The 106,540-nt window shown below is 33.3% G+C and overlaps 16 protein-coding genes, 2 long non-coding RNA genes, 1 other non-coding gene and 1 pseudogene across 21 annotated transcripts; 8 read left to right on the top strand and 12 right to left on the bottom strand.

Annotated features, from left to right (window-relative positions):
• Positions 1–5,538: 5,538 nt before the first annotated feature.
• Positions 5,539–6,358, bottom strand: LOC125601988 (B3 domain-containing protein At1g08985-like). The gene is made up of 2 exons (XM_048773926.1): positions 6,039–6,358; positions 5,539–5,753 (listed from the first exon to the last, which is right to left on the bottom strand). Exons 1-2 carry the CDS (start codon positions 6,341–6,343, stop codon positions 5,678–5,680), a joined length of 381 nt encoding a protein of 126 aa, XP_048629883.1. The 5' UTR covers positions 6,344–6,358; the 3' UTR covers positions 5,539–5,677.
• Positions 6,359–12,142: 5,784 nt separating this feature from the next.
• On the bottom strand, positions 12,143–15,062 carry LOC125601985 (inactive GDSL esterase/lipase-like protein 23). The gene is made up of 4 exons (XM_048773922.1): positions 14,686–15,062; positions 13,355–13,473; positions 12,709–13,168; positions 12,143–12,617 (listed from the first exon to the last, which is right to left on the bottom strand). The coding sequence occupies exons 1-4, from the start codon at positions 15,002–15,004 to the stop codon at positions 12,298–12,300; spliced, it is 1,218 nt and encodes a 405-aa protein (XP_048629879.1). The 5' UTR covers positions 15,005–15,062; the 3' UTR covers positions 12,143–12,297.
• A 10,581-nt stretch (positions 15,063–25,643) lies between these two features.
• On the top strand, positions 25,644–27,143 carry LOC125601983. The gene is made up of 3 exons (XR_007334525.1): positions 25,644–26,102; positions 26,190–26,363; positions 26,457–27,143. It is a non-coding gene; the product is annotated as an uncharacterized LOC125601983 (long non-coding RNA).
• A 2,449-nt stretch (positions 27,144–29,592) lies between these two features.
• On the top strand, positions 29,593–35,283 carry LOC106436485 (inactive GDSL esterase/lipase-like protein 25). The gene is made up of 5 exons (XM_048773921.1): positions 29,593–29,920; positions 30,003–30,118; positions 34,027–34,227; positions 34,302–34,554; positions 34,646–35,283. The coding sequence occupies exons 1-5, from the start codon at positions 29,698–29,700 to the stop codon at positions 35,020–35,022; spliced, it is 1,170 nt and encodes a 389-aa protein (XP_048629878.1). The 5' UTR covers positions 29,593–29,697; the 3' UTR covers positions 35,023–35,283.
• Positions 35,284–35,877: 594 nt separating this feature from the next.
• Positions 35,878–37,547, bottom strand: LOC106436486 (epithiospecifier protein). Its single transcript, XM_013877451.3, has 2 exons — positions 37,409–37,547; positions 35,878–37,065 (listed from the first exon to the last, which is right to left on the bottom strand). The coding sequence occupies exons 1-2, from the start codon at positions 37,454–37,456 to the stop codon at positions 36,067–36,069; spliced, it is 1,047 nt and encodes a 348-aa protein (XP_013732905.2). The 5' UTR covers positions 37,457–37,547; the 3' UTR covers positions 35,878–36,066.
• Positions 37,548–48,541: 10,994 nt separating this feature from the next.
• On the top strand, positions 48,542–49,888 carry LOC125601982 (trihelix transcription factor ASIL1-like). The gene has a single exon (XM_048773920.1). The coding sequence runs from the start codon at positions 48,699–48,701 to the stop codon at positions 49,674–49,676; it is 978 nt and encodes a 325-aa protein (XP_048629877.1). The 5' UTR covers positions 48,542–48,698; the 3' UTR covers positions 49,677–49,888.
• A 303-nt stretch (positions 49,889–50,191) lies between these two features.
• On the top strand, positions 50,192–51,121 carry LOC125601981 (dormancy-associated protein homolog 4-like). The gene is made up of 3 exons (XM_048773919.1): positions 50,192–50,442; positions 50,793–50,886; positions 50,995–51,121. The coding sequence occupies exons 1-3, from the start codon at positions 50,214–50,216 to the stop codon at positions 51,026–51,028; spliced, it is 357 nt and encodes a 118-aa protein (XP_048629876.1). The 5' UTR covers positions 50,192–50,213; the 3' UTR covers positions 51,029–51,121.
• Positions 51,122–52,114: 993 nt separating this feature from the next.
• On the bottom strand, positions 52,115–53,585 carry LOC125601980 (nuclear transcription factor Y subunit A-5-like). Its single transcript, XM_048773918.1, has 4 exons — positions 53,495–53,585; positions 52,708–53,113; positions 52,451–52,624; positions 52,115–52,368 (listed from the first exon to the last, which is right to left on the bottom strand). The coding sequence occupies exons 2-4, from the start codon at positions 52,783–52,785 to the stop codon at positions 52,141–52,143; spliced, it is 480 nt and encodes a 159-aa protein (XP_048629875.1). The 5' UTR covers positions 52,786–53,113; positions 53,495–53,585; the 3' UTR covers positions 52,115–52,140.
• A 4,343-nt stretch (positions 53,586–57,928) lies between these two features.
• On the bottom strand, positions 57,929–66,548 carry LOC106379835 (polyadenylate-binding protein-interacting protein 3). The gene is given in 16 exon segments (XM_048773917.1): positions 57,929–58,098; positions 58,199–58,270; positions 58,358–58,381; positions 58,383–58,454; positions 58,571–58,705; positions 58,806–58,987; positions 59,095–59,125; positions 59,237–59,288; positions 59,377–59,606; positions 59,724–59,901; positions 60,408–60,589; positions 60,689–60,788; positions 65,436–65,496; positions 65,561–65,716; positions 65,823–65,918; positions 66,409–66,548. Coding segments are annotated over 15 exon segments (1,581 nt in total). The 5' UTR covers positions 65,896–65,918; positions 66,409–66,548; the 3' UTR covers positions 57,929–58,065.
• Positions 66,549–67,172: 624 nt separating this feature from the next.
• On the bottom strand, positions 67,173–67,291 carry LOC125601989. Its single transcript, XR_007334527.1, has one exon. It is a non-coding gene; the product is annotated as a 5S ribosomal RNA (ribosomal RNA).
• Positions 67,292–69,473: 2,182 nt separating this feature from the next.
• LOC125601979 lies at positions 69,474–70,973 on the bottom strand. The gene is made up of 3 exons (XR_007334524.1): positions 70,591–70,973; positions 69,665–70,406; positions 69,474–69,581 (listed from the first exon to the last, which is right to left on the bottom strand). It is a non-coding gene; the product is annotated as an uncharacterized LOC125601979 (long non-coding RNA).
• A 3,660-nt stretch (positions 70,974–74,633) lies between these two features.
• LOC106346751 (60S ribosomal protein L18a-like protein) lies at positions 74,634–75,984 on the bottom strand. Of its 2 annotated transcripts, none has more exons than XM_013786185.3 (5): positions 75,833–75,984; positions 75,441–75,494; positions 75,235–75,349; positions 75,015–75,132; positions 74,634–74,920 (listed from the first exon to the last, which is right to left on the bottom strand). In XM_013786185.3, exons 2-5 carry the CDS (start codon positions 75,448–75,450, stop codon positions 74,858–74,860), a joined length of 306 nt encoding a protein of 101 aa, XP_013641639.1. In that variant the 5' UTR covers positions 75,451–75,494; positions 75,833–75,984; the 3' UTR covers positions 74,634–74,857. The 2 variants fall into 2 exon arrangements, with proteins under 2 accessions (XP_013641639.1, XP_013641630.1); XM_013786176.3 differs by having other exon boundaries at positions 75,780–75,959.
• An 861-nt stretch (positions 75,985–76,845) lies between these two features.
• Positions 76,846–78,992, top strand: LOC125601978 (eukaryotic initiation factor 4A-1). Its single transcript, XM_048773916.1, has 4 exons — positions 76,846–77,033; positions 77,370–77,439; positions 77,529–77,632; positions 77,723–78,992. The coding sequence occupies exons 2-4, from the start codon at positions 77,372–77,374 to the stop codon at positions 78,787–78,789; spliced, it is 1,239 nt and encodes a 412-aa protein (XP_048629873.1). The 5' UTR covers positions 76,846–77,033; positions 77,370–77,371; the 3' UTR covers positions 78,790–78,992.
• On the bottom strand, positions 78,733–84,254 carry LOC106346733 (annotated as a pseudogene).
• Positions 84,255–84,855: 601 nt separating this feature from the next.
• Positions 84,856–86,480, bottom strand: LOC125601977 (protein translation factor SUI1 homolog 2-like). The gene is made up of 5 exons (XM_048773915.1): positions 86,252–86,480; positions 85,806–85,886; positions 85,468–85,679; positions 85,201–85,254; positions 84,856–85,108 (listed from the first exon to the last, which is right to left on the bottom strand). The coding sequence occupies exons 2-5, from the start codon at positions 85,840–85,842 to the stop codon at positions 85,064–85,066; spliced, it is 348 nt and encodes a 115-aa protein (XP_048629872.1). The 5' UTR covers positions 85,843–85,886; positions 86,252–86,480; the 3' UTR covers positions 84,856–85,063.
• A 477-nt stretch (positions 86,481–86,957) lies between these two features.
• Positions 86,958–87,892, bottom strand: LOC125601976 (mediator of RNA polymerase II transcription subunit 9-like). 2 transcript variants are annotated; one of them, XM_048773914.1, is made up of 5 exons: positions 87,651–87,892; positions 87,540–87,593; positions 87,380–87,451; positions 87,235–87,293; positions 86,958–87,140 (listed from the first exon to the last, which is right to left on the bottom strand). In XM_048773914.1, the coding sequence occupies exons 1-5, from the start codon at positions 87,705–87,707 to the stop codon at positions 87,083–87,085; spliced, it is 300 nt and encodes a 99-aa protein (XP_048629871.1). In that variant the 5' UTR covers positions 87,708–87,892; the 3' UTR covers positions 86,958–87,082. The 2 variants fall into 2 exon arrangements, with proteins under 2 accessions (XP_048629871.1, XP_048629870.1); XM_048773913.1 differs by having other exon boundaries at positions 87,380–87,454; positions 87,651–87,889.
• Positions 87,893–90,205: 2,313 nt separating this feature from the next.
• LOC125601975 lies at positions 90,206–91,283 on the top strand. The gene is made up of 3 exons (XM_048773912.1): positions 90,206–90,265; positions 90,390–90,531; positions 90,845–91,283. The coding sequence occupies exons 1-3, from the start codon at positions 90,221–90,223 to the stop codon at positions 91,153–91,155; spliced, it is 498 nt and encodes a 165-aa protein (XP_048629869.1). The 5' UTR covers positions 90,206–90,220; the 3' UTR covers positions 91,156–91,283.
• Positions 91,284–94,239: 2,956 nt separating this feature from the next.
• LOC125601974 (protein FLX-like 3) lies at positions 94,240–97,068 on the top strand. Its single transcript, XM_048773911.1, has 5 exons — positions 94,240–94,481; positions 94,834–95,288; positions 95,389–95,534; positions 95,616–95,692; positions 95,772–97,068. Exons 2-5 carry the CDS (start codon positions 94,840–94,842, stop codon positions 96,126–96,128), a joined length of 1,029 nt encoding a protein of 342 aa, XP_048629868.1. The 5' UTR covers positions 94,240–94,481; positions 94,834–94,839; the 3' UTR covers positions 96,129–97,068.
• A 2,342-nt stretch (positions 97,069–99,410) lies between these two features.
• On the top strand, positions 99,411–100,408 carry LOC125601973 (PRA1 family protein F2-like). The gene has a single exon (XM_048773910.1). It carries the CDS (start codon positions 99,669–99,671, stop codon positions 100,236–100,238), a length of 570 nt encoding a protein of 189 aa, XP_048629867.1. The 5' UTR covers positions 99,411–99,668; the 3' UTR covers positions 100,239–100,408.
• Positions 100,409–101,674: 1,266 nt separating this feature from the next.
• LOC125601972 (dirigent protein 20-like) lies at positions 101,675–102,624 on the bottom strand. The gene has a single exon (XM_048773909.1). The coding sequence runs from the start codon at positions 102,403–102,405 to the stop codon at positions 101,839–101,841; it is 567 nt and encodes a 188-aa protein (XP_048629866.1). The 5' UTR covers positions 102,406–102,624; the 3' UTR covers positions 101,675–101,838.
• Between the last annotated feature and the right edge of the window lie 3,916 nt (positions 102,625–106,540).

The raw sequence follows: 106,540 nt of genomic DNA, 5'->3' as shown, positions 1-106,540 counted from the left end.
CATTTTTTATGATAAAATTTATAGTGAAACGGGCACACGATGGAGTAAAACGGTTGATACTTATAATTTTAAGTATTCACAAAAGCATGGTTTAGTATGGAAAACGTGGAAAGAACATTAAGGATAACCGGCGTCGACCTATTGCACATTTGCGATGTTATCTTCTTCATACTCGTGTTTTTATCATATCAATTTTTCTTCTGCTGTCTGTGTTCCGTTCTTCTGAGGCGTGACTCCATGGTGTCCTCGACGGAGCTGCAGTCGGATAGAGTATCCCTCGGAGACTCTTCATCCTGTTTTCTGAACTCATTGAATTCTTCAATACCTCCGTTTCTGTTTCCTGGTGTGTCAATCCCGCTGCAAGCTTTTTCAGAAAGAATCACATTTCTATTTCTTCGCCGCTCATGACGGAGACGTTCTGTTCTGTCAATTTTCGCTGCTCTCTTTGTCACCCACCCGGATCTGGCTCAATCTGAGTGCATGCCTCACACTGGCTACTCGGACTACTACGGCTATCCCCCGCCACTAAGCCCCGCTTCCTCCTCGGTTTAGCGTTTCTCTCTCTCTCGTTCGTGCAAACCCTAACGAGGAGACCTCTCTTCACCGCGACAATTTGTGTCTTCTTCGACGAAAGGCCAGAACAGAAGCCTCACCGTCGCACCAGCGAACCCTCACCAACTGGACTATGCAGCTCCGCCGCCGTTTCTGAGCTTAATCCCAACAGATCTTTTGATGTGAGCTTTCATTGTGTTGTAATGGACTTGTGGTCTAGCTCAGGTCTTGATGAGAACTATGGATCCCAATACGGTAATATCGGAGTTCTTTTTCTTAGTTGGATCTCAGTTCGCTTCCCCCATGGATAATAGTCAAGAGTATTGTCTCACCTCGCCGTCGTCTGGATTTAGTATATAGGGTTCACCTCGCCCAAAAATGTGATGTTGTACTTAATTTAAGTCCAATCGTTTTTCATCCATTACAGCTATACTGGAATCCTATTTCCAATTGTAGGCGTCTATGGTATCTATTCCACGGTTCCGTCCGACAACTCCTCTGACTATGCCAACCATTCTGTTCGGGTCAGTGCCAAATTCAACAATGGTTTTGGAGAAGAAAATAAGTTCAATTGCCTCACCATCTTGCTTGCCGATAATGTTGCTTTCCGGGTCAATTGAGATTCACCTAATCTCCCGGGTCAATATAATCGGTTTTAGAGCTGATCTCATTTGTTTGATGGGTTCTTTAGCCTCAATCGGCTTCTCACCCCTCTTTAGAACCCTTTCCCCAGGGTATTTCAACGTCGTTTCAGGCTATTTGAAGCACCTTTCGAGTTGTGGGTTCAAGGATACAAGTGAAGATTATATGCAGATCTCTCTACTTTGAGCAAGTATCTCCTTGAAACACTTATATCCCAAGTTATATTGTTCTACTACTTTTGTTGTTCATCTTGCTGTCGAGCATAGCTCCGGTTGTAATCGTGCCTTAGACTTTATTTAATGAAATTTGTGTTACAAAAAAAGACAAAATCATTTGCTACTCACTTAAAATACATATCAAACACTTGTTTCTTGTGTTAACAAAAGTTGCATCCAAATTTTCAAAACCATGACTAAATTAGTATCTTTCTATTTTTAAAGTCTTATCTCCAAACCTATTAATAGTTTAATCTATTAAAAATTAGAAAACCAGTTAAGTTAAAGTATATTTTAAATACAAAAAACTTAACAGTGAATACTTTATTTATTTTTATTCAAACTTTAAATATCTGAACCCGACCCGAAATATCCGAACCCGAACATAAATTATCCGAACCCGACCCAAAGTGTAGAAATACCTGAACGGGTTCTATACTTCTATACCAAAATACTCGAAAATATGAAATATCCGATCCGAACCCGAACGGGTACCCAAACGCCCACCCCTAGCTCTGAAGGACAATGAAAAACAATCGATTCAGCGGCATAGATCCATAGAGGAAGTCCAATTGATATACCGGAACCAAGAGCAGGCCCAACGCGTTAGATACTTAAAAGGGTATAATAAATAATATTTGTTGATATAAATAGATCAAGTAAGTAAATTTTAAATGATAAAATAATCTTAGCCGATAAAATAATGACAGTTGACAGTAAAATTTCTGATGGATTTCTTATAGTATTTCTTTGCAATTTTGTTTTCATTATCTTCCATCTTTTATGGTTGGTGTTATACCTTGTTCTGAAGAAGGAAAAAGTTACTTGTCCTTTGATGGTTTAGAACGGGTTGGTGTCTTGTGGCTTAGCATGCGTCTGTGTTTGGAGCTTAATAACAAAATTCACCTGAGCAGGAAGCACATGAGCATCTTCATCTCCAGAAAAGTACTTTCTAATTCTACCTCTCTTGAGGCAGAAGCGCATGAATCTTAATTGATTCTAGCAAAAACTGAAGAGTTTTTCCTGTTCAAGATATCTCATATAACTAAGATACAATGGGGTGACAGCAATACAGCTTGCTATCACAGGCTCATTAATGCAACGAGGAAATCGATTAACCATATTCATTACTTGATAGACGACAACAATAGCCGTGTGGAAACTCAGTCATGGATCTTGGACCTTTTTCTTCAACACTCACCAAGATAATGGCTGAGAATCAGACACCTCCTTTGTAAGATGCTGCAGATTTGTCCCTTTTCATGCCTTATCATTGTTCTGAAATCCAGAAAGATACGTTAACAAAGTACTTCTCGAGGCAGGATATCAAGGATGCTTTTTAGCATTAGCAAGAAATAAAACAAGTGGCTCGGATAACTACTATGCAGAGTTTTTCACTGGCGCTTGGAGTATTGTCGGCTCTGAAGCAACGGACGCGATCCTTGATTTCTTCAAATCAGGTTCTATGCTCAAATAGTGGAATTCTACATCATTGATATTAGTCTCCAAGGTCAAAAATGCGGAACTGGATACTGAGTCCAAACCCATTTCTTGCGTTAATATTCTCTACAAAGTAATTTCCAAGCTGTTGATTAAGAGACTTCAAGAGATTCTGGTTCAAGTAATATCGCCTTTTCATTCTGCTTTTATAAAAGGAAGATTATTAGCTGAGAATGTGCTCTTTACTATTGAAATGGTCCATGGGTACAACATGAGAAATATAACCAAGAGAGAAATGCTAAAAGTGGATTTGAGAAAGGTATTTAACTCAATAAGATGGGACTTCATTCTATCCAATCTTTGAGCTATAGACTTTCCAAAAACATACATCAGTTGGATTTCTGAATGCATAACCCCACCAACCTTCTCAATTGCAGTTAATGGTATTTATGTACCTCTTTGTGTTGGCAATGGAGGTTTTCTCTCATCTGTTGTATTCGAAGTTTAATTCTGGGTATATCACGTATGATCCAAAAGCTTTAGAAACTGGGTCATCACACTCGATGTTTTTCTGATGACGTGGTGATCTTTTTCTGATGGTGGGTATACTTCTCTCCATGCCATCACAGAAATGCTTGATTATCTTGCAGGCTGGCCTGGTCTCCATGTAAATAGAGACAAATCTGAGCTATTCTTGGTGGGTCTAAAATAATCTGAGACAACCAAAATAGCAAGGTATGATTATCGTCTTGGAAAGCTGCCAATTAGGTACCTTGGTCTGCCATTGATGCATAGGAAGTTTAGAATCTTTGAATATGAACCTTTACTTCGTAAGCTTGGTATTATATTTAAATCATGAGCTGTTAAGATGCTTAGTTATGTGAGTCGCCTTTAGTTAATGTCCTCTGTGATAAATAGAACAATAACTTTATGGATGACCTCTTTTATCCTCTGTGATAATATAATACTATAAGAAATTATATTTAATTTATGACTAAACTTGTTTTTTACAACAAAAAGACATTCTATTACTCATACTTGAGTTGGTATGAATAATCAAATCAGAATAAAATAGCCAACAAAAACAAAATGTTCCTATGAAAGTATCTCACTGTCCTACCTAAGTGATCTATTCTGTTATGTCCACTTGGGATATAGATGATCTTGAATTCTTTAATCCTGCTCTTGAAGTCTTGAATTACTCCACTGAGAAGCTCAGCAGCCATGACTCAAGATCCTTTACCATTGTTATTACCTCTTTGCAATCTGTACAAAGCATTGACACGTCGAATAATGCATCATGTTATCCACAGCCCATCGAAGCGCTTCTAACTCTGTATGCAATAGAATATCTATTTGTCTTATATTTCTTCTACCAATGATCTGTGTCCGTCCATCACCATCAATCCATGTCTATCCACATCCACTGTATATGGAAGAGGTCCAAGAACCATCGGCCAAGCAAATACTCTATAAGCGTAAGACTTGAGGTGGTATCATAGTCTCAAGCTGTGAAGTTGTGGTTACTGCATTAGCAGTAAACCATTCTTGACCTTTTCCTTCAGAATATCTTATCAACTCCAATGGGTCTCTGTCGATTCCTTTAAATAGCTTATCATTTCTCGCTTTTCAAAGGTACCAAATTATCCATGGATATGGATCCCTGTCCATTTCCAGATCCTCGATAGTATTCATTCGCTAAAAAAGAATTCATATTTTTCTATATGCTGGAAACGGGGAAGATATTTGTATGAGATAGAGTGGCTGCTAGTACCCATGCTTGAAGTGCCGGTGGGCATTCAAAGATCGTGTGAGTTACTGACGACTCATCTGGAACCCACATCGCGGCAAATATTATCACATCGCATATGACAATGTTTTAAATTCCTCGTGAGTGCAACGTGGCCTGTGATTAGTTGCCATATAAGATGCTGAATGTTCTGAGGAGCATTTATCTTCCAGGGAAAGGCCTGTAGTTTCGTAATGCTTGGCTACGTATAAGAAACATCTTCCTGCTCCTTAAGTATGTCTCTTGCAACCCAATACCATGACTTTTGTACCTACCACTCTTGGTGTAGCTCCAACAAAAAGTATCCCTTTGTAAAAATCTGTTTATGGCCAGACTCTTAATCAATGGAATATCCTCTCACGCAACAAAGTTCTCGAGCATTTCCTCGTCCCATTCCTTTGCATTTCCATTTATAAAGTCGCTAACTGTCATTCTGGGATGTGCCACTGGGACATTTGGTCTAGACTTCTTAAGAAATATTCTCAAATTAGCTAAAAACATCAGTAAACATGAATATTTAAAATCTCGTAATTATCACCAAATAAGTTATGGAGTTCAAAAAGTGAAGAATGGTGATTTCAATCTTAAGGGGAAGAATGGTTAATTAAGCATGAAGCTAACATAAGTTATCCTAATGAGTTTAGGATTAGGAAGAAGTGTTTTAGAGTTATCCACTTATGTTTTACTTAATGAGTTTATAAAATTATAATAGATATATAAGGAAGTTCCATGATGTGGTACAACTTATGAGTTGTGGGTTTTAATTTCTGAGATAAGATTTCTAAAGCAATAAAGAGTTTGAGCTTTGAGTTCTTGAGTTTTTGATCGTTGAGTTATGATTGTAGTTTTGGTTTCAATATACTTGACATGAATTAGCATACATTATACCCCATAGTATATGTAGTAAATTATATTTATATCGAAATCATTATTATAATACTGTATTTATATCGCAATTATTATTTATACTTATATGAAGTTTATTATACTCTTCATTCAACTTTGTTATGTTGATCTGACACCATTTATTTTGCATGATTTATCGTTCTCCCATTGTTTTATTAGAGGAGCTACTCTCTCCTTTTTGACATGCTTGTTCTTCTTTAGGCGATGAGCTGTCAAAATTTCAAACAGTTACTATAAATACTAACATTTACTCTATATATTTTATTTTCTGCAAGTAAAATATATTTATAGCTACTATATAATAACTTGTTTTTTATATGGCTTTTTGGGTCATATAAATTACATAATTTAGATTACAATGCAAATCTCATGGGACTGTTTTATTTTATGATACATATATAAAACTCATCCAAAATATAATTAGTTAACATACAAAACACTTGTAATTATATATCTACCAAGAAACTGTATAGCCAATGATAGATAAGACTTACCACATAGAGAAAAGGAATTTGGTAGATTTCCAATATAACTGGATGATATCGCCTGTTTTGAGACCTCTGTCATCTCTGATTTTTTTCCACCCAGATCCGATATGATAAGTAGATTTGTGTTTGTTAAGGTTTACCCAATAGGATTTGTCATTGTCCAGAATTTTCACTTGAACACCATTACGGGGCATCGGAAATCCCATGTTCTTTTCTATGTTCTCCATCTTATTTTTTGGTAAAATCAACCAACCATTTACAGACAGATCGGAGTCTGTTAATACTTTTTCTATCATCATATTGGGATCCATTTTACTAAACTTGTAAAGCTTTACTTTTATAACTAAGAGTTCTTTCAGAAAATGAAATGTTTGGGGAGATAAGATCTCAACACATATATTTATATATAGTTCTCGGCTAAACAATTTTCCTTGTCATCAATGTTTATGTTAACAGTATCATTTTATCTTAAAAATAATTCTCTAATTTAAGTAACTTATATGGATGTATTTTCTACGCCAGCATATTTTAATTTTAAAATTTATAGGTTAAATTATTTATTCTAATTATGCTACTGCAGCAACCGTGATTTTTAATCCTTACAAAAATTACTTTCATTTATACAAGCTAAATATATTACAATATCTAACAAACATTAAAAGATATTAATACTATAACATTTTTATTCCAAATACTTTGTAATTGAACATTTGGTACATACCTTATATTTTTGACATCTGTTTAGTTTTTAGTTATTACAGTTAATCAGTTTATCCTTTCAACATTTATTCTTGACCACCACATGACAAGCCATGCATATTAAACTAATGTAAATGATATTCATGACAACATTTCCCAACTTAGTAATGTTATGTAGTTAACATTACAAACTTAACTTCATTAATCCAAAGAGTGACATGGACGTTGGAAATTAACTCTTTTTAATTCTCATGTTTGATAAATTAAAATCCGGCCCACCCGACTGTAATTTAACTAAAATTCGATCCGTCATGACAAAGGGGGAAAATTAGTGTTTTGATTCGAATAGTGAGAGAGAAAGGAATTGGTGAAACTGTGTGGGTTATTGACCAAAATATAGAGAGAGAAGTTAATCGACCCCGAAATCGAGTAACTCATCTCTCTCAAAATTTTGGTCAATAACCCCACACAATTTCACAATTCCTTTATCTCTCACTGATTTGAATTGAAAACCTAATTTCTTCGAGTTTTCCCCTTTGTTACGACAGAGAGACGACGTCCCCGATATTATTAAAAATATTTGTGCCAATTTCAAAATTTGTGGCAAGATTTCATTTTGTTTTATTAGGCTGAATTGGGTCATACTTTAGTTAAATTACGGTCAGGTCGGTCAGATTTTAATTGGTCAACAGGAGAATTAAACGGAGTTAACGTCTCCAACGTCCACGTCACTTCTTGGATTAATAAAATTAAGCTCGTGATGTTAACTATATAACACCATTAAGTTGAAAGATGTTATCATGCATAACATATACGTCATGTAGTTAATTATGAAATTCATAACTAATTTGGTTATAATTATGAAATTTCAAATATTCATGTTTACTACTGTTTCTAGCTAATTCGAGAAGATTTCTTAAGACTTTTGGACGTTAGATTTTCAAGAGGGTTAAATAACTTCAAGGTATGTTCTTTAACTTTCAAAAGTGTTAAGTAACTTCAAAAATATTAAGGCATGTGGCTTAATGTGTCTTTTAGATCATAAGATATAATTTTATAACTTTCATGATATTTAAAATTTCATCTTTCACCTAAAATTCAATTTTGATCTTTTCTGAATTTGACTAAGTTTTCTTGAGAAGTTTTTTCTCTTAGTTTTAGTAAATTTGATTCTTTTTTTTTGTTTAGTTGAGTGGGTAGAATGGTTAAAAAAATTCTTGGTATGTTGTATCAATGACTTCAATAATATCAAGTACTTTTGGCAAAACATAAACATATTTACGAAATCCTTTTGATTAACATCTCTTCAAACTTACAAAAGAATTCACAACTAAAATAGTACACATACAAATCATAAAACATACCATAAACAAAACTATCACACATTAAGCTAGGTATCAATCCTAAACATAAATAAGTTTGGACTCTACTTGACATCATCCATGTGTACCACTTTGGGCATTAGACTTCAGAAAACTTTTTGAAGACTTTGTGGGAAGTCTTCAAGCATAAAATACATTGGAAGACTTTCCAAGAAGTCTTCCGAGAGTCTTTCAAGAATCTTCTAAGAGTCTTTTGAGAAGTCTTCCAAAGTCTAACTTAGATCTGAAAAATTTGCATATTCAATAACATTCAAATGGATTCAAAATAGAGAAAACTTCAAAAATATTTTTTTAGGCTTAAATAATAAACAAAACAGTTACATTAGGATGAATCTATAACATTTTAGAATCTAATATATGAAACACACAAAATAGATATCCAAAAATTTTACCACTTTTGATATAAGACTTCGGAAGACTTCCTGAAGACTTTGTGGGAAGTCTTCTAGCATAAAATGCATTAGAAGACTTCCCAAGAAGTCTTCCGAGAGTCTTTCGAGAGTCTTCTAAGAGTCTCCTGAGAAGTTTTCCAAAGTCTGACTCAGATTTAAAAATTCTGCATATTTAAAAGCATTCAAATGGCTTTAAAACAAAGAAAACTTCAAAAATATTTTTTATGCTTAAATAATAAACAAAACAGTCACATTAGGTTGAATCTATAACTTTTTAGAATCTAATATATAAAACACACAAAATACATATGCAAAATTTGTACCACTTTGGGGATAAAACTTCATAAGACTTCTTGAAAACTTCATGGGAAGCCTTCTAGCATAAAATGCATTAGAAGACTTCCCAAGAAGATTTCCGAGAGTCTTCTGAGAAATATTTCAAAGTCTGAGATCTGAAAAAAATTGCAAATTTAAAAACTTTGAAATGCCTTCAAAACAGAGAAAAACTTCAAAAATATACTTTTATGCTTAAATAATAAACAAAACAGTCACATTAGGTTGAATCTATAGCTTTTTATAATCTAACATATAAAACACACAAAAATACATATCCAAAATTAATAGACCTTTGAATGAGTGAAAGATGAGAATCATGTAATGAAAAACCTTTTAAAAAAAGATAAATTAGTGAGAAGACATAAGAAAAAAATAAAAAAAAATGGATCTAAAGTTTGGTGTTTTGATGTTCAAAGAGATTAGAGAGAGGTTTGAGAGGTTTTGAGTGAGAAACACTATATTTTTGTTGCAACCATTTGAGAGAAAGAAAGAGAATGTGTAAATTTTCTTTATATATGAAGACATAAACTCCAATTAAGTTAAATATTTTTCTAGACAGAAGACTTACCAAGAAGTCTTCTAAGAGAAGATTTCCCAAGAAGTCTTCTAGACCCTAAAAGCAAATAACTAAATAGCAAAACAACACTTCATTAAACTTAAAATCAACTTTTAAAGTGTTTAAATATACACAAAGCTAAACACATATATCTCAAATTTATTTGTCTCTAAGTTAAGATTTAAAAATCTAACCCTAAATATACCAATAATACTATAACTTATGTTACCAAACCCCTAAACCAAGGACTATCATGACTCAATCTACATTCACTTTGCTATGTTGAAAACAATTCAATTTTAGTAAAATTAAATATACATCATTTAGAAATGTTTATATTTACATGATTTGGTTTTTTTCCTATCAAAATATATTTTATAAATTACTTTTAAAATCTAATATATGAGAAGACTTTTGGAAGACTTTGCTTTAGGCGGAAAATAAAATTCTACTAAAATTTAGGTGGAAACATGTTAGAAGACTTCTTGGGAAGTCTTCTGGAAGTCTTTCAAACCCTAACCTAATAAAATAACTACCTAAATAGCAAAAACAATTCATGAAACGTAAAATCAACTTATAAAGTGTTGAATATACACAAAACTAAATAAATGTAGGTAAAAACAAATTAAGTTAAGATTCCAAAATCAAACCCTATATACAAACAATAATATAACATATGTTATCAAACTTTAAACCAAAGTCTTCTCGGAGTTTCCAGACTCTATAATCAAATAACAAAGCAAAAAAGCACTTCCTTAAACTTAAAAAAAAAAAAATTTAAAGTGTTTAAATCAAGTTATTAGATAAGTCATTAAACACATATAGGTCAAATTAAAAATTATCATGACTCAATCTACATTCACTCTCATCTATGTTAAAAATAATTTAATTTTAGTAAAACTGAATTTTCATCATTTAGAGATGTTTATTAATACATGATTTCAATTTTTCCCTTTCAAAATATTTTTTATAACATTTATTAATTACTTTTAAGATCTAATACATGAGAAGACTTGTCCTGGAAAACTTATGGAAAACTTCAATTTAGGCAGAAAACCTAAATTCTTCTAAAATTTGGACGGAAAACCTAAATCCTTCTAAAATTTAGGCGGAAACCCTAAATTTTACTAAAATTTAGGCGGGATACACTAGCAGATCCTATAATCAAATAACTAACAAAAACACATCCTTAAACTTAAAAGATACTTAGAAAGTGTCGAAATCAAGTTAAAACCGGACCGACCTAGTGCTTAGACCAGATTCGACCATGAACCGGCCACGTAGCCAGGTTGGGCCTCATAACTAATTCGACTATGAATCAGTCAAGTAGTTGGATTGGATCGTAAAGTTATTGAACTTTATAAAAATCATTAAAACTATCAAAAATATATAAACTACCATATGAACAAAAATAGTTTATATGTATACTGTTTTATATTTGATATTAATTTATATTTTAACTATGCATCATATTTACTAACTTCAGTTTTAGTTTTCTATATTAAAAAACATTGAACTAGATTATTGAATTATCCGGTTCAGGTTGCGGTCCGTTTTTAAGAGCTTTGTTTAATATATACGCTTATTCATATTTTGAAAGCGAGCTTGAGTACCTTGCTCTTTTGTTTTATAGCGGTGGGAAAACCGAACCAAACAGACTCAACCAAATCTAAAGTGATCTAAACCAAACTAATTATATATCCAATTTATCAATCCAAATGGTTTGGTTCGCCATTAGATCGAACTGAACCAAAAATATCGAAGTATTTATTTAATTAAATTAACTAAATATACTAATAATATTAAGATTTAAAATATTTAACAACTTAACTTAAACAATAAACATATTTTATACATTTTACTTCTACATGAATAAAAAACCATAACTAAGAATAAATAAAATAGTGTGAAGTTCATAATCTATCATAAAAATCGAAAAACTACCTATAATATTTATACTAAATTCAAAATAATGATTTAAAATTATTGAAATACATGTTATTGTACAGTTTTGACTTTACATTTTAATATGAAAAAATAATAACTTAGTGTCATATGATGATTTATTTTAGGTTTTATATATATATTATATTTTTGTAACCGAACAAGAACAAAACTAAAAATCAACTCGATTGAATTGAATAAACACAAATAAACCCAAACTCAAAAGAACCGAACACAAACCAAACTAAATATGAACCAAACTAAACACGCACCAAACTAATTTCGATTGACTTTGGTTAAAATTTTCTAAGACCCAAACAAACCAAAGCGAACCAAACCCAAATTTAAACCGATATGACCAGTCCTACTTCTTTCACATCACACCCTGAATGGATCTTCTGACGTATACCCAAAAGCAATAAGGGCCTCGCTGCTGATAAACTAATCCATACGTAAAATGGAGAATCTACAGCAGCAGCTCGCAATAGTAAACTTAATATGTAGTATTTTTCCGGTAAAACTCGAGCGACAAGAGAATTTAGAAATTTTATCATCTTCATAATCTGTAGTGCCATGGCTAAACTTGTTATATATAGTTAAAGTAAATATAATAAATAGAAGATCAGTTTTTTAAATACCAATTCAAATATACATATACAAGAGCAATTGTTTTTTTTAAATACCAAGTCAAATTTCCGTACGTTAGGGCAAAGCATGTCTATTAGGGTATGCAGATCACATCCAAATCAAATATTTGGGTCTTAGAAATTAGGAGCAAAATTGGAAACGAACAAATATTGGTTTTGAATTTTTGATAGCTTTAAATTTAATTCAATTCCAATAATAACTACAATCTTTTGTTACAGAGGGAAACGCACTCGAGCAAGATGACGAGCTAGAGTCACTAAAAACATTAAGATTCCGAATTTTGTGAAATAAGAGATTTTTATATAGACTCAGTAGAACTCGTAACCGTGGCTTGATGACGAGGTAGAGTCCCTCACGGACGAAGTTGTAGGTAACCAAAACTCACGCATTGGTTCATCGACTGGGTAAGTAACGAGCTCACGGACGTTCATCGGTTGGATAACATTTGGATCGGCTCCAAAAAGAAGATGACCAAAACTTTCTTGTGCCTTCTCTGTATTGTGACGCCCATCGAAGAATAAATAAGATCGTTGGTACTCGCATAGTTTCGAGTGCACGTTGGGGAAACCGCAACCGTAAGCATTGTGTGTCCCAACTCCGCAGCACGATGAGTTCGTTACCAAAAACCCTGTCGCAATAACAAATTTAAATGGGTTTTGTATAGTACGTATTTACTTGGTAAAAAGCACATAAGTAATAGATGTAATTAACCAACTCACTGTAGTTTAAGCTCCTCTGCGTCCTACGAAGAATAACATTGTAGAAGTCAAAGACTGTGAACTGGAAACCAGGAGCAGTTCTAGCCATTTCGTTCAACATGGGTCCGATTTTGTCGTTGTGTTGTTTAGCCAAATTATTAAGAGTTTCATGGCATTGGTCCATCCCGGTGTTGTAATCTTGTCTGACGATCGGTAAGCAACCCAATGGTGCTAGGGTTTGGATAACGAACTTACTAGCTCCTGATGCATACAATAAGCTAATATCGTTCTTTAACTTGTTGGTCACGGAAGTGACAAAAGCTTGTTGGGCAGATGCATCGGCGATAGGGTTGTTCTTGGTGAAGTTCAAGTAATCGTTAGCACCAATGTATATCATAAACAGCGACTTCTTGACGAAGTCATCGTTCCAGTTTGACGCTTTCATTTGATTGAATTTCCTCACTTGTTGATTAAGATTCAACTAAAAAAATTATAATTAATATTACAATTGCACATATTAAAGTGAAGCTTTTATTTATTTTTGGTCAGATATCGTGTTATGTGTTGATGAATATAATAGATTAGTGGATTTTTTTGATAAATATTATATTAGTGGATTTACTAATGTAAATATATATTTGAAAATTTATGTACACTTTGGACTTACAGATTCCACAGGAGCTCCGAGAAGAGTAGCATCAGCGACAGCGAAACTAGCTCCACGTGAAACATTGACGTTCGGTTTCATCGCCGCGGGGATTTCGATCGGAATGCCCATGAATTTTGCTGCATTCTTAGAATATCTTAGCTTTTTTTATTAAAATAAAAAAGGAAACGTAATATATATATATATATATATAAAGTAATATTTATAGTTACTTTTAGCTTTACTTTTCTTCATTAGTAATAATAATTCAGCTGTACATATTTTAAATAATTCTTACTGGTTTATCGTTGTGGGCAAGTGTAGGCGATAACTAAAAATGTGTTATAATATTCTTTTAGAATTTGAATCTTTTTTAAATAAAATCCACAGTTATGTGAGAAGTTTAGGTTTACATACGTCATTTAGCTACGGGCTACCCTAACACTAATTTGGATCAGAGTACAGTGTAATAGTTCTTCAAAACAATTACTCGTTTCTACCGTAACTAACCAAATGAACCAGTAGAGAGTATTTAAATATATATACAAAATTACTACTCAAATGTCCGGATTTGTTGACCAAATCAAATACATAGACAAACAAAAAATATTTCCATCCGTGAGTTGCATAACAGCTGAAAACTTTACAAAATATGAGTATTTTACTTCATTTGTTTTAAACTAATACTACATGTTTTAAGTTCTTATCTATTAGACTATTAAGAAGATTGATTATAAATACATCATTATTAAATTCTAATAGTTTTTAACTAAATTTTTATTAAATTTAACAATTTATAAATAATCATTATCAATTAATAAAATATTTAAATTTTCAAAATGTATTTTAATAAACTTAAAATATTTATCGATTCAGAACAGACAAAATACATACATTTTTATTAATTGTTAAAATACATCTTAAATGTTTTATTTATAAATTATATCTTTAGATATTTGGTTATTTGAAAACTGAATAAAACTATATATATATCATATTTTGGATATCAAATAATCAAAAAAGCTGAATACCAAAATTAAGATATTTTAAATCTGAAATAATAAATTGAATCAGAACTGAACTAACAACAGAATTAAAATACATATACATTTTGGTATTTATAATTAGGTTCATTTTGTTATATTCCGTTTGGTTATTTCATTTCAAAGGTACCCAATCGGCCAAAACCCATGCCTAGTTTGTAGCGTGGAGATTGGATTTCACGAGACTAAAAGTCAAAAACTATTCTAAAAGTGAAGTCATGTGCGGTAGCAATACCTCACCATACCCACTAGTAGTGGGGTCATGTAAATTCAAGAGATTAACTTCGGTTATAAAGATTTTAAACGTACCGACGAAGTCCGGAGCGATGAATCCGTCTGAGAATTTGCCGTTAGGGTCGTCTCTGGATTTTCCGTACGGCCAGAAACCTTGTGGAACGTTTGCTTTGGTGAGACTCTGTTTATTTCCGGCGTCGAAGTTTGAGTCACCGAACGTAAATAAAGCCACCGCCGGAATACTTTGTCCGGCAACAGTGATCGGGTTATGGAACAGTGTGAGCACCAAAATTAGCCCTAGAACAGTCGCTAAACTACCGTTTCCCGCCATCGTATAGAAAGTGAGAGAGGACGACAGTAGAGAGAAAAGATTGCTTGTGTAAGTCCAATTCATAAAGACCGATTCGTTATATATAATATTACCAAGTATGACCTTTAGTATTTGTGGCGCTGATTATTTCTTAAATAAATGTCTCGCGCAAGGTTACAAATTCTAATGTAAGCATACATCTATCCATTAGAAAAAGTGAAACAAGTAATCGTTTCTTGATCAATCATAATGCTAATATCAATTAAATATTCTAAAACATGGAAAATGGAACCTCTTACGCGTACCCACAGGAAGAAAAAGTTAGTAGTTTTTCAGATTTTAACTTGTCAGTGTTTTTTTGTCGTTAGTTTTTTGTTTAAAAAACATGTAACGTTTAGTTGGAATCCTCTAATGACAAAAGTCCACCAAATTGGTCCTATTTAAAAAAAAAAGGTGTAGAAACTATGGAATAAACAACAATTTACGTGCGGGTGGAGTATTTCCTTATGAAGCGTGCATTTTTACTCATCTATAGGTTGATGGTCTGCCCAAAGCGGCAGATCATATGTATCGGTTGATTTTTTTCTTCACAAACTGTTAAACCATCGACCATGTTTTGTAACAGAATTAGAGATGATAAAAACGCTGCAGATATATTTTTGGACTTCAAAATATCTCATTCCGAGAGCGCAAAATGGAGCTCGGACTCTTTAGCTAAGATTGCAAGATCTTTTTATCGAAAACTTTGTTACATTGCTTGTTCTATTACGGTTTGGTTATCCACACCACCTCAAATCTTAGTAATTGAATAGTATCGTTCATTGTAAAAAAACAGTTAAACCATCGGTATTTTTCTATTTTTCTTTTAAAATAAAAAATTCCACAGTACAGATAAAGTTTGAAAATATTTTCCTGTTCTTTTCTTCAGAAACTGTTAAACCATCGGTATTAAAAACAGAGATTTCTTTTTTGTCTTCTTAAATACAAAAGTAAAAAAATTATTTTAGAAGAAGATCGAATAGCAATGCATTGGAGTAAAACTGCTTATACATGCTATTATAAACAAAATTTCAATGGGTTGGAGATGATGCTCTTAATCTCTACACTTTTCTTCTTTTGTTGATAATCATTTCTTTGTTTTTCTCTAACCACTTGTACTATATCTTTTATGAATTTTCATAACTGAAGAGAAAAAAAAAATAAAAGATATTAAAGTACATTAAGTACATTAAATACATTAAAGTTAGTTTATACAAAACCAAAACATTTTACAATAACCAAATGAACATCCACAAAAAGATTTATGCTTTCTTTATTTTTATCATCTTTATTTTGTTAAAACACAAAAAAGTAGAAAGCTGAGAAATATTTTTAAGAAAGAAAGTTGGCGAAAAAAATAATCCCTCAACATAAAAGCACTATTAAAAACCATATAAAATGATTAGTATTTACTATACTGATTATAATCAAACAACATAAGTTCACAATAAAACAAATCGACTTAAGAATGATTAACTTGAAACTTAGATGCAAACGATCCAAGTGCTCATATCAATACACCAAAACTTTCTTATAGCTAGAAATTTGATACTTATCAAAGATGCCCGCGGCCAACCACTAGTTGATGGAATGAGTACAATTATCGCTTGATAGAGGCTTAAATGAAGACACTTAAACACATCATCACTGAGCATAAGGAAGTTCTTGATGGTATATATGAGTACAATCTAAAGGCGCCAAAAACAACATATCTAGGATAGAGATCTAGGTCAAAAATGAAAATAAAGTGTTAGTAGGCAATCCGCTCGGTTGATCCAAAAAAATCTAACACATCCAATTTCGCTATATTTCTTGATCAGCCATATCTAGAAAGTTGACCATAAGAAGTTCATAATTACATTAAAAAAATTATCAAAAAAAAGAGAGTAAAAAGTCATCTTTTGGTGTTTAAAATATTGGGAACCGGGATGATATATCATGGTTTTTATGAGTTTGACTATGATATAAGTTCTATTTAGAGTTTTTATATTACGTTTCAAGTATTTTTCACAGACTTTGCAGGTTTAAGTATGTTTTGGATGACTCTGAAAATTCTGTAGCAATTTGGAGTTTGAAGAGAATCGAAGTTGAAAAGCTAACGTCGGAGTCGATCTTTAGGTTGGTGTCGATCGACACCCTTGTGACCAAGCCAACTAGCGTCTTTAACAAAGTTTCAAAAATTGCACTTTGATCCAAAAATCTTCAGCATTTATAAATAAGTCTCAAACATGTTTGTGTCTATATTAACTATTATTTGAGCCGTTGTTTAGGCGATGCTTTAAATTATCTTAGAGAATTTATGGAGAGACAAGACAGAACTCTTTCTGAGAGAAGATTTTGAACTATGTGTATCTCTTACTTTAATTTATTTATGCAATTTATTCAGATTATGTTTTGTGTCAAAGTAGTTAATATTCTACTCAAAGGTAACAGGTTTAACACCACTTAACATCCCCTTTTTTTGTTCTTCCAATTCAAATTTTAAAAAAGGTTTTCAGGGCTGAGCCTGATTACATTTATAGGTATTATTGGAGTTTTCGTTTGCTTTTTCAATAGTGACAAACTGTGTATAACTACACGATAACCTAAATCTATAAATAAGTGACTTTTTATTTTATTATTTTTGCAAATTTTTATACACACAAGATAACATTTTATTCAAAGATTAGGTTGCATGTCGTTTGTTTTTGCTAAAAAATGGGTACAACACTTAGTTTAATCCTCAAAAACGACAAAAGGTTCACCAAATTGGTGCTATTTAATTAGGTAAAAACAAAAGGTTTAATAAAAACAATTTCGCTTACGTGCAGGTGGCGTTTACCACTTTAAATTATGTATAGACGGCACAAGAACCAGATCAGATGTATATTGTGAACCTTATATATATATTTTGCTTATATATTCTATTTATTCTAGAAAAAATAATTACTAATACATGGAGTATTAGTCATCACATGACTAATCAAATTAAACTAACTAAGCGAAATATATGTTATGCATGATATCATTCCTTAATTTAATAATGTTATACAATTAACATCACGAATTTAGTTTTGTTCATCCAAAATTAATGTGGATATTAAAAACTGTTTAATACTTTGTTTCATCAATTAAAATATGACGATCGTAATTTAAGTAAATGATATTTTAACCCACATTTTAAAAGCGTAAGAATATTTTTAACAAAATCTATTTTAGAAAATCAATATGTTTTAACATTTTTTGATAAGTAGTGTTTTAATATTTTTATTTTAGTGTATTTGAAAATATAAAATAATATTATTTTATTATATTGAATATGAAAGTTATATAAGATACTATGTAATTTGTTTTTAATTATTTTAATCCATTTTCTTATGAAATTTTAATAAAACTACTGTAATTCGTTTGATTAATTGTGTGATATATACTTATTTGATACATTTTTAAATGGGTGCAATTTTGTTTATGAAAATACAAATAAAATAATTCATTATTTAAATAATTTTATATCAAACAAATAAAATTAAATTGATCAAATAAGTTTTATAATAAAAATTGATCAAATAAGTATATTTCACACAACTAATCAAACGAGTTACAGAAATTTTATTAAGAGTTAATAAGAAAACAGATTGAAATAATTAAAAACCAAAATAAAATAATATCTTATATAACTTTTATATTTAGTTAAATTATCGTCAAGTATATCATATTTTAATTGATAAAAACGAGAGATTTAAATGGTTTCTGGCATTTACATCAATTTTGGATGAATGAAAATAAACTCATAATGTTAACTACATAACATTATTAAGATGAGGGATGTTACCATACATAATACATACTTCGTATTGCTAGGTATACATTATTTTAGTTTACAGTGATGGGCAATACTTCGTATAGTCAACTATCTTTTCTTGTTTTTATTTCAAAATAGATTCCCTGAGAAGGGAGTGGCTACCTACTAGAGCTTCGACCAAGCACTCCCGATTCTTCTTAATTATTTATTTATTAAAAGCATAGCTAATAATATACATTATTATATTAATAGACATTTCTACTAAATTAACATTAGTCATTTTATGATCTGATAATTTATAAGTATCATACATATTTTTTTCCACATTGAATGTAATTAATTTATATGACAAAATATTAAGTTTCTGAAACCTATATCTAATATTTGATTATATTATATTAAAGGAGAAATTGTATATTGAGTACCTTCTAAAATGGTGTGTGATGTTTTCAGATTGCAAAACTGCTCAAAATTTCTAGATACAAAAAAAAAATTAGGATAAATAAAATTTAAATTTATATAATATATAAATAAATAATTATCAATTTGTCGACTAATTAAAATTATAAATTAAAATATTGATAATTGTAGATTATTTATGGTGGTAACAAATTATATAGCAAATTTATTATATTTTTTAATTTTTACAAGATTTCATAACGTTTTTTTACCAAATACAATTGGATGATCTTAACACAATAATCTAAGAAACTCCAATCGTATATCATAGATTGCAAAAATACGAAAACTAGAGATGTGTTTTTAAAATATATATACGTCTTAGAAGGAATTCTCTATACATTATTTAATAAATGATTTGTATACGTATCATCACCACATTCAATCTTAGGCTACGCACATTGAAGCTGTTGAATGATTTTTTTCAACAGTTGGAAAAACAAGAGGCAAAATAGTGGGGCTGTCGAATGCTTATTTGGATTCAACCGGTTGAAAGAATTCAAATGTTGAATAAACACCAAGTGGGACCCATTTTTAATATGAGTCTCTCTCTTATTATTAGATTATGTATTTTTTATTCTTATCTCAATAATTCAACAACAATTATTTACAACAAAATTTATATATCAAAATTCGTAATTTTTCTACTTTATAAATAAAGATTTGGTTCATTTGATTTGGATACAAAAAAAAACTTCAATTTCTACTATAGTGGATCCTAACAATAATCCGTCTAATAACCAAAATGGATCCTAACAATAATCCGTCTAATATCCAAAATTCTACAAATTACCTTTTTAACTATCCAAATACCAACAACTATCAATTTCAAAATTACTCTTTATGTAAAACTTTTTTCAATTATATAATTTAAAAAGTCTATTTAATGATCTCATATTTTTTTTATTTTTGTTTTTTGTAAAAATGTAACTAAAATAATTTATTTTATTTTATATTATTTTAATTAAACTAATTGAAAACTCTTAACAATAAAAAATAGATAGAGCGTTAAATTTTATTAAACAAAACTATTGTATAGTATAAAAATGAATGGGTGTTGAATTGCTAGGTGGAAGAGAGAGATGATGATGTGGAGTGTAAAAAGTAGAAATTAGAGTGTTGAATTTTTAAGACAAATGATCATAATCTTAGAAAAAATGATGATGTGGCTATTGAAAAATGATGACATGACATACACATTAAAAAATGTAAAGAATGATTTGTAACAAAACTATTATATTTATCAACCAGTTAAATTCTGTTGATAAAAATATAATATTTATTTTAACAAAACTATTTAAATAAATTAACTCATATATAACTATTAGATTAATATGTTATTAAATTTAAAAATAATAAAATAAATATAATTACAAATATATTTTTACATCAAGTTAATAATTATACTTTGTATATATATATATATTATCAAAATTAGTTATAAATGTGCATATACAAATACAAAATTAAAGCAACACTAATCAAATAATGTTTTGAGAAATTGCTTGAAATAAGCTAAGTCGGATACCACTTTTCAAAATACACCGGATAAAAAACACTAACATTTGAGTTTAAGGTTTAGTAGTTATTGTTTAGGGTTTAGTATTTGGGATGAGGTTGAGTTTTTAAAGTTCTATAACTAACTATTAAAAATTTATAAATGATTTGAAAATGTTATTTTTTCTTTTTCATAATAAACTTAAGAAATTTATGAAATGGTTATCATATAAAACTAAATTGAAAAGTGATATCAAATTTGAAGTAAATTAGAATTTCCAATAAAATTTTTGATAGTTTAATGAATAAATTTCTTTTAAATTTATTGGTTCATTATTTAATTAACAAATTTATTTTACCAATTTAATTTACCCCCTTTCCACCTAGATAGAAGCCCACCATAAATCTTCAAAAAACCTACACAAAACGAAGCCTCGTCGATCGAAACCAAATACTCAAACATCCGGACACAAATTGAAATGATAAGAGATCAAAGCAATCACCAAAACAGGAAAGAAAATTTGCAAAAGAAACTGTCAAACACCATATAGATTGAGAAGCACGGTGCCCGTCAAACCACTAATACCATAAAATCCGACAACATGACACAAGTGGAAAGATCCAAAAGTTCCACCAAGAAAGACATCTACTGATCTTGCAACAAGCCAGCAAAACCGCACAGGAACAAGCTGGAGCCAAGACACTGAGGAGGAGAGCAATGCTCGACCATCCTTTCCGGAATAGAGAAGTACAAATCTGACCCAAATCTGTTTCATTTAGCAAGCGGAGACTGAAATCAAAGGTACCTTAGACTCCCCTACCCAACCTCGCTTTGCTAGTGCTCCAGAGAGGCCACAGACGTCTGTAGCTTCGACTAGATTCACCAAAAACTCAGGCGAAAAATCAGTAACACCAAACAAAAAAAAAAGAGAAAGTGAAGAGGATGAGGCTAATGGAAGAGGCTAAGAGGATCAAAAGAGATGGCTAGGGGTGGTGACCGGAGCTAGAAGGCTATTGACCCCGTAACAATGAGTACGCGGTTAAACTCTTTCTCTCTGTTTTTATAAATTTTCATATTCTTTTTTTTTTGAAATATGATTTTTTTTGTCGATAATAGATACTATAACATTCTTGATTCACAACTTGATCTAGAAAAAAAATGGTAGAATCAATAATTTAAAAAAAATGAATGTTAAATTTAATTCAAAAACCCTATTTACATAGTGTGTAACCAATTAAAAGAAAATTGATCCTACTCTTTTATAACTCATCCACTAACTAAAGCATCTTCGTTGAAAGAGTCTCTCCACAAAATACCTCATATATATATAATAATATATTTTATTTTTGTTATTAAAGTTTAATTTAAAATATATGTAACCAGTAAAATAAAGACAACTAATCAATGAGTTTTTCACGTTTTTATTGTTGGTCTCTATGCAAAGAGACGTCTCCCAACATTTATGTGTCTCTTTTCTCTTTTTTCATTTTTTAATTACTACAATTTTAAGAGCTTTGTCTTTTTTTTGGTGAGCAAAAAGAGTTTTGTTAAGCAAAAGTTCCTTAGTGGTCTTGTAGCAAAGCAGAAGGCCATACTTCCTTCAATTCAAAATTTTTCTCTTTTCTTTTTCTGAATAATGCTAAACTTGTTCCTCATGTTTTTTATCAATCAGCTTGATCAGTCATGTTGCTGGTGAAGGCAATTGGTCATGCCTTCTTTGGTTTCTTTCTCTCTAAATACTGTGGATTGTTGCCTGAAATATATATCTTAAAGTGAAGAGCATCAATTTATTCTTCGAAAGAGTCTGTGATGTGGGAGGCCAAGAAGGATTTGCGAACTCGCTATATACTTGTGCCTTAGTACTCCTTTTGTCAATGTCTCCCACACTTGTGCAGACTATTGACACTCAAAAAGACATGCCCTGTTGTTTCCAAAGGTGCTTGGCAAAGAGCACATGTAGCATCAACATTCACGTTCCTTTACGGTCTCCTGTTGAAAATATATCGTGTATAGCAATCTATAAAAGAAAAGAGTACTTTGGTATTGCATATTGCAACCACACAGCTTGGTACCAATTGCAAACCTGGTGCTTTTCCCGGATTACATTCAATTTTCACAAGAGGAAAAAGCTTTTTGTACTTATCTTGTCCATGCTTCCACAAAGATATATTTTCCTCCTACACAATGTTAGTTATGCACTTTTCAGTCTCTATTTCAAGCCTGTTCAAAAGTGGGACTCTGTAATACCATCAATAATTAATAGAACTGCAATTTTGAAGTTTGAAAACAAATATGATTTCGTTTGCTAGTTCGTAATCCTGGACAAAGAGTTCCATCTCAGAATACTTTCTTCTTTGGTTTGAGAGCTTGTTCGCAGTTCAATAACAGGGCCAGCTTACTAAGGGGGACAAGCGCGCGGTGCGGTCGCCCGTGGCCTAAGCTCAAGCTCGTGTCCCCCGTATATTAATAATTAAGAAGCCCATTTTTTTATAAATTTATATTTTATATATAAAAATTATAAATATAATAAATAAAATAGAAAATGGTCCAAAATTATTTGATATGTATATAGTTTTGTTTTCATTAAAAAATATTACTAAATAATTTTAAAAATATTTTAAACATTACATGCATATAAATTTTAGAGATTAAAAAAAGAACTTGCCCTAAGGCTCATAACAGTGTTGAATCGGCCCTGCTCAATAATGAAAACAAGTGATTATGAATCAATCTCTTAACCGAAGATAAGCTTCGGCGTTTCCTAACTCTACGGAAAAGACCATGTGGATATGTTCATCAGTTTGTTTTGTGGTTCATTAACTAGGTTCTCTCTTATTTTTAAAATTATTGTATTGTCCTCTTTGTTAAGATTTATACATTTTTATTAGGGGCTTATTGCGTTTCACGCGGAATATTTGCTTAGTATTGTTATGTATAATTTTGTGGATGATGTAATTATGTGGTTGTCTTTATTTGTTAAGAGCATTGTTTGATATTTTTATTGTGTTATGTAGTAGTAGGTGATATCTATCTATATCTTATATAATAAATTAGAGTTCAGTCTCTCCACAATCATCCACCTCAGCATATAGAATGGGGGAATTAGTGACACGTGGCTTCTCCTAAATTTATAACTTGCTTTTTCACAAAAGCCTTATGAACCAAACGACCAATCGCTGAATTTGTCGATTGGCATTTTTTCTTAATGTTGAAACGTAATGTCTATTTACTTTATTTTCCAAGTGTTTAATCAGACAATTGAAGAAACAAAGCTCGGCTCCTAGCTCGAAATTGATAATCCTCACCATTAATCATCAAATCAATCAGATCTAGGCTATGGTGAGTTTATGGTTCAAATCAGTTCTAGGCTACGGCAGGTTTAAGGTTTAATCAGGTTGGAAGAAGATCTAGGAAGTGGTATGGTGGGTGCTCTCTGTGATTGTTTTTTTTGTTTCTCTGAGATATATCAGTTTGATTTATGGTTTTGTTTGTTTCTTTTGAGTAATATCAGTACTCTTACATTATCTTATGTTTAAGGCGTTTTTAATTAAAAAAACACTTTTTTAATATTTTTCAGGCTTGATTCTTCTTTCATCAGCTTATATCTGGAGTTAGTTATTGTCATGCGATGGTATGTAAATAAAATGTTCTTTCAGCTCAAGGACACATGTTTTATTTATCTTGATGTTTGATGATTGTATGTGTTTGCTTACACATATTAATTGCCAGACATCTACTCTTCATTCATGGGACTAGATACTCAGTTAGATTTAACCACTTGGAAGTAGTTGAAGTTCCAGCATGAGGTCTGGCAAACCTTATTCAGTAACGAGCTTCTTGCTACGCCAGTATCCATATATTTTTAAGTTAGTACAACTTTGTATTGCATAGCTTTACTCTGTTATCCTGAGATTTTTGTTGTTATCTAAAGGAGTAAACTTCACGGATATGTTTGGATGTCCATTCTACATTTTTCCTGAAGTTCTGACCAAGCATTACGATCCAGAAGCAGATATTTCGAGCGCAGGCGTGATGGTTTATGTTTTACTCTGGCTCAGCTCCGTTTTGGGAGGTAACTTTCACAAACTTTTATACGTCTTTGGATGTTTCTCATGTGTGTTACTAATCTAAACATAAACAGAAGAAGAAAGCTTTCAATGTCAGGTTTGATTTGAGTCTGCTGGTGCATCAAGGTTTGTGATTAGGCAGTTTAAAGGGGTAGAGATATTATGTCAAGACTGTAGCTAAAACTTTGACAGGAAAAGAACAGCTTTGGCGAAGATGGCTAAAATCTGAAAGGCTATGACCTTATGATTGATACTTATATGGACTGTCATAACCCAGACATGTAGATGAGACTGAGATACCTAAGGAAGAGTCTGAGGAGCAAGAGTATTTTGAGCTCAGTATCTGTGATGAGGAGTGTGGGAAAGATATTTTCTATATACATGTTAATGACAATATATTTCATTGGCTGTTTCTGATTTGAAATTCTTATTTTCCTGAGAATTGATTTTTGTTTATTTGATGTATGCAGCAAAACAACAGTACAAAATGGCAAATTTAAACCCGAGGATACTCAAAAGATAGCTTCATATGAAACATATTTGGTGAGAAGTAGCACAATTGCTCGGAGTTGGGAAGCTAGAACTCGGGTGTAACAAAAGAATTCACGCATATTGTTTTATTTGTTGAACCAGGGAAGCTTGACGATCATCTACCATCGTGCCTTCTTCAAATGGAATTACAAAACAGAGACGGAAATTCTCAGGTATTGATTGCTTCGACCTCCTCCTTCAAATATTTAAGCTTATCTGATGATTTTTTTTATTTGCTTTGTTCCTATCTGTCAGAGACCCGTGGACATCATCATGAGGTGGTAAAGATGAGAGATCGGCCGGAGAAGAAAGAGCGAGATTCAAAATTGTCACGTCAGACATTGAGGAAGATAGAGTCGGTAACTTTGGCTGAGCTTAATTCCTTTGTTTTGAACGCCTCCCCACTGGTAAACACAAGATAACCTTTGCCTCTCTTAATTTACATTGTTGTAGAACGTTAAGTTCCTATGCACTGGGGTAGTAAGTGGCATTGATACCATCTACTGATGGTGCTACATTTCGTGCACTAAGATTTTTCGCATACTGTAACGAGGCTTCTCCTCCTTCACTTGCGTTTCATGTAATAAAGAGAATTCAATTGGGGTTGTGAGGTAATGTTTTATCAGCACAAAATTCTTCCTCCTTCCAGCTTTGTTGATAGTAAACTTTTATAGACATTATATGTCACATTCTGAAATTGTTAATGTGACAGTCTCCGATGCATCTGACTCAACTGAGTTTGTAGCTTTTGATACTGTAATAAGTTAGTTGACAAATACCAGGGTTGGAGAGGTCTCCCAACAAATGGTAACACTTACCAACTTACGCACATTTCTCTGTCCGTATTTTACGTAAACTGCATATTCAAGTAACTGAAATATTATCCCTCACCAGAACGCAGGGCTCCAAGACCCCCGGAGTTCGGCCCTTCTATAATGCATCAAAAAAAAATTTCGGCCGCACCTTCACCTTCCAGTTGAAGGTTTCTCGATTCAACTTCTCATCCAAACAGCAGAGCTCATATACAATTGTCACTAGCGCCCAGCCCAACCAAATTTTGAGAATCAAGTCAGTACATTAACTTCATTTTGCTATGTCGGGAAACTACGAAAGTTTTTGATCATTGTTTAACATTGTTAATGACAATGATCAAAAACTAAGGTAGCAATGACAACCCGGTGATTACATGTCTGGTGGTGGAGCTGTGAAAAGAAGTTATCCATGTGAGAACATGAGGGACTCAGACATTAGAAGAAGCACTGCTGATGGGAATGGTGATGGGCAAACAACTGTTCTAAGTGAACCAAATGAGTCACCTGTAGCTGACAAGAATACATGAGAGGATGCAGCAGTTCTGGAGGAAGGGCGCTCCACAAAGAAGAAGAGAAACAATGATATTATTAACAAGTTTGATGACTGATTGACTACGAAGATGCGTTCACATGAACATTGCATTGAAGACTTAAAAAAAAAATCACTTTGTATAAACTAAGACATTTTCCTTAAACCATGTCATTGTTTTAATAAGTTAAGTTTCTCCAGCTAATCTATGTCCAGAAATATTTTTTTAATACAATGAATCGGCTACATCATATAAATCCACAGTTTAAATAAAAATGTATACGTTGACAAAAAAAATTGTATAGAATAAAAGGTAAAACAAACATATAAAAGGAAAAATAATATATGCTAACACAATCGACCACAATTTTTTTAATATAATTCTTATTATCTTTGTAAATTTAGAAAAACATTTCAAAAAATTAAAACAAATTTGTTTTCATGAAAAACAATAATGGTCGAACAAGTATATAAATGAAAAAATAAAATAGATAGTATTTTTTGAAAAAATAACAAATAGTAAAATTTAATACTATTTTAAATTAAAATAAATGAAAATTTCATAAATTTATTAAACTTCAAATAATATTTATATTATTTGCTTTTTTATTCACCCCCCCCCATAGGTACTATATGTTACTTAAATAAAATAAAATTTCAAATGACGTTTCGTCTATATGCTGTCCACATGGTATTAAACAGTATAAGTATGTTTTCTAAATAAAAAAATCAACTCTACTTTATGTTTAAATTTCAACTAAATTAACTTTGTTACGACAATAGTTTTTATTCTACTTTTATTAAATCAATTAGTCACAACCACTTATGTTATTTCACTTTGAACTAATCAACTTCAAAATAAATTAACACCATATAGTCGCTAACCACTATCAAATTGATCAGAAAAAAATATCATTCTCTTGCAACATATTTTTATTTTCATATTTTGAACATATTTTATTTACTAAGACCATAAAATAAACTGTAAATTCATGTAAAAATAAAATATACGAATCCGGCGCGTAGCGCCGGAATACCACTAGTATACTAATAAAGTTGAGGATACTCTCTCTTTCTTCTGCCACCTTAGAACACCCTATTCCAAATGACAACACGTGGCAGGACTTGAAAAACTTTTGATTTTTGTTTTCCTGGCGTGTTGTAATAGATCTGGACTATGGACCGTTATATGATTAAGTAGGTGGACTTTCACAACTTCACAACTCATTAATTGATTTGTACCTTTCTATGATAGTCTTCGTCTTCTCCAATCATGTAATCTCCATGCTCTTGTCCTTTCTTGCTTTTTTCTTTTGTGAAATTATTAGTATTTGTTGTAGATCAGATTTATGAATTTCCAGTTGTGAGGTTGTTTCTCACGGCGTTGTAGACTGTTACGGTTAATATTGACTGCTCCTCTTCTTCCATAAATTTTGGCTGATGTTGGGTTGGGTCAGAGTTAGTCATTTTTGATTTTTTTTCCTCGTCGTTGACTTGCTATTGATAGTCCCTACTTGTCTTCGTTTTCAAGATCTGGTTTTTGGTGATGTGACTTCTAAGCTCTCTTTCATAGCTTGGAGACGACTCCACGGTTTTCTGGTTTCGTTTTTTCTCCCCTTCCCTTTTTGTTCTTTCATCTCGTTACAACTTTCATCGCTGTTCGCGTCTCTGGTGGCGCTTCCTTTCGTCATATTTACCCCTCCAGGTTTGGATAGTGTTTTCCTTTTGCTCGAAGGTTGTTTCTGGTCTTAGCTTAGGCTTTGATTTCTCGGTGGTTGGGTTCTATTATCCCACCCTCAGTTGTTTCTCTTCTTTCATTGCTTCCCTTGGTATAGGTATGCGGAGTAAGTTTCTTAGAGCTTTGGTCCCTTCTATCTAGAGCTTTGTGGTTCTTCACTGGCATAGGTGTCTTGTATGTATTAGTTTAGTTTGTAAGGTGCTTCTTACCTTTTAGATGGTGACATTTATTGAGTTAATGTTACTTAAACATTTTGTTTTTATCTTTGATTGTAGAGGTTTTAGGTTTTGATTATGTATTGGTGGTCTAGTTTCTTCTTAATTTGGTTATTTTATAATTTTTAATAGCAAAATAAATATATAATTTGTATATAAAATTATAGAAATTAGTAAAAAAATAATAACATAGTGAAAGTTTAAGTTATTTTAGTTGTGAATAAATTAAATATTAAAATATATTTATATTATTGTACTTAATTGTTTTATTCATTTTTAATTTTAGTGACCAATAAAATAGATTATAAACTTCAATATGCTGATGTTTAATGCGAGAAGGATTAGATAATTAAAATTCTGAGATCAATCCTATCTATCAAATTATATCACGTTTAGTTCAGTGGTTGATATTAACATAAAAATAGGCATTTACAAAAATAAATGCTTTTTTAACTACTTTTCTCGCTTTGATACTCATTTTATTGGTTTTCCAAAACTCATATAATTGTACCTTTTATTTTAGAGATAGAGAAAAATGGGAGTCATTTGTATGTAGACCAATTTGGTCCAGCACATGTGATGCTTCATATTTTTGATTATTTTAGTGCTATGATTTATATCTAATAGACATTTGTATGTAGACCAATCCAAAAATAGCATAAATAGAAAGTGCTAGACTAAATTAGAGTTTCTATAAGATGAAGGATCTAAAATATATAAAAAAAATACATGGAACACATATCAATAAATTTCTTCCACATGTGGAAAAAGTCTACTTTATATATATATATATATATACATAAATAGATTGGGCATTATTTTTGTAAACTTCTTCGTTTTAGGCGTTTTATTTATGTAATTTATTACGGATTAGACAAATAATTCCACTTCTAAAAGACTAACCACGAAAACCAGTGAAAAGTATTAGAAAAAGAAAAATACTAATTAAACAAATAATTCCACTTCTAATAGACTAACAGTGAAAAGTCTTTTAATATTTTTGTTAAACAAATGCAAAAGTAAATCATGTGGTTTATCACCTTAATACAAACCAACGAACGACTGTAATCTCAGATCAAACAAAACGACGGCGCTTCACCCTCTTTCAATGGCGAATCCCAAATCTCACCTCTTCGCTCTTCTTCTACTCCACTTCTCAACCGTCTCCTTGGCCCAGACGCTCTTCGTCTTCGGCGATGGTCTTTACGACGCCGGCAACAAACAGTTCGTCTCCTCGAATCGCGTCGACGCTAGCTTTCCTCCGTATGGAATCACTCTAGGAGAGGCTACGGGACGGTGGTCCGATGGTCGCATCGTTCCCGACTATCTCGGTAATGTTGAGATCGATGGCTATAGGGTTTCATACTCGTTAGGGATTTGATTTAGTCTGATCTTCTCGCTTGTTGTAAGCAGCTAGTTTCATGGGTATTTCTCAAATCCCTCCGATTCTCCGTGCCACGGCGGATTTCTCTCACGGAGCTAACTTCGCCATCGCCGACGCCACCGTTCTCGGGGCCCCTCCGGAGTCGGTTAGCTTTTTCGACTGATCGTTAAATCTCACTCTAGAATTCAAATTTTTATATAAGAAGAGTTTTTTTGTTCGTTAATACATATGAATTTTGATTTGTTTTTTTCTTTCGGTTTTGGTTTGGTTTGGTTTGATTGAATAACAAAACTAGGAACATGGTAATATACTAACAAAATCTGATTTAGTTCAGTTCAAGTGTTATGGATAATTTCGAATCATTTAAATAAAACTATAGGGTAATTTGAACTTTTAGAGAAATTATTGGAAACAAAATCAAAATCTGATTTAGTTCAGTTCAAGTGTTATGGATAATTTCGAATCATTCAAATAAAACTATATGGTAATTTGAACTTTTAGAGAAATTATCGGATGATTCTTTCTTCGAATAAAAAAGTCAAGTAGTTTGGATAATTTTAAATATTTTAGATAAAAACATTCTAATAACATGATTTTTCAAAAAAAGAGAGGCAAAAAAAAAAAACAGAGAGAAAAAAGAGCAAACCAAAGACCACCGTGTTCTCTCCGGCGCGTACGCGTCACTGCGACGTTGCCGGAGCTCCTTTCCTTCCTTTTCCTCCGTTTTTCTTCTTTGCTTCCTCTCCTACCTCCCTTTCTCTCTCCGATATACTGTTTGCTCTGGAAGAAGAGACATGCTGGCAATGGAGTAGCGACCAGATCCAGTTTTCGTCTTGGCTTTCTGGTGTCGACGTGAGGTTGGAGTGGAGGAGATGGATTGGAGGTCGGCTTTTAGAACTGAGGATTTTGTCAGATTCAAATTTTCCACTTCCAGAGTTTCGACATAGCCTTCACGACGAGGGCGCGTGGTATAGGTGAGACGTCTCCTGGAGCCTGGATCTACCGTACTCTGCGATGGTGAGATGGCAGAAGGAGTGGTGTAACGGGCGATAGAAAGAAGTTTTGGTCCTTCGGTGTTCGAAGACAAGCTCAGCAAGGAGGCTCGAAGAAGTCGTGGTCAACCGAAGAAGAGGCCTTTGCGCTATGGTCTCTGCACTTCTTGAAGTCGCTATCAGTTTAGGTCTTGTTCCATCGCAGTAGTCAAGGTTCAGTTTTCATTCCCGACTAGTCTGTTCGGTTTCGGGCTTAGGAGCGAGATGCAAGTTCTTTCGGCTAGAGGCCACTTATGATGACCCTGTCTATCCTCTGAGTGTTTCCTTTGCTAAGGTCTGGACTTTTATTCTTAACGTTTGTGATGACCCTGATATGGAGGTGATGTTCTATCGGTTGTGGAACCGGATTATATCAGAGGGTTGTGAGTCCCGTGTTTAGTTTTTGGGTTTGGTGTGTGACAATTTCAGTTGCAGAATTCTCTTTCAGTTGGTGGTGCAGTGATTTATGGTTGATGTGGTCTGTTTTTGAATGCGTTTGTTATGGGAATCAATTGACGAGGCTTGTTTGTGTGGAGGTGTCTGGGAGACTTCTATCTAGGTGTAAAGTGGACGTCAGAGGAGTGCGTTCAAACCGTATCCGAAAGTTGCTTGCTTGTCGGGTTGTGAAGTCTTGGTTCTTGATTACTAATGGAGGATGGTATCGTTTGGCAGGCCATAGGCGGCAACGATAGATCCGGGTTGAGAAGATTGAGGGTCTTTGGGTTTTGAAGCGGATGGAATCGTTGGTTGGCCGAGAGCAGCTTCGATTTGTCCAGATTTCTGCGGTTGCTATATTGGAAGGTCATGTGCACTGAAATGTCAGTTTGTCTATAGATTTTCATGTTTGTAATGTTTTAGTTATGGGTGATTGGTTTTTACCCGTATTTGTTATGTGTCTGTAAATCGTCCTGCTGTGGGCTCAAGTCGCCCCGTTGTGGGCTCAAGTCGCCCCGTTGTGGGCTCAAGTCGTCCTGTTGTGGGCTCAAGTCGCCTTTCTTTTGGGCTTTAGTTCCGGAGATTTCATGATTTCTGCCAGCCTTTGTAAGAGTGTTTAACTATGAATGAATGAATCCCTTCAGACGGAAAAAAAAACATGATTTTTCAAATAGCTTTCCATATTAGCAAAAAAATATTTTTTTGGCAGCCAATATTAGGTAAATATAATCATTATATATGTATTTATATTTAAGAAATTTGTTTATCTTATATATTAAAACAAAAGTCACAATCTTGATTCATGTATGATTTTTTTCAAAAATGGATCTAATGGACTTATTCCTACAAAGTAATGTTACATTTAAATTTTGGGTTTACAAGAAATTTTTGTTGGGCTATCAATAATTGAATTTAAACAATAGATGACCCATTTGATTTATAAATATAATTTAATGTTGTAATATTATACCTTCATATGTTAGTTATTTAAATATTTGTCGATGTTAACTTTTAAAATTATAAAAAAAAATTAAATAGAAAAAAATCATATTATTTAACAATGATTGATCTTTACTACCTTAAACCAATGAAAAAAAATTTAAAACTATATAGCTTATTTTAAAAATTAAACAAAAACTAAATTTTTAGTTATTTACGTGATCATATAAATCTATTAAGCGAAAATTTTAATTTTTTAAAAACTTTCTAAATTTGTGAAATGTTGCAATTTCTTTAAATATGACAATAAAATAATATTTTACTAATCTTTATATATATAGTTACGATTTTAATAATAAAATAATAATCTAAATATATATATAAGAAGATATAAATACATGTGAAAGTTTGAAACAATCTATTCAATGAAAAAATATACTGTAAACTTATTATATTTTAAAAATTGATAGACACATCTTATATATTAAAACAAAAGTCAAAACTTTGATTCATGTGAGATTTTTTTTAAAAATGAACCCAATGAACTTATTTCTAAAAAGTCATGTTACATTTAATTTCTAATTTTATTATTTAAATTTTTGGTTTACCAAAAATTTTTATTGGGCTATCAATAATTGGATTTAAACAATAGATGATCCATTGGATTTATAGATAGTATAAATTAAATAGATATAATTTAATGTTGTAATACTATACCTCCATATGCTAATTATTTAAATATTCGTCGATGTTAAATGTTAAAATTATGAAGATTTTTTTTAAATAACAAAAATCATATTATCTAACAATGGTTAATCTTTACTACTTTAAACCAATGAAAACAAATTTTAAACTATATAGTTTATTTTAAAAATTAAACAAAAACTAAAATGTTTAATTATTTACTCGATAATATAAATCTGTGAAACGAAAAGTTTAATTTTTAAAAAACTTTTTAAATTTGTGAAATATTACAATATTTTTGAATATGATAATAAGACAATATTTTACTAATATTTATATATATAGTTACGATTTTAATAATAAAATAATAATCCAAAAAATATATATATATATATATATATATATAAGAAGATACAAATACATGTGAAAGTTTGAAATAATCTATTCAATGAAAAAAATACTGTAAACTTATTAAGTTTTAAAAATTGATAGACATATATATATTATAATATATATCAATTGAAAATTGAAAACAAAATGTTTATATAAAAATAAATGAAAACAAAAATCTGCGCGGTTGCGCGGATCGAGATCTAGTATATATTATAACATATACCAATTTAAAATTAAAAACAAAATGTTTATATAAAAATAAATGAAAACAAAAATCCGCGCGGTTGCACGGATCGAGATCTAATTTTAAAATTAAATATAATTAACTTCTTTGAAGCATATGAATTGTGTTTTAGATATTGGGATTTTCTTTTGGTTCTGGTTTAATTTCGGTTTTCAGATATAGAAGTATGGATATTTATGAATCTCGGTTTTGGTCTGGTTTTTGGTTCCGTTTGGTTTTTCGGTTTATGGTAAAAATACCCGGGCATAATTAGGATGGTAGAAGTTAGGTCAACGTATGAGGGAGTTTAGATTAAATATATTTTGAAATGATTATTCTGGCCAACAGATGACACTGTCACAACAAGTGATCAAGTTCTCTGAAAACAAGAACAAATGGACAGCCAAAGCACGTTCCGAAGCTATCTACTTGTTCTACATTGCCTCTGATGATTACTTGAACTATGCCAAGAACAATCCGAATCCCTCTGATGATCAGAAACAAGCTTTTGTGGGTCGAGTCATCGCTGCTATAGAAGCAGAACTGAAGGTATAAACACACAATCTTTGATTGGTTCCCTATATGTTTTTCTGTTTGTTCTCTCATCTACCTGACTTTTTCAGGTGCTTTACGGGTCTGGAGGTAGGAAGTTCGCGTTCCAGAACTTGGCACCGTTGGGTTGCTTACCGTCAGTGAAACAAGCAAATGGAAATGTTCAGGAGTGCGCGAGGTTACCTTCTGAAATGGCTGAGTTGCATAACAAGAAGCTGTTGCAGCTCTTGGTTGAACTCTCACGACAACTCAGTGGTTTCCAGTACTCGTTTTACGACTTCTTCAGCTCCATCCAAAACAGAGTTATCAAGTCTAAGACTTACAGTAAGTCTTTTACTGTCACCATCATCATCAGCATAACTCATAAGCTTATTGATATTTGAAAAAGTTGTGACATTTATCATTTCTGATGCAGCGTTTGAGACAGGAATGGCTGCTTGTTGTGGAACTGGCTCTGTCAATGGAACCAGTTGCTCCACTAGCAATGTATGCGCTAAGCCTGAAGATTATCTCTTCTTCGACGGTAAGCATTTGACACAAGAAGGGAACCTTCAGGTTGGTCATTTGATATGGGGATCAGATCCGGAAGTGGTTGGACCAAACAATCTCAGAGAGCTTCTATTCCTTCCTCTGGACATTACAGCCACCTTAGCTAATATACAGGAAGCTATGGCCGCTACAATGCCGAGGCAGATCAAAATAGAAAGTCTTTATGATATCAAGAAGATGGAATCGGAGATGGAGAATCAATGGCTTTATCAGGTTGATAAAGCTACCTCCTTTCTTATCTAAAGCCAGAGAGTTAAAAAGGAGCTACTGTAATAACGAACAAGACAAGAAAACTGAGACATCTTTGTGGTTTTATAATAAAACAATCAGCCTTGAGTTTTAAGATTATCCCAAGCAGTTTTAAATCTGTTGTGACATTCAACTGTTATGTTTTGTTGACAGATTATAAGTACTTAACTATATATTTTCTATATTTCTAAAAGATGTATGTTTTTGTATTTTTACACAAATAAATTTTGATAATAAATATATATTTAATGTTTCTTTCAAACATTTAACTTTCTTAAACATAGGATCATTCATGGTCTGGATGAATAGAAAAATGTTGTAGATAACTAGAGATAAGGGCAACCACAACCGTGTACCGCATAAAAATCCTTTAAAAAAAGTGTTTTCTATTTTTTTAATTATTTTTTTTAGATTTAAAAAAAAAACTAATCAATTGTGGGTCGTCATGTATCAGTGGAGTCCACGAATAGTTAACAGACTCCACCGATGGAATCCTTATGGAAGAAATTTAACAGCTTAAACCTACACAAAAACCTAAAAAGCGTGGACTTTATATGTTTTTATAATAATTTTTTTTTAAGGATTCCAGCTACGTACCGCCGTTGCATGTGCTCTAAGAGCATCTCCAATGTATAACTCTATTTTTTCATCCAAAATAGAGTAAAAGTGAAAATAAAGTAAAATTGCTCTAACCCTATTCCATTTTTCACTTTATAATGGAGTGATGAACAAACAAAAAATAGATTACTCAATTTATGGAGTAAATTTTATTATGAAATGAGATATGAAGTTGGGTTAGAGCATTCCTTACTCTATATTCACGTTTACTCCATTTTAGAAAAAAAAATTGAGTAGGGATGGAGATGCCTTAGCAATCATATCATTTATTGGACACATGTACAATTATGATTCCACCGACGACAGTTTCCAAGCCGCCAACACACACAGTACATTATCTGATTTAATTTCACAAACCTTTTATTGGTACATATATGATATTTATCACACAAACAGAGCTTGAAAGTGAAGGCATTGAAATTACGCGGAATTGACTGCGTAGAAGTAGAGCTCATCGGTTCGGTTGTTTGTCGGAAGTTTTCCTCCATGCATGAGGAGACCTTTCTTTCCATATACGGTGGCAGTTGTGTACGCCGACCAACCTCGTGTACTCGGTTCATCTCCTCCTCCAAACCTCTCCCACACCAGTGTTTCCGTATCCAACGCGTAACCCTCATCGGACAACGTTCCTGGACCCAAATGGGCCCTTGGGTCGGGCCAGGTCTCACCTCCAAATATAAGTATATATTTTCCGACAACTGCATGCGCAAACACGCTCCTCGCAGAAGGTTTCTCTCCTCTAGTCTCCACTTCGGTCCATTTTTGAGTAACGGGATCATAAAACTGCACGTGATCAGACTCGTAGTCATTTTTCCCATTAGGATCAGGAGAAGTGGCAAACCCATAAACCACCCAAATCTTTCCTTGCACCACAAGGAATCCAGCTCCTCCTCTTTTCTCAAACCTAGCTAGCTGCTCTCCCGGATCTGGTAGCTGAATCCATTTCCCTTCAGCTATGTTATACGCCTCGATGGTTCCAAACCGCACGGGAGTTTTATTCGCCCCGCCTTTGCTCACCCCACCGAATACATACACGTGGTTATCATCCCAAGCCATGGAATGGAAAGTACGAGCCTCGGGTCCTCCCACTTCATCCAGCTTCGTCAGGAACTTCCACTCCTTTTTCACCGTGTCGTACGAGTAAAAATCGTCGAACTGTTTATGCTCATCGCGGCCTCCGAATATATAGAGCTTAGTTCCCACGGGCACCATCCGGGTGCCTAAGGCTTTGACGTTAGGGAGGTCTCCGCTGCCCGTTTCGATCGACCAAGTGTGTGTTTTGAAGTCAAACACGTACAGGTCTTTGTCGATGGAAATATTTGGCGTTAACTCGCCGCCGAAAGAGTACAGCTTGTCTCCGACCACGGCTATGCCATGTGAGCTTCTTGGTCCTGGTCCTTCTCCTCCTTTCTGCTCCACCTGTTAATCGATCAATGACCAAGATAACTTAAACCCACGATGATGATTCATGATAACTATTAAACATATATTGATGAGTCGGTAATTATTCAAATACGTGACAGGCTAACACAGTTGGTAGTTGAAGGATAATATTTTATTTTTATTTGAGGATGATAAAAAATCTTAGTACTCATTACTCGATTCAAAGTTCATGAATATCTAGGTCGAAAAGGAGTGGGGTCACGTGAATACGTGATGAGAACACAGAAGGACTATCAGTGTCAATGTGTCATATGCTGATAATCGATGTTTTTCTCGTGTAAAAGTTATGTATTTGATGGAAATTAGATTGAAGGCTTACCTTGATCCACTCGCCTTGCAAAGTCGGAGTCACAGCTTCAATATCCATTTTTGTTTATTTGTTGTTTCTCCTCTTTCTACGATGTTCTATTTATAGGACGAAATCTACGCGTTAAGATATACTCCATATCACTTAAAACTTTAAGTGGTGTTTAAGGGAGGTGAACTGAATTAAGGGTTTTAGGAAATTTTGGAATTTTGTTAAAATCTCCTGTTATTGAATTAATAATTTTAAAAACTCTTTTCAAATCAACTGTTATTTAATATGAGATTTGTGCAAAGTCATTAAAACTCATTTAGAATCACATGTTATTCAATTATTAAGAAAATATAAATATTTATACAATTTATTTTGGTTACATAAAAATAACATTAAATGAACAAAGTTCAACCAATAAAAAAATAGTATTTTGTAATTACAAATTTTAGATGACATTAAATTTTATCTTGAACAGTGAGAATATCAGTTATTGTAAAACAAAATTAAAAATTTTAAACACCACTTAAAGTGATACCGAAAGAATATTTAATTACGTGGTTCTTGTGAAGTGGTGTGACCTTGTGGGTATTTTCGTCAAACAAGAAAATAAGAAGATAATATTTGTCTTAAAAGACCAAGCCTTGAAGAGCAGTTAGACAACATGGATGGTGCTCAAAGAGAATGTCGCAAAGTCATGACGGTAAGCAGGGCCGGCTTTAGGATAGGGGCAAACGGGTGTGGGCCCCTGGCCCCATTTTTTTTTGTAAAAATAATATTGGAAAAAAAGAGTCCAGTTTTTTAAAAAAATTAGGAATATGGGCCCAAATTTTTTAAAATTATCGACAAATACATGTGAAAAAAATATTTAAATTTATTTTGGCTATGGGTCCATGATATCTTTGAGCCGGTCCTGACGGTAAGGAGCATGGAAGCGAGGCATGATAAAAATGATGCATGTGTTTCTTTATTTCCGCCATAAGAACATGGCTATTGTAACTGAATTTTTAGCCGCAAGAAATAACACTCAAAAGTAAAATTATAAACTATAAAATTTCAATAATATATGCAACTGGTATCATAATAACGGTTATATATTACTTGTGTGACTTGTTATTTTCTTAACGCAATGAACCTTTTTTTTTTTGAACTTTTAACGCAATGAACCTTTTCATCGTAAAAAATACAAAATACTGATGTAACACCTATAAGACGAAATTCGTGGAAGATCATGGATTTGGCCACGCACTCACGCAGTTGTACCCTTGTGGTCTTGATGTTATAAACTTATAATCAATTGCGCACATATTAGACAACAAAATTTGGATAGGTCTTCGTTGTCCTTTGTAAATCCAGGTAACATATTTCAACTGAAGAAAGTAGCTATGGTATTTTTTAAATAATGACATGTTTCAAAAATATTTTGAGCACCGTATACTTCAAGCTTGGTGCTACCGTGCTATATTTATTTATTTTATTTTTATATGGTTAATCAAATCGAGTACTTATAGATCAAAACTCATACATCTCTTGTTGTAACAAAAAATCTTTCTCAAACAACGTTTAAATCATGGTTTCTGGAACTTTTCTCCTTTAAATATTAACAGCGACATATAAAACAACTATGTTTTTTATATATTTTCACTTGATATCTGATTTGATCCATATAAATAAAGTACAATTTTAACATACTAAAATTAGTGTAAATAATATTATTTATTTTTAACATAAAAATTATTTACTTATAAGACTCTGATAACTAAAATAATCAATTTAATAAATAAAATATTATAAAAGTTACATAAGATATAGTAGTAAATAATCATTTATGTATATATAAATTTTTAATATGTGTATATATGCATATTATGGATCGAGTCAAATATTTGTTCCTAAAAAATATTATTATTTATGATTTAATTCATTTTATAGATATTATATATGATTTTACTTTGATTTTATAATGTTATATATATATATATATATCTGATTTTTTTATTCGAAAAAGATAACGAATCAATCAAAATTTACGTATAATTTGTCCACTCCTAGAATAAACTATAGATACACAAGAGAAACTAAGTTAATATAGTTTTTTTTTTGTAACAGAACTAAGTTAATATAGTTAAAACTAAAGAATGTATAGGTTTTAATATGGCCTTGTTTGGAAATAGTGATAGAGATAATGATATAGTTCCCTAATTATGTACTAGGCGGCCGAGTGTGTAAAGGAAACTACTTCCCTACATCAAACTTTTTTTAGAATGAACAACTGTTGTGCATGATGAATAGTCTAATGATTGCTATAAAATTAGGGTTAAGAATTATTTTTTGTACAAGGATAACTTTTAGTTTTCTTATTAAGAAATAAGAAGTTATGGGTCGGTGAAACCAAAACCACGTAAAATTGATTTTCCTTTGGTTAGCAAATAATTTGTCGACAGCTTTTTTACCTGTTTTGTGAATCGCACTAATTTTGCAGACATGTTCTTCTAATTTTGCTCAAAAAAAGTTCTTTTAAAGAACAATATGACACCTCATCATAGGTTCATAGTCATATATCACCGCTCCACTGTTTACTTGTTTAGGAACCTTTATTGTTTAGTTGTCGCAATATTAGGCCACATGGTACAAATTTCCATGCGTTCATGTACACATACATGCACTTGGACTAACCAAGTCAATTTTAATTTTTGTAACCAACTCAAATTGTTTTTTGTATTTCTTTTTTCTTCTGAACACCTAAGTGTCTCAAAATCTAATATAACAAATTTCTAAGTGTGAAATTTTAAATGATTTGAATTTTGTTTTTCTACTGAACACCTAAGTGTCTCAAAATCTAATAGAATAAAATTCTAAGTGCTGTTTACAAAAGAAAAAAAAAAACAAATTTCTAAGTGTGAAATTTTAAATAATAAAACTTAATTTCCGATTAAAAACTGAACTAATTTGAAAATAAAACTGAACTAATTGTTTCTAAAAGGAAATAAAATTAAGTTAATAAAAAATAGGAATTTTTTTTAGTTAATTAGAATTTTAATTTATATGGTTGTGATTTGTGAAGAAAACATATACTACTAAAACCTTGATTGGTACAACTGAAGACAAAACATTAATAGTATGCAATAGAAACTGTATGCTATAGAAGTAATATATTCTCATAAATATATTTAATAAAATAATTTTTAAAGCGGTAAATAATTTGTGTATGATCATGATGTATAATTTTTTAATTTCTAAATAATATAGATATGTATATATTATTTATATATTTTATTATATTAAATTAATTTTTAGTATATTTTAAAAGTAAAATATTATTCTTTTGAAAAGTAAAAAAAAACTATTTTAAAATAGAATTTTTTTTATTGATAAAAATATAGTTTTCATTTTATTAAATAAACTAAAATATTAATAGTATATTTAGGAAATTTTTAGTTAATTAAAATTTTAATTTATGTGGTTGTGATTTGTGAAGAAAACATATACTACTAAAACCTTGATTGGTAAAATTGAAGACAAAACATTAATAGTATGCAATAGAGATTGTATGCTATAGAAGTAATATGCTCTCATAAACATGTTTAATAAAATAATTTTTAAAGAGGTAAATGATTTGTCTACGATGTATAATTTTTTAATTTCTAAATAATATAGATATGTATATATTATTTATATATTTTATTATAATAAATTAATTATTAGTGTATTTTAAACGTAAAATATTATTCTTTGAAAAGTAAAAAATATATTTTAAAAATAGAAATTTAATTTTTAGATAAAAATATAATTTTGATCTTATTTAATAAACTAAAATAGTTATGTTAAATTATTTTAATTTATTTATATATTCTAAATGCAAATATTTTATCAAAAACCTCATATGAAAGCATCGAACAAAGAGAATTTAACTCCTTTCTTACAAAAAAAAAGAGCATTTGGAGATCATTTATTTTAAATGTTTTTCTAATAATTATTAATTGGATAACAAAAAACATAAATCTTATGTTAATGCTCTACCGATCAAACCCTAAAACATATTTGTATAACTGAGAAACAAACCAATTGTAGCATTTGTGGAACTATTACTATCCATTAACATCAAATAGTTTTCTACATAAATGTTTGTACGTGTAGTCCGTTAGTTTGATTTTGTTTGTTGATCTTGTTTATCTCAACAATTTACATATCTTCTATTATTTTTAATGTTCTATTATTAAAATAAATTAAACAATCATATTAACCATATAATAAAAATTTAGATTCTTCACATATATTATATTTTGAATTTTTAAAATGAAAATTACGAAAACTTTTAAAAATCTCACTTTGTAAATTTTATGATCTATAGTGTTAAAAAATTGTTATAATAAAATACAAATGATCAAAAAATTATACGAGTAAAAATCACATTTAATAGATATTCAGATTAATATATATAGGTCTTATCACATGATATAATTACGGTTGAATGGACAAAATTAATATTTAACAAGTATCAGAATTTACATTTTATTTTGCACATGTGCGCGGATAATCAATTAGTACTTCATTATTATGCATTATAAATCAGGAATTGTGACATCTCCACTTCCTTTGCTGGTTTTGGAGGATCTGTATATCAGATGGTAAATAATGCATATAAAGAAAATTTACCACTAGGTGAATAGGAAGGAGATAGATGAGAAGAACCCAATTTGGACGCCAGAAAATTTTTTGAAATGTTAGATGCAGCTAATCAACCATTGTATCGAGGATGTATAGATGGACATTCACCTTTATCATCTGCAAGTCGATTGATGGCGCTAAAGACTGACTATAATTTGCCTGAAGAATGTGTGGATGCGATTGCGGATTTTGTCAGAGATGTTCTACCTGAGAATAATTTTGCACCTTGTTCATATTATGAAGTTCCAAAATTGGTCGCTGATCTTGGTTTACCTTATCAAGTGAAAGATATATGCATCGAGGTATGTCTTTTGAAACATATTTTCCGCCTAAAGTAGTCATATATATTTGAGTCAACTTATATATTTTATGCTATTTTAGGTTTGTTATATTCGTTATCTGCGAATTAGGCAAAGAAACGATCCTTGGATCACTATCACGTCAATAAATTCAAGAAGCCGATTACAAGGGGTATTTGATTACAACAGCGATTAACCGAAAAGGATGTACACTTGGAATCAGAGGACGAGATTGGAAAGTATGACGAAAACGATTCAGCTTCATGTTCATCATCAGATAATGCATCTGCTTCAGAGTAGATCTTGCATAATTAAATGTATTAGAGAATTGCTTTTAAATTTTTGTAGATTTCTTTTAAAAATATTTAAGAATATTTGCAAATTTCTTTTATATATATATATAATATCTGAGAATTACTTTTAATCATTGTAGATTTCTTTGAAAAACATTTTAAAATATTTAAAATTTATTTTATATATATATTAATTACTTTTAATCTACATACATGTCACCGGATCGACTGATCTTTGTCGATTTTATATTAGGTTCCATGGAATTATATTTTTGAGGAAAGAATGGTTTCTATGTTTCTATATGTTACGACTATAATTCTAAGCAAGTTAATAGATTGGTAAAAAGAAAAGTTAATAGAATGGTAAGAAAAAATAATACTTTGGTAGCAAGCAATTCAAATTTGCGAAGGAAGGCACTAGCAATCAGAGCCGGGCCTAATATATTTTGCCCCAGAAGCAACAAAAACATTTTGGCCCATTTTTCTGAAATTTTTTTACTAAAGACACCTTTACAGCATATCGAACCCACATCAGATAGAGGCATAGAGCTATAAGCCTATAACTATGGTCGTGACCAGTCAAATTACGTAATATTTAATATTTATAAGTATTGTTGGCCCTTTGAATATTTAACTTCGTTGGGCCCTGAAGCAATAATGCTTCATCAGCTTCTACTGAAACCCGGATCCGCTAGCAATGGTCGTATAAACATTACTTATGGAATTCGATTTCACTTTTGGTTGAGATGGAAAAGAAAAACATCTTGCCAACACTCTGCTTAAAATTTGTAAGTTTTTTCTTTTTGTAACTGAAAAGGGTTAAACCCGGGTCTATTAAAGACACAGACCTAACCCCGGGGTGGAGGTACAGCCCACGGATAGACCCTCTCCTGGGCATTCAAATGAGCCGAAAGCAATAGCTCATATCCGTGTGGCCAGCGGGATTCGAACCAGGGTTCGCCGTATTGGGTTTTTAGTCCCGGAACTAATAAAATTTGTAAGTTTATTAGTTATATTTGAACATAACTATGATATGTCTAAACATGAGGTAAAAAATGATTAATAGTTTTTTTTAATTAGTTACTATTATTGTACAGTATTTGATGTAAGATCTAAGTACAATTCGGAACTCTAAACTTAGAAAACATAATTACAACACAAAAATTTGGAAGTAAGTACCTAGAAGAATAACATGTATCCCTTATTGGCATCCAGTATATGCTTTTTGTGACAGTGTTATATTTTGTCCTTGTATTTTCTTTTAAATAATATGAGTGTATACTAATCTCCTAAAGGCTTGGCCACCGGTAACATAGAAATTCTGTCGTTATACATGGAAGTTAGATATTCATGTCATTTAACCACACAGGCGAGTAAATCTAAATGGTGGATTTCAAAACCTAGACAGTTAGCACTTTTCTCAGTTTACCGTACTATACCTGTGTAAAAAAAAGTATATATATATATATATATATATATAGAAACACATGTGGAAAATTTATTATTATATAATATGATTTTCTGTATGATGTATCTATTGTTGTTTAATACTTTTCCACTTTTCTCACATGTAAAAGACTAATTTATTAAAGTATGATATATAAACTAATAAATGATTTCATAAGTATGATATATAAACTAATAAATGATTTCATAAGTTATTAAAACAATATTAAAGTATGATATATAAACTAATAAATGATTTCATAAGTTAATATACATATTTTAAATTAAAATATTAAAAATAATTTAATATTTTTATCAAGTATGAGACGTGTAGAATGACAATATTTAATTTGTATAATAATTCTGACAAAAAAAATATAATAAGAAAATAAAATTTTAAATATATAAAAATTGAAAAAAAATGTACTATAATTTAAAGTTTTAAAATATAAGTAAAATTGATACGAGGCAGGTTATATAAATTAATTATCTTATTTTCATAAAATTATATTTATGTAAATTTTAATTTTATTATATATACCTTAAAAACATATGTTTTTATAAAAAAGAAACATATCTATAAAATTTCTAATTTTCAGTAAATGATTTTTTGTACAAAAATCCATCTCGCGCTTTAAAGTGCAGGTCAAAATATAATAATAAAGATTATTATTAGATATATAATAACAATATATAACAAAATGAAAAATAATAAATATTAAAATGTCTAATATCAATAATTAAATTAAATTAGAAATTTAAAATAAACCAAAAACAAAACATCAAAATTTCTAATAACACGTGAACAATAGAGTAAACTAAATAAATAAGTAAGCAACTATATTTATTTCAAACTTAAATCACTAAATTGTAATATCCGTACACGAATCGTTGATGCTCTAATCTATTTCTGTTTGAGTATGCATTTTCTCAAATATTGATATATCTTAAATATTGATCTATTACGCTTACAGCAAAATGATAAATTAGTTTGCCTAAAAATTTGTATAGCTAAGTTTTTTAAAATTAGAGCATCACTTTCATAATATATCCACCATTCATCTAAACATTCATAAATTAGAATACTTTAAATTTAAAAATTTAAGTCAAATTGTATTACATAATGGGTCACTCAGTTCAACCGGTAGCCGGGTCCCAGATATTAGCGGCTTTTTGCGGGTTTTATAGAATTTTAAAATACAAGTTTAAAAAAAACCGGATTACATATAGAGTCATCAATTGTGTCAGTTTAACCACGGGTCATGCTTCAGAACAATGAATGTAATGCCTCATGCAGAGGCGAACCCACATGGAAGAAAGGTGGGTCAGCTGACACAGGTTAACTTTAAATATTTTGTTTGTAAGCTATATCATGTACTCGCTAACAGCACAATTGGCTATGTATTTCCTCCTCTGACACTCCTTTCCTGGGTTCGAATACCGCTTCCTGCACCCTTTTTTAAAAAAAAATCCATGCTTCTGTTTGTGCTTTTGTTATAGTTTGGGTTTAAATAAAAGTTATGACCTAGGTAAAAATATATCATGGGTCCGCCACTGGCCTCATGTGTAACATTTAAGTGTAGATACATAATCAAAAATGCGAATTTATATTATTTATAAATTTGGTTTATTTCGAAAACATAAACATTATGAAAAATCTACTTAAATAAGGTTGTTGCACTCTTTCATTTGACTAATAATATTTTTGTTTTAGCTTAAATTTTGACTAACAATATATTACCATATATTTCTGTAACAAAATGTAGTCAATTTAATAGGTGCTATAACTAGATTTCCTAAATTTTTGAGATTTTTCTGAGATAAAATATTTTATTTTTTTCTACATGAATCAAAACCATTATATATCTCTTAAAACCTTTAAACAACTTCCATGTTAGTCTTACTTCATGTTTCTTTGAGATCTGATGTTTGCAAAACTATGTTAATCTTCTCCATCTTGCAGCTTTTCTTTTCATATATTTTCTTTTTCTTTGCTCTTTTACATCAAAAATTATAAAGGGTATATGGTCATTGTCAAATGTCAACGTAAACCTTAATTCTAATAACTTAAAAACACTCATATTAGTTTGCATTTAACCAACCTGCAATTAATATTAGAAAAGGGTAAATTACATGTTTACCATTTTCATGGTACCACTTTTCATTTTTACCACCACGAAAGAGATATTTTCAAAAATACATTCTTCATTAAATGGCAAAAGACTCTTATGCCATTGTTATTTATATATATACTAAATTATTATTTAAATACAAAAATTTAAAATTTAAAAAATTAAAAAAAGTAATTTTTTTTATGTTTTCGAATTATACTTTTTCAAATTCGAACTTTTTATAAATTTTTTTTTGAAATTTTCTTTTTTCAATTTTTTTTTCATTTTTTTCAAATTTCTTTTTGAAAAACGAAAATTATGTTTGAAACTATTTTTTCAAAATTTTTATATTTTTTAAGTATTTATTTATATATTTATTTGAATCCTAAATTTCACATTCCAAAAACCCTACCCCACCCCTCAACTCTAAACCCTAAGTCTAGATTAGTTAACCCTAAGGGTATAATTGTTTTTTATCCTTCATTAAAAGTGAAAATAAAAGTGGTTGGTGTAAACATGAAAAGTGGTACTATGAATGTGTTATTTGTGGCAATTTCCCATTAGAAAACCCCACATATTAAAATTTGTAGTTACAAAATCAATATCATTATACAACACCTAAAAGTATCCATATCAAATATATCAATCAATAGTGAATGGACTATTAAAGAATCATAAATTATATAGTTTATTTAAATTTATGTGCTATTAAAAAATATATCAAAAATTGAATCATATTCTTTAATATTGTTTTATGGGTTTTTATCGTGTTAACAAATAACGAATCGCAGGTTGATGACAAGTTTTCTGATTTTTACCAGGTCTTCTCTCATTTTAAATATTGTATTTTAACTGAATCTGAACTGGATTATATACGGATCACCAGTTTTACTAGTTCGACCGCATGCCAGGGTAACGAAAACATTGCTAAAAATTATTAAAACCCATAAAAATCTATACTATTAAATTAGTCCAAAATCTACCAAGTAAATCTTACGTTTAACCAATTCAACAAATGTAACTCTTATAAAATGCACATAAAATATAAATATAATATTGTTACATAAGAGAGTGTATATACAAAATCTTAAATAAACTAATTGATAAATTATATAATTTTAAATAAAAAAAAATCGTTTCGTTTTTTTGATAAAATAGGAAGTTGAAACTTAATACTACATCCCAATAAAATCACTAATTTAAATCAAATTTCATATTAGCCGAAAAAAATCTACTCTGCACTGATCAAATCCTAGGTATTTGAAAAACAATTCAAATGGTAATAGTAATAAGTACCATAGTATCTTGGCACTAATAAATTAAACTACAATTATACCATGGAAATGTACACGTTGCTATTATATTTATATGGGTTTTTATTAATAAAATTCTTCGACTAAAAATGGATCGTAAAAAACCACTCAACTAAAAATTTGAGAAAAAAAACTCTCATGTTTAGTTCTGTTAACGTCTCATTTTCCATGTCTCATTTTCCATTACAGTATTTTTGACAGAGGATAACAGGCATTAACATAATTAAAGTGGAGGATTTCTTTCATCAAATTTTTAGTTGAAAGATTATTTTTCGATCCATGAAGAGTTTTATTGTTAAATGCGATTAAATAGTTTAAAAATTTTAGTAACACTTATGCATTATTTAAAGAGAAAAAGACTAGGATAGCACAAAACCAAATTTTTGTTCCCAAAGTAGCACTCAAGGCTCAAAGTCACAAAAATAGGTTTCATTAAAGAGGTAAATATACATTTATACCCATTGGGTTAATTAATCCACACCTTAGGGTTTAGAATTAAGGGATGGGGTTTTGGAATTAGGGTTTAAAATTTTACAAAAAATAAATACTAAAATAAAAAATAAAAAATTTTAAAAACAATTTCAAAAAGTATTTTTAAATTATAAAAAGAAAATTTGAAAAAAAATAAAAAACAAAATTTTGAAAAAAAATAAAAAAAAAATTATAAAATTTCGAATTTGAAAACATATAATCTGAAACTATAAAAAAAAATTATTTTTTTCATTTTCATTTTTTTTATTTTTATTTTTTTTATTTTTATTTATTTTGTTTGTTTATTTAATTTTAAACCAAGAGTATAAGAGATATTTTACCTTTTAATAAATATCATTTTTGTGACTTTCTCTTTCGAGTGCTATTTTTGAGACATAAACTTCAAAATGTGCTATTATTGACAATTGCCCTTATTTAAAACTATTACGATCGATTTATAAGCCTTTAAATTAAATTATAAATTCTTATAGAATACTTTATCAAGTTTATTATAACCGATTTATAAAGCTAAGGGTTTGTCTTTATTATCTAGTTATTATGTTATTAAGGGAAAGTGTGAAGGGCCATTTCGTCAATTTGCGTATCGGGTCAATTAACGGAGATGACGCATCCGGTGACCTTATCCCTTCGCCGGTCAGAAAAAAAAATCTCGGATCTCCTCTTCCCAAAACAACTTCAGATCTGAAAAATCCATGGACGAAGAAGACGAGACTCGGTCCCCAAAATCTCCTGGAGATTCCTTGTCACCTGCACCTTCCTCTCCTCCTCCGATTTTACCTACCAGCGACGTCACGGTGGCCTCTGCGACGAAACCGCCTCAATCTCTAGCTTTAGTGGTTCACACTCCTTCCGTTGTTGGAGGTAGCAGAAACGGACGAAGCGGAGGAGGAGGAGGGAGAGACGATTGTTGGAGCGAAGAAGCGACGAAGGTTCTAATCGAAGCGTGGGGGGAGCGATTCTCGGAGCCGGGGAAGGGGACGTTGAAGCAGCAACAGTGGAAGGAAGTAGCAGAGGTGGTGAACGAGAGCCGTCAATGCAAGTACCTCAAAACAGATGTTCAGTGTAAGAACAGGATCGATACGGTGAAGAAGAAGTATAAGCAGGAGAAGGCCAAGATCGCTTCTGGTGATGGGCCTAGCAAATGGCTTTTCTTCAAAAAGCTCGAGTCTTTGATCGGTGCTGCTGGTGGCAACAACACTAAGGCTCCAATGGGACGACGTCAGGGTAATAAAGGAACGGTTTTGAAGAGAGGCTCTGATTCGATGAGGTGGCATTTTAGGAAACGGAGTGCTTCCGAGACTGAGTCTGAGTCTGATCCTGAGCCTGAGCATTCTCCTCCTGACTCAGCTGAGAGTCTCCCACCACCACCACCGTCGCAACTGGTGTCGAAGCGGTTGAAGATGGATGAGTTAGGAGGGAGTGGAGTTGGAGATGTGGCGAAGGCGATTCTTGGATTCACCGAGGCGTACGAGAAGGCGGAGACTGCTAAGCTGAAGCTGATGATGGAGTTGGAGAAGGAGAGGATGAAGTTCGTTAAAGAGATGGAGTTGCAGAGAATGCAGTTCTTGAAAACTCAGATGGAGATGACTCAGAACGATCGAGAGGAGGAGAGGAGCAAGCCAAGGATCAATGATGATGATGTCAAGAATAATGGCGATGTAAGTAGCTGACAATTGAACACACAAAATGTTTTATTCTGATACTGCAATGATTAAAAACCGTCTCTAGATTGCTGGATTAGGATTTGATGTTGCTGTTGTTGTTGTGCTTTATGGTATGTGTAAATGTAGAACTCTGATTATCATCATGCTGTTGTTGTTGCTGTTGTTGTTATGTTATCTTGTCTGAAACAATTGGCAAATAAAAAACAAAACTTTGAACTTGAGTGTCCTGAAACTTATGTTTTCTTAGAAACAAGATGACACACACCACCTTATAGGATATTCACCATGTCTAAAAGTACAACGAGATTAGAGAAAAACCTTAGGAAGATACATGTATTTGATTAGTCAGCATATGTATCCATAATTAAAACATCCTTAATTAAGGTAAAGCTAATAATTAACCTCACTAAATATATTCTTTCTCACCTCTCTACCTCTATAAAACCATTTTCCTTGCATAAGAAGATAAAAGACAAAAAAGCCAAATAGTTTGTAAAAAGATATATATTGTAGCTATATATTTTTGGATAACATTTTGATCGGATGGGGTTCCTACACAAGCTGTGGGATGATACGGTGGCCGGACCGGCGCCGGAAAGTGGTCTCGGAAAATTGAGAAAGCTTCATTCTTTATCCACCGTCCGATCTCCTCTATCCAGCATTACCAAGGCGAATAACAATGTCTGTGGACTCGGGAAATTGAAGATGGATCCGGGTCTTGTCCCGGATTCTCCGACCGGGTCAAGCATCAACCCGGGGACGCCTTTGACCCGTAATTATTTCTCCTCCTTCCTCTAAAACTACACAAAAGAAAATGTTAAAAAGACGAGTGATTATTTCCATTGTATTCATTTTGCATGGTTTCAAGGTGTTACGTAATGATAGATTTTAAATAGTTTTTTTAAAGCATGTCAATGTTAAATTAAAGAACAAAAGAATGAATATTTTTTTAATGTTCGTCATATGTACCTATATAGTATAAAAAACCATTGTTATTTCTTAAAGAGTAAACGAATGGTATGTTCTATAAATATTTACGAAGGTCAATTCATATTTATCTTATACTAGTATAATTTTATTTCTAAGAACACAAATGAAAAGGTTTATAAACTATCTATGCAGCGGGAACACCATGTGATAACTTTGGACCATTCAGCGCCGAGAAAGTCCCTTCCGCCGGTGAAGCCGATGCCGCAAGTCTCACTTCTTATGAATGGTTAATATAATCAACTCCGTCACCTTGTTTTGATTATACGTCTCTTGTATAATTGCAACATTGACTTACATATGGTCTCATTTGCTTTGTGTTTATACGAAACTACAGGATTGTGATCAACGCATGCGCATTGGACCGTTGAAAACGACGAGAAAGAGAGAAAGTGCTACGGGTTTGTATATATATTATTAATAACCTAAGCATGTAACTATGTAAATAACAATTAATTTGTACATAAGTTCTTATACAAAATACAAACACTCCCTCTCAAACATGTCTAGACCCCAGCAAAATTTGGAACCCCAAACAAAACTCCCTTTTATTCTATGTTATTTTTATTGCTTGGCTTACAGTCCTCGCAGACCCATCATAACATACAACCTAAGCAATATAATCAACGGCTTTAAATGAGAGACACATACATGAGATTCTGAACAAGGTCTCGAAAATGATAAAAAAAAATTAGGTAGAAGAGAAAAAAAAAGGCATCACAGAGTGAAGAGACCAGAGTAGGTTTATTAGTACATGAGCTGCTGATGTGCCTTGACAATCAGAGCGTCTCTAGGCATATCTTCCTCACCTTCTCCAGCCATTTTCACTCACTAACACAGAAAACACAAGCCATTAGATACAATTTGAAGCTCAGAGCTTCCGAATAAGACGGAGAATTAACCTAGCTACAAAAATTTCATCAATGCCAAGATTCGAACAAAGGATCAAATCAACCGTAGATACGGCAATAGATATCTAACACAAGACAAAGTCGATGGAGTTCGGTAGATGCACGCCGGAGGTTAATGAACGGCGGCGAGTTATCGCTCTCTGCGTCTTTATGGGGAGAGAAGAAGTAGAGATCTCTTTTATTTCGGTCATCTATTGCGTTTAGCGGTTAAACGGTGGGCCCAATGGGCTTTTGAATTTTACTCCTCGATTGGCCTCGATTGGCCCGCTAAAGTGAAACGACGTCGGATAAGAATCTTGTTATTATTGACCATAGTTTTCCTTAATTTTAATCTTTGATTAATTGAATGTAATTCTTCTCGCATTTGTGTATTTCATAGGATAATGTATTTGTAATTAACAATATAGTTTGACAATGATATGAAAGTTACTTCAATCAATGTAGAGTTGAGTGAACTTCCAGATGATAGAAAACAACATAATTTTTAAAGGCAGAAACTTTGTAAAGAAGCAAAATACACTTTTATAGCCAAGGATGACTTCCCCTTTTCAACTGGAGCAAGATTATGACTCTCACGTCCCTGACATGAGAGCTGAGACATGATGTGTTGATGGATACCCTGAGAATCTGAACGGTGCGTTCATGAACATGTTGTCACGGTCTGAACTGGAGCTCGGTGTGGTCAAACTAGAACAGAGTGATTTTGATGATTCTTGAAGCTTCTTTGTATTGAGGAAACGCCCACCGGAGCCTCTTGCTCTCTTTAAAGCATGAAGATGGCGAGACTCATGAAGGTACGGCTGCAAAAAAAAAAAAATCTTTAAAGATCTCTTGGTGTCGTCTTAAACCAAATGGGAAAGCTGAAAAGATTGATCATCATACTTTACGGCTTTTGATGAGTTTGTTCTGAGCTTCAAGCTTAGCACGATGCTTCCTGCGACGAAGAATGGCATGGTACTGTTTGGCATTGACGAACATTGGTTCATTCTCTTGATAGTTATGAGGCAATGGCACTCTTGAAGTAACCAAACCCATCATCTCTACATGAGGCAGCACCTGCAAATAGTTTTTATTTTCCAATTTAACAAACCAACGGCCTATTTTATTCAAAACTGTGAAAAGCATAGACGGTATATTACCGTTGATTGGGATGCATATTCAGGAGCCAAGAAGCCATTGAAATAAGGAGGAGGAAACACAGAATCGTGAGACACCATGGACGAGGTGGTTGTTGACTTGGTATAACTTGCAATAGCCTTTCCCCGTGGGCTTACTATGTAACCTGCATACAACCAACCATAAGACACAGCATAAAACTTTTAGCGGTTTTCTTGTAATGTGACTAAAATATTCAGATCAATGCAAAAAAGCTGGCAACTTCACACACCGCCTGATTCTTCAGTAGATTGTGTTAAGGATGAATCTTGATCATGCAGCTGTAAACCCGAATGCTTCATCGAGCAGGGCATCATCAGGTTCTTTGTTAAGCTGAAGGATTGAGATCCTTGAATGTTTGAATTTGTTGGCACTTGCATTGTCTGTCACCTAATGTTCAAACCAAGCAAGAATCATTTTTAACTGAATTTTTTTTTTATACTGAACCAAGCAAGAATCATGATTCACAAAATCAGCAAATCTAAGAGAGAAATGAATCCACAAATTTTATAAAACTACCCTAAAGTCCAAATTCAAGTGTTGATTTACACAGTAAGATTGCTCAGTGATTTGAAAGATTCAAACTTTTTGGAAAAAGAATATTTTTTTTTGGTGAAGCAGATTGATTCATGAAACTGACATAGAAAGCATAACATGCAAACCAATATATATATATAGAAGAAAATAAAGAGTTTTTCAAAGAGAGTGAAGTGAGATTAACTCAAATTTTCTGGGCACGTTAACAGAGTAGAAATCAAATCTAAAACTTACTGATTCAAGCAAAAGAGGGTGTTTGGATTTGGTAAAAGATGGAGATAAATAGAAGTTAAGTAATAATCTTGAGATGATGATGATGATGATGATGATGATGATGATGATGCATGTCTCCTTCCTCAAAACATGGCTGTTTCTTCCCTCTCTCCCTCTCTCTCTCTCTCTCTCACTCTGCAAATAAGTGTAGTATTGGGTATGGCTTAAAAGACTAAACCTGACTCATTTTCACCTTTTTATGTTTTAAATTATACTATTATACCATTATAAAGACCGAAAACCATTTCTCAAGATTAATTTTTAGAGATATTCATTAGTACCTTAAGACATCTCCAACTCATACTTATTATTTCTCTATAATTTTTACAAAAATAGAGTAATTATATATAATAAGTATTACTCCAATAATTTACTTTATAATAGAATTATCTATAACATAAAAAAAAGTAGAAGGATTTCACTTTTTTTTTCGAAACTGGGGATTTCACTTTTTTTTTCGAAACTGGAGATTTCACTTTTTCATTCCAAATATAGAGTGAAAAAGTGAAATACCAATATTTTCTCCTCTATAATAGAGTAAACCATTAGAGTAAAACTTATCCAATAATAGAGTTACTCTATTTTTGTGGAAATTATAGAGGAAAAAATAGGTATGGGTTAAAGATGGTCTTAGACACTAATATTTAGTTTTACTTCTTTATTTCGAAAAATTGATTTTTAGACTTTTTACAAATATTAAATAATAAATATATACTGTTACTATTACTTTTGTTTTCTGTTTCTTTATCAATATTCTACTACATTTTTTTACTCCAGTATTCTACTACTTTTTTTAATATTTATAATTATTTTGTAAATTTTAAATAGTTTATATTGATTAAATTATAAAAAAAAATATCGATCTTGTAAAAACACTTTTTTAACAATATGATTGGTTGAGCTTTATCAACCTACTTTAGCTTTATTTTTTTCTAAATCATTAAGCTTTACCAATCATGTTTTAGCTTTACTTTTCAAAGTTAAAACCTACATCAAATTTCTATTATCTTTTACCAATTATGATTTAGTTTTATTTTTAAAGCTACAACCAAAAAAATAAAGCAAACATTTTTTTATGTATTTTAGTTAAAAAACCTACATATTTCATTTATATGCTATAGAAACTGTAGAATTAAAAAAAAAATCTATAATATCAAATAAATAAGATAATCTTAATAAGAAAATATCTATAAATATTTTACTCTAATTTTGGGTGCTTTTAAATTACTGAAGTATTTTAAATAGTATAAATATTATTTACATATCACATTTTAAATAACAATAAACTTTGATAATTTTTAAAAAATATTAATATAAATTATTTTATGTGATAAAATAATAATTATTTTATATATGCATCATATATTTCACATATTTTATTTTAAAATATCTGCAGCATATAGCTTATAGTTACAATAAATTTAACCACAACAAAAGTCTCTACAAAAATAATCTACAGTAACAACTTTATAGATACAACCAATTTATCTACAGCTAAACTTTTACAGGTAAAATTCTACAGCCACAGTCTAACTAATCATCACCATTAATGATAGACCTTGTAATGTAATCACATTCTCTCTCATTGCTATTTTGTTTCCGTGTTTTTAAATTATCTACTAAATCAATATGATTGGTTTTTTGCGTTAGTTCTGGTGTTTTGATTATATCTTGATTCATACATACTACTTAAGATGGACGCAAGCCAAATACTTGCTATTTTACATATATATGATATTTAACTTGTCTTGAGTAATAGATTTTTAGATTTATATTTAACTTGTAGAAAACAAGTATATCTAATCTATTAAAAGAGGAGTACAAAATTAGATTATCCCTTAGTTTTCCACTATATTTACAATGGCATGCCACTGAAATTATTAATTAACCTATTCTTTAGGATTTTTGTCTTTTCTCTTCAATTAATGTATTTCCAAAATCATATTCTAACTAAAAGATCATGGCAACAATAGTTAATAAACTTAACTTTTAATATTCTTTGTCTTTTCCTTTTTTATTATACATATGTGTGTTTGAAAATATTTAATTCTATATATACATTTCGTAATTACATACATTATATGGTAATTATTTTACTAATTCCACATATACATAATAAATAGTATACAACAATTTTATTATACATAATCATAAAATTTTGATCCATAAAAACAGTTTATACAACAATATAATCATAAAATTCTGATCCATAAAAAATAAAAATACATTTGTGTGACTTTACAGGTCATATTCTAAATAAATGGATGATATAGTTAAAGGTTTATGTGATAAAATAAAACTACTCAATATAAACTATAAAATTATTGTGTTTAGAAATGTCATATTAAAAAAAAATTGAATGGGTAAATTTTAAAATATATATTATCACTTATAGAAATAAATATTCACTTATAAAAAAACTAACACCTGCGCGGATGCGCGGGTCAAGCTCTAGTTTTATTTTAAAAACTTATCCACACATATGTTACTTGTAAGTTAGTTGTTATGCCTGATTCTTTTCTTATTTGAAAATAATATATACGAGTTCTTAAGAATTACTTATTCTATTAAAAAGGAATATAAAAATTTGTTTGGTTTACTCGACTTGGAAAAAAATACAAAAACTACTCCAATTTGTACGTTATAAAGAAAAATAATGAACAAGAGACATAAACATCTGGATACGAAAGTATGTTTACTTCTTACGACAAATACTTTTTTCTGTTTTTGGGCTTCCATTCTTTGGTTTAATTATCATTTTTAATCATATAACAAGTAAAGAGTAATATCAATTTAAGTCGCTGATTTGTTTTGTTATACTTGTTACTTATCTTGTACTTTCAAGTAATAAAATTCAACTATTAAAATTTAATTTGTTGTCAAAAAAATATATTTAATTTGACAATGACGATTACCTGAAAAATTGAGACTACTATGAACAAGTAAAATGTACTTCTTTGTTCACAAAAGTAAATTTTTTTAAAAAAATTTGATTCTGTAAAAATTGATTTTTTTACTTTGTATATTTCATAAAAACATTAATTCAAAATATTTAAATTTATTAAATATGATTAATTGATAGTTATTGAAATGTGTATAATAAAAATAAATAGTACATTTAATTGTAAATATTTAATATATTCATAATATGCATAAGACCATAAGTATTCTAGAAAATCTTATTTTTAAAAACCTAGGAAATATAAGGTAAATAACCATATTTGTGTTAATCCTACTTTCTCTTTCTTTTCTTTTTGTTTTCCCTAGCTTGTTTTAAAAAAGCAAAAATATAAGTGGAAGGTTTTGTCAACATCTCTTTATGTTGCAATCAATATCGCATTTAAACAAATAATTTACATATTGTAATTTTTGTGGTTGGCGTAATGGAAATTGATTGCAAGTCAAGCAAAGCAAAGAGCCGTTTTCCAGTTTTCTTTCCACATTTGGCTTCCCCAACACAAAGCAACTAATCGTAATTTGGTAGTTTCTCTCTCTCTCTCTCTTTCTCTCTCTCTCTCTCTCTTTCTCTTTTTGTTGTCAACCTTCTCTCTCTATTCATTCAATCCACAACAACTCTCATTAGTAATTACAAACAACTACAGTTACAAAAAAAAGTAATTACAAACCACAACAGAAAAAAAAATAACTTAAAATACAGGGGGGAAAACAAATAGAGGAAGACTTTTTTTGTGTCAAAAATATAGGAAGACATCTACTTTGGATGAACATTATAGTTGAAAAATGACTAATAATCCAACTAATTGTAGAGAGATGCTTACTTTTGAGACTTCGAATTGTAGTGTGAGATTTAAATAATGTAAAAATTGTTAGAAGAAAAAACTGTAGAGAAAAGAAATGGGTAACTATCATGCTTCAAAAGCGGTGACAGGTGTTAACATAAAACATTATAATACCAATTATTTTGATTTTAGGCATGTTTTCAACCACTAAAAAGACAAAGTTAGTGCCAAAATCTCCCCTAACCTTTAGATTCTTATTTCTGAAACTACGAGAAGATTTATATGATAATGATTTGAATGGAAACACGAAGCATCTAAGACAAAACCAAAAAGAGACTTAACCCATTATCATAATAACTCCAAATTTAAACATTACGCTTTCAGACCCCAATCATTGACTTAAAAAGAACTCTTAACACGTATATGAAGATTGAACTACAACCGTTAATTAGGAAAAAGGTAGTATACAAGAAGAAAAAACATTTTTGCTAACCTATTTCTTTTTTAAATATAAAAAGACTCCAACTTAGAATGTCATACATCTATAAATTATAGTTTAAGCAGAGACCCAAGTGAAAAAAGAAGTGAGATAAAACCGAATCTAAATCTAAATCTAGTCCTAAACAAACTATATCAATATCACATGTGTTCAATGTGTTCAATATATCTCCCATGGACCATCAAACAATTTATCATATTAAAACAAATTAAAGATTCGGTGCTGGAAACCCCATTCCATCAGAAGATTATTCGAAACCTTTGTGCCACCACCATTCATAATTTGGTCAAAAGCTAATAAGAGTCTCTTCCTTTATATGGCATCTCCTGCATATAAATTCAAAGATGTCAGCAACATCTCACTCTTTTGCCAATTTATTAAAAGACGGAAAAAAACAGTCAAATTTTATAGAGGGTAATGGTAAACCGGTTGGTATGGGGACGGCGGCATGAACAGAACCGGTCTCTGCTGACCAACCATTATTTGTTGTGGGTGGTACTGTAAACAAAAATGATTCCACAGTTCAATTTCTTTATACAAGAATCGTTTTCCAACAAAGAATATTTGAGTTTATTAGCAACAAACCTGTGGACCATTTGGAGGATAAAAATGTTTGGTTTGGACCAGGCTGCATTGTATTATGATACACCATAGGTTGTTGTCCAGGGAATGCTGCTCCCATCTGCCAATTTCATTTTTTTTTTTTGAAAATCATAGATATGAAGATTACAGAGACTTAACTTCGATTTAGAGGTGAATCATCAGAGTAGATTAAAAAAAGAGAGTGAAAAGAGTTACTCCATATCCAATGTGTATTCCGGTCATCTGTGGAACGGGAGGGTAATAGAATGATCCTTCTGGAGCTGGAGATTGAGGCCGTATAGCTGTTGGAGATGGTTTGAAACTCTTTGCGTTGGGGTTAAGCTTAAATTCCTGAAAGCTCATTAGTGAAAGACTAAAAGTAAAGACTAACAGTAAAAAACGCCAACTCTAAATGTATAAGATAATAATCTAAGAACATGGCAAACAAGACCTTAGCATTTGGGTTGAGTGTGGACTTTTCTGAAGAATAAGACCCAATAGAAGAGCTTGGTGATAGTATTGGACGACTTGATGTTGAGGAAGCTGCAGAGTTTTCTGGATTTCTAGAAATGGAGCTTCCAGACGACTTGATTACACAAGCCGGATCAGAGGCTGCTGCGTCTGCCTTAGTATCTTGAGTGTACATTCAAAGACTCAGTTGGAAACTCTTATGGGTATCAACGTTTAAGATGTAATGGGAATAGATGAATATAATAAAGCTAATATGAAGTTGCACATACCATCAAGACCAGACACTGATTCCTCGGACGGCTGCATCAATACAGAATGAAGGCAACAGAACAATGTTATAAGTCATAGAGCATATTATAAATTTCAAAAGCAATCAAGATTAGTTGCATCAAAAGAGGTTAAGTTAATTACCTTTGACTCTAGAATTTTACCGTTTCTCTGCTCCGCAAGCTGGCTCTCATTCCTATTAGGATGCACATTCAGAAAGTTATAACTCAATAAACATATTTTGGAAGGAAAAAAAAGCGAGCATGTCCCATTGAAAAAAGGACCTGATATTGCTGCCTGGACTTGGAGTAGGAATATCTTTGCCAGCTGAAGCAGATTTGATGCCATTAGAACCAGTTGTTGAATCACCAAACGTCAAATTAATACGGCAATCCAACAGAATTTCTTCTTCCTCGTCATAACCCGAATCATCAAATCCATTAGCTGGACATACCGATGAGTATTTAGTTTCCTCGTCAATATCAAACTTCCCACTAAGCTCAAGCCCTCTCTCCTATGTAAGATGAGTGCATGCATGAACCATTACAAATTGTACGACAATGAAACGAAAAACACAAATGGCAAATAAAAGAAAAAATGGCAAATAAAAGAAAAAACATCCCTAGTTCACCTCTGCTACGTGGAGATCTCGGGTATTCTCACCCTCGATCTCTCTAGCAATCCTCAAGGCCTGCTCTTCTAGCTCCCTCGTACGAGGACCTCTCTCGAGTTTTGTGGTGTACAGTTCCTCGTCAAAAGTGCTCGTCACTCCAAACAATGTCTCATTGACCTCAAACTGATTCCAGCCCCTATGAATATCATCATCACATATAAGACACTATTCAGAAAAGAAGAGTGCTCATAGTGATAGAACAAGAAACAAGCAGACAAACAAGTAACTACATGAATCCTTGCGGGTTGGCCCACTGTAATACGAAGGTCTCAATAGAGCTACATGAATTTTTATATATTCAATTCACAAAGCTGTATTGACACTTTATTTGAAAATTATCATCACTACAAGGCGGTTTAACATAAAAAAAAAACAAAAATCCAAAGCAACAAGAAAGGAGACTGAATAACACCCAACAGACAGAACTAGGTTCAAACTTCAAAGTACAGTAACAATTTTTCCCACGGCCTAAACCTCTAAAACACTGTATAGCGTGGATGAGTCTCCATATCCGTATTATAAAACGTAGAAGCAAAAGGAAGTAGAGAAATAGAGATACTAGACACTTTTCTAAACCAAAAAAATAGAAATTCTAATTAAAAAAAAAACATCCTAACTATAAGAATAGGTAATCATCAGTACCTCTTCCAAGGGTCATCAAACACGTTTTCCAGATCAGGACAATCTGGAACATCTTCGTCAGGTACCCAACGTTGCAGCTCTCTTTCCGAATCAACATGATAAGACTGTGAGATTGAAGAGTCTGTCAACAGCTCTGACGGTTTCTCGCATTCTGAGACGTTATTGCTGTACACAGGAAGGTCCTAACACCAAAAACAATGACAAAAGTGTAAGAGACACCAAGTAGTCTTTCGTAACACATTGACATGAGCATTAGAAACTCAGAAGAGTACAGTACACACCTTAGCTATAACTTGCACAACTTCGTCAGCAGGGATAATGAATACTTTTGAAGGTGGCTTGCTGACAAGAGGAGCTCGGGGTTATAGAAACACAAACACACTAACAAGAAGTCCTTCTCTTATTAATCAATCACAAACTCACAAATCACAATTTATGCTTTCTCAAATCACAAGAGATGTAATAACATATTCATCTCTATTTATAAGACTAGATAACTCCTAATCCTATTAGCATAACAATCTTTCCTTTTTTCCTAATCCTATACAAAACATATCTCAATTAGGATTAGGATAGCTTGTGTCTTAAGCTATTGTCAAGCTTAATCCAACATTCTCCCCCTTAAGCTTGATTCCATCTTCACTCACCACATGAACTCCCATAAGGCTTCTGATTTCCTTGAATCGAATTCTACTAAGAGCTTTTGTAAGTATGTCAGCTCTTTGTTCAGTTCCCGGAACATGTTCAACTTCAATCTGCTCATTCTCTACACATTCTCGGATGAAATGAAACCTCCGATGTATGTGCTTACTACGACCATGAAACACTGGATTCCTAGTAAGCGAGATAGCAGACTTGTTATCAACCCTCACGGTCACTTTCTTGCACATATCTCCCACGATTTCTCCCAAGAGTTCCTGGAGCCATATTGCTTGTTTCGCAGCCTCTGTTGCTGCCATGAATTCAGCTTCACAAGAAGATAACGCCACAATCTCTTGCTTTTGAGAGCACCAAGTAATAGGACTTTGATCAAGGTAAAACACATGCCCTGTTGTACTCTTGCCATCATCCTCATCAACATTGTGTGAGCTATCACTAAAGCCAATCAACTCACGTGTAACCGACCGTGTATACCTGAGCCCGAGGTTGGTTGTTCCGCGCAAGTATCTGAGTACTTGCTTTAAGGCAACGCCATGAGAAACCTTAGGCTCTTGCATGTATCTACTAAGAACTCCCACACTGAATGAGAGATCCGGTCGAGTATGTAATAGATACCTAAGACACCCTATGCTTCTTCTAAACTCTCTTTCATCAATCCCTTTCTCTTGCATTGATTTTGACAGCCGTATATTGACTTCCATGGGTACGTGCACGAGATTGCAGTTTGTCATACCAGTTTCTTCAAGAATTTTCCGAGCATATCTATCTTGAGACAGCACTACTCCTCCATCATACTGCAATACTTCGATGCCTAGATAATAAGTCAATCTTCCTAGATCGCTCATCTCGAACTTGCTAGCCATCTCTTTCTTGAATTCAACCGTTAATGCCAAAGAAGAGCCGGTGACAAGTAAGTCATCAACGTATACACATACCATAAGCACGCCTTTTTTATCCTCTCTTTTATACAATGAGGGTTCCTTAGAGCATCTAGTGAAACTAAACTCTTGAAGAATCCGGTTGAGTTTGATGTTCCATGCTCTAGGAGCCTGTCTAAGACCATAGAGAGCTTTCTTAAGCTTGTACACTTTATCTTCTTTTCCTTTGATCTCAAATCCTTCAGGTTGACTTACATAGACCTCTTCTTTTAGTTCTCCATGTAAGAATGCCGTCTTTACATCCAAGTGATGGATCTCCCAACCATATGAGGCTGCAAGAGCGATTACTAGTCTGATTGTTTCGATCCGAGCTACAGGTGCAAAGACCTCGTCATAATCAATACCATGCCTTTGTACGTAGCCTTTTGCTACCAACCTCGCCTTGTACTTACTGATACTACCATCTGCATTCCTCTTTATTTTGAAAACCCACTTCAAACCAATAGCCTTGAAACCCTTTGGTAGATCAACGAGTAGCCAAGTGTTGTTTTTCTCGATGGAGAATATCTCATCCCTACACGCTTCAACCCAAACTTCAAGTGTCTTTGCTTCATTAAAATCCCAAGGCTCATTATTTATGACCATTAGGAGTTTCTCACATTCTTCTTCTGCCAGAAGGATATAATCCTCTAGATACGATGGCTTAGATGTTGTTCTGCTTGATCGCCTTACCTCGGGTTGTGTTGTTTCTTCTTCCTCTTCGATTTCAATGGTATCATCTTCCTCATTCTCACTGTCATCCCTATTTTCTCCACCTGTAGCGACGTTCTCTTGACTGCTTCCAGTGTCTGTAAGCGGTAATAATTCTATCTCTAACGTGCTGGAGCTCTTTGTCTTAGCCGTGTCCCAGTTCCATTGCTTTTCTTCAGTAAACAATACGTCGCGGCTCACAATGATCTTATTGCTTGAAGCGTCTAGTAACCTGTAGGCTTTAGAGCCTGGTTCGGTTCCTAGATGTACCAAAGCTTTCGACCGGTCATCGAGTTTCTTTCGTCCAGCGGTTTCAGTTCGAGCGTAACAGACACAACCAAAGACCTTGAGATGGCTAAGATTAGGTCGTTTTCCTCTCAATGCCTCGTATGGGGTCTGTCCGACAAGAGATCTGGTTGCAATCCTATTGATCAAATAGGTTGAATGCCTTACAGCTTCTCCCCATAGCTCATTGGGCACGCTCATATGTTTCAACAAGCTTCTAGTCATCTCAAAGAGTGTACGGTTTCGACGCTCCACGACTCCATTCTGCTGTGGTGAATATGGTGCAGTCGTGTGTCTGTTAATTCCATTCTTGTTGCAGTAGTCTTTGAATTCATGTGATGTGAACTCGCCTCCTCTGTCCGTACGAAACGTTTTCACCGTTGTTTTTGTTTCTTGTTCTGCAAGGTTCCTAAACACTTTGAACTTTTCAAACGCTTCGCTCTTTTCCTTAAGTAGAATGGTCCACATATAACGTGTATAGTCATCTATCAATACGAACACATATTTTTTCATTCCTGGCGTGGAAGGAGTGATCGGCCCACATAAGTCTCCATGAACAAGCTCAAGCGGTTGTGTTGCTCTGAACGAGGTTGCTTGGGGAAACGGTTGTCGCGTTTGTTTTCCGAGAAGACAAGAGACACACGTTTCTTTCTCAACATCTATTCGCGGAATGCCTACGACCAACTCTTTATGTATCATCATCTTCATTGTCTCAGTTGCAACATGGCCTAACCGTGCATGCCACTTAGATGATTCGGTAGGTACTGATGTGAGAAGACACTGGATTGCATCGGCTTGTAAGGTTACTTTGTATAAACGGTTCCTCGATCGAGTGGTTTTGATCATTAAGGCTCCGGTTTTGTCAAAGAGCATAAGGATATCATCCTTCATCCTTACTTCACACCCAACTTCAGTGGCTTGTCCTAAGCTGACGATATTGCTTCTCAATCCTGGTATGTAGTAGACGTTATTCAAGATTTTCTTCTCACCTCCTTTCAAGACAAAGCGAATTGATCCTTTTCCCTTTATGTCAATACGAGAATCATCCCCAAACCGGACCTTTCCTGTAATGCCTTCATCAAGTTTAAAGAAGAACAAGCGATTTCCACTCATGTGATTGCTTGCCCCATTGTCAAGATACCACAGATTCTCCATTCCTTCTTCTACTGCAAAGTTAGTTAGCTTTACCTTCTCCTCATTGAGATATACCACTTCATTCATCATAAGCTCATCAGCTTCTTGTGTATCTACTTCTTTCTTCTCATCGGTTTCTTGCAGCTTGAGCAACTTGTCGGGACAATTACTTGCGTAATGTCCCTGTTTATCACACGCAAAACAAGTGATGTGGTTCATATCACGGTTTTGTCCTTGTCTATATGCCTCTCTCTGAGCGTAGAAACCTCCATTGCGACCTCGACCTCTTCCTCTCCAGGTTCCTCGTCCACCTCTTCCTCGTCCTCCTCGGCCGTACCCATCTTGTTGTGACTCATTGTTGTTAGTGTACAACAACTTGCCATGATCATCGTCTTGGTGTTCCTCTTCATCTTCACATATCCTTTCTTCATATGCCTTTAGTCTGCCCACAATGTCCTCAAAGCTAGTTGCATTAAGGTCTAGAACTTGCTCGAGGGAAGCGACAATATGAATATATTTTTTTCTTGGTAGACTTTTAAGAAACTTCTTGACGATTTTTGATTCTTCAATAATTTCTCCTAATGAGGAAGACTTTGAAGAGATCTCGGAGAGCTTTCCAACGAACACATCAATAGTATCTTCTTCTTTCATCTTAAGTCTATCAAACTCAGCCATTAAGGTTTGCAACCTTGCTTCTCTTACTCTCTCAGCTCCGACATGTCTTGCTTTGATCACGTCCCATACACCTTTTGCTGTATCAAGGTCACCTATTTGTAGTATTAAAGCTTCCGGAACAGATTGAAACAACAAGGCAATAGCCATGTTATTTTTCTCTTCATGTTTGCTTCCCGGATCAATAGTTTCCCACACTTTGTTGACCTTGAGTGCAATTTTCATACGCATTGCCCAAACAACATAGTTGGTAGAAGTCAACATCGGAAGTTTAATGGAGGAAGGTCCATTCTCTTTGGAGTTCGTCGCAGCTTCTTCTTTAACATCAGTCATGGTTGTAGTTGTTTGTAGATTCGATCGTGTGCGTTGGTTTGTTTATATGTTTGGCTCTGATACCAAATTATAGAAACACAAACACACTAACAAGAAGTCCTTCTCTTATTAATCAATCACAAACTCACAAATCACAATTTATGCTTTCTCAAATCACAAGAGATGTAATAACATATTCATCTCTATTTATAAGACTAGATAACTCCTAATCCTATTAGCATAACAATCTTTCCTTTTTTCCTAATCCTATACAAAACATATCTCAATTAGGATTAGGATAGCTTGTGTCTTAAGCTATTGTCAAGCTTAATCCAACAGGGGTTTCATCCCTCGTACACTGCCTTCCCTTATCAAGCTTGCCATTTTCAAAATAATTCCTGTAAGTTTCAAATCAGTTTTGTAAGTGAACAAAAAACAAGAGTTGCATATATCAAATCTCACCAAAATTGTTCTCCACATCAGCAGCATGAAAGATTCCACTGTAAACCGACCCATTTTTCAGCTGAACTTCGACATGATGCCCGATCTTACAAGTTGTGAGGTACACGAACGGATCACGAGAAGGGGTGTCCACACTTCCAGCTTTCCCACCATTTTCTGCATCAACCAAAAAAAAAAGAAAGAAAGAAGGGCGTGATGTTGATGCCCAAATCAGAATATAGACATAGATGTATTATATCTACAAGTACGTATACACACATACCTGTAACTTTCATTCCTGTCTCTTTATCAACTCTTGTATGCGGATATCCACTGGATGATGGCTGGCTATTCATTCTTAAACCTGTTCAAAAAGAAACTGATATATGGAAAAAAAACTAACTACTCAATAAGAGGCTAAAGATAACTGTACAAAATCAATTCAAGATGATGTCATATTTTTCAGATATCACAGGATGATGATGACTGGCCAACAATTCACATTCTTGCTACTAGCATCGAAACTCAGTTTAGATTTATAAATGCGATCCAACTCTGTTTACGCTTCTGAAGAGAACGTCACACAGCTAAGCCCATACCTTGATAGACTATTAAGTATATATATAACTAGGGGTTTGGTTAGTCACGATAAAATAACCCCTAACCAAGCATTGACATAACCAACTAATCAGCAGCAGATTAAAGGTCACAAAATCACCTCAACGTGAATGCATTCGCTATTACAAAACACACAAACTTGCGAATACCTTATATACTCGACCCCTAGCAGAAATCTCCATATCACACGAATTTGTACTAGAAAATTGCATCATAAAGAAATAAATTTGTCTTAGAAGATGAGATTTTACCTCAATAAGCTCTGAGAACAATGCTTAGAGGAGGAGACGAATGAACGGAGCGAATTAGGGTTTACAGACAGAGGTAGAGTTTACGCGGGGAGGAGGAGATGAAGAGATAAACGAGTCAACAAATCAATACTAGGATATGTGTGATCACATCACCTGCGGTGCCGAAGAGTGTATGATTTATACTTAACTAGGGGTTGGCCCGCCCGAATTGAGTTTACAATAAAAATTATTTAATATTTCAATATGCTTTAACTTTATATAGCTTTTTAAAATATATACATATATTAAATTTAAGATTATATTGTAAATTTTATTAAAATTTGTTGGTTCAAGTTGAAAGACCACTAATGGATTTTAGTAAACATAGAATTATTAAATAAAACAAAAATAAGGAAAATGTAATGATTTATATTGCCTCTTTTGACTTTTATTTCACTTTTATATAGTTGAAGAAGATCTAAAAAACTGATACATTTTTCTAAGAGTTTTAAATTTTAATATTTTACTCTAATTAATTTCTCACGATATTAATTATTTCATCTCCAACCTAAGTAAATTGAAAATATTATGTAATAAAATTATATTTTTTTATTATTTTAAAGTACTATATAAACAATTTCAATAATTTCATAGATAATTAATATATCTATTTGAGAACAAATGATGTTTCATAATATATGTTTGTTTCACTTTATATTAGATTTTCAATTTATAATGAAATTTTATTTTATTATTATTTTTTTTTTTTTGTAACACTTTTAAAAGGGGTGCAACACGAGAACTTCCCGGGAGGTCACCCATCCTAGTACTACTCTCGCCCAAGCACGCTTAACTGCGGAGTTCTGATGGGATCCGGTGCATTAGTGCTGGTATGATCGCACCCAATGAAATTTTATTTAGTTATAGGATTTTATTAATTATCTTTTGTAATCATTTTACCATTTGTTAAACTTTGTATTATAACAAAATTATTTGTTGGAAATTTTGCTCAGGCTATTTGGAAATATTTTTTTACAGATTAATAGTTTTAAAAATTAATAAAATATTACAGTTTTAACTGAAGTTTACTTGTGTTTCACACCACATCATATCAAATAATTTACTTCGGATAAGGTAAGATGAACCAAAACGTATTTTAACCAAAATAACTTAAATGTAGCGTGGAGACGATCGTAGCGTTAATTAAGTTGGTGTTGTGTTAAGTTAAGAGAAGTTGGAAACTGGTTGGAACAATTTAATTAGAGGTTAATCATACTTTTTATAACTAAGATCTAGTCCTAATATTTAGTAGGGCTGGGAGAGTTGAGAGACACAGTCTCAAAATCTCTATTTTCTATAACATGTACCTTGTTTTTAGTTCTTTTTCTTTTTGCCAAGGTAAATCTTAGTTTGTTTAAAATTTTGTAAAGTTTCACAAACACTTTTTTTATGGAATTTCACTTATATGGCAAAAACAATATATCTTTCGTAATTTAAGAATATTATGCATAGTGACATCTATCTATTCTATTAATTTAGAGTCATGTTTTTATTTACTTAAAAAGTTATCATTTAAGTTTTGGAGTTATTCACATATATTAGAAATAAATATCTTTAATGATTTGGATCTTTTAGATATTACACTTTTTGGATCCATTTAAAACATATTTCATTAAAGATTATGTCCTTTGATGATTTGGACGTAATAATCAAACACAATGATAGAATAATTTATACATTTTACTAATATGTATTATTTGTTGTATATGTATTATTATTTGTTGTATAACATAATATTTTTTTTAATCTAATTTCTTTTATCGTAAATTAACACTAAGTTGTAAAATTCTATTTCAAGTATTTTTGTTCGTCTGATGTTGTTGCCATTGCTGTCAAAAACGGTACCTTCGCGTACATCAGTCATCTATATATCCTTAAAGCTTAGCTATATTTATTGATCATTTGCATTTGTATTATGTATATCACTTATTGTTATGTTTTTGTATGCGAGTTGTGAATAATTATTAGAAGCAGACATAAACATTTGTAATATATGAAAACGAACATATCATTTAATTGCATTGGAAAAATTCCCAAATCTAAATGAATTCTTAAGTATAGTATAGAAGAATAATTATTGTGATGTATTAGTTTTGAATTTATTTAGTATGAAATTCGTGCTCGAAAAAATTACTTGTAAAAATAACACTTGCTTATTGTAGTTTTTTGTTAGTAAAACTTTCTACTGAATGTAGTATTGAGAAATAACATGTGTCTGGTTCGAGACCATTAACAAATCTTGTGTGTTATTTCTGAACCAGACACTTAAAATACATTTAATATTCAAGATAACCAAAACTTCATTTCACCGTCTTACTAACATGTGTCTGGTTCGAGACCATCAACAAATCTTGTGTCTTGTGTTTTCAGTCGTTACCAAAAGATCATTTCCCATCAAATGCTTTGAAAAAAGTCTCCAGTACAGCACCCAAAACGTACCTAAACAAAGTGTAGTCATTAGAAAGACTTGGACATCATGTGAAGCTTAACAGAGCACAAGAAAGCAACGATTGTCACACTTAAGAACGTTCCCATGAAATTTTCCTTGAAAGGGCCCAGGATTTAAGCTAACAAAGCTCCATCAACTGCTTTGCCAAGAAAGAAGCATTATCCCGACCTCCCAGCCAAGAGCAGGAGAAATGAGATAATATGGTCCCCAACCCACCCCGACCAAGGAAGTCGTTACAAAATAAACTTGTATCTCAGTTTTTGAAAACACTCAAATTTGGTTAAATTCTTTAGTTTACATGTTGAGCAATACAAAGGATTGAATTTCTTTTGTATTATTATCAGATGGCATTAGCAAAAGAATCAAACATTTATTGTTCCTAGTTATACGTTTATAACGCTAAGGTAGGTTATTTGGTTACTGAAAATTTTGCTGAGAATAAAAAGAACAAAAGACTCTGGATGAATGCAACAAAAAAAAATGAAAGAAAGAAATGTTCTCTATCTATCCAAAAGGTAGTCACTCTTGTTGTCTTGGAGTTGCTCTCGGAGCTTTTGTTACATCAAATTTCTCAAACCACGGATCAGTTTGATGATATGAAGTTGTCTTTCTATTCCGATTGAGTTTGCTTCTTGTGGTTCTAGTAAACTACCAGTTCGTAGTTCGGGTCGAGAGCTTCAATGGCCTGTAGAGAGATTATAACATTGTGTAAAGAGTAAAGCTCCTTCAACAGGTTCTATAGAAGAAGAGTTGGTCCTAAATGTTTACCTGAAGCAGACTTCACACGCAGTGTATAATGGCTCTAGCGGAACCTGTATGGAGATAGTGAAGCCCTTTAGCGCATATCTCAAGCTTCTGTCTCCAGCTCAACCTAGGATTATCCGAGTCATACAGATGGTCTTTAAGCATTCCTTTTTTCATATACTCATACACAACGTTCATCTTACTTTCCTCATTGCAATACCTGATTAAAGAAACCAAATGCATGCGTCTGAACTGAGACAACATTTTGATCTATGTCCTGAATTTTTTTGATGTAAAGCTATATCGAGCTGATTACTATTTCTGTGTTAAAAAATTAAAAAAAAAGAAGACATTACATTCTGTGTTTGGAGATACTCACGGTCCAAAAAAGATTGATTCTGGTGAGATACCATGTAACAGAAAGCTTTCTTTCGTTGTTTGCTCTTTTATCTCAGGGACACTGCACTCAAAACAAAAGAGAACAGTTCGATCCAATTAATATTTTTAATATATTCAGTATTTTATCAGTGGAAGAGCAGAGAAGTTGGTTTCAAACCTTTGGATAAGGCACCAACGAAAGTGAAAGAAATTGTCGGTCAAGAAACGCACTAACAGATGGGTTACGTGAAAGTGGTCACCTGTGGGGAGATGTGATATAAGCATTTAGCTCAGACAGTGTTAACGTTCCGATCTTCTTAACACCACCATATTTTGTAGACGTTGAGGATGAACCTTCCTACCGAGACCAACCTTGTGGTGACCAACTCTGTATACGATTTATAACATGAAGAAATGTAAGTTATTTGCAGAGTAACAAAGGTTATAACTCCTTACTTTGTGAGACAACTTTGGCTGGCAATACTCTCATGGTCAAAAAAGAAATGTATTCCTGGAGTAGCATTTAGAAAAAAGTTGGCCTAAAATAACAGATGAGTGTTAGAAATGGTTACCTCCAACTAATTTAGGGTTGATATTGGTGGCTACAACAACCTTTGGTTCCACACCTGACATTACTAATTCCTCATCGATGAGCTCTGCGAGGTTGCCAAATACACTTATGCATGCGGGTCCGTCCCTGCAAAGTTGAGCATTCAGACAGTCGGACATTAACAATTAAATGACATTTTGCAACCCATAGCCTCCACCTTTCCACATATGAAAATATCAAAAGATACAGAGCAAAATGAATAAAAATTAATACCACTACACAAAGTTATAGACTTTTATCATGACATTCATCACATAATATATTTTTTTTTTAAAGTTTGATACAGAGAAACTAAGGGTTAAGAGAGAATGTTTTCCTATTCCAAACTTCTTCCTCTGTTCTGTACCAAAGACAAATAAAGTTGTATATATTAAATTGGATCCACAAAATTAGATATCTCAGAATAGCAGGAAGCAGTCAACAACACAGAGAATGAACATTTTCCCTAACCACACACAGACTTAATTAGTACTTCAGGGAAGCATGTTAACTAAACCTGAAGATGTAATCTAGATGTCATGTAAACGACGTAAGGTCAGACGACAACAACCAAACCGCTAAGGGGATCTATGTGAAGCAAGTAATGAGTTCAGGCTTCAGACATGAGGCGTCAAGTGGATTGGTATCTCGGTCTAAGTGGTCCTTATGCCCCGCACCTCCCCCAATGATATCTGCAGAGAAACATAAGGATTAATGGCAGATTTTAGAGGATGAAATTAATTATAGGTCAGGTAATGAAGTGTCTAACTGGCAATTCAGTGTTTGTGTTAGCCAGTGACAATAGCTGGTCGAAATTTACAAAACCTGAAGCTCTTTGTTGGGCTAGGGTTATTGCTAGCTGAGATATCGACGAAACTTGTTTGCTCTACGAATCTGATTGAAACAGGGGCATCAGCGAATCTGAAGTTTTGGATGCTCCTGGTGACATCAAAAACAGTTAGCTCATAAAAGGATCCTTGTTTGAGCAGGTGTTTGAATCTAGATGGTGAAGGATTGAAATAAAATCATGGATTAAAGTAACTTATAAGAGATTAAAGAGAATCAGATAATCTTCCCGTCAATCAGAACCATGTCAACACCTATGAACTTACCCCTTTTCTCTGCAATGACCTTCCTTCAATTCTGAAAATAGAATCTGGAAATTAACCATTCATTTTTGGATCTTTTCTGGAGAACTCTTGAAAAAACGTTAGCAGACAGAAGAACTATGAAACTCACTTGTGAAATTGATCGGAGAAAAGAGTCATTTAAGAAGAGGTAATGGGTTTCATTGATTCAACTCGACGTTACCTCGTAGAACCGAGGCGAAGAGGAAAAGGTACGGCTGAATCTGAAGTGATTGAGTTGCCATGTGGCGAAAAAAGCCCATATCTCCTAAATGACGTGGCTGCAGGAGGTGAGAAAAAACTCTCCTTTATAGTTATAGATGCCTCTTTTCTTATTTGGGCTAATTGGGCCTGACTTCTGATTCTTAATAATATAATCTAGGGCATTTTAATCTATATCCGAGTCCAAACCTGAATCAAAACTAAACCAAAGTAGCAAAATATCCGATTGAATTTCATATTCAAAAAATTTAGATACCCAAACCTGTATATATCAAAAATTCAAAACACTACCCAAATCATCCAAACTACATATCCTTAACATAAACCTACTCATCCTCCCTTCCTTGTAGCGAAACTCGTACATTCGGTTAAAATTTCTGATATTTATGATATCAGTTTCGAAAGCCAATCCAAAAGATATCATTCAAATAGATACTACAAAAGCCTACTTTCTTCAGCTCATTATCTCCATCCAAGACGAGGATGATGAAATTGTATGTTATTCATCTTCAAACATCTTTTTTGTTTGTGTTCGAGTAAAAAGATTCAGGAGTAGTAATGCATGGATGTTTTTAGGTTTGTTTCATGATCTAAGATTATAAATTATGAATTTTCGGTTTGATCATTTGTTTTTTAATAAATATGTAACTTTATGAAAATTACAAAAATTTGAACTGTCCTAAACCTGAACTATAAATATCTAAATCCAATATGAAGTGTAAAAATTACCCGGATTCTATATCCTATACTGAAATACCCAAAAACTTTCACAATTGATTTGATCACTTTCTTTTTAAATAGTTGTCTAGTAAGATTGGGAGACAGCCAGGCGAGTCGCTAAGTTTACATCAAATGGAAAGAAGAGAATATTGCGGTTAAAAACTTAAAAGTAATGAATCTCGGGGAGGGGGGGGGGGGAATTGAAGAGATAAACGAGTCAACAGCAATGAATCTCAGGAGAATAATTAATTAATTATAACAACTGATTGATTTGATCCCTCTTTTCTCGCGATATCAACAAATCGATGTGTATACGAGGATAGGTGGTGATCACATACGGTGCGGAAGATCGTATGATATATACTTAATTCGTCTTTTCTTATTTGGACTATTTGGACCTGACTTCTGATTCTTAATAATAGTAATCTAGGGTATTTTAACTGATACCCGAATCTAAACCTGAACCCGACCCAAAATCTCCGACCAAAAACTAAACGACCAAAATCTAAACCAAAGTAGCAAAATATCTTATCGAATTTTGTATTGAAAAAAATTAGATACCAACCCCGTATATATTGAAAATTTAAAACACTACTCGAATCATCCAAACATACATATACCTTAACATAAACCTACTCATCCTTCCTTCCTTGTAGCGAAACTCGTACATTCGGTTAAAATTTCTGATATTTATGATATCAGTTTCGAAAGCCAATCCAAAAGATATCATTCAAATAGATATTACAAAAGCCTACTTTCTTCAGCTCATCATCTCCATCCACGACGAGGGCGATGAAATTGCATGTTGTTCATCTTCAAACATCTTTTTTGTTTGTGTTCGAGTAAAAAGATTCAGGAGTAGTAATGCATGGATGTTTTTAGGTTTGTTTCATGATCTAAGATTATAAATTATGAATTTTCGGTTTGATCATTTGTTTTTTTTAAGAACTATGTAACTTTATGAAAATTACAAAAATTCGAACCGTCCTAAACCTAAACTATAAATATCTAAATCCAATATGAAATGTAAAAATTACCTGGATTCTATATCCTATACTGAAATACCGAAGAACTTTCACAATTTATTTGATCACTTTCTTTTTAAATAGTTGTCTAGTAAGGGCATCTCCATCCCTACTCCATTTTTTCCTCTAAAATGGAGTAAAAGTGAATATGGAGTAAGGAATGCTCCAACCCAACTCCATATCTCACTCCAAAATGAAATTTACTCCATAAATGGAGTAATCTCTTTTTTGTTTGTTCATCACCCCATTATGGAGTAGAAAATAGAATAGGGTTGGAGCAATTTTACTCCAATTTCACTTTTACTCCATTTTGAAGGAAAAAAAAGAGTTTTACATTGGAGATGCTCTAAGATTGGGAGACAGCCAGACGAGTCGCTAAGTTTACATCAAATGGAAAGAAGAGAATATTGCGGTTAAAAACTTAAAAGTAAGAACAAAAGTCTAAAAAGGTAAATTCTGTTAGAATCACATGCTAAAGACTGGCTTAATTAAATATTTATCAACTAAACTCTTCCGCATGATTTTTGAAAACAGAACACATTATCTGATACAAGTTTCATTCTCTTTCCACAAAGAAATGCCGAAACCATTTTGGGAGGGGATGAAAGTATTGAGGGTTTAACTATTATTTTGATACTTATCGATTAGACTGAATGAAGATTTTTGGTTTTCCACTCTTATCTTGGTCGATCACAAAGGCTTATACATTCTGCACTCTTTTGGATGTCATGTTCCTAAGGTTCATTCTTATGAAGTATTAATGATTAGACATAAAACATACAAATCTTCATCGTCAAAGTTCCTTTACTCCATTCTTTCTCCGTTCCACGTGGTTCGGTAAGAAAGAAGATTTTTAAAAAGGTCTTCGAACACGGAAGATAATAACCAGACAACCATCTAGGTACGTTTTTGTCTGGCTTAAGACTCTAATGTGAATAAAATAACATACAAGCCTGAAGCTATATAGATCTCTTCCAACAGTTAGGTATCACATTTTTGAACTTTTAATAAGCTGACAACAATCTATGTACAAGAACAAACCAAACTTTGAGTCTAAAAGGACTAGCGGGTATACCTTCTCTTCTTCATCAAAATATAATACTTTCACTTCTGGAAACAGACTTGAAGCTGTTTCTTTTGAAAACCCCAGAAAGAATTAGCGACACGAGAAAACAAGTACAAGAACAGTGATCACAAGTGCAACACTGAATATCAGAGCCTGCGCGATATAGGTAAATCCTCTTATAACACCGTTCGTTTCATTTTCATTGGAAGATAAAGAAAGGAGATCTGAGGAGGAGAGAGATACTCACAGCAATAGCAGAGGCAGCAAGACCAGATCGTTCCCGAGGATCTCTGCGGTAATAGTTTGTTAGATATAGAAATGTGGCAAAGTACCACGCAAACGGGAAGACGAATCCAACAAGAAACCTAACATTAAAAGAAGTCGTGGTCAAATGAAACTGCTGCTTTCAGCAAGACATGACAAAAAAAAGAAGAAGAGTGAGTGAGTGAGTGAGAAGAAAGACTGACGAGAGCCATCCGATTCCAAAACCAAAGCAAGGAAGAGGCTTATAGAAGAGTCCTCCTAACTCATTCTCCTCCTCATCACCATCACGGATCAGAATATACTTTTTTTCCTCTAAATCTGCTTCACAACATATTATTCCCGAGAGATTGATGATTATTCAATACTGACAAATTGAAAAGACAAAAAAAGATCACCGAAGCATACTTACTCTCATTCATGGCGAATGAATTATATATTTATTCTCGCCGATTAAACAAACTCCCTGTTACCAAGAAACCTCAACATCAAGAATCTACCAAGACATTACTGATGTAAGAAAGACAAAGCTGGTTCCTTTATCACACATATGTTTCTAAAAAAGCACTAAGCTGATTCCTTTGAATACCCAACATTTTTGAGGAATGTCGGGAGATTATGATTGATGATCCCAGTTACAAAAAAAACAACAACAACGAAATGACAATAAACCCTACAAGTCCGAGAGAAAGCAATCGAGAAAAAAAAGACGGAAAAATAAAATTTCCGAGGAAAATGAAAAGGAAATTACCAGAAAATTTGAAAAGCTCTTCAAGGGACGAACGATCGGGAGAGACTGATTACCTGCGAGATTCGTGACCGTGACCTTCGGAAAGAGAGATTCTTGCTTCTTCTTCTTTTCTTTGTGACATTTGTTTATTTGCTTCTCGGCATAGCTCCACATTTTACGTTTTTGTTCTTTTGCCACCGAAATAAAAACGGTTGTAAAATTTGGAAAAATAAATATAATATGAACATGTGCATAAACAAGATAAATACGCATATCTTAATTAACATATAAGAAATCATAAGAACAGGTCGCAATTAGATACCTTTCGATATTATTACAATCAAGTAAGACTTGATTTTAATACAATATCTAAATATAAAAATCAAAACCAAAAACAAAACAAAACAAAAAGCGTCTAGATATTTTGCATGTTGCTGGAATATATTTGTATCTTGTTATTACAAAAAAAAAAAGTTAAACTATTAATCACAAAATTTTAGTGTGAGATATTTAACATTTTTAGTAATTTATAGTCGTTTTAAAAAATTTAAAATATAACATATAAAAAAAAAATTTTGTTTATTATATGGTTGATGTGGTTGTTTAATATCTTTTAAAAATTTAAAACTAAATAAAAAGGAGCTAAGATACAAAAATTATTATCAAATATTTATTATTCATAATTATTTATTGTCATATATATACGTTAACCATATTAGACAATTTTGTAGCTTTTATTTAAGAAAAATGCGAAAATATTCTTTTGTACATTATTTATTAATTTAATAGTTACTTTAGTAAAAAAATATAATATAAGTTAAGTGAACCAATTTATTTATCTAAGAATTATGAATTTCATTTTCATGGTAATACGTGACTACAAAACAATGTTATAAAGTTTCTCAATTAATATATACGAGATTACGAATGAATGTGTTGTCAACAACTGTGTGATTCAATTCATAAAGGCATATCTCTCTTACACGAAATCATAAGACAGGTGGAGAAGTGAGAAAAAGAAAATTATGGGGTAAAATTGGAAATAGAAAAGAAGAGCAAATCGTAATAAGAGGAAACCGTAAGACCCTTGAACATAAATAAAAGGAACGGACAGGCTTACACGTTTACTACACATTCAGAGTCTCTCTCTACCTATCGCTTTTTATCTCTTTACTAATCGCTTCAGATCCGAGCTTGGAAGATTTCATTCAAGCTCTCTAAGAAAGTCTTTCACTTTTGTTCTCAATCTCTCTCCATCCTACTCAGTCTCCCAAGGTTCGCAAATCTTCTTCTACTTTCTCTCTGATTTTTTTGAGATTTGGATCTTCTTCTCTGTATTTAATCTCTTTACGATTGATTTGGCGATGGGTCGATTCTAGAGTTTTTCAATTTGATCTGCGTCGTCGTCCTAACATGGATCAATCAGTGGTTGAACCCATTAGCTTTGTTTATCTCCTTGTTGATTTTCAAAACTTACTAAATGCTTTTATGGATATATTTGGGATGGTATCTATATGATATTGGATGAACCCATTAGCTTTGTTTCTCTCCTGACATAAATTTTGTTGTCTTTTATATCTGAATGTGTGTTTGGGTGTGTGTTTGTTACAGTCATGGCAGGATCAGCACCTGAAGGCACCCAGTTCGATACTCGTCAGTTTGACCAGAGGCTCAATGAAGTGTATGTCTTTTAATAATAATAATACTTTGTCTTCTCTCTCTCTATGATTTTCCATATTTGGCTAATTGTTATTTCTTATTTTGGTGCAGCCTTGAGGGACAGGATGAGTTCTTCACCTCCTATGATGAGGTCCATGAGAGCTTTGATGCCATGGGTTTGCAAGAGAACCTTCTTAGGGGTATCTATGCCTATGGTATGTCATTAATATGAATCATCATAGTCACATCCTCTTAACTCTTGTCTTATACTTGGGGGCTTGATTGTTGTTTTTTTTTTGTTACAGGTTTTGAAAAGCCTTCTGCTATTCAGCAAAGAGGAATCGTTCCCTTCTGCAAGGGTCTTGATGTGATCCAGCAGGCTCAGTCTGGTACTGGCAAAACCGCCACTTTCTGCTCTGGTGTCTTGCAGCAGCTTGACTTCTCCCTCGTCCAGTGCCAGGCTCTCGTCTTGGCTCCCACCAGAGAGCTTGCTCAGCAGATCGAGAAGGTCATGCGTGCTCTCGGAGACTACCTTGGCGTCAAGGTCCATGCTTGTGTTGGTGGAACCAGTGTCCGTGAGGATCAGCGCATTCTCCAGGCCGGTGTTCACGTTGTGGTTGGAACTCCCGGTCGTGTCTTTGACATGCTCCGAAGACAGTCTCTTCGCTCTGACTCCATCAAGATGTTTGTCCTTGACGAAGCTGATGAGATGCTCTCCCGTGGTTTCAAGGATCAGATCTACGACATCTTCCAGCTTCTCCCACCAAAGATTCAGGTCGGAGTGTTCTCAGCTACGATGCCACCAGAGGCTCTCGAGATCACGAGGAAGTTCATGAGCAAACCGGTGAGAATCCTGGTGAAGCGCGACGAGCTCACGCTTGAGGGTATCAAGCAGTTCTACGTGAACGTGGAGAAGGAAGAGTGGAAGCTCGAAACTCTCTGCGACCTCTACGAGACCTTAGCCATCACTCAGAGCGTCATCTTCGTCAACACTCGCCGCAAGGTGGACTGGCTCACTGACAAAATGAGGAGCCGTGACCACACGGTGTCAGCCACTCACGGAGACATGGACCAGAACACGAGAGACATCATCATGAGAGAGTTCAGGTCTGGTTCCTCCCGTGTCCTCATCACGACGGATCTCTTGGCTCGTGGTATCGATGTGCAGCAAGTGTCTCTGGTCATCAACTTTGACCTCCCGACTCAGCCGGAGAATTACCTTCACCGTATCGGAAGAAGTGGAAGGTTTGGGAGGAAAGGTGTGGCAATTAACTTTGTGACGAAGGATGATGAGAGAATGCTTTTTGATATTCAGAAATTCTACAATGTTGTTGTTGAGGAGCTTCCCTCAAACGTCGCCGACCTGCTTTGAAGAAGAAGAAAAGAAAACCACTGTTGTTCGCCGTTGAAGAAGAAAAGGTTACTTGTTTTGCAAGCTTCTTATTTTGATTTTTGACCCATCTTTGTCTGTTCCTCTCTCTCTATCTACTCATCGATACCTCTCGTCTCATTTTCGAACATATATGTCTCATCTGAACATGTTTCTTCTTAATCGCATGATGCAATATTTATTTATTTTCTCGTCTGATACACAAAGTTTTTCGTAATAGGCGTCGATTAAGCTTTTAGTGGATATATAATTATTATATATGGGCTCGTTTAAAAAACAAAGTACAGTATACACAAACAATAAAAATAGATTATTAAATCAGTAATCACGTCTCTTTTTTTCCATTAGGATATTAGTGTACGCATACACAAACACAGTACAATTCTTTTCTAATTGTTCTAAATCATATAAACGATTTGAATAGTGAGAAAACAAAGAGTATAATTTTTTTTTATATATTTTCATCTATTTTGAAACCCACTCATAGAAAACAATGAGTTAAAACAAAACTTACTTGGGTATCAAATCATGTTTGAAGCTGTATCATTAGAAGAAGTCCCACTGATGACACTCAAAACCGAATGTTTCCTGTGAAGCTTGACTCTTAGCTGTCTTATCTTAGCATCGACCCTAGCCGTGAAACCAATCTTTGTCTTCTCTCTAGCCTTTGACTTCTCTCGTTTCCACATTCTCTCATCCTCCAAATCGATCCTGAAATGCTTGATCTCTTGTATAATATGATGGTCGAGAGGGTTCACTGATCTTTGGTACGAGATGTGAAACAAGTAAGGGAGTGTTGTGGCCGCTATGACCAGGAGGTTGGTGAGCCAGAAGATCGGTGCAGGCGCTAGAACCTCGATGAGCATGTGGAAGATGTTGCCAGAGAGTTTGGGTGGTAACATGCCGTAAAGGGCGAGGAAGATGTACCAAGCTCCTATGCTTCCCCAAATCATCACGTGTTGGATCCAAGTGAAGTGGCTCATGGTTAGAGCGATTTGAACGTTTACTGCCCAAATGATGCAAGTGAACATGGCCGTTCCCATGGCGTTCATGTCTGCGGTTTGGCCATCAGAGCGGAATGATTGGACGTGGAAGATTCCGAGGTTGAGTGTGAAGATGACTATGGATGCGTAAACTCCATTCCCATCCATCCGAGGATTCTGTACCAGTCGAAGAATAGGTTCTTGGGGCCTTGTTGATACAATGCAGGAAACTAGAAGGAGAAAAAGGCAATTAAATTAAATTAAATTAAATTAAATTAAATTAAGAAGGTTTGTTTTTTCCTAATGTGAAGATGATAACCTGTAAGCAGACATCAGAAGGAACATCTTGTTCAAAAACTCCGAGAGAAATGACAGGGAGAGAGGTTAGGACAACGTTGAAGAGTAATAAGTAGGAGTCGTTGAATATTGATTGACCAGAAAACCCGGTGAAGGCTTCGAAGTAGAAGAGAGTAAGGCCAAACGCTATGTTCTTGTAGAAGAAATAACAAATCTGTGACAAAGAAAAACAATTACCGATCAAGACACCATATAGATGTGGTCTAGTGATATATCTAATATATTACCATTTGGGCTATTCTCTTGTAACACCAATGTCCATGGACAACAAGTAGTCTCTCCAGAAACCGAAACTGGGCTATGGAGAAGTCACTTGCCATTACAGCCTGCAACAAAAAAACAGATATTATTTTTATCAAATTAAAAAAAAAACTTTTAAGCATGTTTCATTGTGTTGAAGAAAAGTTTAAGCACCTGCATGCCTTCAACGCCACTGATGCCGACACCAATATGAGCTTCTTGAATCATCCCAACATCATTTGCACCATCACCGATTGCTAAAGTTGTCTTCCCTGTTCCTTCTTTAGCTAGCCTTGTTACCTGAAAAATAAAATATCCAAGACAATGTCATGTTCTTGGATGCATTATGTTTCAAATGAGAAAAAAAGGTTTTAAAAACTGATGGGAGTTTTTTTCATACAAGTGCTTTTTGTTTAGGAGACACGCGACAGCAAATTACGGATGCACAGGCAACTGCAAGTGCAAGAAACTGATACTTGACATCATCCTTCAAAGCATAGGTAAGTGTCTTCCCATCAATGATCAAGGCAAACGCTGCATGTGGATCCTTTTCTATTTTGATCATCTGTGAGGCATTTGTGATCTGCATTAATATGTTCTGCTTTACAGCCTGCACATTAACGAACATTATTTTACATCAGATGCAAGATTCTACTGAGACACTGATGTAATTTTTTAATAGAATGGACATTATACATACAGCTTCAGAGTTCTGTGAAGACTCCTCTACATTGGTAAATGAAATGGCTATCTGCTTCATACCCTGTCGGAGTAAGCTGCAGGCATATCTGCATTGGCCAAACCAAATTATTTAAGTCCATTTAGTTTAAAGAAGTTATTTCCATAGTCTATTATGGTATGAGCAACAAAGAAGAACAAACCCTATGTTTATTGCTGTCTCCATCTTATCTCCAGTCAAAACCCATATCTTAAGACCAGCTTGGGCAAGATTATCTATGCATTGAGGCACCTGATCAAGTGAGCTGCTAACAGTAAGCTGAAAATGATTTCATTAATAATAAAAAAAAAATGAACTATGCTTCATACCCCTTTTTGAAGTTTGTCCTCTACAGCAGTAGCTCCAACAAGGATCAATTCCTTTTCCATCATATCTGATACCTTCTCCAGCAATTCATCTCTATCAGCTCCTACTGAAGTTTTAGCTTTGTGAAATTCACTGTTCCATGCCGCATACTCAGCTTCATCCAGCTTTCTATAACCGAGTGCCAATGTACGCAAACCAGCTTCACCATATTCATTCAAGTGCTTTGAAGTAGCTCCCAGGTAATCTTTTCCTTTCTTTGATAACCGGTCAAATATGATGCTGCAAAGAACTAAAGTTGCTTAGAATAAGAACTAATAATCAATATGGAACTGGCTTGAAGTTAAGCAGCCAAACCTGTCAGCGCCTTTACAGAGTAGAAGAATCTGCCCTTCCTCATCTCGGATAATGGCAGACATTCTTTTTCTTTTGCTAGTAAAGTCTAATAGATTTAATACTTTGTATTCTCTGCAAAATTACCACCACATGATTAGACATTTATACGGAGAGATCAGCTGATTAAGTTTAAGAGTCTGACCTATCAACTGGGTGGCCTGAAGGTGAGAACCGTTCAGCTATAAAAACACTTGACTGAGTTCTCTTAGTGAACTCAAAACCAAACTCCCTAGAAGCAACAAGGAAAGCAACTTCATCAGGAGACTCAGCTTCATAAGTACACTTCCCAGTATCTTCATCCACCTCAGGAATAGCAGTATGACAAACCGCCAGTATACGGAAAAACATCAAACGTCATCTGAATTAGGCTCATTCACCCAGTTGTCATCCATTAGACGCTTATCCTCAAAACTAAACCCCTTGATACCACTGGTCTTCTTCTGATCCTTCTCGTCGCTAGCAGTGATTACAGTCTCCAGCTCAAAATCCGACGACGTCTTGCTGGCAAGCTTCGTGTAGCGTTGTGTCCTGCCTTTACTCATAGGAAGGTTTGTAATGTCATCATCCTCGAGATCCATCTCCATCTGCTTTGCAGCAGCTAGCTCTACTTCGCTGGCACGGACACCGTAAGAAGTACCAGCAATCGAGCATTTAAGAAAGTCCATCTGGTTACACGTCAGCGTTCCCGTTTTATCAGAAAGGATGGTGTCAACTTGTCCCAGCTCTTCGTTTAAATTGGACGTGCGCGCCTCAGCTGGAGTCCCGCTCTCGCTATCATACATCTGCAAGTCGTGGTTGATGAAAGTCGCTTGCAGTACTTTCACCAACTCGATGGAGACGTAGAGCGAGATGGGAATCAAGTAGCCGTAAAGCAAGAGAGCAGTGATCAGATGGACAACCCAAGCGTACAAAGGATTCCTTGGGTTCGTTAAGCTCTCAGGCCTGTCTGGTCGCAAGTACCACCAATCCGCCATCACGAGTTTCGTCATCACGGCAAATCCTAGAGAGCTGATGACGGAGACGAACAAAAGAAGTCCAAAGAGAGTGTATATTATATAGTCCATTGTCTTCTCAATGCTGCTTCTCTTGGAAGGAGACTTTGTAGAGTTCTGCATAACCTTTGTGTCATGACCGGTGAAGACCACAACACCGTAGATATAACTCGTGTTCCTCAGCTTAGAATCTCTCAATAGAATCTGGTTAGGATCTAGTGGATAAACCTGTCCATCACACTCCAGATTCCCAACGAATGTATACAAGTTAGGATTCGGATCTTCGCATTTGATCGTTCCGGAGAAACTCTGAAAAGATTCATCTTTCTCGAAAGCCAAAGTAACGTCCAAACATCTCTTAACTTTCAAGTTAGTCTCTCCATCTAAGTTCATAGTCTCCACGTAACAGATCCCGTCCTCGTAGCTAGACGACAACAAGAACAAATCAGCTGGGAAAAACTCATCTTTCTCAACTCTCACCACATCTCCTACGCGGAGTTTCTTCCACGTCCTGCGACCAAATTCACCATTTCCTTTGTGAACGCTAGATTTTCTGGAGTTTACCCCAACGTCCTGCATAAACCTGCGCCAATCCTCCAGGGCCTCTTTACCCATACTAAGCCCAACGACGAAGACAAGAGGAGCGATCATGCTCCATTTGTTGAAAGGGGAGAGAGGGAAGACGGAGAGGATGGCAGCGACGAGGAAGTAGAAGTTGGCGACGCGGTGGAACTGCTCGTACAAGCATTTGGGCAAGAATGTGAGCATGTTGTACCTGGTGGTGGATACGTAGTTTGATCGGTACCTAAGGAGCTTGGTGAGGAGGTGGAGATGAGGCTGGTTGCAGTGGACGATGCGAGTGTAGCCTGGTCCGTTGATGACGTGAGGGCCTTGATCGTCGAGAGTTTTGGGTCTAAGGCATCTGAAGGTGTAGAAATGGCTTTTCCTGATTCTTGACCTAATTCTATGACGACGAGCCATTTCTTCAATATGTAAAAGACAAGCTTTTTTTTTAACTGTTGATGAAGAAATCCTCGATACTGCCAAAATGAACAAAACATGTTAGGTTAACGTCAGATAGGTTTGTTCCCAACAAAAACATAGGTTTATAATTGTTTCAAATAATCTCCGGCTCTGCTTAATGCTATATATATATCCCTAATCGGAGGCTATAAGATTATGAAATTAGGGTTATTTAATTGTTTGAAATTTCGATAGAAGATGACAATGGATGAAATTGCGTGAACATCACGTCATAGAGATCGGAGAAACTGCCGTGGCGAGATTTACCTGGACGCGGGAGGCTCGTTCATGATCAACACGAAGAAAGAAACGCGTTTCGAGAAAGAAAAAAAAAGGAAAAGAAAAAGCGTTGATCGTCGATGTGAGAAGAGGAAGGAGCGGTGGGAGAGAAAGAGATCGAAAATGTGGAAGGAAAAAGGAGAGGCTGCCCCCTCTTTTTCTTTTTTTTTTTCTCTTTCTCTCTAAAGACGGAAGAGAGGTTAACCTTTCTCTCTTCTCCTCCTTCACTCTCTCACACACTCTGCAACTCAAAAACCAACGTACGGTTTTTGTTTCCCTTCTCTGTTTCTCTCATTCAGCCTAGCTCCTCCTATTTATAATTTAGAAATTACCCACTTTCTTCATTATTTATTTATTAACTAAAAACACGAAATAAAATAAAGATGAGTGCATGATTTGTTTATTAGTAATTTACATCGTTTAGATTCATCGCAATTAGCACTGGAATTATTAAATTATCTTCTTTTGATTCTACAACAAATCAATACGACTCATGTCGAATATAACCAACAATTTTCTAGATTTTATTTATAAACTATGTCTAATGGAATATACACACACTGACTACTTGCTATATGACTCAGATCTTCCGTACTGACGATGCCTGCCTGACATACAAGTGAAACTACACGAGCAAATGGCTCTAAAAACGGTTATCTCCGTTTTGGTTTATACTGTAAATCTCTTCTAACGTCCGGATTAGTTTGGCTTTCTATTGCTTGCTAGTCATCTTAAATCACTCAATTTCACAAAGTTTTATTGATAATCTCACGCTACAAACGCAAATGAAAAGTTCATACATTTGTGTTACATTCGCTCATAAGCAAACCGTTAATTCTTTTTTTTTCTGACAATATATTTTATATGTATAAAACATTATTAATACATATATGTTTGTTCATACTGCCTTTGAGAAGCGCAAAGATGAAGTAGGTAGAATTTGCTCAAAAACCATGGATTTTGATGTTATCCTTCTTCACCAGACCAGCCTAGTTCAAACAAGATTCATAAGATCAGAATTCACCATCTTTTGCTATAATACAAACCTAATGTGGAAAAAAATAACAAAGAGGGAAATTACCTGGACAAGGAAGGTAGAGACGTTCTTCCTCTGATCACCTTGAAGCTGAATAACCTACAATTTATTAAAAAGATTCTCAAGTCATCATGATAAAAATATATCTAAAAGGTTCAATTTTCAAACCTAAATGTTTTTCTTTTAATGTGGGGTCAGATTTGCTCTTGCTACCAAAAGTATTAATCAGAGACTAGCATTCTTGATTACAAACAGCAAATATGCCTAGTAGCCAGATGTAATGAAAAAAAGGTTTTCAAGAAACACACAGACCTGTCCTAGTTCAGAGTCCTGGACGACAGTGCCATTGCAGCAGAATTCTTTCTTGAGGTCTTTGAGGATCTTGGTGTAGCTGTACTCTTTCTTAAGACCCTGGACAGTGGTCAGGCTTTTTCTACCGTTACGCTGCTGAACACGTATGTGCACGTATTCCTTTGTTCCAGCTCCAGCTCCAGCGTCCTCAGCATTTGCATCAGCAAAAGGATCTTTTATATATCATCACCAAAAAACATGATCAAATAAAATGAGCTTCCCAACAAGAAGAAAGTTACACAGTTATGTTCACAACAATATCAAGCATACAAAGGTGTTTAATTCAGTTGAGAATTTACCAAATGCAGTGGGGACTTGAACTTCAAGATCAGACATGAACCTCTTAGGGAGCAAACGAAACGACAAGAGGATGCTGAAGCCTGGACAATTAAGACAAGAGATTTCTTTTACATAACATGAAAGTGACAACTGGTGTCATTATCGTTGAAACAGATGTTTGAGATCATATTTAAAAACAAATAGTTACAAAAACATTTTCGGCAAAAGAAAAATCTCAATTACGTAAACATACAATTCTAAAAATCAAAATTTATAAAACAGGATATTCCTCGGATCTAAAATAGATTTCGATTTTTGGAGTAAAAAAATATAAAAAAAATAATCAAGCGGGACTGTTTTGGGGGTGAAGCGAAAACACGAAATATTATCCAGATCAGAACTGAGTATTGAAAAAGGAGCAGAAAGCAATAATTGAGTAGGAACAAAGAGAGAGAAGATGATTCACCTGGTTTGAAATTAGGGTTTCGATGATTTTGATTGTACGACGAGGTAAAGAAATAAAAACCCTAAATTCTTCGGATAAAGGCAGCAGCTTCTTGTCTGTCTGGGCGAAGAAGAGAAAATACGAGAGGAAGAGCTACAAAATAGATTTCTGTTTTTTTTTTTTAAATATAATTTTAATAAACAAAAAGCAGAAGAAATAAATAAAAAGTCGGACACGGCATTCGATTCCCTCCCCCACTCATCTAGTTGCGTCTTAAACTTAACTAGAAAATTTTTTTAAAAGAAGTTTTATATTGGGCCGTGATAAAGACCCACCTTGTTTTGGATTAACAAAGCCCAGCTTATTGAGCGTAGTTGAAGAAGCATTACGATCTGATAAGAGGAGGTTTTTGAATGCAAGGGAATGGGGTTTTCATTCTCTGCACGCACGCTTGACGCTCCTGTGCTCAGTCTTGCATGTCTCCGGTTACAATCCCTTGTTGCTCTGTTCTCAATCTATTCTAAAATCAATGGCTGGTTTAAAAGCTACCTGGCTGAGCTCCTTATCAACCAAGCTTCTTTCTACTTTCATGAATCTGCTCCGAAAGCTCGCGGAAGAAGTACAAGCTCACTCCAAGATTACAACAAACGGAGTAGGCAGAAGTGCCTGGTTCATCTTCATCGAGCTTATCTTCAACTGAAACCGTTTCCAGCAACACTAAAGAGAGGGGAGGGGGATATAGTGTCTTTTTAATTAAAAGGAAGTTATACAAGTGGTTTTGTACGTTGTGCACACAAAGACTTTGACTTTGTTTCAGTGTTGATGTAAAACAAAAGACACGATATAATCAAACTAAGGCTCCATCTTGAGAAGGTCTTCAATAGAATTCCTATATTCCACCATCAAGACCCTGACCAAAGATTTCAACAAGACAAAAGTGTAAGAAAAAGATCTTGATCAACTAAAGGATGATATGTTGCAACAGGTTTGCTTGCTTGCTTTACCTTCTTTCTTGAAGCAATTGCTCACTTTCTTCTAGATTTCTCTTTTGTCCATCAACAGTCTATTAAACAATACAAACATCGGTAGTAAATTCCCATAAGCCAAACTATATCAAGACCATACACTTTTGTCTCTGATCACTCTTACCATGGTTTTAGATCCTGAAATGGAATTCAAGAGCTGCTGGCACTTGTCAAAATGGCTGTTCAATTCAGTCACCTGCTGCATATTCCACAACCAGTCAAATTCAACATACACCAAGAACCCTAAGAAATTCACCTAAAGACTTATGGGTAACAAAACGAACCAGTGCATCATCTCGCGTTCCAGTTTCAATTGCATCTGTTAATTTCTCGACCAACTGCGAATACCACTGACATTAGATAATGAAAGGATTACGATGAAATCCATTTCTTACCGGATAGAGATGGAAATGAGAAACTAATGACTGTTGTTGCTGCGGTGTATGCATCATCGACTGGGACGTATGAACCACCGTCTGCGGGGGCGGAGACGATTGCAACGATGATTGCTGCGGCTGGAGGAGATTAATGACAATGGGCTGAGAACACGAAAGTACAAGCCCAACTAATTATGGGTGTCGCAGCTCATCAAACAAAGAAAAATATCGTTGTCACTAAAATATTTAAAGTTGTTGTTGAAGAATGAAGACGACAACATGAACGATAAGTTTATTACTTTTTGAATTAATCATTTCATTTTGTTAAATTTTTATTACTATGCAATAAACTTTATGTTTATGTTTTGTACATTATAACTTTTTCATACTTCTAAAAGAAAAATCTAGTTGTCGATAAGAGAGTCTGCATCCGGCTTGCAATATCCATAGGACATACATATATGCCTATGAGAAAGGGCTGTCAAGATGGCTGGCCTACACGATAGAGTTCAGACTAGTTTTTTTCCTTTTAACCAAAAACTTCGAAATAATGCAACAAGAAATGTAAAAATTGAATATATTGAACATTTTTCGATAAAAAAATCTGTTTTATGTGTAACAGTGTTTTTTTTTGTAGCATCTTCATACACAATTACAGACGCATGTGGTACAATCGCTTAAGTGAATATCTTTTGAGTAAAAGATATGTGAATAATGCGATATATCTATGCATTTTTATAAAAAAATCGTCATCTGACTTTGTGATCTGAACATAATTGTAACTCAAAAGAAAGTTGATAATGCTCGAACTCATATGAAAGAGGAGTTCGAAATGAAAAATCTCGGTAAGACAAAGTTTTGTCGTGTGCTCCAAATAGAGCATCTCCGAAAAAGAATATTTGTGCATTAATCAAATTATATGAAGAGGTTATTCAAATGTTTTATATGGATAAAACTACTCATTTGAGTACTCCAATGATAAATAGATCTTTCAATGTTAAAAGAGAAGTTGTTTTAAAAGACTATGGTAAGATCTTATATAAATAAGTACTTTGGAGATGCTAATGGTAATAAAGCATACGTGAACTTATATATCTTGCAAGTTGTATTTGATTAAATATACTTTTAGACACTAATGTTTTTGTAAGATACAACTCATTTCCTATTCATGGAAATTAGAATGGAGTCGAGAATATATCCGTTCTCTCCAAGTACAGTTGATTTATGGTTGATTTATTATAGAAAACCCGAGTTTGGTATGGTTGGTTTTTGCAGATGCGAGATACTTATCAGATCCTCATAAGGTTCGATCGCAAACCGGCTATGTTTCTACAATTGGTGGAACCGCGATCTCTTGGTGGTCCCATAAACAAACTCTGGTTGCGACATCTTCGAATCATGCAGAAACTATTGCGCTTCACAAAGCATGTCGAGAATGTATGTAACTTGGGTCAATGAGTCACCACATACAATAATCAAATGGAATAGTTAACGAGAAAGAGCCGGCGAAAATATTTGAAGACAATTCGACGTATGTCGCTCAACTCAAACAAAAATTTATCAAGAGTGACATTCCTCCAAGATTTTTCTCGTATAAACGGAAGCTCAAGAAAAATAAAAAAGAGTGGACATTTACATTTGCGTGACCTATGAAGAAGAACCTATGTCTGCTATTATCAAGGAGAAATTACGGCAGTGTACTATTTTTCCTTGTCATGGTTTTTGTTCTAATGAATTTTTCTGTGACTAGATTTTTAACAAGGCACTACGTAATACAAAATAAATTATTAAAGAAGGATGTTAGAAAATTAGATGATTATTCATCTTGGACACTTGTCCTTTTTATATATGGGTGATAATATTTATCTTATAGTTTTGTCTTTTTGTCTTAGTCGGTTCATATAAACCGACTTTCATGCCCTATATAAAGCTTGTCATAAGACAATAAATAGATGAATAAGAAGGAATCTGATTATCTCTAGCTCTCTCTTTCTCGTTTGTTCGTCTTTCTCCAATCACAAATTACAAAACATATAATACATATAACACACGTATATACAGATACATAAAGATATGGGTAATTCTCATAAATAGAGTATTTTCAAGTTTGGTCACAAAAATATATCACAAAGAGAAAAATAACCAAAATATTTTATTTAATAGATAAAAAGACATTAATACTTTAGATATATAAAAAAAAATTAAAAATTAAAAAACAAAAATTTAAAAAATATATATATTTAAACTTCAAACTCAAATCTCCACCCCTTAATTTTATCTAAAGTTTGGATTAGTAAATCCTAAAGATATAAATATATATTTACTTCTTTAATGACACATTTTGATCATTTTGATTTTTAGAATTTATATTTGTGATAAAAACTTTTTTAGTGTTATCATAGGGTATTTCACTAAAGATATACATCTGAGCTAATAGTTCACGGCATTTTAAAACTAATCCAGGAAATTTCCTGAGGTTTTTATTTGAAAGAAAAAATTAAGATTAAATTCGTAATGAAAAAATATATAAATCATAATTAAAATGTAAGAAAAGGTTTTGGTGGCAGGACGAATAGAAATAACCATGAATGAAGAAGGTCCCAAGCTTTTCACGAATAAACCCAAGAAGAAAGGTAAAATGTTTAAACAAACAAAAAAAGCTGTCGCTTTCCTTCTCTCTTTCCAGCTCACTCAACGAATCTTTCACGTTTGGTAATATGATTTGACTTCTCATCTGATTCACATATTATCGCTCAGCTCAAGCACCTCGAAGCCTACGGTTCCACGATGAGTGGTGACTCTGTTCCTCCTCCTCCTCCTCAGCCTCCGAAAGAATCATTCGCTCGACGGTACAAATATGTCTGGCCTCTTCTCCTCACCGTTAATCTCGCCGCCGGAGGTAATCAAGAGAATCTAGCATTTCTGCTTTGAATTTGAAATAGATCTTTGGTTTTGGACCTTTGGTGATCTGCTTCAGATGATTACGCTCTATGTGTTTGCTGTCTATTGATACACATACTTTGACTCTGAGGTTTAACCAATTTTGCTCATCTTTAACCCGTAACATGATCGATAACCTGTTTGATATCTATATGTACCCTACTAGGACTGCTGAGGTTACAATCTTTGCATTATATGGTGGCAAATGCCTTCACAGAGACTTTCATTACACACTTTACTGGTGCTTCTTCTTGGTCTTATTGCTTTTGCAGGCTACCTTTTCTTGAGGCCTAAGAAAAAGGATATCGATTCTTCAAGTGAAGAGGTTGCTGCTAAATCAGATTCAGCCGCTGCGGCTTCTGTTACCATGGAAAAGCCTGCGCCTTCTGCAGTGGTTGCAGAGCCTGTTGTGATCAAGGCACGTGAGCCAATACCGGAGAAGCAACAACGTGAGCTCTTCAAATGGATCTTGGAGGAGAAAAGAAAAGTGAAACCGAGAAATGCGGAAGAGAAGAAGAGGATTGATCAAGAAAAAGCCATTCTGAAACAGTTCATTGGATCCAAAACCATTCCTACTCTCTGATTGTATTTTCAGTTTCTGTGTTTGATTTGGTTTCAGTTTTTATTCTTGTGTATATCAATCATCATATATTTTGCTTTTGGATGTTGAAAACATTAACTTTGAAATCTTAGATTTTGAAAATTTTAAAATCTTATCTAGTCTTTTAAAATAGAAATCATGACTTCTTTCATGTGTGATATTTTAATTGGACAATCCCCTTGAAAGTTGCTTACATTATTTTTATTTTATTTTTTCATAATAAATCCTAACAACATACAGTAGCACATCTGTAAATTAATAATTTTGGGACTTTAAAATTTTATTAATTTATATAGATATTAACTTATAAAAGTTTTATTTTTTTTAGATTTTTTTCTATTTTTATTAATAAAATAAGAAAATATTTGATTTTATCGTATATAAATTATTTAAATTTTAGAAATTTCACTTTCATATTATTTTATTATCTTATTGGTGTATATTTTTATGTTTCATAGAATTGTTATGTGGTTTTCAATATAATTTTACTAAATATAATCAAAATATATAAAAATACTAAGAAAAATAGAGGGGAAATTACATGTTTACCACTTTCATGATACCACTTTTCATTTTTACCACCACTAATGAGACATTTTCAAAAATATCTTTTTCATTAAGTGGCAAAAGACTCTTATGCCCTTGTTATTTATATATAATAAAACATTATTTAAATAAATAAAAAAATAATAAAAAAATAAAAAAATGTAATTTTTTTTTATGTTTTCGAATTATACTTTTTTCAAACTCGAACTTTTTTATAAAAAAAAAATTTTCAGTTTTTTTACGAATTTTTTTTAATTTTTTTTTTCAAATTTATTTTTGAAAACGAAAATTATGTTTGAAACTATTTTTTAAAATTTTTTATATATTTTTTAAGTATTTATTTATATATTTATTAGAATCATAAATTTTATATTCTAAAAACCGTACTCCACCCCTCAACTCTAAACCTAAGCATAGATTAGTTAACCCTAAGGGTATAATTGGATTTTACCCTTCATTAAAAGTAATGATAAAAGTGGTTAGTGTAAACATGAAAAGTGGTACTATGAATGTGGTATTTGTGACAATTTCCCAAAAATAGAAGTATTTTCATTGTGAATATAAAACCAATAATATAATGTTTAGTTTGCACTTATATAAAAGATTTTGTTAGAAAGATTCATTTCTATTCAAATTAAAAGAAAATATTTTATCCAACTTAATGTATTTGTTTCTATTAGAAACTTAGTGTATTTTTTAAATATGATATTTACTACAAATTTATTTTGAAGTACAATGTATTATAGCTTCTCTTTTAAGAAAATTATGTTTCAAAGTATCTCAAAAAAATTTTAATTGATGTTAAGACTAATTGACGTTAATTTATTTAGAGTGGTTTAGGAAAATTTTAAAACAAAGTTTTTAAATCCAGTGGCAATCTATTATAATTATTAGGAAAAAGTCAGGGTTAAGTACTAATTGTACTTCAGTTTTAATAGATTAGATATCTACGCAATCCAATTAATCTATTAACAGCACAATTAAATATTTCTATATACCGATTGATTTTGAAACACGTACACAATTGGTTTAGATTATTTTTCAATTTAGTTTTGTCAACAGAATCAAATCCAAGATTTCCATGAACACTCTTTTGTATTAACTATATCCAAAACATATTGAAAATTCTAAATTAGTTAGTTAATATACAAAGATATCTTTTTTTCCACCAAATCTAAACAAATAAATTTGTATCCCAACTAAATCAGGTAACATTTAAAAAAACCTTACATATTTTTAATCAATTATTTATTCTACTAAAACTAAAATTGAAGTACAAAATAATACTTATCTATTTTAAGTTGTTTCTTAATTTTTACAGATTTTAATTTCCTTTTAAATAATTATAACCATTTCACTGATGATCTTTTCTAATTTATTCGAGAGCATTTATTATAAAGTATAAAACACAATTTACTTATTTTAAAGTGTTTTATAACTTTTCTAATTATATCATTAATTGTATTTACTATCATAATTTGACATCATTTATTTTTATATGTTAGCAATAATAATTTCACATGTATGAATGAATTGCTTCATTCGTTAAAAAAAAAATTCAAACCGATTAACAGAGAATTTTTATTTGTTACATAATCAATACATGGACATTCAAGTACTCAGTCGAGTACAAATCAGTTTTTTAGATATCAGCTTTTTGGTTTTAAAATTAAACTTCATTAGGATATTACAAGTTTTTGATCGAAATTCAAGTTGAATTTTTCTAGGTCCAGATAAGTTTGTAAGAACTTAAAAATAAAATATTCAAATAATCTATTATTTAGAAATGTCATTAAACAAAAAAAAATCTAAAAAAAGAAAAGCCCGTGCACGGGTCAAGCTCTAGTATATATTAAAATTATATGTAAATGACATGATATTATAAATAACTTGAAAAACCAAGGACAAAAATTTTATTTGGGATTATTTTTTATAATATTATAGATTCACAAAATATAGAAATCATTAATTACCATAAATGTAGGGAATATTCTATTGTTAATTTAAATAAGTAATATACATATATATATTAAAATTAAATGTCAATGACATAACATTTGCTATGAATGGTGACCAATGAATGATGAGGAATAATACATTTTCTAACGTTCTTTAGAAAAATCACAATTCACAAGAAATAATTTTTTCTTCTCATTTTCTCTCATTCATTTTTTTTGTAGAGAAATAAAGAATAAAATTATTTTTTGTTAATTTTTTTAAAAAAACAATCATTCCTTTTATTCCTGCTATTTTATTTCTTTACGTTTTTTTTTTCCTATTTGTTCATCTTGTTTTCAGAATGGTCACGAGTCGAACCGATTGTAAATAATTTGAAAAACCAAATATTCTACCTTTAATAATAGTATAGATTTATCTATTAAATTCAACACTTTAATCTACACTAAATTAACGTTTAAATACAAAATCCAACCATTTTTATATGCATATTTAATTTTTTTTAATTTACCAATCCTATGTTCACTAATTAATATGATTAAGAAAGATATTCTTGGTTCTCCATAGGAGGAACGTGGCAAAGTACGCGCAAGTTCAGAAACAAAGCTCATTCGAACCGATTAGAAGCCCAATAAAGAAAAAAAATATACTGAAGATTTTCAATCCGTCGTCATTAGATATTAGAACGCAGCCAAGAAGAGAACCTATGTCGTGAGAGAGGGAGAGAGCGAGAGAGAGAGCGAGAGACCGACTTCAAAATCAAGACCACAAAAGGAAGGTAGAAGACGATATCCGCAGCAGATAAGGTTTCTTATGCTTTTCGCAATTTCTTTCTGTACTTTAATCCTCTTTGAATCTTGCGATCAAATCCAATTCGAAATTGATCCTATCTAGGTCTTAGGTTTAGGTTGATTTTACCTAGTTTTCTTCTTATAGTTGAGAGAGTAAATGCATGATTCTGGATTAAGGCAGTTTTGCTCGTTTCCATTTTGATCAAATGCAATTCGAAATAGATTCCATAGGTTTAGGTTTTTGATGTTATACAATCTAAATTCCCTTTATATTTGAGAAAACGCATGATTCTGGTTTACCAACTCTCCACATTGATGTAATCGCTCTTGGCTTCTTATACTTTTTTTGTTTTGTTTTTTTTGGTAGTTGAGAATGTCTGGAAGTTATCATGATCCACGTGGGTTCTCTCCCGAGAGACTGTTGGAAGATCTTCATATACAGACTCTTGAAATCCAAAGGCTTTTTAATGATAATCACAGACTAGCTGAGCACCGCGTGCTTCTTGAGCGAGAACTCGCCTCTGCCAAGGATGAGCTTCACCGGATGAACCTCATCATTTGTGATCTCCGTGCTCAACATGATCTGCAATCGAGGGAGTTCGGTGAGATAAGGGAGGCTGATGCTCTTGCTTCAGAGTCTGACAAAGAAGAGGCTGCACTGTTGCGCGGTGAAGTTCAGAAGCTAAATGACATTAAGCGTGAACTTAGTGGAGATGTTGAGATTCTTAGGAAAGATTTGCTCAAATTGCAATCAGATAACAAGCAGATTCCAGGTTTGAGAGCTGAGGTTCAAGACTTGAAGAAAGAGCTTATGCACGCTAGGTATAAGATTGAACCCTTTTTATTATTACTCAATTCTATTAGTTATACACTTTAATGCCTGAACTTCTGGGTTTCGGTTCTACTTTTGCTTTTGGAACAGAGGTGCTATTGACTATGAGAAGAAGGAAAAGTTTGAGCTTATGCAGCAGTGGCAAGCTATGGAACATAACATGGTTTCAATGGCACGTGATGTTGAAAGGCTAAGAGCAGAACTTGCTGCTGTTGATAGTAGGCCCTGGGGATATGGTATGAACCTATCTTTCCTTGAAGCAATTGGTATTTTCATCAAGTCGCTAACTCCTTTCTTGTGATATGTTATGTGTCCAGGTGGATCATATCAGATGCATTTCAACAATATGAATGGCAGTTTTCGTGGTTCTTATGGAGAACACGATGGTTTTCTGGTACTCACTCATCTTTATGGACTTGTACTATTACATGCCTGTATTTACGTTTCTTGTCTCTTATGAATCTTCGGAACAGATGTCGTCCGAGAGAAGAGTGAACCTTCTGTCCCAGCCAAGAAACACTGGAAACCAAACCGCATCCAACCGAACTGAGGCAGCAGGGACACTCGAGTGCACACGCAGTGTGGGGCAGCCGCAGGATGGTGCGAATGGCCAAACACATGTTGCCGTGGGAGACACTGCGGCAGTGAGTGGGCAGCCGTCTTGCATGGACTCAAGGAGCTGTTTGGGCCGTTGCTGCAACAGAGCTCGGCAGGGGGACTGGCCTCTCGAGCCACAGCGGTTCTGCAAGTACAAGGATGTGCCGGTCAGGAAAGGCCTTCTCCACTTGCGCCAGCAACCGGGCCGCTACCCTCATACTGGGACGCATTGAGACGAATGAGGGACTTGGGTACTGAGACCTTCGGTGGTGGTACTGACAGGTTAGCCACAGAGGACTGGTGGCAAGTGCTGGAAAGGAACTTTGAGTCCAGCATGTGTCCAGTGGAATACCGAAAGAATTAGCAGCCCATTACTTGAGGGAAGAAGCTCATATCTGGTGGGAAATGTGGTTCAAGGAACCCCCGAAGGGTATGTGCTCAACTGGTACGACTTTAAGGATGAATTCGCCAGGAGATACTTTCCGGAGGAAGCCATAGATCAGATGGATAAAGACTTCGCAGAGCTGCGTCAGGGAACTAGAACTGTGAGGGAGTACGAGCAGGAGTTCCATCGTTTGAGAAAGTTTGTAAGCAGGTACGTTGATGAGAGGGAACATATAGAAAAGTTCCTGAGGGGCTTGCGGGTTGACATTAAGAACAGATGCCAAGTGCGGAGGTATGTGAGCATGGTCGATCTGGTGGAGACTGCAGTCCTGATGGAGAGAAACATTGACGTGGAGGTTCAGCAAGCTAGAGCATCCCAAGCGCCAAAGGGAACTCTGAAACGGACATGGGACGACCAGGCGGCAGACTCAGGAACGGAGCAGACATCCATGTCCGGACAGCGTGGGCGGATACACGTTCGACCATGCAAAACTAAGGGATGTTTTGGATGTGGTCGTATGGGGCATATTAAGCGGAATTGCCCGGAGATACTTGGAGTCTCAGCTCACGTAGAGAGCAAAAAACTTTGATGATTACTTAACTCGAGAGAGCCAAGCTTTCTGTGAGTTAAATAGTAATGAACTGAAAACTTTGTGTTGATAGATTTTACCAAAAAAAAAAAAAACTTTGTGTTGATAGACTTGCTAAGATTTTGGCATTTTTTGTTGATAAACTTGCGAAGATTTTGGCATCTAGACGGTGAGAATTCAAATAACGTTGAATGGTGTCAGACTTGGCAGTCACATCCATACAAAACTCTTGCTTTTTTGATATATTGGTGGTTACATCAACTTTTGTTAGGAAGAAAAGATGGTACGTTCTTTTATTTTTTGAGCAACGAAAAGATGGTACATTGATCTTACCTATTATACATATTACTATAACTTTATATGAACCTTAAATCCTTAATAATTAACGTTACTACATTACATGGCTTGATAAATATTTTACCACACCTAACAATAGTAATTATACATGTAAAAAGAAAATTTCCTATGAGAAACATTAGTATAACGTCCGGTTGATATAATCTAAGTTGAAGATTGTGCACATGAGAAACGTCTTCAGATGTATCTCATAAGAAACATTTGATGAACAATGTCAAAGCTTTAAAGTTGTTCTTCTTCATGACACTCCTCATCAAAATAGAACATCAAAAAATTATTCATAATTCATCAAGTGGCCTAATACGGAGATTAACATACAACGTGGAGCTCCATAAAGTATATTAGCATTCTTTTATACTCAAAGTACCATGGAGCTCCATAAAGTATATTAGCATTCTTTTATACTCAACTTGGAGCTCCATAAAGTATATTAGCATTTTTTTATACTCAAGAGCCGATAGCCTAGCACGCAGTGTTAGGAAGCAACCGTCGTTTGTCGTTCACATGGATCAAGATCTATCAAGTGTTCACAGAGTCAATATGAATCTGTATTTGATGACAAAAAAAGTACCATGGTGCCAAGTTCCATTATAGGTTTTGAATAAATTTTTTTTTGTAACTGTAGGTTTTGATAATTATTTTAAGGTCTAGCAACCTATCTATATTCTAAGAAGTGGTAATTTTTTAAATGCTGCTATAGAACTTCAGTTTCGGTTAAAACCTATAATTGGAGTAATAGACAAGTCTAAACATACCAGAACTGATCACTATTAATTCACATACCAAATATAGTTGGAGAGTACATAAAATCTACTATGCTGAATTAGTGTTATAAAATCGAATATAAATGGCCTTGCTATGTAGTAATTGGGTTTATGGTCTTATATGGCAATATAATATACTTGATTTCCACTAAGAACATCTTATTTATTCGATTGATTTCAATTTGATATTTTCACATGTTTGCTACCTTTCATAATACATATAACGAAACCTAAAAGCCTTTTAATTTCTAAACGTCTTTTAATTTAGTGATAGTTATAAACTGAAATAATTAAACCTTTATTAACTGCAAATACACATAAGATAGTCCTAAATTTTTAAAACCAAAATTTTAAATTTGGTAACATAAATATTTTAAATTATTTCACCCTGCGCAGGTCATTACCTAATTCTTATTATTAATGCTACTAGCAAGTAAACTAAGACTGCTGCATCGAAATGAAACAGGAGACCCTTTAGACACAAGTTCATTGATGTTGGTTGTAGTGCTTTGGTAGCAACTGCTTCAAACACTCCGTCTCTCTTCTCTGTTTGCGAGAAAGAAGAAGTTTAGATTATGCCTTGGATGTGATGTGCCTCTTGTTTCCCATATTTGCCTCTCTGATGATCCGATACATCATTATCACTATATACACCGCAAATCTCTCTCGTAGTTTAGCTGCATTATTTAACACTATTTCAAGTTGGTGAATCTGCTGCAGATTCTATACACTGAAAAGTGAAATTATTCAGTTCAGAATTAAAAAAAAACTCTCCACCCCCCCCCCCCCCCCCCCCCCCCTCTAAAAAAATCTTATCCTACTTCTTGCTCTCCCAATGATTGAAGCCACCATGAAATGCCCATCCTGCAATGTAAACCAAGTGTCCAGCGCTATCAATCACTTTGTAACACATGACACATCTTCCCACAGGTTCTTGCGTCACGAGAAACATCATGAACCTTAGGCTCAAATGTGGCTCTGTATGGTGCGAGCCTTGTGATACATTACAACTCTGCAATTCAATCTCTTAAGGTCGCGTTCCTAATGCCTTGAAAAGATTCCTTCAAGCGTTTTGCAACATCCTGGTTCTAGATTAAGCCGGCACTTCAGACTCGAGTTAGGTTTTAATATTATCAGTGGAAAGTCCCGTTGACAACTGCTGGATCATAATTCAGAATCTGTTCTGTAGAGATCCGAGCAAATTTATGTCGACTGACTTAAAAATGATGAATAAAAAAAGTTGAATCAATACCAGATTATACTTAATTAGTGAGTTTTATGGAATTGATTCCAGAATATACTTTCTAGACTTTTTTTTAATAAAGAAAACGTCTCTACATGCTACTGACTGCCACATCTTGTTTCATCCTTTTATAATAAAGGTAAACATTTATAGAACAATGTTCTAGAAAAAGAGAAAATTATACATGTAGATTTTTTTTTTCTGTTGGGATGGAGGATACGAACTTACAATAATATATAAGCATTAATGCATTTTAGTTGGTTTTGTTATCTGTTTTTTTTCTATTGTTTTTACCTATATAGTGACATTTATGCCTGCACCAACTCATAGTGGCTGAGCAATACAACATATTTTTTTTCCGGCAATACATAAAACTATTATCTCTCTCTCTCTCTCTCTCTCCCCAACCAATCTCAAAGACGCGTGAACGTAAAAATGACGAACTACGGCGCGATTCCGACGTCGTCTCATCCATCTCCTCCGGTGGATCTCGAGTACATCTCACACGTCAAGCACCGTCTCAAAGCAGGTCTAGCCACGCGGCGGCCATGGAGGTCGATGTTCGATCTGGAATCAATGACTGTTCCTCAGGGTTTCTTGGACGCGATCTCGAGAATGAAGACGAATCTCGTCTACTTCAGAGCAAACTACGCCATCGCCGTCCTCTTCATGCTCTTCGTAAGCCTTCTCTACCACCCGACCTCGCTCCTCGTCTTAGCCATCTTGGTCGTCTTCTGGATCTTCCTCTACTTCCTCCGCGACGAGCCTCTCGTGCTCTTCGGTCACCAGGTCGACGATCGGACGGTCATGATCTCTCTCTCGGCGTTGACCATCGGTATGCTTTTGTTCACCCACGCCACGGGGAATATTCTCGGGTCGCTGTTGACCGCCGTCGTGTTGGTTCTGATCCACGCGGGGGTTAGGAGGAGTGATAATTTGTACTCCGATGAGGAAGCTGCGGCGGCGGCTGAAACTTCAGGGCTGGCGTCATACCCTTCCTCGTGAAAACCTATTTGATGTTTCTTTGTGTGCGATTGAGACACTTGAAAACGTTTTCTTCTTCGATTTGTTGACAACTTAACAATGTTTCCTTCATTTTTTTTTCATCCAATGGTGGTTTGTTTGTTAATTACTTTGTTTTGGACATCAAATTTATTTACTTGACTTCAACTGAACCTCCCTGAAAATTTATATTCACTCTTGTCTGAGAGAGAGAGAGTGTTTGACTTAAGAATGAACATGTTTCAAGAGTGGTGTGATTTGCTTTACCTGAGACATTGAGGACGAATGCTCATCTCAACGTAATTAAAAGAGGAAATATTTTTAAAATTTCATTTACAAAAAACACATCCAAAAATGACCTAATGGAATGGTAAAAACTAAACAGTGTCCCAGCTTCTGTACCTGTGAATGGTGACCCAACCTCTGGACTGCTCAGTGGAGTTGTAACTACTATTCTTACTGAATCTAACGACCTGTTTTGTTCTTTTCAGATGCGAGTTCTGGTTCAGTTGGTAGAGCACACTCTTTCACTGCATCCTTTGTTGGGAACCCTACTTTTGCCTGAGAACGCTGTATCACCACGATGTTACATTGTAACTCATCTCTGCACCGTTTCGCTTCGTGCTTTAAGGTGCCTGTTAAAAGAACCACTTTAACCCCACAGATGGAAAGTAAAACTAAATAAGTGAAAAGTGAAATGAGAAGATTTTCATTCCAAAAAAAAAAAGAAATGAGAAGATTATATATACTTATCCAGAGCTACCCAATTTGCTTGCGGTTCCTTGGCCACATGGTGATCTAGAAACAATCTATTTTTTTGGTGGAAGATCCAGAAACAATCTTGATCATGACATTAACCTTTCGTAGAAACGAACATGAGAATAATTTGTTTAATGTTTCAAAAACTGATCATTATTTTGTTGATGGGTTAGGCTAAGTTAGTAACCTTGTTTAACTCAACTTAAAAGGATTTGTTTTAAATTTGAGTGTACGTTTTTCCAATTACATAAAACAAGCATTTTGCTCTTGTTTTCTTTGTTGTAAAAGTGGTGCGTGTTCTAATGATTTACAGAAATAAAAGTTATTTTTTTCTTCTTCAAATCAAAAATAAATATGATGTATGTCAAGTTAAGAAGACAGATGTTTCTTGCAAGGCGAAGTCACTTCATCGAGTTTAAAGTCGTTCCAATAATCAAGAAGCTATAAAGCAATGATATACTAACTGATTATAATTGTTTGGCTATTACATTACACGAATTACCACCAAAGATGAATGCGATTGAAATAGTAACATAATATCTCATTTCGCTTGCTTGTCAAAGTCATCAACCGTGTCCTTCGGGTTCTTGTACCGACCACGTCAAAATGTCGGTCCAAGACCATAAACAACATATACTAAAGGACTAAAGTGAGTACATACCATCAAAAACTCGTTCAAATAAAACTATCATCAAATATTATTAAACGACAAACCTACAACCACAAATTCACCACACACACACACCATAAGCCAAAATGCAAAAAGAAAACTTAAAATTTTAAACTTAAAAATCTGCTTTATTATTACGTCGTCAAATTAAATATATAATTACGACAAAAAACATCAATAATGCAATACATAACAGCTATACTCAACAGTAGCATCGCCGTTCTTGAGATTAATCCACTTTGTCCGAGCCTCAACATAGCCTCTAGCAAATCGGAAAAGCCCACTTCCTCCAACAATTGGCATTTCTCTAACCTCCGACAACGCCGTATTCCGACCAAGAATCGTAATGGTGCTTCCATTGTACTTCCCTGTCTTAAAAGCAAAGTTCATAGCCATTAGAAAACCCAACTCCTTTTGGGCCGCTCCCGCGTAGAAGCCTTGAGCTTGGCCCAACACAGTTGAGTTCATCGGAACTCTCGCCGTCAAGGCGTTGTCGATCATGGAGATGGCTCCGAAGTAGGAAGTGTTTTTAACTGGTGGTTGAATCATGATGGAGGTTGGGTTTGGACCACTTAAGATGTCGTGCCAATAGACTTTGAAATGGGTTAGCTTCTCTTTCTTGTGGAGCCCGAGAAGCTTCCGATCTATGGTTCTGGCAAAGTTTTCTCCGTCGTCTCCGGTGGAAGAAACGACGGCGAGGAGGAGGATTTGTACGGCTAAGAAGAAAATGAGCTTAGCCATGAGTTTTTCTTTGGTTTCTGTGGAGTTGGTTTGTTGATATTAAGTGGTGTATAGAATAAGGTGTCTGATGTTATTTATATATAGGTCGAGTGTTAGACATGTTTCTAGAGGAAATGACTTTTATTATATACTTTATTATGGGTTTGTTTAATTTTGTGGATTGGTTAAAAAACATTGACTAGTGAATGGGAAAGCTCTATATCTCGTTTTAACAAAAAATAAAATGTAAAATAAGTGGGGAAGGTTTAATGTGTATGCATTGTGTGGGGCGTGTGAATTAGGCGCTATCATAATCATTGCGTCATCGAGTCGTATGGTTTACGGTGAAGCCATAATCGAACCTTTTTTCATTTTTCAAAACAGAACAAACAATTTAAAACCATTTTTCGGATTAGAATCAAACTGATACTATCATAGATACATAGTTGTTTAGAGTATTATAATCATCGTTCATATATAAATCATTTAAAGTTTTTCTGTATCAAATGAGTAGATAACTAAGGTCTTAAGCGACATAAATATATAAAATTATATTCACAAAATTAGGGGTGGGCGTCAAGGTATCCATTAGGATTCGGTTCTATCTGGGCTTGGAGTTATCGGAGTCAAAGATTTCAGCTCCATTCGGATCTTTACGGGTTTGGTCCGGGTTCGGATAACCCATTTAAAAGATTTTTAAAAATTTTAAATTCATTTATGTACTTAAATTTTTTAAAATCTATAAACAAAATAATATATTACATATAAATTTGAATAACATATATCAAAATACCTAAACTTAACATATGAATTGGTTTGGTTTGAATTTTTTGGATAGAGAATCAATAGATATTTCAAGTATTTTTGGTGTTTAAGTATATTTTAGTTATTTTAGTCATTTACTTTTGACTATTTATATATATTTTCAAATATTTTGGATAATTTAAAATTATCTTATATATTTTAGATATTTTAAAATACACTAAATCTAAAAATAATTAATATAGTTAGGTATATAAATCTGTTTCGGATATATTCATGTATCCAAAATATTTCAGTTCAAATCGGGTTCGGTCTTTAGATACCAAAATTTCGAATTCATTCGGATATTTAATCAATTTTGGTTCAGATTTCATACTACTTTTTTGAAGCGGATTCGGTTCAGTTCTTCAGATTCTATTGTTTTTTGCCCAGCCCTATTTAAAACTTATCTAACTCATGAACTTTTTAGTCTAGAGTTAACTGTGTCTAATCCGTTTTTTTGATTAAATGTCCTTAATGGTACCACCTAGTTGTGTGTAATCCGGTTAGTTGGGGCGACAATCACTATTTTGAAGCAATATATATGCCCACTATAACCCTATTCTTACAATTTTTGAAAATTTTGAAAAAGTAAAATAATTTTTTGCTTTTACTTTTATTTATTCGACAGTCAGGGAGCATAGACTGACATATATGGTCATGGCGTCATGGGTGTCATTTTCTTTGAAGTATTTTTCACGCTTTTGCTTTATTTACTTTCTCTTGTTGTTTTGAAAAAGTTTTCATTCCATTCCCTTTTTATATACTAGGTAAAGAAACTCGTGCGATGTCACACGGAAACTCATATTGCATAAAAATATCTATCTTACAACTTATAGTTTATAATTTTATATAGCTAGTAATAATTAAATTATATAAATAATATTTAATTTTGATAACTAAAATATGATTTACAAAGTATTTAAAGATATATTTATATAAACATTAATGTTCTGATTGTATTTTTATCAGAACAAATATTACAAACAATTGCATTTCCATTTGTTAAGTTTATTCTTACAATTTTCACATAATATACTTTATAATTATCAATGAAATGTTGTTCTAAATTATATATATATATATATCACAATCACTTTTGAATAATTTTATTATTTTTGCATGATATTTAAATAACTTTCCTATTTAAGAAACAATATTAGAATTATTAGTTCATAATTTTAAAACAATTACTATTTCTATGTTGGTAAACAATAATATATTATTATTTTAATATATTTATTTATTTGGTTTATTTTTTTGAAAGAATATTAAAGAGATTGGATATCTTACTAAATATATGTTGAAATAACCTTTCAAATTTATAATATTACCTTGAATTTCTGGAAAAGTTCTAATAAACACACAAATATTTATTGTATTAAACTAACACAATAATTAAATTAAATCAATTAAATTGATAAATTATGAATTTACCTTTTGAAAACATGATGACTTCTGTTGGAGTAGTAAATAGTATTTTTGAAGACAAAATGGTATTAAGATGGAGATACTCCAGAAGTCTATTAAGTTTTCAATCAAATTTTTAAGATTTAGGCTAATGCACAGAAAATAACAAATAGAGCTTTCTACGTTTATATGTGTTTTTCAAAAATCTTTAAAAATCAGTTAACAGAAAAAAATTTTATGTATATATACCCGATGCGATCGATATGTTCAAAGGTAATACATAAATCTAAAAATTTGATAATTTAGTTCTTATTCTCTGTCAAATAATCGCCTCGCGACTTCGTCCTATCAAATAAAAAAAATATTGGAAATGATAGAAATGCAACTAAATAAGTTATTTCTACTTGGTACATCTGATTCTTGAAAAAATTAAGTAATTGTATGATGGAAATATTGAGAAATTGAAAGACATAAAAAAGCAAAAGAAAACTGTTGGTGGTGGTGATATTCATAAACTCTTTCACAAAATTTAAAACTAAAGTAATCATTTGCTGAAATGAAAGTTACTGAAAAATTAGTTAATTTTCTAGAAGTTCCAAAGATGAGTTTAAAAATATTTGGAAGTCAGTTACATATATAATTGATGAAGATGTCAATTGAATGAAACGTTGCATTTGTTTGCGGAATAGATACGACTGCTAACTCATGATCTGAATGGGTGCTTTGTAGCATTAAGAAAACTGCATTTCTTCACTTCATAAATTTGATTTAATTTCTTTTCATTAATATTTTTCTATAAACCAAACCGAGAATTGCTCTTTTCTTGTTTGTTTTAATTTAGTATCAAACAAAGCCTTATCGTTTTTTTTTCAAGTCGTGTGTTTGTACACACATAAACCTAATTATATAATGGAGAGAACTTCTTCCATGTGGCAAGCCGCCAATGTTGAAAGCGTGTGAGTGAGGAGCCATCACCTCCATAGCACCACCTGGTCTACCTCCACATGCATCTCCCTCTTTCCATCGTTTCTCTCCTCCTCCAACCCGTATTGCTCCACTTTGTCTTGGTGTCTCGTGGGAAAGTGTGGATCCGCCGCCGTTTATCACTAACCACGACGAGTCATCACCACGGGAGTATCAGCCCCTGCCATCACATGCCTCATTCTGTGCATGGCTTCGTATATGGTTTGTATGTGGAGAACGTGAGCCGAGAGGGAAAGGAGACATACGAGCCGGAGACACCGTACCTTGACACCAGCGGGACTGATGATCTTCACCACCACTAGCCGTAAACCATCAGAGTTGTCGCTCATACCGCTGTAGTACGAGAGATACACCATTCCAGGTCCATGTCGTAAAGGTTAAGTGTTCCTCATGTGTGTCTTGGGCAGCAAGTTTCTAAACCCTAAATATTATTTTGTTATGTCATGGTTTCATGTGTCTAAATCAGTTTTAATAAAAGAAAGCGTTTAAAAAGAATGAGACTTCAAGCCAAATTGTTGTATAACACGCACATATACAACCATTCAGAAATAATAGACAAATTATTTATAGATTTTCAAAAAAATTGTCTCAAAAGTTACATCTTTTCAATATAAAAATTGTTCTTACTGAAATAATACATATATGAAAAGTCACAACTTTTCAATACAAACAGTTATTTTAAATAAAAAGACACTAGATCCTGACCCGCGCGCCAGCGCGGGTATGAATTTTCACTTTTTAATTATTTTATTTTATTAAATGATGTATTTGTAATATTCGTTCATATTATATTCATTAAGTAAATATTTTTTTTTCATCTTAAACTATCTATTTTTTACGAATGTATGATACCATATAAAAATATAAATAAAATGAGTATAGAGTTAATTAGATAATTTAAATTTTTTTTTCTTTCGTGTGCGATATCATATAAATAATGATCCGCCCAGTTAACAAAAAT

The sequence above is a fragment of the Brassica napus genome, unplaced genomic scaffold (genome assembly GCF_020379485.1).
Source record: "Brassica napus cultivar Da-Ae unplaced genomic scaffold, Da-Ae ScsIHWf_270;HRSCAF=446, whole genome shotgun sequence".
Lineage (NCBI taxonomy): Eukaryota > Viridiplantae > Streptophyta > Magnoliopsida > Brassicales > Brassicaceae > Brassica > Brassica napus.
The sequence above is the reverse complement of the archived record's forward strand: the minus strand, read 5'-3'. Positions and strand labels throughout refer to the sequence as shown.

Coding starts and splice junctions, on each gene's coding strand:
- LOC125601985 (XM_048773922.1), bottom strand. CDS start 15,004: ATGAATTGGACTTACACAAGCAATCTTTTCTCTCTACTGTCGTCCTCT. Junction 13,169..13,354: donor TCGGAGCTCCTGTGGAATCT/GTAAGTCCAAAG, acceptor TAATTTTTTTAG/TTGAATCTTAATCAACAAGT. Junction 12,618..12,708: donor GCAGAGGAGCTTAAACTACA/GTGAGTTGGTTA, acceptor TTATTGCGACAG/GGTTTTTGGTAACGAACTCA.
- LOC106436486 (XM_013877451.3), bottom strand. CDS start 37,456: ATGGATATTGAAGCTGTGACTCCGACTTTGCAAGGCGAGTGGATCAAG. Junction 37,066..37,408: donor TGCAAGGCGAGTGGATCAAG/GTAAGCCTTCAA, acceptor ATCGATTAACAG/GTGGAGCAGAAAGGAGGAGA.
- LOC125601972 (XM_048773909.1), bottom strand. CDS start 102,405: ATGGCTAAGCTCATTTTCTTCTTAGCCGTACAAATCCTCCTCCTCGCC.
- LOC125601974 (XM_048773911.1), top strand. CDS start 94,840: ATGTCTGGAAGTTATCATGATCCACGTGGGTTCTCTCCCGAGAGACTG. Junction 95,289..95,388: donor AAAGAGCTTATGCACGCTAG/GTATAAGATTGA, acceptor CTTTTGGAACAG/AGGTGCTATTGACTATGAGA. Junction 95,535..95,615: donor TAGTAGGCCCTGGGGATATG/GTATGAACCTAT, acceptor TTATGTGTCCAG/GTGGATCATATCAGATGCAT.
- LOC106436485 (XM_048773921.1), top strand. CDS start 29,698: ATGGCGAATCCCAAATCTCACCTCTTCGCTCTTCTTCTACTCCACTTC. Junction 29,921..30,002: donor CATCGTTCCCGACTATCTCG/GTAATGTTGAGA, acceptor TGTTGTAAGCAG/CTAGTTTCATGGGTATTTCT. Junction 30,119..34,026: donor TCGGGGCCCCTCCGGAGTCG/GTTAGCTTTTTC, acceptor TCTGGCCAACAG/ATGACACTGTCACAACAAGT.
- LOC125601988 (XM_048773926.1), bottom strand. CDS start 6,343: ATGGATCCCAATATGATGATAGAAAAAGTATTAACAGACTCCGATCTG. Junction 5,754..6,038: donor AAATTCCTTTTCTCTATGTG/GTAAGTCTTATC, acceptor AAATTTTGACAG/CTCATCGCCTAAAGAAGAAC.
- LOC125601976 (XM_048773913.1), bottom strand. CDS start 87,707: ATGATGCATACACCGCAGCAACAACAGTCATTAGTTTCTCATTTCCAT. Junction 87,455..87,539: donor GAACGCGAGATGATGCACTG/GTTCGTTTTGTT, acceptor TGGAATATGCAG/CAGGTGACTGAATTGAACAG. Junction 87,141..87,234: donor CAATTGCTTCAAGAAAGAAG/GTAAAGCAAGCA, acceptor ATCTTTGGTCAG/GGTCTTGATGGTGGAATATA.
- LOC125601980 (XM_048773918.1), bottom strand. CDS start 52,785: ATGGTGTCTCACGATTCTGTGTTTCCTCCTCCTTATTTCAATGGCTTC. Junction 52,625..52,707: donor AATATGCATCCCAATCAACG/GTAATATACCGT, acceptor AACTATTTGCAG/GTGCTGCCTCATGTAGAGAT. Junction 52,369..52,450: donor AACTCATCAAAAGCCGTAAA/GTATGATGATCA, acceptor TTTTTTTTGCAG/CCGTACCTTCATGAGTCTCG.
- LOC106346751 (XM_013786185.3), bottom strand. Junction 75,133..75,234: donor TTTGGAATCGGATGGCTCTC/GTCAGTCTTTCT, acceptor TTTTAATGTTAG/GTTTCTTGTTGGATTCGTCT. Junction 74,921..75,014: donor TTGCTGCCTCTGCTATTGCT/GTGAGTATCTCT, acceptor TATATCGCGCAG/GCTCTGATATTCAGTGTTGC.
- LOC125601978 (XM_048773916.1), top strand. CDS start 77,372: ATGGCAGGATCAGCACCTGAAGGCACCCAGTTCGATACTCGTCAGTTT. Junction 77,440..77,528: donor GACCAGAGGCTCAATGAAGT/GTATGTCTTTTA, acceptor ATTTTGGTGCAG/CCTTGAGGGACAGGATGAGT. Junction 77,633..77,722: donor TAGGGGTATCTATGCCTATG/GTATGTCATTAA, acceptor TTTTTGTTACAG/GTTTTGAAAAGCCTTCTGCT.
- LOC125601981 (XM_048773919.1), top strand. CDS start 50,214: ATGGGGTTCCTACACAAGCTGTGGGATGATACGGTGGCCGGACCGGCG. Junction 50,443..50,792: donor CCCGGGGACGCCTTTGACCC/GTAATTATTTCT, acceptor CTATCTATGCAG/CGGGAACACCATGTGATAAC. Junction 50,887..50,994: donor AGTCTCACTTCTTATGAATG/GTTAATATAATC, acceptor ACGAAACTACAG/GATTGTGATCAACGCATGCG.
- LOC125601973 (XM_048773910.1), top strand. CDS start 99,669: ATGACGAACTACGGCGCGATTCCGACGTCGTCTCATCCATCTCCTCCG.
- LOC125601977 (XM_048773915.1), bottom strand. CDS start 85,842: ATGTCTGATCTTGAAGTTCAAGTCCCCACTGCATTTG. Junction 85,680..85,805: donor TCAAGTCCCCACTGCATTTG/GTAAATTCTCAA, acceptor GATATATAAAAG/ATCCTTTTGCTGATGCAAAT. Junction 85,109..85,200: donor TCTCTACCTTCCTTGTCCAG/GTAATTTCCCTC, acceptor TGTTTGAACTAG/GCTGGTCTGGTGAAGAAGGA.
- LOC125601975 (XM_048773912.1), top strand. CDS start 90,221: ATGAAGAAGGTCCCAAGCTTTTCACGAATAAACCCAAGAAGAAAG. Junction 90,266..90,389: donor GAATAAACCCAAGAAGAAAG/GTAAAATGTTTA, acceptor ATTATCGCTCAG/CTCAAGCACCTCGAAGCCTA. Junction 90,532..90,844: donor CGTTAATCTCGCCGCCGGAG/GTAATCAAGAGA, acceptor TTGCTTTTGCAG/GCTACCTTTTCTTGAGGCCT.
- LOC125601982 (XM_048773920.1), top strand. CDS start 48,699: ATGGACGAAGAAGACGAGACTCGGTCCCCAAAATCTCCTGGAGATTCC.